This window comes from Primulina tabacum, chromosome 4 (genome assembly GCF_025594145.1).
Source record: "Primulina tabacum isolate GXHZ01 chromosome 4, ASM2559414v2, whole genome shotgun sequence".
NCBI lineage: Eukaryota > Viridiplantae > Streptophyta > Magnoliopsida > Lamiales > Gesneriaceae > Primulina > Primulina tabacum.
In genome coordinates, this window is record NC_134553.1 from 48790142 (window position 1) to 48906088 (window position 115947).

At 35.0% G+C, this 115947-nt stretch overlaps 17 protein-coding genes across 29 annotated transcripts; 10 read left to right on the forward strand and 7 right to left on the reverse strand.

Moving 5' to 3' along the window:
* The first annotated feature begins 3102 nt into the window (after nt 1-3102).
* LOC142543665 (uncharacterized) lies at nt 3103-9462 on the forward strand. The gene is made up of 14 exons (XM_075651049.1): nt 3103-3261; nt 3949-4078; nt 4176-4230; nt 5135-5223; nt 6228-6252; nt 6368-6406; nt 6486-6603; nt 6737-6921; nt 7009-7285; nt 7563-7729; nt 7901-8069; nt 8216-8554; nt 8797-8862; nt 9002-9462. The coding sequence occupies exons 2-14, from the start codon at nt 4001-4003 to the stop codon at nt 9354-9356; spliced, it is 1962 nt and encodes a 653-aa protein (XP_075507164.1). The 5' UTR covers nt 3103-3261; nt 3949-4000; the 3' UTR covers nt 9357-9462.
* A 612-nt stretch (nt 9463-10074) lies between these two features.
* LOC142543666 (2-methyl-6-phytyl-1,4-hydroquinone methyltransferase, chloroplastic-like) lies at nt 10075-12592 on the forward strand. The gene is made up of 3 exons (XM_075651050.1): nt 10075-10776; nt 11877-12183; nt 12364-12592. The coding sequence occupies exons 1-3, from the start codon at nt 10292-10294 to the stop codon at nt 12517-12519; spliced, it is 948 nt and encodes a 315-aa protein (XP_075507165.1). The 5' UTR covers nt 10075-10291; the 3' UTR covers nt 12520-12592.
* Nucleotides 12593-14343: 1751 nt separating this feature from the next.
* LOC142543667 (uncharacterized) lies at nt 14344-17848 on the forward strand. The gene is made up of 4 exons (XM_075651052.1): nt 14344-14592; nt 14691-15938; nt 16023-16206; nt 17181-17848. The coding sequence occupies exons 1-4, from the start codon at nt 14443-14445 to the stop codon at nt 17765-17767; spliced, it is 2169 nt and encodes a 722-aa protein (XP_075507167.1). The 5' UTR covers nt 14344-14442; the 3' UTR covers nt 17768-17848.
* Nucleotides 17849-22299: 4451 nt separating this feature from the next.
* LOC142541748 (protein ELC-like) lies at nt 22300-23421 on the forward strand. Its single transcript, XM_075648216.1, has one exon. The coding sequence runs from the start codon at nt 22375-22377 to the stop codon at nt 23386-23388; it is 1014 nt and encodes a 337-aa protein (XP_075504331.1). The 5' UTR covers nt 22300-22374; the 3' UTR covers nt 23389-23421.
* A 966-nt stretch (nt 23422-24387) lies between these two features.
* Nucleotides 24388-27162, forward strand: LOC142543668 (uncharacterized). 6 transcript variants are annotated; one of them, XM_075651055.1, is made up of 7 exons: nt 24388-24506; nt 24876-25006; nt 25385-25506; nt 25942-26071; nt 26163-26239; nt 26328-26520; nt 26638-27162. In XM_075651055.1, exons 2-7 carry the CDS (start codon nt 24946-24948, stop codon nt 26757-26759), a joined length of 705 nt encoding a protein of 234 aa, XP_075507170.1. In that variant the 5' UTR covers nt 24388-24506; nt 24876-24945; the 3' UTR covers nt 26760-27162. The 6 variants fall into 6 exon arrangements, with proteins under 6 accessions (XP_075507170.1, XP_075507172.1, XP_075507171.1 ...); XM_075651057.1 differs by having other exon boundaries at nt 24406-24530; XM_075651056.1 differs by having other exon boundaries at nt 24416-24583.
* Nucleotides 27163-29544: 2382 nt separating this feature from the next.
* On the reverse strand, nt 29545-30664 carry LOC142543669 (auxin-induced protein 22D-like). Its single transcript, XM_075651059.1, has 3 exons — nt 30416-30664; nt 30136-30335; nt 29545-30058 (listed from the first exon to the last, which is right to left on the reverse strand). The coding sequence occupies exons 1-3, from the start codon at nt 30598-30600 to the stop codon at nt 29886-29888; spliced, it is 558 nt and encodes a 185-aa protein (XP_075507174.1). The 5' UTR covers nt 30601-30664; the 3' UTR covers nt 29545-29885.
* A 6940-nt stretch (nt 30665-37604) lies between these two features.
* LOC142543670 (F-box/LRR-repeat protein 17-like) lies at nt 37605-41858 on the reverse strand. Of its 2 annotated transcripts, XM_075651060.1 has the most exons (11): nt 41145-41856; nt 40733-40834; nt 39888-40032; nt 39604-39788; nt 39407-39511; nt 39150-39247; nt 38835-39055; nt 38668-38734; nt 38495-38580; nt 38108-38206; nt 37605-37941 (listed from the first exon to the last, which is right to left on the reverse strand). In XM_075651060.1, exons 1-11 carry the CDS (start codon nt 41744-41746, stop codon nt 37876-37878), a joined length of 1776 nt encoding a protein of 591 aa, XP_075507175.1. In that variant the 5' UTR covers nt 41747-41856; the 3' UTR covers nt 37605-37875. The 2 variants fall into 2 exon arrangements, with proteins under 2 accessions (XP_075507175.1, XP_075507176.1); XM_075651061.1 differs by lacking the exon at nt 38495-38580 and having other exon boundaries at nt 41145-41858.
* A 2378-nt stretch (nt 41859-44236) lies between these two features.
* On the reverse strand, nt 44237-47371 carry LOC142543672 (uncharacterized). Its single transcript, XM_075651062.1, has 7 exons — nt 47078-47371; nt 46901-46996; nt 46307-46394; nt 45661-45745; nt 45464-45527; nt 45229-45366; nt 44237-44538 (listed from the first exon to the last, which is right to left on the reverse strand). Exons 1-7 carry the CDS (start codon nt 47186-47188, stop codon nt 44491-44493), a joined length of 630 nt encoding a protein of 209 aa, XP_075507177.1. The 5' UTR covers nt 47189-47371; the 3' UTR covers nt 44237-44490.
* A 3300-nt stretch (nt 47372-50671) lies between these two features.
* LOC142543673 (E3 ubiquitin protein ligase DRIP2-like) lies at nt 50672-54986 on the forward strand. 4 transcript variants are annotated; one of them, XM_075651066.1, is made up of 8 exons: nt 50672-50834; nt 50928-51176; nt 51679-51778; nt 52102-52414; nt 52510-52931; nt 53028-53078; nt 54241-54313; nt 54530-54985. In XM_075651066.1, exons 2-8 carry the CDS (start codon nt 51062-51064, stop codon nt 54701-54703), a joined length of 1248 nt encoding a protein of 415 aa, XP_075507181.1. In that variant the 5' UTR covers nt 50672-50834; nt 50928-51061; the 3' UTR covers nt 54704-54985. The 4 variants fall into 4 exon arrangements, with proteins under 4 accessions (XP_075507181.1, XP_075507180.1, XP_075507178.1 ...); XM_075651065.1 differs by having other exon boundaries at nt 50672-50806; XM_075651063.1 differs by having other exon boundaries at nt 50672-51176.
* Nucleotides 54987-57099: 2113 nt separating this feature from the next.
* On the forward strand, nt 57100-58382 carry LOC142543675 (uncharacterized). 2 transcript variants are annotated; one of them, XM_075651070.1, is made up of 3 exons: nt 57100-57427; nt 57516-57839; nt 57876-58382. In XM_075651070.1, the coding sequence occupies exons 1-3, from the start codon at nt 57239-57241 to the stop codon at nt 58176-58178; spliced, it is 816 nt and encodes a 271-aa protein (XP_075507185.1). In that variant the 5' UTR covers nt 57100-57238; the 3' UTR covers nt 58179-58382. The 2 variants fall into 2 exon arrangements, with proteins under 2 accessions (XP_075507185.1, XP_075507184.1); XM_075651069.1 differs by having other exon boundaries at nt 57101-57427; nt 57516-58382.
* A 603-nt stretch (nt 58383-58985) lies between these two features.
* LOC142543674 (calmodulin calcium-dependent NAD kinase-like) lies at nt 58986-62405 on the reverse strand. Its single transcript, XM_075651068.1, has 8 exons — nt 61749-62405; nt 61411-61634; nt 61238-61299; nt 60883-61104; nt 60587-60713; nt 60029-60345; nt 59623-59767; nt 58986-59429 (listed from the first exon to the last, which is right to left on the reverse strand). Exons 1-8 carry the CDS (start codon nt 61957-61959, stop codon nt 59184-59186), a joined length of 1554 nt encoding a protein of 517 aa, XP_075507183.1. The 5' UTR covers nt 61960-62405; the 3' UTR covers nt 58986-59183.
* A 3078-nt stretch (nt 62406-65483) lies between these two features.
* LOC142543676 (ABC transporter C family member 14-like) lies at nt 65484-71758 on the reverse strand. Its single transcript, XM_075651071.1, is given in 15 exon segments — nt 65484-65865; nt 65967-66206; nt 66334-66397; nt 66560-66865; nt 67010-67224; nt 67335-67629; nt 67747-67911; nt 68011-68634; nt 68750-68836; nt 68956-69276; nt 69424-69715; nt 69717-69864; nt 69867-70281; nt 70283-70778; nt 71062-71758. Coding segments are annotated over 14 exon segments (3705 nt in total). The 5' UTR covers nt 70715-70778; nt 71062-71758; the 3' UTR covers nt 65484-65764.
* Nucleotides 71759-79813: 8055 nt separating this feature from the next.
* LOC142543677 (uncharacterized protein OsI_027940-like) lies at nt 79814-82419 on the forward strand. Its single transcript, XM_075651072.1, has 6 exons — nt 79814-79946; nt 80591-80777; nt 81135-81288; nt 81373-81413; nt 81501-81624; nt 82141-82419. Exons 1-6 carry the CDS (start codon nt 79942-79944, stop codon nt 82209-82211), a joined length of 582 nt encoding a protein of 193 aa, XP_075507187.1. The 5' UTR covers nt 79814-79941; the 3' UTR covers nt 82212-82419.
* A 904-nt stretch (nt 82420-83323) lies between these two features.
* LOC142543679 (uncharacterized) lies at nt 83324-91601 on the reverse strand. 3 transcript variants are annotated; one of them, XM_075651074.1, is made up of 27 exons: nt 91422-91601; nt 91133-91316; nt 90753-90874; nt 90539-90661; nt 90159-90302; nt 89746-90023; nt 89013-89134; nt 88847-88938; nt 88529-88736; nt 88380-88437; nt 87395-87543; nt 87236-87303; nt 86955-87128; nt 86803-86874; nt 86453-86554; nt 86280-86369; nt 85801-85876; nt 85615-85711; nt 85425-85494; nt 85145-85324; nt 84957-85079; nt 84783-84866; nt 84514-84698; nt 84258-84396; nt 84077-84136; nt 83846-83950; nt 83324-83617 (listed from the first exon to the last, which is right to left on the reverse strand). In XM_075651074.1, the coding sequence occupies exons 1-27, from the start codon at nt 91497-91499 to the stop codon at nt 83504-83506; spliced, it is 3297 nt and encodes a 1098-aa protein (XP_075507189.1). In that variant the 5' UTR covers nt 91500-91601; the 3' UTR covers nt 83324-83503. The 3 variants fall into 3 exon arrangements, with proteins under 3 accessions (XP_075507189.1, XP_075507188.1, XP_075507190.1); XM_075651073.1 differs by having other exon boundaries at nt 85145-85330; XM_075651075.1 differs by lacking the exons at nt 90539-90661; nt 90753-90874; nt 91133-91316; nt 91422-91601 and having other exon boundaries at nt 85145-85330; nt 89746-90051; nt 90159-90454.
* A 3126-nt stretch (nt 91602-94727) lies between these two features.
* Nucleotides 94728-99290, forward strand: LOC142543680 (translocase of chloroplast 159, chloroplastic-like). The gene has a single exon (XM_075651076.1). It carries the CDS (start codon nt 94946-94948, stop codon nt 99170-99172), a length of 4227 nt encoding a protein of 1408 aa, XP_075507191.1. The 5' UTR covers nt 94728-94945; the 3' UTR covers nt 99173-99290.
* A 6749-nt stretch (nt 99291-106039) lies between these two features.
* LOC142542089 (uncharacterized) lies at nt 106040-107594 on the reverse strand. The gene is made up of 2 exons (XM_075648529.1): nt 107369-107594; nt 106040-107274 (listed from the first exon to the last, which is right to left on the reverse strand). Exons 1-2 carry the CDS (start codon nt 107412-107414, stop codon nt 106040-106042), a joined length of 1281 nt encoding a protein of 426 aa, XP_075504644.1. The 5' UTR covers nt 107415-107594.
* A 6977-nt stretch (nt 107595-114571) lies between these two features.
* On the forward strand, nt 114572-115663 carry LOC142542090 (uncharacterized). The gene has a single exon (XM_075648530.1). It carries the CDS (start codon nt 114572-114574, stop codon nt 115661-115663), a length of 1092 nt encoding a protein of 363 aa, XP_075504645.1.
* The last annotated feature ends 284 nt before the right edge of the window (nt 115664-115947 follow it).

Consider the following 115947-nt stretch of genomic DNA (forward strand, 5'->3'; position numbering starts at 1 on the left):
AAACAACTCAATCGGTATATGATCGAAATAAAAAGTCAATTCTTCCTTAAACGAAAATTGCTTTTAAGTCCAATCATTATTAGTAAATTCAATCAGGTACACAGTTTTATTTTCAAAGATTAAATATTTGTCAACAGAGCCTTGAGGTGTTGGATGGTCAAAGAAGCCTACTCATCATTTTAGTTTTTCAAAATTTGGTATTAATTTGTTGGAAATTCGAAAAAATATTCAACATGAATTATGTGGAAAAAACTGCGTGTGTATGGAGGACAGAGCACCGATACGACATCATGTGAAAAACTCACTAGTTGTCCTGATTCGCATGATTCTGATGGCTTAAATTTTCAATTTATTTAATAATTATTTCATTCATCTAAATATATTGTTCTACGTTTTAAATCACTCCCAAAATCTCTCCTCTCTGCTATCCTCAACATCTCAATTTCATTTTTAATATTTATTTCTATAATCCAATTTTTTTTATCCCAAATTAATGAAAATAACCGATGATTTTTTACAAATTTATGAATATTCCGAACACACTGGATGAAAATGATTCTTTGCAAAATTCACAAATTCCACCAAATTTTCAAAATTTTCAATTTGATTCTTCTACACTATATGCACCTCAAATTACAAATTTTTTGTATGTTCCATCATATAGTGAAAATTTACAAGGTTTTGGGAATACTTTGAATCCAATATCTAATGCCCCAAACTCTTTATTAAACGCGTACACCGAAAATTGGCAAAATATGACCAATGTATATTCATGTCGCCTTATTTTTATGGATTTTCTAATCCATAAGCAATCGGTATGCACTTTAATCTCCGAAGGGCAAAGAATTGGCAACTCCAACTCATGTACCAGAGACTCAACTATCCGAATGTGAATTCCCAATTACGATAGTAAATTGGAGAAGGTCATGACTTCGGAGTCGGGGCTAAGCAATACCTCGTCCAACAAAGATGTGAGTCTACATGTAGACATAAACAAAGAAAATAATCATTCAAGTGGTAAGAAGACAACCAAAAAAAAGGAAAGGGCAAAGCGAATTCGGCTATGGAGCGCTTGACAATATGTTTGCAAAGTTTATTGGATATATAAGCATTAAAATGGCCGAAGTTGAAGTGAAACATAAACAACTCAAAGTAGATGAGATGAAAGCAAAAGCTGTATAAGCCAAAATTCAACTGAAGGAACATGCAATCCTTTTGAAAAACAATTTGCAAATGATAGAGGAGCGACTTATCTTTCATGAATGTCAATGTCAACATATTAGCCATTGCAAAATAACCGTGGAAAAATAGTCGTTGAAATATAGCCACTACAAAAATGTACGACTGAAAAATAGTATCGAGAAGAAAAGGCTCGTAGCTAATACAAAAATTCACGACTACAGTTCGTCAATTGGCTTACGGAGTCTCGGTCAACCATCTTGATATATACCTTACGTATGGGTTCAACTGCCATCAAATGTCTTTTAAAGTTCTCCGGAAATATTGTCGAACTATTTGGTGATTGATACTTGAGAAGACCAAATGCTGATGGTATTCAACATTTTCTTCAAATGTTTGAAGAGGCATGACTAATCTCGCATGTCAGGTAGCTTTGATTACATGCAGTGATAATGGAAAATTTATCCAATTGCTTAGAATGTCATGTTATGAGAGATCATGGTCACCAACTATCGTACTTTAAGCATTCGCGTCTCAAAACTTGTGGATATGTCCTACATTTTTATGTGTTGCAAGTTCACATAATAATATTAATGTGTTGTACGAATCTTCGATATTCAATAACATCTTGCAAAGAAATACTCATGAGATTAATTTCACGGTCGACTACACTCAATATACGGAGGGGTATTATCTAACATATAAATATATCCGAAATGTTCTACTTTCATGAAGGTTTTTCTTTGCCTGGGAGATCCCAATAAGAGGTTTTTTAAAGAGAGACAAGAGGCTACAACAAAAGATGCCGAACGGACATTTGTGGTACTCCAAGCTCGATGAGCGATTGTTAGAGATCCAGCTCATTATTGGTACATGAAGAGTTAAAACATATTATGATTGCATGCATTATTTTGCACAACATAATTGTCGAATATAAGTGGGTCACGTTATTAATTTGTACAACGATGAAGATGACAACCCACACAACTCGTCCAAACCAAGGATTTCATGATCAACTTTGGACAAAGTCCGAACTACATGATTGTGAAGTGCATCACCAATTTCATGCTAACTTAGTTGAGTATATTTGGGCACAATGCGTGAATTAATATTTTATATATTCAGAATGTTTAATTTATATGTTTTTAATTTATGCAAACGTGATTTTGTCCTTGTACATTTATTTCAAATTTAATACACAATTTTAATTGTAAATAAATTACATTAGGAAAACAAGATGAAATAATTTTAAGTCATAAAAAATTAAAAATAATATTGTTATTTATTTTAACTAATAATCATTTGAATTGTGTAAATAAAATTGAAAATGTATTTATTTAATGTAAAATAAGAATAAAGATATATAAGTGGACAGCGAGACCCACAAATAATGAGTGTTGATGTTAAAATCGACGTAAGAGAACATATGTGTTAATATAATGTGTATGTGACATGCAGACCCCGAACTTCCTTCGGGAGTCGCTGGATGTTATAAAATCCACTAATGTGAATATCCTTATAACATTTATACTCTAACTTAAATTGTAATTTTATTAATATATGCATGTCTTGAAAAACGAAATTTTATTAATAGTAATATAGATAAAAAAATGTCAATTTATATATATTTGTATTAATTAACAAATTGTTATTTTTATACAATAGTATGATACTTATTTATTATCATATAATTAATAAAATATTCTCGAAAGAAAATACATGTTTAATTGAATTTAATAATAATGATTGGAATTAAAAATAATTTAATTTAAGAATAAAACAGATTTTTTATTTAATACGTATATTAATAAAGTGGTTTATTTATTTCTTTCATAAAGTTGTTTATAATAATTTATGTATCAATTTACTAATTTATGAATAATCTCGTATTTGAATCGTCTACCAATTCAGTGTTTTATACAATTATATTAGTTATGCATCAATCTGTTGACCTCACTTTTTCAGTACTGTCTAGCTCCGCCGACGCCCAATCTTCTCTGCACGAAGGGGCTCCCTCGGTTTTTCTCTGAATCTTTCGTAGCTACTCGTGATTCCGCACGAGAAAGACTGGTGCTCTACTTGGTAAATTCATTGTTTATTGCTCAGGAATGTTTCGAGTAGTAGGGTTTAGGGTTTTTGTGAATCGTAGATTATAATTTCTCTGCAATGTTCTTGATATGATTTTGATGTTTCTAGCGGGTTTTTTTTGCCATTTTTGCGGACAACTGCTCAATTTCTCTAGTCCTCCAGTTCGGCAGTTGTCTGATTTATGATTCTGGGCTTAAGGTTTTATGCTTAGGGTTTTTGTGAATCGAAGATTGTAATTTCTCTGCAATGTTCTTGCTATGGTTTTGATGTTTCTAGCGGTTTTTTTTTTGCCATTTTTGCGGACAACTGCTCAATTTCTCTCGTCCTCCAGTTCGGCAGTTGTATTTTCTGATTTATGATTCTGGGCTTAAGGTTTTATGCTTTTGTTATGTCACCTACTGCGATGTGCTTCCAGCTACGGCTATAATCCTTTTTTTTAAAAAAAATACCTTTTTACTTGTTTTTGACATCCAGATTTTCATTACATCATTCCTTCACTCATTTTTGGTTGGTGCCAATAGTTTACATTTTCATTTCAATATTGTTGTTCATGTCAATTATTTTATTCTTATTTACTGAGTACCAAATGTTGCTTTAATTCTACTTTTTTGGTAACTAACAACTCAGAATTATGCATGAGGAACTCTTAGAACACGGGTTACTATTTAAATCCTTTTCAAGTATTGCAGCCAATCCCTCTGCCTAAGTGATAACATCATAGTGTTGAGAAACTATGAAGAAAATAGATAATCCACTAGTTTACTTGGATGTATCCATCGATGGAGGACCCGGGGAAAAAATTGTTATTGAGGTGATTCCTTTACCATAAGACCTTCAATAACCTTGTATCTTTGTATATCATCTTGCCTTTTTCTTAATTATTCGTTCTACTTTTTGATGGAATGCAGTTGTTTGCCAATGTTGTGCCCAAGACAGCAGAAAATTTTCGGGCACTTTGCACTGGTATAGTATATTGCTGATGTGCACTGTCAACATTAATGCTCTCTCTACTTTTTGCTTGGATGATAGCATTAGCAATACCTTTAGAGAAATGATCTTACAAATTTATGTATCGCAGTACCGGTGTCTTGATGCATACTGATACTTGAATGTCAGTAGTATTCTTCACCAAGCATATATTTCTGCATACCCAAGTTGGAAGTTGAAAGAAAATCAATAACTAATTCCTCTACTATCTCTGGTCTCTGATTCAAAAGAGTGGGACATATCTGAAATACACTAAGTGGATATTTGGGGTTTAAATTTTGAATTTTATTATATCTATTTTGAAGTAACATACTGTAAGTGAAAAGAAATTGTTATGCTGTTTTAGTAAGCAATGCCCACAAGTAGCTATGTTACATATTTAATACAGTCAAAACTAAATTGCACATGAATTTTTGTTTCATTTGCAATAAAATGACAACTATATGAAATATAATTTCATAATCATAAGTTATTTTATTTGTTTGTAACATGTTTGCGGTTGAAAATTAATATATGATTAGAATCATTGCACAACATTTCAATTCTCCATCAGTCAGTACTTCACAGAGATTTGTCTTCCTGGAAATCTCTAGGAAAATGGTGAGTAAGAATAAAAATGAACTGTTGCTTTAAAAGTAGTAAGGCACAATAGAACTTTTGATCATCTAAGATTGTTAGATTCACTAACATTCACATACTTGAATGATATAGTTAGTAGTTAATGATTAACCTTTGGGGCGTAGTTTTCATGGGAGTCAAAATGTGGTTTCTCTTTATTCTCTCTCATATCTTAACTTTCTATGTTGAGATTTGATTGGAGTAGACATTATAGGGTTCACTGAAAGTTTTTTCATTGGTCAATCATACTTATGTCATGCAGGTGAGAAAGGCATTGGAGTCTCAACGGGGAAACCTCTGCACTATAAGGGTTCCATATTTCATAGGATAATTAGAGGATTCATGACACAAGTATGGTCTCGATGTTCTATACAGCACAGTTATTTGCGGAAGAGCATATTCATGTTTCCTTTTTATCTGCTGTCTTTTCGTTAGTTTTCATGGATGCATATTATTTTTGTTATGCTTTCACAGTAGTTAGCTCGGATTCATATTTGCTCACTTATCTGAGTGTCTGAGAGGATTTGTAATGTTCTTCCCTATCTAGTTTCTTGTCATGTCTGATTCTTTTATTTAGACCTAAAAGGACCCTGGACCCTTAAGATTGACTCATGCATTTATTGTCCTGTCAATTTGTTACTCTGTTTGATTTGCAAATAGTTTTCATTTCTCGAATTTCTGTTTTTCATAGTAGCTGCAACATATTGCAACTTGGGCAGCAAGAACAAGTATTTCATGATTCATTTGTTCCCGAGGGCAGTGCGTGTGTGGCAGGGACAGAGATCTATAGTAACTGAATTGATCTTATCAAAAATATATACATGATTATATTTTGATCCGAGATGTGTAAAGTTACCCACAATACATATTTTCTATAATAATTTTTGTATCAATTGGACAAATAAAATAACGGTGTGGAATTTTAGCTATGTCATAGTAGATAATTCGACTTAAGCGCCGCTGGGCTAGTCTGATGAGATGATAGCGAGATGAGATGACGATGAATGAGATAATAAATTGAAAGATAATGATAACATATTTATTTTTTATAAGGTTCTTTTTCTCAGCATTTCTCAAGTCTTCATGTAATGTGCAATTCTTGTCAATGCAACAAATTTATAGAAAGTATGCTGGTGATTTGTTTTAAAATTCCTCTTTCTCCATCTTGTCGAAAGGACATAATCGGCTAGAAAGAAAATTATTTCTATTTTTTTGCTGTTATCTTGAATATTTTTCAGAATGGTGACTAGGGGAAAACTCGTGCATACTTACCTTTTCTGTGATTGAATGCTTTTAGCTTTACAAGGTATGTTGATAGTATTTGGAATTGTTAATCTGTTTTTCACTCTTTTTAGGGTGGGGATTTTTCCCAAGGAAATGGTACGTTTTTCTTCTCAGTTCAGTTTCTTGTACTTTGAGACAGATGCTTGGTAGTTAGTATAACTTCCTTCTTCATTCCTTGACTTGTAAGGCCCAACCTTTTAGTGGTTTGCAGGCACTGGTGGAGAAAGCATTTATGGAGGGAAATTCGCTGGTGATTTTTTTGTATGCTTGGGCTTATGTAGTTGTCTCATTCTTTAATGATGATTTACATATTTATTCTTTGCTTGCAGATGAAAACTTTAAGTTGGATCATAGCGAGCCTGGCTTTCTGTCCATGGCTAATAGTGGACCAAACACAAATGGATCTCAATTCTTTATAATATTTAAACGCCAACCTCATCTGGATGGGTATGTGATTATATGCTTAGTTAGTCAAATATGTTAAAGTGATGATTTCCTTCATCCTTATTTTGGTCTCGGGGTATGCAAAATCGGATGTGATCGCAAAACTGATTTGTGATTGTTTCCTTATATGTTGCAGGAAACATGTTGTTTTTGGAAAGGTTGTGAGAGGAATGGAAATTGTTAAGAAAGTTGAGCAGATAGGAACGGCTGATGGAAAACCATCTGGGTTTGTAAAAATTGTGGATTGTGGTGAGAGTCGCGAGACATCTGGGACTGAGAAGCGAAATTCAGTTGGGTCAAAAAAGGTTGAAGTAAAGAAAGGTATCTGTTCGATTTTGAGTTAGGTGGTTGACTTTTAGATTCTTTATCATTTTTGTTTTTTAAATGTTAGCTTGTGACACAATGTAGGAAAAGGTAATAAAAAAGCATCGCCTAAAGATCTTAGAAGAAAGAGAAGACGGCAATACTCCTCATCCGATTCTTCGGATACAGACTCATATTCCTCTTCATCAGAGACAGATTCCTCTTCTGACACTGATTCTGAGTCTGACACTTACTCTTCTAGTTCATCCAGTGATAGGAGACGGAGGAAGAAGAGGAAGTTGACAACAAGGGAAAGACACCAACGTGGGAAAAAAAGGAGAATAGCTCAACGCAATGGAAGATCAAAACGGAAGTCTAAAAGGTTTTTTTAGCTTAGTTTTATCTAATTTTATCGGGGCAAGCATGAGAATAATGTTTGCCCCTGATCTTTTATAATATGACGAACTAATTTTAATTCCTGGATATAATGCCAAGGATGTGACTAATTCAAAAGGTGGTTAAAAAAAGGATAGTGGAACTGTTCTACTGTTTCATCTCCTTCAAAATCTTGAATTCAAATCTTTGAGGCACAATTTATCTACCATTAATATTGCCGATCTAGTTCTCATTGATACGTGTCCTATCAAATTCATTCTCAGGAATGTGGAAAGCTCTAGTGATACTGATAGTAACAGCAGTGGTAGCAGTAGCACCAGCAGTAGCAAAAGCGCCAGCTCTGATGCAAAAAATAGGACTAGGGGCAAATCTTCAGATAAAACCAAGATGTTGAGCAAAGAAGGGGAGAAGCCAGCAGGTCAAAGTCTTGGTATCTTGTTGCTGCTGTGAATAAATGATTTCAATGTTTCAAATATCTCAATTAGGGAACGAAACAAATTTAGTTTTGTATTACTATATGTAGTATCTGTTTTTTTTACGATGCGACTAGATATTTGAAGTTAAAGAGTAAAATTCAGCTGTCCTTTCTTTGGATTTACAGTGCAGCTAAATGATGTGAAACAGACGCACACAAGGGATACATCAACTGATGAAGAGGGACAGTTTTCTCTGAAAAATAATAATCTTTTGAATAACGGACATGGGGCAGATCTCAACAAGAGTGAAATTTCCCGAGAAATTCACAAAACTAATGGGTCAGTAAGATTCAGGTAGCTTATCAACGCATGCTTTCGCAGCTATTCATGATACACTGAGTTTTACAACGTAAAACACCAAATTTCGAAAATGATTATATTATTGTTGACCTTCTGGGATGTTGATCGCAATTATTTTTTATTTTTTAAATTATTCTTAGTCCTCATGGAAGGCAAAGAATTAGTACTCATGGCACTCCGAGCAGAAGTCCTAGACTCCAAAATAATGATGAATTTCCTAGAGCTTCTGACCAGCAAGTTGAGAAAAATCCTTCAAGGAGTCCTGTAGAACGTCCTTCAAACAAAGGACCTCAACCTTCTGCATCTAGTCAAGGTCGAAATTTTTCTAGAAGCCGCTCTCCGGGTGGAACTCAGAAGCGCATTAAAAAAGGGCGGGGGTTTACTGAACGGTACTCCTTTGTGAGAAAATATCGTACACCATCTCCAGAATATAGATCTTATAGTTATGGTGGAAGAAACACTCGAAGGTACCATGACAGGTAATTTTCTGACGCCTAACGAAATTTGGATTTGCGATGTTACATTTCCACCCTCTGCTTAGCATGTTGTGCAATATTTGTAGATTTAAATGTTATCTAGATGAACTCTAATGTTGGCCACTAATTATGGATTAAAGCGATTGTAAACCTGCCTGTTCATCTCCGTGCTTATTTACACGCTTAAATGTTATTCGGTCTCACGATTTCTAGTTTCGTTTTTTGGAATTGTGACGATTTTTCAGATATTCAGAACGCTCACCACCAAGAAATTACAGGAGCCCACCCAGAAGGCGCAGGAGCCCACCCAGGTTTGACTATCCCACCCTCCGCACACCCACCCACCTTTTTCACTCACAACACCCTTTCCCCATTTTGGCAAATTTTGGTCTTTCTGAAATGTTATTATATACCAAGGTAGGCATTCATTTTTAATGTCATTCATATTAGATATGAAAGGAGGAGCCGGAGCAGGTCTATTTCTCGAAGCCCTGTGTCCTACCGTGGTCGTGACAGGAACCATAATAGAAACCCTGTTCGCAGTCCCAGTCCTGCAGATAGGCGCCCTGTAGTCAGTGACAAATTAAAGTCCCGTCTTGGCCCAAAAAGGAATAATGAACCCACACGTGTCAGGGGAAGGTCTCCTTCAGGCTCCAGGAGCCGTAGTTCATCTCGATCTAGATCTTCTGGTGCAGCTGCTCCTAGAAACCGTCCAGTGAAGCCGTCATCCCCTTCACTCAGCCCCGGTGGACGAAGGGGTTTAGTATCATATGACGATTTGAGTCCACAGGAGGCCTTAAATTAGCGATTGGGGATGGTTGGACAAATTATCTTAGACTCTGATACTTGGTTTGTGTTGTGATATTGATACACTTCGGTTATCTTTTCGTCTCTAAGAATCCTATTTGAGATTTTGTTTGCATTGTTTTAGATATTATTAGTTTGCTGGCCTGTTTATTTTGTGGCTGATGTAGGAGATTTCTAATAATATAATTATACACTAATCAATACTACAATTTGATAGTTTTATAAACATAATAGAATTATATTAACATAAAAAAAGGATTATTGAATTAATAGTATTATAAATTGAATTAAAAATAATAATACTATTTAATACAAATTAGTAATACTGCAGACTCCAAAAAAATTAATTTGTAAAAATCATCTCTTCCAAAATGTTTACGAATTTAATTATTATAATAATATTTTATTTTTATGAACGCTGTGAGAAAACTCATTACAAGCTAAAATATGTTCGATATTTTAATAAGATTAATATGTTTTAACGAATAATAGATGAATCTAATGTTTTGTTAATAATTTATTGTATTTTTTTTATACAAAATGTTGATGTTTTTAATTTATAATAATTTGTGCAAAAAACCAATGGAAAGAGAGAATTTCTTAAGGCTATGCTATTTTTTAAAATATGATTTTGAGGTTGTTACGTTAAAATAATGAAAACTATTTAATAGGCAAGGCTATATAAAAATAAAACCAATCAAAAGCAAGCCCAATGGTATGGCCAAGAACTATTACCGTCTCTACGAGCTACAGACGCCCACACAAATTTAAAGCGCCGTGGATTCCTGACTAGTCGTGGCATTCAATGCCTTTTTTTCCACAAGAAACGAAGAGTTTTTCGCTTATAAATTAGTTGGGAATGCTTCACATTATTGGAAGTAATCTCAAAGATCGAAACTTTTTACTTCTGGGTGCTTTCTATTTGGTGATTTAATGGCATCTTCAGTGCTCCATGGAGCTCAAAATCCGGTTCTCAGAACAAGGATCGCTCCTCCCAAGAAGGAAGCCCTGATCTCTCCCAAGTCCAGTGTTTCAGTCTCCAGGCCAGTTTCACAGCCCAGATTCATACAACACAAGAAAGAGGCCTTTTGGTTTTATAGGTTTCTGTCAATTGTGTATGACCATATTATAAACCCTTGTCATTGGACTGACGACATGAGGGATGAGGCCTTAGATCCAGCTGATTTGAGTGATAGAAACTTGGTTGTGGTTGATGTTGGTGGAGGCACGGGTTTCACTACTTTGGGAATAGTTAAGTTTGTGGATGCCAAGAATGTTACAATTCTTGATCAGTCACCCCACCAGCTTAACAAGGCTAAAGAGAAGGAGCCTTTGAAGGAATGTAGGATAATGGAGGGTGATGCCGAGGATCTACCTTTCGAAACGGATTACGCCGATAGATATGTGTCTGCGGGGAGGTAATTCTTGAATGCTGTTATGCATCAAGTTTTTGTTTGATTGCCTAAAGCTTGATTTCAATAATATCTCTCTTTTAGTTCTTGAACTGAGATGTTACGTTTTGGAGATTGTGCAAATTGTTAGTTTAATTATGTTTCATATTTCAACTGTTTTGGTTAGTGATTTTTTAATGTAGAAGCATTTGGGAACATTGAAATGTTAGCATTACTTGATTATTATGAACTTCAACTGCTTTCTTTGTTCCTCGGAGAGTGAATTCGTACACGAAAAGTTCTCTTCTCCTCAGGTCAAAACAAGAGTTCAGAGGATTGAATTTTGAGCCACTTGATAGTATGAGACTTAATTATAACAAGACTGTAGAATCATTTACAAGAGTTGGAATTGTTTGAACTTTGAAGCCAATACTTTCAAAACGGCAAATTTTGTACATTGATAGGAACAATCATTAAATTTTGAATAATAGTGGTATGAATGTTGCTGCTGTTGGTGGAGGCTCGGGAATGGTCAATGTTGTGGAAGCTAAGAATGTTACAATTCTTTGGACCTGTCACCTCAACAGCTTGCCAAGGCTACAGACAAGGAGCCTATGAGGGAATGTAGTGGAATGATGTTTTGTGGTTATTGATTGGTTTTATTACGCAAGTTTTGTTTGATTGTCTAAAATTTTGTTCGAACCATGTGTTGCTTTTTATTTTTGTACAGAGATGTTGCATATGGACGTTCTTGTGCTAGTTTAATTATGTTACTAACATTTCAACTGATCTGGTCAGTGTCTTTTGATGCAGAAGGATTTTTGTGAACTATTAAATGTTATCTTGTGTGATTATTGATTTTAACCGCTTTCCTGGTTCCTCCTTTTATGAATTTGTAAATGAAAAGTTATCTTCAAGTCAAAGCAAAAGTCGAGGGGAATGGACTTGTTGAATTCGAGCAACTTATGGATATTCTGACACTTTATTATGAGAAAATGTGGAAACATTAGCATACAGTTACCACTATTTTAAGCAAATACTTTTTCAACTAGAAATTTTTCATCATCGTGAAGAGGCATTTCTTGGAAAATCTTACTGAAGTTCAATGATTTTGTGCATCTTTTCAGTATTGAGTACTGGCCAGACCCGCAACGTGGGATCAAGGAAGCCTACAGAGTTCTGAAACTTGGGGGAAAGGCATGCCTAGTTGGGCCTGTGCATCCAACATTTTGGTTATCTCGCTTCTTTGCAGATGTGTGGATGCTCTTCCCAAAGGAGGAAGAGTACATTGAATGGTTTGAAAAGGCAGGATTCAAGGATGTTAAACTGAAGAGAATTGGTCCAAAATGGTATCGTGGGGTTCGCAGACATGGGCTGATCATGGGATGTTCCGTTACGGGTGTAAAACCTGCATCTGGAGACTCTCCTTTGCAGGTAATTTTCTTGTATCATTCTATATATAGCACTCTTAATGCTACTCTTCTTGACAATCAACTTCAGAGTTTAGACCATTTTTTCTTTAGTTCTTTTCCGTCGATGGTCATCTGACATTTTCACTTTAGTCCAATGTCTTAGTTACTCGTTGAATAACGTTTATACACATTACAATTGCAGCTTGGTCCCAAGGCAGAAGACATCTCAAAACCAGTAAATCCATTCATGTTTCTCGTACGGTTCCTTGTTGGTGCTATCGCGGCTACATATTATGTACTGGTGCCGATTTACATGTGGCTCAAAGATCAAATTATTCCAAAAGGCCAGCCTATATAGATGTGTACCCAAGCCGGTTCGTTTCTTCTTCGTGTCGGGGCTTCTTATCTTATAGTCTTCTGCTATCCCCTTCCTTCAAAAAAAACCAGTTTCAGTTCTGCTAATGGGGGGTTTTAGTGTAAGTTATGCTGTCTTGTTTGAAGACCAGTAGACTAGGTTGTTTCATGTTTTTAACGGGAAGATGGAAGTTGTCGTGTAATAAAATGTTAAGAAATATAATTTCATTTTCCCAACTTTCCTACCAGGTTCTTAGTGTGCATTTCTTGTGGTTTTTATCTGGAAGAAATCTTTTTATATATTTTTTATTAATCATATGTGTAATACCAATAAAAATTTATATGATTATGAAAAATTTATGTAAAATTAAAAGAAGTTACTTTTCATTAATTAAAAATATTAACATAATTTTTTTTTTCCGATTTTTATCTGACATCCACTATATGCTAATGATATTAATTTTAACGTTTATATATTATTTATTAGACCTCCAGAATTTACTCAATAATAATAGTGACTAATCATCCACGCATTCCGTTACTTGCGTGTATATATTTTTGAATTAAATTATTTATTTTACTATTTATTATTAAGATTAAAGCAATATTATATAATTAAAAAAGAATAGGTAAGAATAATTTTTTTTAGCGATTCTAAAAATTTAGAGAAGTAGTTGAGATATGACATTTCTTATAAGATTTTTTATAAATTCATAAGTAGAATTATAAATAAAGAAAAGAAACATCTTAAATAATTTTTAAAATCTTAGGAAAGGATGGGATGTGGAAATTTTATATAAGTTGTGAATTTATTGACATAAATTTGTAAGATATTTTTTTATTAAGTTGAAAAAAAATTAAAATTTTGATTTGATAAAAGATTTTTTGTGGTTTTTATAAAATTGAATACCTAAAAGCCCATAAAAATATGTTAATATTACAAAATCTAATTTGTCGATATTCCACAAGTTTTCTCGAAATGCCACTAACCAGAAACGTGCGATGAAGAAACATTTTCAAGTTCATAAAGTAGCTAGATATATTAACTTTTTCCCATAAAAAAAAATGATATACGTCAGAAGATAAGTAGAGCGATCAACATGTGATACTTGAATTATTGCACGATTTAAAATATATGAGTTGAACGTCACTAACCATCACATATATATTTTGGTCATGCGACAAGTGTAGTCCTACATTCTTAATCCATAAATAGTATTTGCATAAATATGTGTACAAACAAATATACCTAACATACAAGTAATATCCATCATTTATGAAAAGTAAGAAAAAATGTAGATTAAGAGCGAAGCGTGAATTTTTTTTTATTCGGACAAAAGCGTAAAAAGACAGCCAATCTCGCAAAAAAATAGCTAAAAAACAAAATACATATAATTAAAAATTACACATGATTAATCAACGAATTTCATTATGTATCTCTATATAAATTTAAAATATATTCGATGAAGTCTTTGTGATAATTAAAAATAAACATAATTATAATTACATTTTTTATTTTTTCTTATTTTTATTAATTTTTTAAAAATTTAAAATTTATTTTTAATTATTTATTAAAAACTAATTAATCTGACGTTATAAAAATATGATCGTCAATATTTTTTTACGAAAAATAGAAAATGACTTCACCGTTCGGACAATTAAAGTCGATCTCTCTCGAATTAATCGGGACTGAAAAATGTGAGCCGGGATCTATTCGGGAGGGGAGTGAGCCGGGATTGGGGTTGGCAGATTTTCGGGTTTTTTTGTCAGTCCGACTTTTTTTTATCTAGTGCCACGTGGCGGTTCATTTGGAACCGAGGCGCAGCTACAAATTAAGTACAAGCCCCGAATGTCAGTTTTAGCTTGAACAAAACCCCGCCATCTGCTCTCCTCTTGCATGTGTACGTGAGCTGGTTGTGGCCGGAGAATGGCGACTGGGTTCGTTCCTGAGCTGAACATGGAGAACCAGATGGACAAACAGATGGGTTGCATGACGGGTCTTCTTCAGATTTTTGATCGCCACCAGATTTTGTCCGGGAAACGCCTCCATTCCACCAAGCGCCTCCTTCCCCCGCCGGTTTTTGACTCGACACTCTTTACCTTTTTGTTATCTATTCATTCTAAAGCGTTGTTTGAGGTTTCTTTTTTTTTTTTTTATTCGTGATGTTTTTCTAGGTTGTTGATACAGTTTTGGAGTCGGTGGTATCAGTTGAAGCATTGCCGGTTCATTCGAGGAAGTCGGGAAAACCGAAACAGCAGGTCCTGCCGACCCCGGAGCGGATGAAACAGTGGTTTCCGCCGGCGGAGTTGCCACTTAAGCTATCCAAAGAAACTCCGAGGCTTTCACTTGACAGCAGGGCAACCGCCGATGAAAAGGGAGGACTCCATTTGAAGGAGATTCGCTCAAGCGCTGCTATTCGACCGCCGTCGAATGGCGTCGCCATTGATACCCAAGTGTACGGATCGCATAATCTTATTGCCAAGCTGATGGGCTTGGAGCCAATGCGGAATTCGCTGAATACTTCAGAATCTGAAAAGAAGCCGGAGCTCCGGCGGTCCTCTTCAGAATCAGGAGTTTCCCGAGGTTTCCTACACTCTCGATTCATCATGGAGAGTAACAATTTCCCCGTCAAACAGAAAAATCAATCGCATACTCCCATTGTCGGTCACGAAGTGCTAAACAGTGCGGCGACGAAGAATTCCTCGATAAATGACTATAATGGCGTTAACTTATCGCCATGGAAGGCAGCTCAGCATGCCAAGAGCTTCTTCGATTCAGTTGACAATTTACCGGAGCCAAAGCAGAATGTTTCAGCTCAGGGAGAGATCAAGAAGAGATTGAAAATGAGAGGTATCGAAGAACCCACTAAAGATTTAGAAACCTTGAAAAATATCCTCGAATCTCTGAAACTCAAGGGACTCTTGCACTCAACGAAGCCGGCGGAGCGAAATCCTCATACCCGCCACCAGAAATTCGTGTACGACGAGTCGCCTATAGTTGTGATGAAACCTTCTAGATCATCAATAACTCCGCCGATTCACCGGAGAATGGAAAATGAGTATCCGCCGGAAAATGGTAGAAGCCCAGAACGGCAATTTCGTCGGAATTACTCCTTTCCAGTCGAAAACTCCCCTCCGCAGATTCCGCAGCGTGCCAGGCGGCCAAACTTGCTGGTTAAACCTAAACCTCTGAGCTCCGAAACTCAGAGGAGAGCAAACGAGTTAACAGACAACCGCCGTGTCCTTCCGGCTCTCCCCCCGAAGCTCCACGCAAGGATAACCGGGTCAGATCCAATGACCAATTCCCGACCTCCCCGGAGCAAGAAAGCAACTGGTAAAGATGATCAGAAAGCAAACAATTCAGGAGAGGATGAATCTGCCTCCATTTCTGGAAGTAGCTTGAGTACATCCACTGATACAGAGGTGATTCACATTCTTGATTTATGATCATAAATCCTGTGATTAATGTCAGTTTTCACTCAATTAATGTTTGTTAATGAATTCCAGAGGTCAAGAACAGAGGGGAGGACTTTGTTGGAGAGATGTGATAAGCTGCTTCACAGCATAGCAGAGATGACTGCCGCAGCAGATATGCAACCAAGCCCAGTTTCTGTTCTTGACTCCTCCTTATACAGGGATGGTTCTTTCACCCCTTCCCCCATCACATCGAAGCGTAAAATTCATTTTAAAGGTAATTATTGAATCTCCTACACTAATTCTTGATGATTTAGTTAAACGGAAAAGCTAAATTAAAAGCCCAAGAACCATTCTTTTTAATATTTTTTAGTACATGAGCTTCTCCATCCAATTCAATCAAGACTGCACTCTTTGATTTGGTCGAGGCATAAAGCGGGAAATGTCGGGTTCTAGTTATCTTCTCCTACTATTCCCAAATAAAAATCCCGAATTCGTGAAATTTAATGGAGGGTATGCGACAAGTTTGTGCATTATAAGTAACATGGTGTGGACCATGGCCTCGAATGGGTATCCGTCTTCACTATCAGTGTTTACCATCACAACGACCTTTACTCCAACGGTCAAGGTCTCACATGGATTAGCTGCCACTGCTGTAAGATAAAAACGACTCTTTGTTTTGGGGACGAAAGGAAATCCCTTTACAAGTCGATCCGTTCTGGCTTATCCCCTCACCTAAAGAATGGCTGGCATAATAATTTTATCCCAAGTTTGAATATTTGTCTGGATGGAGATATTTTAAATGAATGATGTTGATAGTGTTTTTGGAATATGGAACCAAAACTGACTAATAAATAGTCCAATTGTGCATGAATGAGACACACTAGTGACCACAACTGTTCCATGTGGTCCTTGCTGATTGGAATTCTGGTTTGGACTTTGTGAAGGCAACTTTTCCCGCCTTGTAAAACAAACAATGTCTCTCATTCATATATGTACCGATATCTTCTTTTTCGTATGTGGATTAATGATTCGATTTCTCGACTAGGATTCCAATGGATGCATGCCCTTCGTTACATATGTAAAATAGACATTTGAAGATGATAATAGAGACGAGAATCTTGAATACTTCCAGATTCGCAGTTTTCTGTTGAGAAAATGCTTCTATGCTAGTGGCTTTAAGCTTCTAAATTTGGTTTTTATTTTTTCCTAAGGATTTTACAAGTGTAAATATGTTTGAGGATTTTTCAGATCGTTATGGTAGTGCGGAAGAAGAAACGTGGAGTACTGGGGTCTCTCCAATTAGCGAAGAAACCCCCGAGGAGTTGGATTTTCTTTACATCTCGGATATTATAAGTGCATTCAATGTTTTCCCAGGTGAATCGGACCTTTTCCTTTTCCTAGAAAAGCAACAGTTTCAGAAAGGACAGGACTCATCCAAGGCCTCCAGGCTTCAAAGAAAGGCGGTCTTTGACACAATTACCGAACTTCTTAAATCAATAAGACGACTGCCTCCTTGGAAGAGCGTTCATTGGACAACCGATGACGACGTCACAAGACCTTCCCTTGATAAGGTTTGGTTAGAATTCCAAAGAATTCGTGATCCAGGTGATGCTGAAGATATGCACGACATAATATGTGGCTTGTTGAAGAAAGACTTTACCGGGGACGAGATCACAGGCTGGAAAGATTTCCCGACGGAGATGTCGGAGACGATTTTGGATCTGGAAAGGTTGATTTTCAAGGATTTGATAGGCGAGACGTTACGGGATCTTGCAGCATTGGCGTCTGAAAACAGATTGTCAAGGATGAGCCCGAAGAAGGTTTTGTGGAAATGAAAAACCCCAACTCTTCATGGTTTATTTACTCAAAGGATACTTGTTTTTTACCATGTTTTGTGTGTATATATATATATATATTTTAAAAAAAATTCAGAAAAAATAAAAATGGGCCCATGATGTTACCATTAATTAGTATTCAATATCTGAAATTATTTCAAGAAATAGGGTTACCACGTGATGAAGAAACAAATATACTTTTCAAAGTCGGGAAAAGAAGAGCAATTTCATGAGCTGTTGCCGTGGCTACTCCAGCAACAGCTCATGAAAGCTGCTGATATAAAATAAATAATTTATTTTTGTGAAACGGTCTGATGAATCTATTTTCGTGAGACGGGTCAACACGATTGACATTTAAAGTGAAAAATTATACTTTTAACATAAAAAAAACGAGTAGGGTTCGAGATTCGACACACGAGAATTTTTGTGTATATGATTTATGTACGGAACAACATGACTAAATTTAAAGTTGCAAGGACTTAAGATTCGTATGATAGTGAGATTTTAACTTTAATTACTTTTCATGATGTAACCCTAGCTAAGCTAGTCCCATGTAGAAAGTTATATATATGTTTCTGTGGTTAACATTAGGGTAGTACAAGTTTTATGGACTTTGTTCATTAAAACAATCGATGATGCACTGCCAATGGCACATGCCTAATGCCTTTGATGGGTACGGATTATCTTCGATGTTTTGCTCGAGCGATTTTTGGATTGAAATTTATGTTCGTTTTTATACAGCAGTCATCCCAAAAAATTTATCCATGTTGGATCGGTTCGAGTCACTTTATCTCAAGATGATTATAATATTTTGGTCAGATAAGTGTAATTTGAAGACTCTAAAGTATTTATATATATGTGTGTTGTCACGCCCCGGGACGGAGGTTGGTTGACATCGGCGTTGCTCTCAAATTTACATTCGAAAACAACAAGCCTCAGAAGTACAAAATTTAGAAATCAGTCTTTTATTCATAATAATCATTGTCTGATACAAACTCAATGATAAATGTTTTACAGCGGAAATGTAAAACCAGAATATACAATGTCTGAACAGATGCAGCGGAAAATAAATCAGAACTAAGAACAACGATTTTCATCACCAGCCCCAAAACTGAAGTTGCTCCTCTTCTTCTAACAACTCTTCATCGTTCTTATCTGAGATGAGTTTGGTGGGTGAGTGATATGATTGTCACTCAGTAAGCGGGGGCGGGAATAACTCCCAGTTTTCGAAATCATTTTCAACAGAAACAGTAATACAATAATATACAGAAACTCATCTTTTCATAACAGAAACTAGAATTCAGAAATCACAGGTTCTAGAACAGAAATCAGAATTAGTAAGCACTGAGCACGTTAGTGAATTTCATGGCTAAACTGATATCAGTCCCCTATATGTTCTCTCCTCTAAGGGGTGAGGCCAGAATCAGAATCAGAATTCAGAAATGTTCAGAATATATATTCCTACCATTAGTTCACTAGGGAGTTTCAGTGCTTCAAAATCATATATCAGAAATACACATACAGAAATTGTACTTTAAAACAGAATTATCAAACTGATTTCAAGATATTTATATATAAGCCAACTTACTGTAATTTGCTAAAAGTGTTCCGGTTGAAGTCTGAAATCTGCTTCTTCTTGCTACTGGATTCTGCTGCTCGAAAACCAGCACTCTCTTAGCTCGAAAATTCAAGTGATAATCTCAAGATTTGTGTAACCCATTTCAGAAGTTTGAGAGTGTTATATATAGGCAAAATTCTGACTGTTAGCCTCCCAATTAATGGTCATAATCTGTCATTAACAATCTTTATTCCGTTTTAAATGCTTCAATTATAAGTCATGGCTGAATTAGTAACTGTCTGCTGAAATTTCGTGCTGCTGCTGCTGAATTCTAATCTGCTGGAAAAATAACAGCTTCTGAAATATTAGCTTCTGCTGGAATTTTTAGCTTCTGCTGAAATTTGCTAGTTGCTGCTGCTGCTGCTGGAATTTCAGGTTCTCACATGTGTGAAAATATAAGTTCTATGCTGAGATATTGGAGATGCTGAATGTATAGAACTCGTAAGGTGGTTATTCTCTGTTGATAAAAATATATGGAAAAACAGGACGGATATGCAGTAAACCAAACAAGCGTGCTGTTCACAGTAGAGTATGACTAATGCATAAAACCAGCAAATCAGTATCTTGAGAAAAACAATAGAATAATGCTTAATTAAATCAAACCGAGGCCTGTAGCTTGTACAGTTTCCTTAAAACAGATTCGCCTCCTCCGGTATGTGCTCCGAGGATTCAGCGGACGTCTGTTTCCCAGGATACAACGGGCAAACCAGCAGAGTTGCAGCACAAAGCACTATGCTAGCGAACAAAATCAGTACCTGAACTTTATCAGTGAACAGAGCAGAAGCAGAACACGCAGTAGCAGCAGGACTGTAGCAGAACAGAAGTACTGTAGCAGAACAGAAGCACTGTAGCAGAAGTTCTACTGTAGCAGAGCAGAAGTACTGTAGCAGAATTTCTACTGTAGCAGCAGGAGAAAGTGGATTTTTCGGTCTCTCTTTCTAGGCTAGGCACATCCTTTATTCATACATGTCAATACCATCCATATGAAAGGTCACAGGTTGCCTTAAATATGCCTCAAAGATGGTAGATGAAGCACCAACAGTTGGGGAGATGAATCACCAACAGTTATGCCATGCGAAAGGTCTCAACTGAAAAAAAATAACAAAAGATGGCATAGACTGCTAGGCAAATTTTGCCTTGATCGGTCCGACATTCGACGCTCCCAGGTCGCGCTCGTACGCTTGCACACATGTCAAGTCTTTTTTCCACTGCAAATCGGGCCCAGGATTTGCACTCCCCTGCGCCTGTGTGCGCGAGAGAGAGCCTCTTGACCAATCATAGTTACACCTCCATAAAGTGTAACACAATATAACTTATCTATACCACTTCATTTTTCCAATGTGGGACAAACCCACATTTCCAAATTTCCACTCACTCACATGGAAAGCCCATAAGCCTAAAAGCCCACCTTTAATCCAACATTCTCCAGATTCAACCAATTCAGATTATGCAGATTCCCTATGCCTTCTGGTATGATTCCTTGAATTGAATTTTGAGACAGAATCTAAGTCTCTAAACTTGACAAGGTCACTAGTGAAGAAGGGATGGAACCAGAAAGATTGTTACCTTCTATGCTCAAAGCCTTGAGTTCATTTTGAAAAGAATTTGTTAAGATTGGGACTAAAAGTTAGCTCAAAGAGGATTATCAAAGTCAATATGTCATATCGGTTGGATAAAATCTTTGGGAGTTGCGTATTTGAATTTGGACAATTCTCTACCTTGAGTTGAGTTAGGTATAAGTCGCAAGAGAATTAAATCACACGTCCAACATCTCGAGCTTCGTTTCATTAGAAAATGAGAGAAGGAATAAGCTCAAACCAGTAAAGCTGTTGTTTCCAAGAGACAGATACTAAAGTTGAGGCAAGAAACCGAACAAAAATGGGATTCCCCGGTGAAATTGTTGTAACTCAATCGTATGAATCTCAATCTTCGAAGACTAGCCAAATCACTAAGCAGAATCCGGCAGAAATAGTTGCTTCTCATGTCTAAGGAAACAAGAAATGAGAGGTTTCCGAATTCGAGAGGGATGGTTCCGGTAAGACCCATACTTGAAACATTAAGTGCAGTTATTCTTTGATGGCGAACGTCACAAGTGACTCCAATCCAGTTAACTGAAGATCAGTGGCCGAGTTAACCAGTAAGTACTGCAGAAATAAGACTGCAGCAAGATGAATAAAGTGGAAACTTGTCGCCATAAACTTCCTGTAATTTAGAGATATCAGTGTGATGAATACTTGCATGAATTCAGAAAGTAGAAGGAATAAGAAATGAATCATTGGGAGAAAAATATGCGATGCAGTGGTACAAGGGTGTCCTTTAGCCAATGGTCATTAAATAATTTAATCCACTCGAGGGTTTACGGATAAACAACAAAATATTTATGCATATCAAAACATTCGACTCTTATTACAAACAATTTTTGAAAAAAATTAATCAATGTTGCGTGATGTAAAATCCAACTACTAAATCAAGTTGACTGATTTAATTATGGTTAGAAGAAGTTGGCAGCTTCAACTCCTTATTTAATTAATACGACTCGTCGTTACAGTTTGGCAAAAACTTGTGTGAGACGGTCTCACGGGTCGTATTTGTGAGACGGATCTCTTATTTGAGTCATCCATGAAAAAATATTATTTTTTATGCTAAGAGTATTATTTTTTATTGTGAATATGGGTATGATTGACCCGTCTCACATATTATGATCCGTGAGACCTACTCTTACAATTTATAGCCCAATATCCCTCTCCCTCTCTCTTGTAAATTATCAGGTAATTTCTTCTAAAAAAATTAAGTAAACAATTTTTATAAAAATCAACATGAACGAAATCCCAAAAAATGAAATATAAATTATACATATTATCCAATGAAGTTGACTACGACTTATTCAAAGTCTTTAAATAATGACCCCAAGTATACAAATACACCAATACATATTCTACAACCATTGCACCAAATCCCCACAAATTTCACCTCTTCAATCTCCTAAAAAATGTCCGTTTCTTTTGATAACTCAATCAGATACATAGAAGATGCCCTCTTTTGCACTGGCCCTATGGCCTTATCTTACACTGATCCTGATCAAAAATGGATTATTAGAGAACATTTTATTTCTATATTTCAAGATTTCCCTTCTTTTAAGCCCTCTATTGGCACATTTACTCACAACGATGGCACCGAGGTTACTCTTCTCAATGCCAATGGTGAGTTGTGTGTCTCCAAAGATGCCCCTTCTGTCCCTTTAACCATTTGGATACATGAACATTACCCTCAAAGAGCCCCCATGGTCTATCTAGAGTCAAGAAATAGTATGTATCCCATCTACCATGATCATCCATTCGTAGATTATTCGGGCGCCATCACCTCTTCTTACCTCGAAAACTGGTTATCCTACAAGTGTGATCTCTCGGACTTGGTACGTAATTTGATCAAACTCTTCTCATACAATCATCCCTTCTATGACTCCAACGTCCACGGATGCGCTCATCCCTCCATAGTCTCGAAAATGGAGGCCATGGACCGGTTGAAGTGCGCGATTTTCTATGACATGAAGGCGATCATGGCCAAGAATGAGGAGGAAACCATGAACCTATCTGCCCTTCACGCCGAATTGGAGAGAAGGGGTAAGGTTATGGAGACAGGAATATCCGAACTCGAGCTCGAAAAGAAGTGTTTAAGTGGTAGAACAATGGAACTGGATGGTGGACGTGATAGGCTTTTGAATTGGTTAAAATTCAATCACAAGAACAATGTTGTCGACGGTGAAATTGATGATATTTTCGAAGGTTTGGACAAAAAGTCAAATCTTTTGATTGATTTAGGTGCGAATGACTTGGCCTTTGAGGATTTGATGTATGCGTTGGATAGAGCGGTTGAAGAAGGGGTGGCAAGTTTTGAAGTTTATATTAAGCAAGTGAGGATCTTGGCTAGGGAGCAATTTTTTTGTAGGGCAAAGATAAATAAAATTGAGAGTGAAACAAAGAAAAATAGACATTTACTTTTGTAAATAAATACCTTTTTTTTCATGATTTATAGTTCATTTAATTGTCTTAAGAAATCAAGAATTGGGTATTGCCATAATTTTTGTTCATATTCAAAAACACCAAAGTTTTAGGACCACACAAAACATCCTAAGCTATAGAAATAACAAAAAAACATCATAGTAGATAATTGTTTTAATTAATTATAAAAAATGGGATATTGCATACAGTAATCATGCGAAATCCCGAGATTGCTGATAACTTCATTAAAAAAAATATATTAACTCCATATATTTTCAAATTTTGAGCATATATACCCCTGAAAACACGTACGAACAAGCGTGTGTGTACTCAAGATTTGAAAACATGAAAATTTAATCTTATAAAATAATTTTGAAATATTTTGGTTGTGTATCCAATCTATGTAATTCAATGACTTTTAATTAATTTAGTGACGTTTAAAAGTTTAGAGATATTCAATCTACAGTTTTATATAATAATTAAAAGTCTAATAGTATTCAAAATGAATTTTCATATATTTTTAAAAAGTCATGTAATATTCTACCTTGATTTTTTGAGATTTCATAAACATCTTTAAATTATTTTCTAGTTTGAGCATCGGAGTATCTACGTTAGATAACTCTCGGCGCATCTAATATTTGTTCGTAACGTAAGTGATAACCCACAAGATTTTCTCTCTATCGACTACTTGAGTTCGTTTACGAGCTAGCTAAAATACCTATCTACGACTACTTGGATGCATCTACGAGCATGTAGAGTCGGTGAAATTAAATAAATAATTTGTACATTTTTTAAATGTAATTTGGTTTGAAAATTAAATAATATTTAGGGAAAATTAAATGATAAGTTGGAGCGTGATTAATATATTTACGGGGGTGCATTATATATGAAAAGATTTTATGACTTTTGATTTTTTTTTTTAAGTCTAAAGGATTTTTAAAGTCTTGGAAGTATATTGGTATTAAATTAATTGATTTGGCCAAATGGGTCGGATTATTCAAAACCATAATCGGGTTTGCTCGAGTTGAAGGATTAATACCCGATTCATATATGGGCTCCCCAAAATCCATCCAAACATTGGATCAAGACAAGAGGGCATTGAAATTTGAAAAAAAAAAAATTGGTATATCTTCGGTCTTCCGTTTCTGTACGAGCAATTTCTCCATTTTTGTTTGAAAGATTTTCTTTTTAATGTTTTTGGTAGGGTGAATTCTGGACTCTAATATTGTAGGTGTTGTATCTTTAAGATGTTTGCATAAATACCTACTTGAGAAGTTGCCTGTCTTGGCGTAAAAGTTCAAAATTTCAAAAGAATGGATTTGGTTTTCTGTGTGATATATTTTAAGTATCAATTTTTATCGTCAAAATGCAAGAAATATGTGCTTTGATTTCTATATGTGGTTAGCTTGATTGTGGGTTCTTCTGAAATTAACTTCCGTTAATCAAGTTTCTTACTATATTATTGTGAGTTGGAGCTCAATCACTGTTACAGATCGAAAACTTAAGGAGAAAGTTTGTCATTTTCGTTTCGGAAGAGAAATTGGACAGCCACTCTCTGGAAAATGTTTGGGATTTCTTACGGTGAGCTTTTTCTCATTGTGGGAGCTGCGGCTGCACTTATTGGTACTCTCTTTCTTCTTAATATGAACGTGTTGTTACTAACAGGATGTTGTGTTCGATTATTGAGATCAATTTTAGCCTTGTTGGTTTTAGTGTGACAAAATCGTGGCCTTATAAGCTAATTTGGTGATTTTACAATTGGATCACTTGTGAGACTGTCTAACACGCATTATCTGTGTGATAGGTCGATCGTGTTCATATTTACGATAAAATGTAATATTTTTCGCATAAAAATTTATATTTTTTTTGTGGATGACTCAAATAAGATATACGTATCATAAAATTGACCCGTGAGACTGTCTTAGATGAGTTTTTGTGTTTACAATTTGGTGTACATTTCTTTTACTATGTTAAAGCTTGAACATTTTTAATGGAAATTAGGGCCAAAGGATCTACCAATAATATCAAGAACAATGGGGAGATTAGCTGGGCGTGCGATTGGGTATGTTCAAATCGCACGCGGCCAGTTTGAAAGTGTTATGCAGCAAGCTCAAGCTCGCCAGGTCTGTGTTTCTCGCTCTTACATGCCGTAGGCACAAAAGGCAATTGTTTAAACGGGATGTACTTGTCCACCAAGATATTTCTTTATCTATTACTTCCTAGTTCCAAATGCTATGTTGCACGAGGGGTGTATGAAACAAGGGGAACTGAACGCATGAGAATAAAAGGACTTGTTGAAGGGCATGAATTGTAATTTTTTTCCGGGCCATCAAGATGACATTGTTAATATATTGATCTTAGTGGATTTTATGCATATAGATGTTTGATATGCGTACATTGATAATTTTATGTTTTGTTTTGATGGGTGTTACAGCATACTAGCAGGTTTATGTGAGATTTTTTCTCTGTGATGCTTTTTTCCTGTAGCGCTCTTAAATAGCAATGTAATTTTAGTCTATCTTGATTCTTGAGTATGATTATCTTGGAAAATCTGACAGGTGCATAAAGAACTGCAAGATACGATGGCTCAATTAGAAGCTATACGCCATGAGATTCGCTCCATTTCTTTCATGAATCCTGGTCCATTGACAACGAGACTAGTCGACAACATTGCAAAGCCTAAATCCGGTAAGGAAATCACCATATTTTTCTTAATTTTGTGGTTGTGTAGACCTCCTCTTTTTGCATGACCTTGTATAGTTATATTGCTTGAGCACAGTTGACACAGAAACTTCGAAACCTCCTGATGAGGTAGCAGCTATAGCTGAGACCACAACAACCATTGCCATGCCCAAGGTATTGTGGTAGTTGTGACTTGTGACACTCGACGATGGTCGACTTTTCAATATTATTTTTTAGTGAATGACTTGCATGTTGCTTTAAGGATCATAGTTCAACTACCTCATCTCCATGTGACATTCATAGCCAAGCAATGACTTATGCAAAATTGGCCGACGCTTCGTCCTTGGGTGTTAAATCTATGGATGAAGTTCTGAATGAGTTAACAGATGAGTCTGGGCAGTTCACTGTGCTTCCCATATCAGCTGAAAGTGCTGGATTGTTGCCAAAGCCGAAAGGTGACTATCTCTACATTCTTCTGAAAGTCTTTACTTTTTTCATCACTTTCCCTCTTTGATTTTGTTGCAATTATTCCGTTCTCGCATTTTTCTGATGTTCATTCATGTACATACGAGGCATAGAGCGAGACAACTTCAGGGGATCTGACCTATTGTTGGAGGCTGTACTTGAGGAGGATGTAGCACACAATGCCAAGGAGTTTCTTGCACAGGCTCAAAAGCAGATGAAAAATGAATGAGATGTTAGCAATTGTCTTTTCTTTTCGAACCTTCCACAAGAAGAGTGCTGACAAAATGGCAAATTTTCACGGGGCTTCAATGCTCAGAATTGGCATTTTATAGCTAGCTGGATATCTTTCAAATTCCATGTGTTTTCTAAAGAAATCGCAAGTATTGCTCTGAACCCTACTCAGATCCACCATATCCACATCTAAGAGTTCTGCACTCTGTCAAACCAGAATGTCCCGAATCTGGTCTCTTGTTCGAACATGAGCAGGAACACGTCTTTTGGTACAACGTATTTTCTCACAGCCTAAATTCTGTGTTATTTTCTTTGCATAATTGCTCATTATGTGTTGAATTATAAGGCCCACATTTTCCTGGTTGTCTTGATATTTTGTCGGTATATCGAATACATGTATAGTTCTTGTGTACCTGGGAGACAACTGATATAAATTTAGTGAATTATTGTGTTACTAACCGGGAAATGAAGTAAGGTTTCTTGTTACATGTCCGTCGAACGTTTTTTGTCTCACTGGGAACAATTTGCATCAGAACCACCAAGTTTTGAAAATTTTCTCCTCTTTGAGTTTCGAGTATACTTGGCTGACCATAGATGATATATAGTCGTAGATATTTATGATTTGAGAGTTTGACTAAAAAAACACTTAAATTAAATCCAGTTTTTTAAAATGTTTTTATCAAAAAAAATAGAAACGATTTTGACATTTTGATAAATATTGAAAAATACTTTTATTTTTATTGTTGGACTTGTTATATAATTAGTTGAGTCATTGTGTTATCTCCAGGCGGTGTGGGGTCACTCATCAACCCAATTTGTACAAAGACGATACCTCTAGACGTGATCATAAAAATCAATCGCAAGGCGGCTCAAAATCTGCTTAGACGAATTAACATACACATATATTTTTTAAAATCGGATTTGAAATTAATAATGAAAGAATTAAACAACGTTAGTGAAACAAATATGATACAGGGATAAATTGTGGATGGTAAAGATGGAGATATTGAGACTAAATATTGAAATTGTAATAGACTTTCACGCAAAGTCGGGCCTGAGATTTTTTATGTCTGAGACGATCATAAAAATATGATGTCCTTAAAGCTTAATATTTATTTACATTGATAAATATGGTAATATAAATAACATGAATTCTAGAAATAAAAGATAGACAAAATATATAACCCAAAAACAATATGTCATCAACAAATATTAATAAAACCAAGATCATCCAAACAAAATATGAAATTCATGTTTCGAACAAAGATGTAGTTACTTGAATATTTTACGTTTCGCAGTTTTGGAAATGAAAGTATTGATTAACTTTGCATAATCATTTTTCTCGAACATTTTTTTCTTGATAGATAACATAGTCAGGTCATTTAATCATTCTTGTAACATAGTTGATCAGAGATAAGTTTTGAGCAACTTCCACTAAAAAAAATTCCTTTCGACAGAGCAACTTTTCATGGATCACAAAAATTATGCATCCAGATGTTGTAAAATCGCCCGAAACATATTAATAAACATAGAAATCGAGCGATAACATGCTTGATCATCATAGAATTGTGAAGAATTTGTTTTTTGGCGGGAAATCACAAGAGAGGTATTTTCGGATTGATTATTGATTCTTGTTAAATGCTTATGAGTGAGATTAAAAAAGACAAATGGAGGACGAGATTTCAAATTTTCATCATAGATCACTGTTTAATAATTATTTTGTATGAGATGAGCTCATAGGTAAACTATATTGCTGTACTAGTAAAAATAAATTGAAATTTGGTGCCCAAAATTTTGGGGGCCCAGTCGCTTGCATCAGATTTTATATTACAGGTCCATGCCTGCCTTCAAGAATAAGAATTTGTATAAGATGAAGATATTTTAGATCAGAATTTGTATAAGATAAGAATTTATACTACAGTTCCGAACCTCGAATCCTTCGAGCACACTCACACTCACATATTACTTTCAACTCGCTTCTTGTCTCTGTCTCCGGCTGCTCTTCTCCAACTCATAATGAAGTTCATGTGTTTTTTCAGTTCGCTGCTTAGTATCTTTGTGCTAAGTTATTACCGATTGTTCCGTTATATCATGAGAAACAGTCGTCCAATTTGATCCTTGAAGCACATATCACATGTGATAAATATGTTTTAAGAACGTTGTATTTCATACAGACCTCGATTGTCTTTACTGACTTAGTTTTGTCTGCTGTATTTTCTCACAATATTCTTCCTTTGATTTCTGTTCCGATTTATGTTTTTTTTTTAAGTTTACAGTATTTTATTTCTTTTTCGAGAATTCCGATATTGGTTAACAGTTCCTACAAAATAACTTATGTTTACTGCAGTATGACTGAGAATTAGTTTCTGATCTCTCTGTATGCATACACGAAGTAAAAACACCCGCTGCAAGTTACTTAGAGTGATGATCAGCCGTTGAAATTTTCACGTATGAAATATTGATCATGTGACACGGCTCTCTATATGTCGGTCCAATCTATTTCTTGATATTTTATATCACCTAAATTATTCAGTAATTTAACTTATAATAATTCTACGAACACAAATCACACAATCTCTTTCAAATATATAAAAGCACCTTTGTACGTAGAGTTGTGGTGGTACTGGAATCCGGGACCCTTGATAGGGATGATGGGATGCGTGTGTTTTGTAAATTGCTGAGTTGTTTCCAATTAAAACGACATATTTAGGTCTCAAGTTTAATGATCTTGGTTGCTCCAAATTTGTGAAATGTGGGACGTGCCAGATGCAAATGCAAATGGATTATATGTTCATAAGAACTTTCATTCTTGATTCAGTAATTTTACAAGTCTATATATGAACCGTTGATCTACTTACATGCATCCAAACAAACAATGAAATGAAATGATTCATTGGGATCTCATATTCAATACATTATTGCAGTACCCTATCATATATACGCAGTTTCTAAAAAGAGAGAGGCTGGAAATAGCCCTTTGAAACTTCAAAAACATGGCCATTTCCCAGTTGCAGATTCTTACTGAATTTCATGGATGAAAAAGAATCCTTTTTGGGGTTTATTTTCATGCATGAAATTCATAAACTTGTGATCACTATCCCCTAATTGGCCTGGTCGTGTGAATCTAGTGGCCTCCCAATCCTTTAGCCTCAGATCCCTTCATAATCCTTAGCCTTTTGCAAGAAATGACGAACATTTCCCATGGAACATCTCCCACCAACATCCAGTCCCCATCCTTATCTTCATATGTTGGGGCAAATTCAGATCCATTGTACCCTTCTCTCTCCGAATACACCCCTGAAAAAGTTATCAAATAAAGATTTAAAAACCATCCATTTCTACATAGTTTCTTGAGTTTAGGATTTGTTTCTTACCTATGGTGCACTTGAACATGCTCTCCAATGCCTTGAGCAGATCAAGGTAGTTCTTGTAAGCATTGAGATCGATCTTCCTTAGATATGGAGCCCCATCCATGCTCACCTTCACGAAAATCCCAGATGCATCCGACTCCAGTTTCTTGGAGAGAACGTTCTTCCGGTAAGATCCCACGGGCGGCCACCCGACCACTTGGGCCCTGCGATTATTCGGGCACATATTTAGATCCCAGTATGCAATGATAAATAACAGTGTGATAAGGTTGTCTGGGAGGCTTACTTGGGAGATGGAGCTCTGCATTCTTGCTGCTGACACGAAATTTTCTCCATTTCCGATGAAGATCTCTTGTTGGTATTCTTGGCGGCGCAAGATGGTGGCGGCTTTTGCTCGGATTCTTGGGATCCCGGCAATCCGAGGCGGAGCTCGGTTGCTTGCAGATTTAGATCGTTGGCTGCCATTTTCATTTTTTTTTTAACTTGTGCGAATTTTGGTTTGTTTAATGGGAGAGTTCTTGGAAAAGTTTTATAGCGGAAGAGTTTTGGGAGGGGAGATATAGTACGAATGTACGTGGACACCCAACAGCAGGTTTATGGTCCCCACGCGCTATCATGTGCGCGTGTTAAAAGTGTTTCTAAAATCAAAGCATGAATTAAAACTGAGTTATGCTAATTATTATTATATACTTATAAAATAATATTAAAAATACCATCAATATATCGGACAACCATACAACGATATTTAGAATAATTATATCGTGATAATTTTGTTATTATATAGTGATATTTTGCTATTAAATAATAATATTTTGCTGAATGAAATTTTTGTATTGAATTTTGTGTTGTAATAATTGTTGTAGAAATTTGGTTTTACATGTAGATCATTGCTCATATTTATATTTGTGTGATATTATCTACTTTAAGTACAAATTATCATAAATTTGTTTATGATCTTTACCCAAAATGCCTCCTACTCATGAAGATATTCTTCATCTTATTAACATATGTTATTTTCTTTGTATTTTCAATGTAAGACTTTGGTTGCATTAGCAATTATCCCTTTATACAAAGAACCGACATTCTTTTCAGGTACGGGCCTCCCTTCAATCACATATGTTCATAGTCTGAGGCCACTTCTCTCCATTGTTTTGGGATCACACGCTTTACGTGAAATACTTGAAACAATGTTTGTCTCGATCTCATTATGGATTTACGGAGAATCTTCACCTCCTTCGTTTAAGTATTCAAAGATTCCACTCACATGGATCAATCTAAACCATGACTTTGTGTCCCACAGACGGTGCCATTTGTTGTGCGATGAACGTCACATATCTCCACAATGGTATGATATTGTCCACTTTGAGTTAAGCTATCGTGGATTTACTTTTGACTTTTATCAAAAAGACCACATATCAATGAGGATGTTCTTCTATCTTATTAATTTATAGTATTCTCCTTATATTTCGAATGCGAGACTTTGGTTGCGTTCTCAAAAATCATCCCCTCAAACAAAGGACTGCAATTCTTCTCATGGTCTGAGCCTCCTCTCAATCTCATATGTTTATCCTCGATGCTACTCCTTTCCAATACGTTGGGACCACACGCTTTACGCGAAATACTTAGAACATTGTCCGCCTCGATCTCAACATGGATTTACTGGGAGCCCTCATTTCTTTCGTTTAAGTATTCGATGATTCCACCCACTTGAATCGATCTAGACCAATGATTTTGTTCCCTCAGACTAGGGGTGTGAAAAAATACCGAAATACCGAAATACCGAAAAATCGTACCGAAAAAAATACCGAACTTACCGAAAAAATCGGTATACCGAAATGATACCGTACCGAAATGTTCGGTATCGGTATCGGTATGAAATATATTTTTTTCGGTATTTCGGTATATACCGAAATACCGAAAATAATTTTTTATTATTATTTTTTTTTAAATTTAAGTTCGGTATACCGAAAAAATTTTCGGTGTCAGTACGGTACCGATATGAATTTTTTCCATACCGAATGTGCGGTATACCGAAATTTCGGTATCGGTATCGGTATGAAAAAATTCCATACAGATATTTTCGGTACGGTATACGGTACCGTAGTTCGGTACGGTAACTACGGTACCGTATACCGTACCGTACCCACCCCTACCTCAGACAACACTATTTGTTGTCACATTGACAAAAAAACCTTATACGAATAAATATATTCTTTCATCTTATTAACTCATAATCTTCAATTGTATTTGCAACAAGTGACTTTGTTTGCATTTCCAACAATTATACATATGATTATACATTATTTTTGAGATTGTGAAACTACTTAAAATATATTTTAATTTCAAAATGCATTATGATAGTTTTGTAATCTTAAAAGCAATATAACAGTGTGTATAAAACTCATTGTTCATCCAAAAAGTCTCATTAAAATTTAATTATATTTAAAGTTTTGCCAAAAAATTTAGTTTAAAATTTTATTTGATGGAAATTTTGTTATAATCCGTGAACTCATCTTAAACATGAAACCTAAGTTCAGATATACTATAGATCATCGAACAAATGTAGAATGGGAAATTATATTTTAAAGACAAATCATTACTCATTATATAGATCTACAATATTATAATTTGGCAAAAACTTGTGTGAGACGGTCTTACGGATCGTATTTGTGAGACGGAACTTTTATTTGGGCTATCCATGAAAAAGTATTACTTTTATGTTAAGATTATTACTTTTATTGTAAATATCGGTATGGTTGATTCGTCTCACAGATAAATATTCGTGAGATCGTCTCGTAAGATAATTGCTTTTATAATTTATATTCTTCGATCGTGATATCTATACAAACTATTTAATAAGTCCTCAAACTTTATCATAAAATTGGGAGTATAAAAGAATAATAAATCAATGTATAAAAATATTTGGTAAAGGCGTTGTGGGGACATAACAGATATACATGTTGGTACAATCAGTGACAAATCCCATGACTCCTTTCATGCAACGAGGGAACCAAGGTGGGGACACCAACGGTGGGGATGAGTTCTCTGCGTTATGGTAAAATTAATTCTTAACCATTGGATCACCCATTTAAAATATAATAAATTTTTTTAAAATAAATATTTTTCAAGTCAACTTTTTGTGCATTTAACGGAAATTATGGCTATCAAAAGTAACATTTAAAAATTAGATTTAATTAATTCATGTGACTTTTTTTTATTTTAGGGCGTTTTTAACATTATATATTTTATAATTTTTTATTGAAATCTTGAAAGATGCCCTACTTATAATTACATAAATGTAATTGAATTTTAATATAATCATTATTAAATAATTTTCAATATTTGTGTGGATGGACGAGTTCTTGGAGTATTGGTAAAATTAATTTATAGACATTGGATCATGCATCAGAGATTATATTTCTTTTTTTTAAAAGAAAAATATTATAGACAAGAGATATATTGCGAACTTGAGAATTTGATATTAGATGAGCTATAATTTATCGATATTATTAAACAAATATTGATATTAATTCAGACGGATCGAACAAATACTCACGGCGCTTTGGGGAAGAAGGAAATTTTGGAAAAAAAAACAAAAAATGCAGGATCAATTTGGGACAATTGGATAATGGGGAACTAAATCGAGAAAATGACATAAAATGATTAAAATAAATAAAAATTATCCAGTTGAATAATTTAAATACTTTTTTAATTAGAAATATAATAACAATTGAATGACATTATCTTATTTTGAAAATTTTATTTTTCAATTTCCTATGAAAATGAGGGGCAAATATCCACAGGACCATCAGCCCATGTGTGGTGGGGCAGGGATCGTCGGTATATGGGCTTGGCAGAGCACATGTAGGTATTGATTGATGGACCCTTTTCTGTGTGTAAATTGGGTGAATTGTACATGTTACATGTTATATTAATTTTAAAAAAAATAAATAAATTGAATTTTGAAAAATTTTATAATATATTTATCCACAATTTGGGGATTTATTTAATTTTGTCAGTCAATATAATATATGATGAAAACTATTATTGTTTGTAAAGTAAGACATCGGATCCTAATGTTTCATGTTGGATGTTGATTAATATTTTTATGGTCTTCTTGTAATAATTTTTGGAATAAGAAATAAGCCTCTATCCATGACTATTAAGGCAATCGCCTCAAAAACATTATTAAATAATTATATGATCAAAGTCGTTTTATTAAAAGTTATAATTAATAATAACAATGAAATTTTAATTATTTAAACTGTATAGTAGCTCAAGCGTCACGTTTCTACTTCAAGCGAGGATTGTTTTTCGACAGTCTTCTTCCGAATAATTAAACTATTTGTGATCCATGAAAATAAAAAAAAAATGTGACATTCACTATAATAAAATTTTCATCATTTTACCAAAAATTATAATTAGTGGTAACAGTACAACTCAAATGCCATGTTAAAGATCTCTTACTCACCAAAAAAAGAGTTATTGTTTGTGTTTCAAATAGGGATGTAATCGAGTCGAGTCAAGCCGAACTCTTGAATGTTTGAGCTTAGTTTGTTTATAATCGAGCCGAGCTCGAGCTTTATTTAACGAATATATTCATGACTCACGAGCTTATTCAAACTTTTATTCGAATCTAAACGAGTTCAATAAATATGAATTGTACATTTAAATATTCATTAAATTCATTAAAAAATAAATTATACATTTAGAAAAACATATAATATTCTTATTAAAATTTGTCAATTTATTATAATAAATAAATTTAATAGATTTTTTTTTATATTTCATAATTAATGTGTTAAATCAATAAATTAAATATCAAAATTATTATTTTTCATCTAAGATATTACTTATGAATTTACTAACGAACATGTTCACGAGCTAACAAGCCGAATATCATAGAGCTTGAGCTTGGTTCGTTTATTTTAACGAGTCTCATTAAACGAGCTCAAACGAGCTTTTATCGAATCGAGCTTCGAATAGCTCACAAACGGTTTGGTTCATTTACATCTCTAGTTTCAAATACAATGACAACATGAGATCTGAGGTATCACGGTGGAAGAGGAATATAAGGACATCATTCACCATTTTTTGTTTGTTTTTTTTTTAAAATACACACAATTGATTTAAGAGTAGGTCTTTTGTGAGACAGTCTCACGAATCTTTATCTGTAAGACGGGTCAATCATATCAATATTCACAATAAAAAGTAATACTCTTAGCATAAAAAGTAAAACTTTTCATGGATGATCCAAATAAGAGATACGTCTCACAAAATACGATCCGTGAGACCGTTTTACACAAGTTTTTGCCTTCATTTAATATAAGATTTTGTAAGCAATTAACTCCTCAACTTTTAAAAATTAATTTCCTAAATAGAAAACATCCCGTGAGGCTCTATGTGCCAAAAACAAATTCCCCTCTCATCCACCAAAAGAACAACTAAAAAATGGCTGAAAGTACAAAGCAAGCGGGCGTTGGATAAAAATAAACAAAGTGTCACATTATAAGCATGCTGGCATTCTACCCCAAAAGGTCCACTTCTTGAAAACATTATATTATGATTTCTATTTTATTTCAAATTGCTTTGAATTTTATATTACATGGATGATACTTGTTTCATTATATTTGATATGTCATAATATACGTGGCTGTCGGATAAAATACTTATTTTATATTTTTCGATATAACTAGTAATGATAATTTAAATTTTTTAGATTTTACGGTAATTTATGAGCAGGTCTATTATGAGATGATCTTACGAGTCTTTATATGTGAGACGGGTCAACCCTACCGATATTCATAATAAAAAGTAATACTTTTTCATGGATGACCCAAATAAGATATTCGTCTCACAAAATATGACTCGTGAGACCGTCTAATACAAGACTTTCCCGTAACTTAAACATCACGTTTTACTTTATATTTTTCGATATAACTAATTGTAATGATAATTTAAATTTTTTAGACTTTACAGTAACTTAAACATCATGTTTTAACAGAAAATGTAGCTTTAAAAAATTTAGTTATTATTCTTTAATGTTTGGATTTTGTTTGATAATGTTATTGATACGGATATAAGGTTCAAAGAATCGAGCCATTGTGTTGGGTGCACACGTGCGAGGTTTTACTGGTGATATTGACGTTTGGGTCTTGCCACACGTGGACGTAGGTATGGGTTTTAACTTTTGGGCCCAATCGTAGCCCATTCCAGCCAATAGAGGCCCTACTTTCACTCCTTACTGTCAGTTTGGGCCATACCAGTAAGGAGTTTTCGTCCACATTTTTCGTACAATAATTCGATGGTACGTATCACATAATATAACATTATGGATAAATTCAATAAATGTAATATGTCAATTATGTTTTTGAATATAATATTTCTATTTGTATTTTTGTTTGAATCAATTATAGTTTTGTTCTCGTCTAAATCATATAGTTAAATTATTAATAACGTTGTTAAATTTTTATAATTACACGGTATTATTCATTTAGTTATACGATTTAGACGAAGATGACTAAAATTGACGTTCAGGGATGTCAATGGGTCCGGGTTTTACCCAGACCTGCAATAAACCCGCGTGTATGGGGTGGGTTTGGGCATACTAAATGGGTCATGGGGTGGGTCTCGGGTCCAATTTTTCAGACCCGTCCGGATATGGGGCGGGTCATGGGTCCTATAATACCCGCCCCATATATATGTGGATATAAATAATATAGGGTTTTAGTTTTATTAATTTTCATTTTTTTAGTAGCTCACCTCAATCATAACGATCTTAGCTATTCCTATGTCAACTGTTACATTTGAATCTGCTTTTAGCAATAGTGGAAGAATAGTTGGTTCTCATCTTAGTAGATTAAATATTGTCTACTCGCTTATTTTATATTGATCTGTTTAAATTATATTATGACTTATTTTTGGGGATGTCAAGATTTTTTTGGAGAGCTAGAAACTCTTTTTTTATGTAATTCTTTATTTCGTGAAAATACTTTGTTTGTTATTATTAAGTGTGGTCGAAGACATGAATTAATTTTCCACAATGTTGTATTTAGAGGCTTGTCTGTTTCATAATTCAGTCATGTGAGAAAAAATATTACTTTTTTATTTTAAAAAAATTTGGGTCACACGGGTCTACCCGACCTTGTTTCGTATTCGATGTGGGGTGGATCCGAAAAATATTTAACCGAGGTGGGACGGGTAATGGGTCAAAGTTTTTTTCATGAGGAGGGTCTTGGATTTAGCCAAACCCGTCTCATACCCGCCCCATTGACATCTCTATTGACGTTTGATACATAATCATATAAATATAATTGATTCAACGAAAGATATATAACAAAAATAAGACTAAAATTAATATTTTGCATTCTAAAAAATACCAACACTAAAATATATGAAGAGGGTAGATACTACACTGTAAGAAAATGTTGCTATTTGAAGGCAATAATTTCTCTTTTTAAAGAAGAAATAGTATATAAAATTTAGAACTTTTTTATTACAAAGCAGCGTCTATCCTATCCCTCAAAGGGAGATTAATACAACGTTGTTGATGCAAGAGTAAATAAATAACACAATTCATCTTATTAGAGCCTAGTCTATTGATCCTTTAATGAATCAGTCAGAAACATTGTATTCAAGTTTTTATGCTAATATAAAGGCATAACAAGCCTCAACACCTTGCATGAACTAATCCAGGCAACATCTTCCCGAGTTGAACACACAAGCAAATGTTGCCACCGTGTTCGACTAACTTGCAGCCACTACGCATGGGCGTTTTACGCCCCTTCTCCGTTTCTTGTCATCATCAGAATGCTGCAAAGGTGGACCAGAAGTGAGGCACATTGGAAATTGCGAATTGAGAGATCGTAATATGTGCATAACATTCAAGAAAATGCGAAAAATCACTTGAACTTTTACTGAGGTTGTTACTAGTCAAATATCATATCATGATTATAAGATGGAAAGATTGGAGTTATACCTGAGGGCTGTAAAAATATGGGACCTGGACTCGCTTCGAGCCATCAGGCATACGTTTGGATGGCAAATGATTTTCTATGGCAAGAGAGCTCTCGTTGACCTACATGGAAGCCATTGAGTTCAACAAGCAAACCACCACCGATTCGTACAATTTAAAATATTGTCCAAAATCTCATGTAATAAAGCTATGAATATTCTACTTTTTTCACATTTTGTTGATTTATCAATTCATCTAACGCCAATTAATTTTCTCATCGAACTTTTAGATGCTTCGGAAGATCAGTCAGAGGCAAATACATTTTACCCTCGAGTCATATCACACTGAAAAATTATATGGGACTGAAAAATACGATCCACGATGGAGAAACTTGGGTAGTTAGGCTGCTACCTGATTTTCTATAGTTTTGACCAGCATATCTTGGCAATCAGATGCATGAACACTTTCTAAATCAGGGCATTGAAGTAGCAATCTCTCTGGTGTCAAGTGCAAATTGCTACAACATAAGAAAAGAAAAACCCCAGCACCTAAAAAGTAGCTTGTTCAAATGAATGATGAACTACCTGGATGTAGATTTCTACAAGAATTGAGGTTCAAATCTTTAAGGTGAGGACAGTTCAAATATAAGGCCTGCATTTTTCAAAAGCATCGTGCTTACTCTAGATTGAAATCCTTGCAAAACTTCAGCAAAAGGCAACATAAAGTGCACTTGCAAGCAAAAGAATCTTACGTCCAAGCCAGAACAACCCCATAAGCTTAGCTTCTTCAACCGATCATGTTTGATAATTAGCTTCTGGTATACAAGATGCAATTTGCTGTTGGGTGTTCCATGTAACCTAGAGTCGTAATCCTCTTCGTCGGTACAGCTTTGCGAACTGGGATCACATATTGTCATTCCACAGTCCAAGAGTTCCAGACGGGGCAATTGAGCAGCAGCAAATTGAATCCCACCTACAGATGATGCATCCACAAACGTTTAACATAGAAGACAAAAAAAGTGTATATCTTCAACTACAATGGTTTTGTCACAGGAATCGAGGATTACTTGAAGTAATGTTGGGACATAGAGCAAGTAGAAGTTTTGACAGTGTTTCAGGAAAGACATTACAGATCATTCCAATGCCACTGTCGGTGATGCTAGACCTAATGCAAAACAAACAGAGACAAGAAAACATATGACTTATCCATTTAGGCCAAACTAGTTAGCATCGACGTAGATATTTGTCCAGTTAGTAGGAAGTTCATGCACATTTCAACATTTCAAGCCCATAGAGAAAAATACAGCTAGGGTTGGAAACATACCCACTCAGATCAAGCAATTCGAGCTTTGGGTAGCTTGAACAAATTGATGCTACCGATCCATCAGTTATTGCTGAACCGAGTAAGAGCGACAGCATCCTCAATCCCCTAGAATTTAAAGCAATGACACAGTTTTCATCGAACTCAATCAGAAGCATTCATTGAAACAAATTACCCCATCATATCTAAACAAAACCAACCTCAAATTTGCAGCTGTCAGAGCTAGCACAGTAGCGTGTGACAGCCGCATTGAAGCCATGTGAATGTTTTGCAGCTTCGGGCAGCTTCTCCCTAGAGCATCCATAACAGCTGTAAGATTTGTGTTATCATTTTCTTGTTGAGAAAATCCTAGAGATATCTCCTTCAAATTCGGTAAATTGACGATCTATGCAAGATTGCAAACAAAAATCACAAAGGTCGGAACTAAACGGAAGATGGAAGTAGACATGATCACAAACACACACCGAGTCTGCAGAGTAAGTACCGTTTTTGAGAGCGAGTGAAGTTCAGAGAGCCAAAGAGTAGATAGAGTGTTCGAAAAAATTACAAAACTCCCAAGGTTACTGCACCCTTCCATCTTGAGACTCGTGAGGCATCTTTTATCGGAGATAAAACGACTTAATTCCTCCCTGAATGGAGTCATGAGATGTTTTAGCAATCCAAAGATAAAAACTCTATAACTTCTTGAGAAGGATATGCTATCTTTATCATCATGTATCGAAATATGGAAAGGAATACAACTAAAACATGGATATGAATATAACTAAATTCACTTGATATATATACCAGGCAAACATCCAAGCAAGAGTTTGATAGCAAGCTAATTAGATTAAACTTTTGTCAACTCAAGAATCTGAAGTTAGAATCTACCGAAAACTAAAAAAAAAAAACATATCAGAGATACCTAGAACATCATTTCTTTGATAAATCAACAGAAACCAACGCATAACAATCTAGACTCGAGCAAACTATATAATTCTATATTTATTTGATAGATCCACCCTTTTGTGCACCGACATGTCCATATATGCCATGTAATCTTGGTAAATCATAAAGCAGGCTGACAACTTTGAGCCGACGAATAATTGCATATGGTGAAGTCAAATAGAGATAAAAACATATTGGAGAAAAGGTCGGATCCAGATCTCAAGCAGCCATATTTTGATTTGTGAAGAAAATACAAGTATGTTCAATGTGTAAGCAGCGAGTTTATTGCCTAAAAACACTTCCCACTGCAAGAGATAATAGATGAAGAAAACACTTGAACCATTTCAATCAAGAAAAGATCGTGAGACTCGTCTATCAACTATGAAGGATGGAAATCAATACCCAGAGATCCGATTGACAGAGGTATCAGCTGTGAAAATCTGCATCGACTGCAAATTCGGACATGAGAAGGCAATGCACGCGAGCATTGTTGCATCAAAATCACTGGAAACCACAAAAAACACATAATGAGATCAAGATTCAATCGTTTGGTCAAATATTGTATGGATTACAACTCGTTCGTCATCATAATTGTTCCAATGAAAGACTATAAAAACTTTTAAATGAATTAAGAAGCTTAAAATAAATTTTTTAGATCCAATGGTTACTCATTGAGTGTTGTATTTGGCTTAAAGATCTTACTGAATTTTGCGTTTTTTACTTAGCATTTCTGTTATCAAATTATTTTTAAGTATTCTGGTATCAAATCTGTAATAAAATCTTAGATCTGATCATCAGCCACCATGATTTCGACCTTTCGATTCTAAGCGTAAGTTTCAGGAGTCCAGTGCATTTCGGCAGCATGGATCCAAGAATTCCTATCTGGGCTTTCGCCGGAACCCCAAGTCGAAGCTCTTCCGTCCCCCGCCAAATCCTCCGAGTAACATCCCTCCACCCCTTACACACACCCGCCGCAGACATCAACCCCAACGGCGGTAACCTCCGCAGCACCTCCCACATACAACTCATTGGCAACACCCCACAAGGGTTTGGATCCGGATAATCAACCCACTCCGTTTCCGACTCCTCCGCCGAGACAGCTACACTAACATCCTCAAACGATAGAGCCCGCCGACGCATCGGTGGAGGCAGCGAACGAACCATTGACAGAGGAGAAGTGTCGTCCAGTTTCGCCGACGCCACCACAGAGGCGGAGGTGGCAGACGTATCAGCGCCTGGAGTGCACACAGAGGAGACTTCATCCTCGTTTGTCGGCAGATGACACGAATGGCCCTTCTTGGGCAACCCGCATCGACCGCAGCTATAGTTTCCACGTTTCTTGCCACGTTTAACGGCAAAAACAGCGTCGGGGATGGGGGTGACGGGGTGGGGTAGGTGGCCGCGCATTTTCTGCATGACAAAGGGGAGAGAGGAGCTAGAGGGTGAGTAAGAGTGGAATGTGGGGAGAAATAAAGGGCGGGGAAGCGGCAGAGAAAGGCGCGGGAGGGAAAGGCAAAGTTGGCGCCTGAGTTTTGAAAATTATGGGGCAACAACCCTACTGTGAACAGCTAATGCTATCGCACTGTGCTTCTTCTAAAAAACTACATTTTCTTTATTGGATTTAAAAAAAATGTTTTTATTAATTTAAATATACACTTTGGATAAAAAAATCATCAAGCTGATATATAATAGTATATTAGTAATGAGGATCCATAATTATGAATATTTAACCAAAACTAAAGATAAATTATCAGTTAAGACATTGTTTATACTACGAGTGTGAATGAATCAATCAAAATTAAAAATATTGATTCAGTGTTCAGAATTATTGAATTTGAGCTGAACTCGAATATTTTCGGATTTAAATACAATTTATATATATTAAATAAATATATTTCAGTTTTTTGAGCCTTAATTTTTAACAGTGGTTCGAATAGCTTGCAAATAGTTTGAATATTTTAATCCTGAACTCAAAATTAAGCTCTAATTCGAGACGAATTGGGGCAACAAAATATTTAATTATTCGAACTTGAATATGTTTATTCAAACTCCAACTCAAAGCCTAAATTTTTATTTATATTCAGCTCGATTCGGTCCGTCCTTGGTTTACAATCATATGATTTCGATAATACACTGGGTAATATTATTTCATCAAAGTAACAAAGTTAGAGTATATAATCAACAGATATTTCAAGATTGTCAAAGCAAATTTGGTATAAGAACCAAATAGGCAAATACTATTGAATTATTTTGAACATCTTTTCTCAAAATATATTGCCATCTGCCAACTTTTGCACGTCCTCGTTTAACTAAAACATGTAATACTTGTTTTTTAATAATTTTATGATACAAATATTTAATCCAACACAATTCATAAAAAATATTATTTTTATATAAAAAATATTAATTATTCAGTGTAAATATAGACTATATTGATTTATCTCACACATAATAAACGTACTTGTGTTCTAATATATTGTATGCTCGAACTGTCCAAGTGTCAATGCTAATATTTATCTACATCAAAAAAAAAAAAAATTGAAATACACTTTATTGCAAGACAAAAACTTGTGTGAGACTGTCTCACAGGTCGTATTTTGTGAGACGAGTTTCTTATTTGGGTCATCCATGAAAAATTATTACTTTTTATGCTAAGAGTATTACTTTTATTGTGAATATCGGTAGGGTTAATCGTCTCACAGATTCGTGAGACTGTCTCACAAGAAACCTACTCTTATTACTAAATAAGTTGGTACATCAATTGGTGTACGCATTAAAAATTGTCTTACCGCCAAAGTGATTTAAAAATATCGCCGATTCTCACAATTAATTATAAAAATTCTTTCCTCAATATATTTATACAAATTACCACCCAAATTGGATATGTTTATTAATATAAATGGAAAAAAGGAAAAAAAGTGCATGGGTGATGGGTTTCTTAAGCAAGGTAAACTAGGGATGTAAACGATCCAGATAAACCAAACAGTATCAGGCTTGAGCTTGGTTTGTTTAAAATTGTTTGAGGCTCGAGCTCGAGCTCGATTCGAGCTATTATTATCAGGCTCGAGCTTGGTTTGTATTGAAATTTCTGAGCTCGAGAAAAGCTCGAGCTCGGCTCGTTAAAAGCTCGTTTAGCATGTTAATCAAGCCAGGCTCGAGCTTGATTCATTAATAGCTCGTTTAGCATGTTTAACAAGCCTGGCTTGATCTCGTCTCGTTTTCGAGCTCAATAAGCATAGAATTGAGCTCGAGTTTGAGTTTGAATCGAGCTTGTTAAAAATTAGATATATCTATAAACTAATTTTAAATCAGACATAAAAATGTAAATTCATTCATAAATAACCAAAACGACACAAATAAGAACTAAAAAAAAACATAAATCAGTATATTATTGAACATTCCAAAATCATGTTTGCGAGCCACCTAAACGAGCCGAGCTCGAACTCGTGAGCCTATTATCGAACATGTTTGCAAGCTCACAAGCCGAATATCCTTAGGCTTGAGCTTGGTTTGATTAAATTTTCGAGCTCAAAATCGAGCTTGGGCTTGGTTTGATATGATTAACAAACAAACTCAAACGAGTTTTTTATCGAGTCGAGCTTCGAATAGCTCGCAAACGGTTTGATTCATTTACATCCCCAAGGTAAACGACCAAAATTGCACATGCGATTTCTCAATCTTAGTAACATATCTAAATTATAGAAAATTAATAGCTGTTTTTCAATTTATGCAAATAAAACGACATAAAATGTTAATCGGATTTTGTATACATACATCTTTATCCTAGTAAATGAGGTTGATTTTTTCATAATATTTTATATATCTTTTATGATATATCCGTCATTAAAATTTATTATACACTATATGATTTGAATAAGAAATATTTGTCTGACGACCTCGAAACGATTTCAAGCGTTAGAACGTAAAAGATTATCATCAACCCAAAATTCTATTTTATTAGTGGTTTAACATCAGAACTAAAACCCATAGTCATTTTCTGACTGGGAAAACAATCAAGAAAACTCGAATCACGTAAGCAGCAACATATAAACACGCCTCACGGGCTACCATAGCCTATTCCTCATCAACCTAAGGCATATGAGAATACCAATACCAACCGCCTCAGTTGCTTTGAGGTAGATAACCATCTTACACAACCATCACACCCACCATGAAATGGGACCTAAACCATCACCATCAAGTGATCCCTGCCAGAAAACATAAAGTCGATTTATCATCTTTAGTAATTCTGAAACCAGAAGTCCATCATCACTCTTGAAAGATCACAGTAGAGTATGTAATTGCAACGTGACATAGGAAAGTGAAAGTTCTTAAACACGCAATGCGCACTGAGGCTTGCATGTGCCCCAGAGCCTAGGCTCAAGGTGCAAGTTGAGATGTGTGCTTTATTGAAGTGAGGCACACTGAGCCATAATAAATTAAAAATTAGATGTCCTAAAAAAATTATGTTATACAGATTTTTAATATATATTTTACAAGGAATTGGACAAAAATAAAATGAAAATATTTTTAGAGCACAAGCAAATATGAACCATAAGTACATTGGATTTCATAAAATGTACACAATCCACACAATCCTTTTATTTAAGGCACATTAATCTACACCTCAGGCCTCTAAGGCGCACTAAACACGTGTGCTTCATGTCCAAGGCACATGACAAGAGCTGTGATTTGGCATGTCCTTAGGTGAAACGGTTAGGTCCCACTGCGCCTTGAGCCTGGGCGCAGACATTATGGGCTCGTAATAACTATGTGCCAAATGATTGCTGGAATGTCTATGAACAAAGACTTGATGAATTTTATTTAATGTCTGATTGTAAGTTAAGGAAGCCAGAATGAGGAATATATCACTGAAAGATTACAGAAGACTGGCTTACAGTGACCACCATAGGGGCGAATAGCTTCAAATTTTTTTGCTCCGAATCTTTTTTATCAGACTCTTTTTTATCAGATTCTTTGTTTGCTAGATCTAAAGGCACGGGTGGATAACTTATTTTGTGAACTCTGAACCTTATCTGCAGTCAAATACAACAGTTGTTCGATCAAATTACACAACAAGTGTCAGATTATCGAAATAATTGAATGGACAAAAACAAAGTGGACGATGGAAACCTCATCTGTCCCATCTATGGGGTAATTTTCCCCTTCATACTCCCAGATCCACCTGATACCATCCCTGCGAAAGGAAATGAAGACATATTCAAAGCATGATTGTGGATGTGACACGAAGAATCATTTTAGACATAGCAAAAGCTGACAGTTTTAACTATATAATCTCCAAAAAATCTCGTAACAACAGAGTAGCTCACTTCTGCTCTGGATCAGGTTCAGAGTGATTGGGGCTGGGCAACAATGGGACAGGTACATAAATGTCTTCGAAAAATCCAAGAGACACTGCCAAAGGAATTATTTAGTAGTTAATAATCCAGAGACATAACGAATAATAACTGGCTCACAGAAAGAATTTACTGGCAAGGTATTCGACTTCCGAACTCGTTTCTCAAATCTCTCCTTTTATGTTTACTTGGTATTCGAGTGAGATACAAGCATTGCACATGGCAGTGGACTGTGGTTTAAACAAAAGTGGATTATCTATCAAATCAAAAAAGAAACTTCTCCCTTTAGCCACCTCTTTAACATGGATCAGTGTCATTTTGCCTCCTTCAACTAATGCCAGTGCCGACTTAACCCAGCAAATTATAAATGGATCTGTGCTCACTAAAACTCCTTGCATCAACACTTGCATCAGTTCCTTAACCTATTGTAATCATAGCATGTATTCAACATTTTACAAAATTAACCATATTAACGCATGTATTTTCAACATCTGTACTTTGGCTTGTTGCACCACGGTCCTACAACACTATGTTGTTTGAGCACAAAGATGGCCCTTGATATAAACAATAAACTAAAAATTAAAACAAAATATAGAAATTGAACACTTGTGAGCCTTACAACGTAGACCATCTTTGTTAGACTCTTTCAGCCTGGCAGATATTACTTCTCCCACAAATGGTTGAAACATTACCAATCTGAACCTAACCTGCAGAAGCTCACAAAATTGAACTACAAAAAGTATTCTTTCTAAGGAGGAAAGCTACATATCAGAAGATTCAAAATACGTTTCAAAGCAGACTTCAAAAATATCAAGAAAAGGACACAAGGCACTAGCCAAATTCGAAGTTGTCAATAGAATTTTGAAAGAAACTAAAAATGTTCCTTCAAATTTCATTTACTAAATATCAGAGCATAAAATGGAAGCAGCCTGTCGCAAATTCAGTAAATTTGAGTATACAAAATTTCAAATTTAGCATTAATTTTTATAAAAAAGCAAATGTAACACCAGAATACATCAACTCAGGCCCCATTCGAGGAACAAGTAGAACAAGGTATGGCCTTTTCAAGAATGTAGTTGACTTTTCATAAGAATTACCGTAATTACAGCAATTTTTTACGCAACAAAATAACACAAACAAACAGTAACACACACAATGCAGCGATCAAAACGAAACAAAAGAAAGGCCCGATTCAAAAGACACGATTACATACCGTATAAGTAGAAGCACCATCTCCCGGAGAGATAAATCCTCCATCAATGGAACGAATATCGTACACGCTTACACATAAGCCAAGGTTTTGAATAACCTAGCATCATAAAACAACGTGGGATCGATCAGTAAATAATACGAAAAAGAAGGTCAAAACGAAATTTCAATGCAGATTTACCTTGTCCGAGAACAAAGAATCGAGCTCTCCTTTAATGGCTTCATTGAGAGGTCGACTGAGGAGATGAGGTGGTAATCTTAGAGTGTGCTCTACTTCACTCAACAGAAACATTTCTTCCTCGTGATTGTTCGGATTAAATCAATAGTGAATAAATTTGAGGAATTAGTTCAATTGAGAGAACGGAGACCCGCCGCCGGAGGTTGCAGAAAAAGAGTGGCTGCGGCGGCGGAGATTTTGAGACTCGGACCTTTTTAGCCCGAGCTAGACTGCTAGTCCTAAAATAATCTCTCTTTTTTCCAAAAGGAAATGTGATTTTATCGTATTATTTATTATTAAAAGTTCCAAAATTAAATTATATTTAATTTTTTTAAAATTGTAAATTGTAAGAAATTAGAAATATTTAATTTTTTTAATTGTAAAAACAAGAGTTAGTTCAATGGCTGGTTTATATTCTCTCATTAACTAACATAGTGCTCATTTACATGCAGAAAATTTATTTATATGATTTTTTTGTTATTTTTAAATTAATTATTTGTTTATCAAATCTAAAAATTTAAAATTATAAATATAAAGATATTATTGAACATTTAAAAAGAATATGTTATTTTAAGAATATAATAAAAAATCATCAATAAAATAATTAATATGAGTGTAATTATAATTTTAAATATGTTTTAATTAAATCAATTAAAAATTAATTAATACAAATTTACTAATTTTCACAAAAATTTGTGTGAAACGATTTTACATGTCAATTTTATGATACGAGTCTCCTATTTAGGATCGTCCGTGAAAAAATAATATTTTATCTGTCAAAAATGTTATTTTATATTAAAAATATGAGTATAGATAACTCGTCCCATGAATAAAACACGGATAAAAATCTGTGATATTTTCTCACAAAAGACTTAACCATTAACTTTTATGTAAGACGATCTCAATGATCTTTATTCGTGAGATATATCGATCATATCTATATTTATAATAAAAATTAATATTTTTTTCACAATCTAATATGAAATATTTATCTCATAAAATTGATCCTGAAACTATCTCACACGAATTTTTGTGTAACTTTAGTTAGATAGTAAGATAGATACCATTTGTTACATTAGTCATTAATCATTTGTAGTGTTTTATAGCAGGCTTTTTCCTATTCTACGTTTACTCAGCTAGCTAGTTGGGTTGGCACTGGCTGCATGTAAACCGAAACACTTTTGTATATTCATAAATTATATTATTTGTCAGACGATCTCACGAATTTTTATATGTGAGACGGATCAATCCTATCGATATTCACGATAAAAAGCAATATTTTTTTATGAATGACCCAAATAAGATATTTGTCTTACAAAATATGACCCGTAAGACCGTCTCACAAATTTTTTTTTCATTCTATTATATACAAAAGTTAGATTTTCTGCTCACTTTTAATACTAGTGTCACTTTAACACTAGCGTTAAATTATTATCATATGATTACATTCGATTTTATTTTTCATTTTTTTATTTATTGTTTTATACGAGGTAAAAAAAAATCATCACATATAAAAATAAATATGAATACATGATTGAGATAATATTTCAAGAGTAGGTTGAATTCTATCACATCTAATCACTCATAGGTGCACTCAGTGGATTAAATTGGTGTCAGCGACACCGATGAAGATATGGTGCCGTGCAACAATAATTAAGACGAGTCAATCATACAGATATTCACAATAAAAATTAATACATTTTCACGATCCGTGAGACCGTCTCACACAATTTTTTGTCTAATTATTTATGTCGAAAGACTTATCGAAAGGTGTAACGTGAGAGTAATTGAAGTTTTCGAACATCCAGAACAAACTCGTGTTATTTACATTTCAGTTAGTCTTTTTTAGTTCGATATTTGATAGCCTGATTATTCTTACCTTAAGCCATTTTTGAGCTCAAAACTTATTCGTGATCCTAATTCCATGCAGTATCAAACTGATGGCTCATTGTTACTCAACTAACAAAAATTTAATTTCAACTTTATTAACTCAACCGAAATATTTTTAATTTTTTTTATACTATTAATTCATCTATCTCTAAATCAATTTCCGATCATCACACTATAATTTATCGCAATTGATTCCATGTTTGCAGGTAATTTATAATCTTGAATTTCATAATTCGTTATTTAATCGAAACAATGCTATTTTCGACATAAGATTTAGATCGATGATTTTTATTTATTTATTTTTGTGTCAGTTTTAATAACATTTTTATTGTATATATCATTGTTGATTTTTTTTTTATTTAAAAAAAAAACGCAATCGCCATATTGAAGATGTCTACTCTTCAACTGTAAACCATTTGCGGTTCTTTTGAAAAGAGTGGAAAAATTTTGATCGTAGATTTTGCTATTTTTCGAGTGTCGGCCACGATTATGTTATATTTCACACTACCGTATACTAATCTTTCAATTCTTTACTCATTTCATTTGTGCATCTGATTAAATTATCATTCTTTGTGATATGTTATATCCATTATTTATCTCGACATAATATAATTTTTTTATCAATAACATTTCCATGTCAGAAAAAAGGTACAATGTATATAAGAAAAAAACTTGTGTGAGACGGTATCACGGGTCATATTTTGTGAGACAGATCTCTTATTTGGGTTATCCATGAAAAATATTACTTTTTATGCTAAGAGTATTACTTTTTATTGTGCATATCAGTAGAGTTGACATGTCTCACAGATAAAGATTCGTTAGACCGTCTCACAAGAGACATACTCTTTATATATAGTTTAGTTCAATGGAGGGAAGATAAATGTCGGTTTTATGTAAGACGTCATATATTCCGTTTTCATCTTCATTTATGATATTCAATTTCATTATCATCTTCGTCGAGTAGTCAATTTCACTTCCATATTCATCTGATGATTAGATATTTATATCATATCGAAATATCATATTATCACATATAATTACATTTTATCAAATTTGAATGATTTCGAATAATTATAGATATTTACTAAATTGTTGAAAATAATAATAAAAAATAACAAATTAAATATTATATATAAATAACAAAATATTATAAATAATTTATCTTAACATCATTGTGCAACAAAAATAATATAATATATATATAATCGGGTATTCGAGTCGAATTGAGCCAATGTCCATACTCAATTACTCATTTATTTAACCGAAATATATTTTTTTTTCTATGCTCTCTTTCATTCAGGTCGTCGGATATCGGATTCTCCATGCAAAACGTGTCGACTCTAATACCAAATCTAAAATTGACCAAAATTTTAACCCATAAGTAATGGGGAGGACAAATTGACTAGAAATACGAGGGCAAAATCGTAAACAGGTTATGATAGTATGCGGCTTAACTCCGAAGCTCCCCACAACGGGTGTTATTTCCGGCCCCACAATTTAGGTTAATAACATTTTGTGCCACCGTATCCATTGGCAAAATCAGAATTTTTTATTTTAAAATATTTTATAAGAAATAAAATGAAAAACAAATCAGATAATCGAATGTATATATATACGTGTGTGTGTGTGTCTATATATATATATATATTACTACATGTTTTATGTTCATACTCTCTCTTTCTCGATTTCGAGTCACACCCCAGCTACGCAGCGACCCAGTTCTCAGATCATCCGCGAGAGTCAATCCCCAGAACCCACGTCCAGCTTTCCCCCAAATCAGCTGTTTATACTCAGATTTTTCAGGTCAATTGATGCAGCGATAATCGCTGGCGTAATCCCCCTTGTATTCGCACGCGTATTGTTACGGTGCTTGTCGTTTGCTTTTGTTGTAATAATCTTGCTTTGGTTTATGGGGTTGATACAGATGTTATAGAGCCAGTGGAGATGGACGTAAATCCCATGCCTCATGCGGTGGCGATAGCATGCACTGCGTAGGATACGTGGTGGCTCTCGTTCGTGGTTTTTCTTGTTTTGATTTCCGGGGAATTTGGTTGTGCGATGCCGAATCAGGTCGTGAAAGCGAAGCGAGGGTCGGTGGCGTCATGCATGACGTGTCCTCTCTGCCACAAGCTGTTTCGTGATGCTACTACGATTATCGAATGCCTTCATACGTGTGAGTGACTTCTCTTTTGCAATAATTGTTTGGATTCGTGGATTTCTCTTGTGATTTGGCGCGGGTTATTCGAATTATGACTTGTTTTGGAGTGTGATGGTGGTTGTGTCATCTGGGATTTTTTCGTTGAGTTTGTGATATTCAATTTCCATTTTTTGTTTTGTGGGATCATGTGCTAGCGATCTGGGAGCTGCACGTGTTCATGGGTTGTTTGTGTGAATTTTTTTTGTATTCATATTTATCTCGGTGGACATATGTTATTTTCTGCTCGGTGGGAAGTTTATTTATCTCTGGATAAATGATTAGATTTATACATGTGAGCTGAATAAGGTGAGTTTCCCGTTTCATTGATCTACTGATCCGTATGGTGTTGAAGTTTACTTGATTTCAATTAACTCGTTACGCCTATATTTGACAGATCTGCTGATTGATATTCTTCTTGGCTTCTTGTTTAATGGCGACGAAACTGATTTTCTTTTATATATCTTTAAATATTATCCAGTTTGCAGGAAATGCATATTCAAGAAGCTATCGGATGAGGAAATGGACTGCTGCCCAGTTTGCGATATTGATCTGGGATGTGCTCCTTTAGAGAAATTGAGGTAGCTAATTGTCAGCATTGCTGGCTTTCTTTCATACACACTAGCTCGCACTTATACTGGCTTCTCTGCATGTTCTTCTTTCTTTTCATTAGCGTACAGTACATGATTTTTTTGCATGCTTGTGTGAATTTTCCTATGTAAATCGTGAATAGCTCATTGTTTCTTGTACATAATGTACCTTTTTTTTTCTATCAGACTTGTTGCAGTAAAAATTATAAGGATAACCTTGTTTATTTGTGCACTTTATGTGCACCTCACATTTCGTCATTTGAACGAGGGCTACATCATTCTTCTTTATCATTTCACTCATGATTGTGTATCAGGCCTGATCATAATTTGCAAGATATAAGAGCAAAAATATTCCCTTATAAAAAGGCTCTGGAGGTCGTGACTCCTGTCACTTTTCCAGCCAAAAGAAAGGAAAGATCTCTCTCATCATTGGTGGTCAGCACTCCAAGAGTTTCGATGCAGAGTGGGATGACTGGTAGAAGATCAAAATCCATTGCTAGAAAAGCTTCGAGAGGTTCAAGTTTCATTGCAGAGAAACATTTTAGAAAAGAGGAAGAATCGAGTGACCACCCTGAGAGCTCTAGCTCACGGGAGATTTTAACAAAATTTACTCAGATTGCGCGAAAGGTGAAGTATAGAGTTACAATTAGTTTGAATATGACCTCATCCGTGGACTATGTAGACTTTTGTATTTGCTACAACTATGATTCCTCATGCTGCAGAAATCTACTGCTGCTGAGCCATCTGATAAAGGAGGGGAGAATCGTTCTGAACTTTGGGAGGGGAGACTTGATCTTTGGAAACCATTAACGTGTTTGGTGGATGCAGCGAATAGGAGCAAATCCTCAAAGTTTACAACTCAAGTATCTGCTACTAAATCAGAATCCCATGAGATTGAGAGAGAACTCGCTAAGACAAAAAATAAGGAAAACAGGCTGAAATCGAAGGTTCAAACTGAGAACTCTACTCTTCACTCCCCACAAGAATCGGTAAAACCTAAAAAATTGAGAAGAGGTCGCCAGAAAAAGGGTGAAAACTCTGGAGAATTCAGGGTCCCACCTCAGGTTCTGCTCGAAGCTGCCTGTGCTAGATTTGACCAAAAGAATCATCCGGTTTGGTTCTCATTAGTGGCATCTGATGAGCAGTAAGTAGTCACATATATCCTTAGAAGAATGTGAAATGACATTTCTTTTTGAAGCCAAGTATCTGCCATTTGTAATTTTCTGTATTATATCTTCAGGGATGGAGACGCACCCTTGCCTCAGATTACTTCTAGTTACCTGAGAATAAAGTAAGTGCTCGATAACTTTTATTGCTTTAACTTCTGAATGAGAAACACTTTTGAATGAAAATGTGTTCCTGTTGGGATGTTTTAGTCCTTATATTCTCCACCAGAATTGCACAACATTATTAGTGGCTTATAACTTCAATTATCTGGATGCATGTCAACAAAATTGTCAGCCAATGGTACATGAGAAGAGTGTTACTTAACACATTTACAAGCTGTTGTGCAAGCAATTAATTAAATCTCATGGTATTGGGAATTCCTTTGGAATGATCTGCAATGTTTCCGTGCTACTATGGTTGAGAGTTTCATTTTTATTTTGTAAATTCAAATTTGGCATGGCTATCTACCATTTTACCAAGATATAGTTGATTGTCAGTTGCAGATCTTAATCAGCAGTGAACTTTTTTTTTGTAAATTCAAACTTGGCATGGCGTTCTACCATTTTACGAAGATATAGTTGACTGTAAGTTGCAGATCTTAATCGGCAGTGAAATTTTTCACGATGAGAGAGCTTCTCTTCTTGGGAAGCTGGACTTGTGTTGGTCCACGCCATGTCCTTTTGGCTAAGTTGCCATTTGTCCATCACCCCTGGATCCTCGAATGATCTAACACACCCATAGGCAAATAAATCCAAGGCTGATGAGGAACTAGCACCAATTGATCTCATACCCCGTAAACAGATCCTTGGTTATGTGTGGGGCCGGTACCAATATAATAAATCCCTCAGGTCCGTCACAGTTGTCACGTGGGTCCACATGATATTAGATATCCATTGTGATTCTTTGAAGGTTGTCACGGTTGAAAATTTATCAAGTAACTGTGTTGTAGACTTGTAGAATTCTTGCAGATAGTTCTTTATATTCCCTTTTGGAGGCTCTGCTATGCGAACTTTGCCTTCTTGTTGGAGTCTGCATTTGCTATTATGAAGAATAAGTCCGAAACTCAAGCTTATAAATTAAACTCGTACTCACTTATCCCATCTGCATCTTATAATATATATATTATGCTTCCAATTCTTTTAGTTTAGCTGAATTATTAAGCACACAGGAAAAAAGACAGGAATGAAGGGATGGTTTATGGGTTCTCGCACTAAAACCATAAAAAGTTTTGTACTTGGCAACATTCAGTTTAAAATATAACTGATTATATCCGTCAATTTTCACAGGGATGGGAGCGTACCGGTTTCTCTGATTAAAAAATACCTGAAATTGAAGTTGGATCTTGCAAGCGAAAATGAGGTAACTCAATTCATTCCATTCTGATCAAATAGATGTGGCTTCTGGCACCATCTATCTAGCAAATATAATCACAATTTCCTGTCTGTCATTTTTGAACATCAGTAACTTCTTTTATTTTCACTTTCTTTCACTAGCGGCCTTAGTTCTGAGATGGTGATTCTTATGCCTAAAAGTCATATTTACAGCAACAACGTGTCTGCTTATCGAACTTTGTAGGTCGAAATAAAATGCATGGGACAGACAGTGATCCCCACACTAACGCTGAATAATCTTGTCGAACTCTGGCTTCAAACAACTGGCACAGAAAGAGCATCAGCCAACATTGGCTCATCTGCAAAGGACTTCGTGATGGTATTATGCTATGCCCGCAAATTTCCAGCAGCCAGTTGACTGTGCCTTTTCTCATGTCCTAAGAAGCTCGTGTTACATCATAGCACTCCTGAGCGATTCGCGCGTGCTCTAAAAATTTATGTTATCTAAGATGGAGAGAATGATTCTTGCGATTTTATTGTGTTTGATGACGATCTACAAGCTGCGTGGAACCATTTGTGTTATTGTGTGCATTTGTCATTTCATATAGTTATGCAACCTCTTCCAAGTAGCATGATTATTGAGGTATGGATGTGTTGAAACATAATATACTATTGATACCTGATATTATTTTGTCGATATTAAATTTCTTGCTAACGTTACTTGATATCAAATTTGAAAATAAATTTTTTAAATTACATTTAAATACTTTCCCGAAGTTTCTAGTTATAGTTTTGTTTCTTAAATCATTTGAAATATAAATATTACACGTTCGTTTTTTTTTAAAAAAACAATGCTTGTGTTTGCTTCATATTTTTATTCGATTATGGCACAAAATTAACTTATTGTATATGTAAGTTTTCAATTTTATATGCGAACCTCACTTTTCTTTTTCTTTTTTTTGGACAGAACTATTTTTATTTATATATATTTTTTTGAAGATACAGCTATTATTTATTCGAGTTCCTATATCACTCCTCTATCACATATATTATTTTTAGGTATACCGAATATGTATCTCGTGAGACGATTTTATAAATTGATATACGTGAGAGAATCTACATGATCCATATCTAAAGTAAATATGTGTGTGAGACTAATTTGAACAAATTTAAAAATTGGCATGATATGTGTTGGTATTAATATATATAGTAATAGTAACAACTTATGTGAAACAGTCTCACGTGTCATATTTTGTGAGACATATATTTTATTTGTGTCATCAATGAAAAAATATTACTTTTTATGCTAAGAGTATTGCTTTTTATTGTAAATATCGGTAGAGTTGACCGTCTCACAGATAAAGATTCGTGAGACCGTCTCACTATTTAACGAAATTTGATTAGATGGAATATACACTATAGATTAAATAAAAAAACGTATATTGGAAACTTCTGAAATTACATTGTCAAGTTTGAGTTTACATGTTATATATATACATTTGAAATTATATTATAAATATTTAAGGATATGATAATTCAATACTAAGTAGTGGAAATCATTTTAAACGTGGTGTTTTCAAAGCATACGATAATTAAAACCAAGTTCGAAAAAGCGTGAAGTGATTCGAAGTGCAGATGTCGAGCTCCAAGCTTTTCAAGTTTAAGTGAGATTACCACAAGTTTAAGCGTGAAAAATAATTTTTTATTTTTAGTGTAATTGTAATTATCTCAAACCAATAAATAGATAAAATAATACATAAATATGATAAATTTAAGTCTGATTCATTGATTCTCGTATTTATAAAAGCATAAAAATCTCAAAATTGCAATCTTTATTTGTTTTGTCAACTAGACCATATTAAAAAATGCTAAATATTTGTCAAATCATTATCAGACATACTTAATCATAATTAAAATTTAAAAATAAACATCTAAATTATAAACTTAATTTATTATTTTAAAATAAAAAGACATACAATCAAAATAAATTTTTTTAAAATCAATATATGCGATTAATTGTGCTTAACCACTCTTAATTAAACTCCTCAATTATGTTTAATTCGTTCAAACTACATTTTAATCGCTTTTTTCCGCTTTTCTTCGAAGCGGGGCATTTTTGTCGAGCTTCAAGCTTATAGAACACTGATTAAAACATCACCTTAAGTTTTGTTGATATAATCAATGGTTTTGTCGATAGTGATCATATGATAACACATGCTATGATATTGACCCGTATAAACACTGTCTACACGGGCAAGATCGAACAATTTGAATCAATATTTTTGCATCAAACCAAAGTCATATTATCATTCCGTGAACTCCCATGTTGATCTAGTATAGAATGTGACATAAAAATGGTCATGTTGTTTCGACTACTTCTATTCAAGGATTGAAAGTTCTGCCATGAGCCACAAAAATACTTTCTTGATCACTTCAAATTGTGTCACGTAATATTTCTCGGACCACATACCCAAATTTCATAAACAAATATTCATTAGAAAGCTTTTGGAATTTCCTACGTTTTGAAATAAATCTTATTAAAATATAGTTATTAGAAATCGATACATTCCAAGATTAATCGGGCACAAAAGCACACCTCTGGTTCCTACAACCAGCCAACCAAGGGCTATACCTTTGTGTCCTGATCTACATTATATCTATCAAGTGCCCGCAGCCGTAGATTAAATCACATCGTGCGGTCATATTCAAAGTTTATGAAAAAGCCACCGATCCGCGTCAAGAGGCTCTCCACCAATAAGATCCCATTTTCCAGATTTTGAGTCCACTCATTCTCCTACTTAAGCAGTCCAATTCTTGGGTAGTGATTGTCATTCTTCATCAACAAATTGTCAACAGATTCTTAAATCCACCAAGAAATTGATAGCTTTAAGTCTGAATTGCTCCAGTTTTCCCGAAGATTAGATCTTGTTTTTGATATAATTAAGAATTCTTCATGGCTACAGCCGAAGAACCAGCACTCCAGGCCGAGACGGTGAATGAGGCGGTTGCTACTGAGCCGTGGAAGGACGAGAAACCGTCGGGAAAGCCCACTAAGAAAACAGCCGCTTCTAAGAGAACCAAGCCTAAGAAGGTTGCCGCGCCGAGAAAGCGGGGCTCATCCTCTCACCCTCCTTACTTCGTGGTAGTGAAATTATTCTTCATATTCCGTTCTTTTTGTGGGTTTTTGTTTTTTGTGAAAGTGGGTTAGTGATAATTCTGCGTGAATACAGATGATTCAAGACGCGATCGTGACCCTAAAGGATAGGACGGGATCGAGCCAATATGCGATCACGAAGTTTAACGAAGAGAAACAGAAGAATCTTCCACCCAACTTCAAGAAGATTTTGCTGGTTCAGTTGAGGAAGCTCGTTGCTTCTGGAAAGCTCGTGAAAGTCAAGGCCTCGTATAAGTTGCCGTCTGGTCCTTCTGCTCCGGCTAAGAAGAAACCGGCTCTCGCTGCCAAGTCAAAAGATACTGCCAGCAAAACCTCTAAGCCGAAGAAGGTAACTGCTCCCAAAGCTAAGCAAGCAACGAAGACAAAGCCCGTTTCTAAGGTTAAGCTAGCAGCGAAGACAAAGCCCGCTTCTAAGACTAAGCCAGCAGCGAAGACAAAGCCCGATTCTAAGGCAAAGCCTGTTGCGAAGCCGGAAGCTGCTGCTGATCCCGTGAAGCCAAAAACCGCGCCGAAGCGAAAGGAACCGGAGGAGGACAAAAATAAGAAGAAACCGGCTGCTAAGACGGCAAAAGTATCAGCAAGTGGCTCGCCGGGGAAGAAGAAGGCAGCGGTTGCAGGAGCAAAGAAAACGGTGGCCAAGGCTCCGGTGAAGAGTGTAAAGCCCAAGTCTGTCAAGTCTCCGGCGAAGAAAGCCGCTGCAAGAAGGGGAAAGAAATAAGAGATTTATATGTTTGGATAAATAGCGCTTTTTGGTTGTATTAGTTTTGTAAATGTGAGCTGTGGTGTTGCTATTAAAAAAACTTCTCTCATAGATTCACATTTTTCTTTTCTTTTTGCGACGTTTGGTGTGTTGCAGTTTTATGTTACTTACTCAGGATCGAAACAGTTTGCAGATGTTTAACATGGTTGATCTTCAAATCTATTTTCCGGAATGAATCATTAAAACCTCTTTCTTTATGAACATTTATTTCAGAAAATTGAATGGAAAGTTCACAATATTATCCATAAGTAATGCACGTGGTTGTTTTGTTTGACATCTCACCACTGGCCAGAAATGTTTGATCAACAGTTAAAATGCATGCGATGGATAATGTTCGCTCTTTCTGAATGTGGGTTCCGGTTAACATATCTTGGTTTTGTGTGGCAATTTGAAGGTCAGGTTGATACATGTTTTCCCTCGATTTGTTGCTCACTGGTCTTTCAGTTATAAGATGTTGCTTGTTCGCTATTTGTTCAACCATTACAAGTTGTTAATCGTATGTACAACATGCTTATTTAACTTTTTGTTTGGCACATGGAGATAATGCAAGTATATGTCAATAAATCTTTGTATACTCAGGTATCAAAGTTGCACCTAAATGGGTCTGTTTGGAATAGCAAATTTGTGAGTATCCTGATATCTAAAGTGCACTTTTTTATTTGAAACTACATGTGATTTGAGTTTTCACCTGCAAAAATTCCCCCCCCCCCCAAAGATGATATGCGTCCAACTTGACAAATATATCATTCGTATAAAAGATGGGGACTGAAAATTGTAGGATTTTGCATTTTGCAGTATAACATTACTGGAAATTCTATTGCCCCATCCGATGTGTAACTGTATGCAGGAGAGTTTCATATGTTCTATACACTTGATGTTCGTTCCTTGAACTGATATGCCATTATTCCACATCTAATTTGGTTGTATTGGGAAAGTACTTGATTTTTGGTTTCAATATGTTGTCTAATCGCTCTCTCTTTGTCTTTCAACCTTCTGAATTGAGTATTTGAGTTCTTTCTGGATATTAAGCCTTGAAGGGGACAAAACGATGTCTTTCCAAACTGACCCTGCCTCATAAGCTGGATTTGTACGTTTGTAGAGCTCGAATATTGAATCTGCTTTGTCATTCAACTTGCTTACAACTTTTAAACAATTTATTTCGTCTGGATCAACCAACAAAGTCTTGTCTTTGTCTTTCCATCCTATTAACTTCAAAATTACAGCTGTGTTAGTATATGAGACGTTTAAATCAGAAAAAATACACGAAAACTGCTTTGTGTAAGTTTTTGGCAAGAATAAAATTTTGGGTTTGGGTTCGTAAAATCTATTGTTTCTTGTTGGTCTAGTTGCTAAGATAATGAAACCCAATGAAAACTTTAGAAATAAAGAGTGGTGGTTGTACCTTTGGAGGACCTTCCAACGCGTTGGTACAATAGAGTCGAGCATTGTCTACCAGTTGGCAGTAGGTACTGAAAGCATCTGCAAACCTCTTGTGTGATTTCAGCTGGGAATTTATTCTCACCGCTCGTCGACACATTATAGCCCTCCTGTGGAAGAGGAGAAATTTTAGGGTACTCAGAATATTTGTTAGTTAGTCATGAAATACGTGCTGCGGGTTTCACAGTTGATTCTGGGAAATAATTATAACTTTGAAGTTGAACCTGCACAATTAAGTTCCTTTTCATCTTATTTGGTTGGAGCTTGACACATTAAAAAGGAAATGCTGTATCACAATATCCTACTTGCATCAACTTTAGAATAATATCAGATATCTAGAATAATCCAAACAAATCACACGTCTTGCTGACCTTACTCCTCGAATAACCGCTAAATAAGCATCGCAAACAACCCCCACCAGCTCTATTCTATATGGCCTTCTCTTCTTGGTTTCCCCCTGTTCTTGTTCTTCATCTATCTGTTCCCAATAGCTTTCAGTTACAACTCCGTTTTTATCCTTGTAACCAGCTCCCATGCGGTATCGACGTCTGTGAACATTTCTAGCCATGGTTATGGTCTGCACAACAAATGGAACCCATGACAGGGTGCCATCCATGATCACATCTCGCCCTTCATTCAGTGCGGTTACAAGGAGGGATGATGCTGCATCAGTAGATGATTGGTGCACCTGAAAAATTCAATTATGTTGAAATGTTTTCTATTGTTTTTTATATACTGTGGAAAGCAACTGTTAGCCTCATCTTTGTGGTGATAAGCTGCATGTTTCAATTATCATTTTAGTTTTTTGCATGTATAAAATTTTAAACTAACATCCTCATTCCTTTCTTCTGCCAGTTATTTTGGCATAGGGGATGGCGGATTTGTTGGTCGGAAATCGTGTGTTCGTGTGGAGCGGCAGAAATTTATACCAGTTCTGCAGTTTGAAGCATGTCATGGTGCCCTGTGGAGCTTAGGGCTTTGTAAATGACATCCGACTCTTTGAAGGCATCTGCTTCTATAACAACAGCATTCCCAGATGCTCCAATCCAGAATGGTCTGTTCCAGGAAGGTGGCAATCTTGATTCAGACGTATAGAAGTGTGATTTTTATAAAAACTATGATTTTTAAGAACTTTTAGACTATGATTTACTCTTCTATGAAATGAAATTAAACCCATCTAATAGTTGGTAGTTTTCTTTCTTAGCTGATAATATGATGCGCTTACTCTTTGAGAATTTCCTTTAGTACAGTACTCTTGCCAGCCCCCATTCCACCACCCATGAAGAGGAGAACAGGACTTCTGTCTTTATGAGCCATCGGAACCATCACATCGGTACACTGTGAATCATCGAGAGATACGAGACCAATGGCTTTCATTTCTTCCACTAACGTGGTAAATACTCTAGCCACCTTCAGATTCTTTGTCACCCTTTCAAATCTCTGTTCTCTTTATCCCCATGAAACACAAGAACACATTTTTTTACTGGAAATCTGCCCATCTTCAACTTGAGAATGGATATGTCTAGTGTTCTTAATTATAAAGTGAATGGAGACGAAAGGTAATATTTATGTACACATACCTGGTGGCTGCCATGACTATGTGTCTAAGCTTCTTTTTTGGTTCTGATTCAGCACCAAGAACCTGAAATTTGTCACAGTGTGGCAAAATTTATCTGATTCCTTATATGATTTAAATGTCATTTATCTGCAAACTTGTGCGTGCACACACACACACGCACACACAGACACATACCTGACTGATCATGTAGGAAGCATGTTTCCAGTGAAAAGCGAAATAACTAAGAATACACCTCTCAAACTCTTCTACCATCTTTATAAACAGCGAGTCTGCATCTGGTTCATTAGCAAAAAATGCGTATAATTCTTCCTCACACCCGTCCACTTTTCTTATGTAATCAGAAGCTAATTTACAGAGATTCGGGCATTCTTTTCTATCTACGAATCCCAGTTGCCTTGCTGCATAAGCACAAACGCACATCATGGTGAGAACATCCGATATAGATCTATATGACACGAGGAATGTATGCTTCGAACGTGTGATCGCAAACACTAAAGGATCTTACAATTTACCTACGTAATGGGAGAATCTTTCAAGCTTCACAACCTGGCCAGTATTTGAAACCTTTATATGTGGGATGATCCGGTGATCTCTTATTTTCTTGAATCGATAATGCATCGCTGCTGCTATGATCAATCCCATGGACGAGGCTAAAATTATTTGTGTATATGTGGGATTCGAACTGAAGATATGATCTGCTGAAAGGGGAAAAGATATTGCCATTATTTTCTGTATTTGATTCAATACAACCTTTTATTTTGTCGTCTCCACAACATATTATTCAAAACATTAAGAATGTACTCGTAAAGATTTCACCTTTTTCGCATTTTTTGGCCGAGGAAGGAGAAGAAAGATGATTATCCCATGGATTCGGGGATTTTCATGATTGCTGGTTAGTCGTTAAGGTTGTTTTGCCTTTGGGAAAACACACGTGTTATGAAAACGAATAAGGGTGCGTTTGGTTGGAATTTATTGATTTTTTAAAAAAAGTTAACAAGCTAAATTATTCTTACATTATCAATATCTACGAACACCAGCCAAAATATTTCGAATTTAAACATTATACACCTCAATCAGTATCAACTAGCCAGAAAGTGAATTTCTGTACGATTTGAGCTTCGATAGCAATTCCGGAAGCACCTTCTGCAAGGATGAGGCATGTTTAGGCCAACCATGTTTAGGCCAACCATTTCTGTGGCAAGATGAGTGGAATCGCAAAAGATTAAAATTCACTTCTTCAGAAGTTAATAGAAGAACATCACTCAGTCACAAGTACTTGTCAAAAGCCCTTTGTTCTTCAAGTGTTCCTGAAAGCAGGGACTTCCCTCGTGGTCCAGGATCGAAAAAGATTGAGGTTCCCACATCAATTGCATGATTTGCATGATCCAACACAGACACAAGCAAACCGGGGGAAAGTTCATCAAAGCCATAACCATTGCAGAAAACAAGTTTGAGTTCGATATATGTTTTTATCTCATGTGATATTCCATACTATATATTCAAAAATTCTTGATTAATTTGCTGTTTTTCATAATTTTATAGGTTGAGCCAAACCAATATTCTTGAGGGTAATGTTTTCGGGATCCATTGATCATTATATATAATTAAATATTCATTTCAACAAATAAAATAATAAAAAAAGTATTATTTCATTTCTCATTTTGTATAATTTAATATTATGTACAACATTGAACGCACAAAAATAAATAAAAAATAACAATATGCATCACGTTGAAAGAATGGAAAATGGGGAATTAATATTGTGTATTAGAATAAATAAAAAAAAAAGTTTATATTTTAAATAAGTTAAACTAGAAAAAATTGTCACTTGTCAAAATATTCCACATAATTAAATAAGTTAAGAGTGCCGTTTCATTTTGAAAAAAAAAAAAATGGCGAATTAATTTATTGTATCACGTAAAATTAATAAATACTCAAGAAATAAAATGACATATGTCATTTTATTTTTTACAAGGTATTTATTATTTTTACATAATTATAAATTAATCCCATCATTATATTTTTCACAGAGTACGTAAAAATGTATATTTTCAATATTTTATAAAACAATTTAAATCAGGCCATGCAGCCTCATTTGTTATCAGCCGCAACACCCGACTTCACCATTTGCCTTGGAAATGTTGTATCGTTTTCGGGTAACCGCGGCGGTGGCGGAGGAGGAGAAAGTATCATGCGACCGCGGGCAAAGTGCCGCTCGTTGATCGCGGCTGGCTTGCATGGGGGGCCGCCGGTACCCGGAATCCACGTGCATCCATTCGGAGACGGAGGGTTTACAACAAGAAGATGGCGGCGGTGCTGCAACGACGTGTCCGACCGCCATAGTTCTTCTTCTTCGTCGAGAACTCGAGCACCGTCGGTAGGGTTCACGGTGAGTAGGAGGAAAATCAATGCTAATAAGGCGGTTAATATCATCAAATTCTGAGCAGATTTCTTCATGATGGATGATGATTTCACAATTTTTTTTTTAAATCTGATTTGAGCAATAAAAAAAATCAGAAAACGAAAAAGATTGAAAATTGGATGTGATTTGAATGCAAAAGATTAAGGGTGGGGTGTGTTTATATATACAGCAGCTGCATGAAATTGTTGCACAGCGCTCTCTCTTTGAATCTTGACATATAATATAAATTTTGACTTGACTGTAAATGTTAGAAATTGAATTGGTCGTGAGGTGAGAATACAAGGTTTATTTTAATTTAATAATAAATTTTAATAGAAACAGTTGACAATAATTACAAAAACTACGTACAAAATTAAAACCGAAATCGATAATAATTAGAAAAAAGAATATGTCTCAAGAATAAATTTGTCCAAATTCATATATACAACTTCCAAATAACTTAATTCAGTCGACATGAAACATCTCACGCAAAAGAAATGAATTATATATATCTCTTATTCATATTTACATAATAAATTGTTTTTAAAGAAAAAAATATTAAGATTGAGTTTTAACATTAAAAAAATTGATATTACGATCTAATTTTAATATCAGTATTATTATTCAAGATGTTGCGTAACTTGTTAAACATGTAAGAATTTGTGAAACACAAAATATTCAAAGGCGTATGCAAGAGAGTTGAAATTTGACTTCATTACTTTGTCAATCCATTGTTTAATTTACTTTTAACTATTAAGTTTCAAAATTTTGACCCCATTTTTTGAGATAATTGAGTTGAGTCGAACTCTTGAATGTTTGAATTCGACTCGTTTATAATCTATCCGTACTCGAATTATCAAAAATCTATAAAATCAAAAATCAAAACTATTATTTTTTCTCTGAGAACCGACTCATTAGCCTACAAAAGAATATGTTCACAAGTTAATGAATGAAATATTGTAAAATTTGATCTTGATTTGTTTAACTTAATGAATCTCATTAAACGATTACAAACGAGTTTTTATCAAATCAAAGTTCGAATAACTCACGAGAAACTTGGTTCATTCACATCTCTATATTAAACAGAACTACGTAGTAAATTTGATTATGCCTGATGCATGTTCTTGCCAAAAAAAAATATGCGAGTTTTAACAAGTGTACGTATTGGGATAGCTAGTTTGCCTTCCTCATCGCTCAAACCAGAAATTAATTATTAATTTTTTTAGTTTTTATTATGCTTGAATTCGTGTTGTTTTTTCTACGACACGTTGGGTTGACCAGCTGCAACAAATTAAATACTCGTACATTTATTTGACTGGACCATGTTTTAGGAAATTCTCGCCCAAGAAATGACGTCACGTCACATATATTTATTAGTTTGCTTATTTTTACAATAATAATAGTTAATATAATAACATTTCGTGTTCGTTTTTTCGCATACGAATGTGTAGAGGCAGACTGCATGGACCGGAAGGTGGGGTGGTTCGACCCATAGCTCGTGCTATGGCGAAAACTCGAGCTCGAGCCATGTATATCTTACTATGTGTTTGATTATTATGTCACTGATAAGTTACCTTATATTGACAAATCATATGTGATCTACCTATTGAGGCGGGATTATCGTTCCGGCTTTCCTGAGAAATATTGATCTTTGGAGAAATCCGACGAGCGTAGACTGAATTATGAGTAATAACAGTTTCCCAAATCTTCTTTCTGGTGGTGATATGTAAGAATGTGGCACATTTTTAATGTTGTGCATGTCTGAAATGAGCTTTTCCGTGATGGAAGAACTCGAGTAACCAGCGAAATTGTGCAAAATGCAAATACAGAATAAGCAAATAAAACATTGAAATTGAACAATACATAAGCTCAAGGACAAGGGCTGTTCCACTGTCAAAAATACAGATTGTCGTGATTAAATAAATTTCAAATACTGGGCCAATCTTTATCGTTATCCAGGATACTACTTGGGGTTTTGGCCGATGCCCTTTCTGCTCTGAACCATTCCCCTACAATTTAAAAGGCAGCTCATTCAGTCCTAGCATGCAGTTGGATGGAAATATTCTTCACATTACCGATCATCCATCTTTGCATCAACCGTTTAAAAAACGTAGTCTAGGAGACAATTCAAAGCTCTGATGACCGGTTGGCGTACTCCTGAACCAATGCTCCAAAGAGTGAAGGCCTTTCAAGCAAGTTAGACGGCCTGTCGAATTCTTTTGCTCTTCCTGTTTGGATAGCGAAGAAAGAATCATACTTCAGATGTACATGGAATAGTTGCATTCATTTTAATGTTTAATGAAGGAAGGAATATGAACAAGGAAGTCACCTGCATCTATTACCAGAACTCTGTCACAGTCCATCACTGTTGGAATTCTGTGTGCAATGCTGATGATGGTGCAGGATTTGAAGTCCTCCCGGATTACTTTTTGAATCACTCCGTCTGTATATGAATCGACCGATGCAGTTGCTTCGTCCATGAACAGAAGCCGGCTTCTTTTTAGCATCACCCTTCCTAAGCATAGGAGCTGCCTTTGCCCCACGCTCCAGTTTTCTCCGTTGTCGACAACTATAAAGCACGGTGTAATAGTTGAACATTTTGAGTTACTGCTCTACTATAATTTCAAATAGCCAAAGAGTTGCATTATCCTACTGTGAAAAATAAACAGTGAAGCATGTAGAATAGTATAAAATACCAGCTGAATCAAGTTTCTCTGGCTTTTCAGAAACCACTTCCTTGAGTTGACACCGCTCTAAGCTCTTCAAAAAGAGTCCACGGATCAGATAATAAGCGTCCAATATGCGAAAGAAAACAGAGGTAAGAAGAAGAGCACATCCCTTTGTTTTCTAGTTAAAGAACAGTTAAATTGCAGTTCATAACGTTTCAGAATGAAGAATTTGGAGTTTTAATCGCCAGATTACCTTCCATATTTCATCATCCGAATAAGACTCAGTGGGGTCAATGTTTCTTCTCACCGTTCCTTCAAAAAGAACAGGCTCTTGAGGTATGATGCCGAAACGAGACCTAAGATCATGAAGCCCCAATGCGGAAATGTCAATGTCATCAATGATTATTCTTCCATCTGATGGCTCCACCAATCTGAATAAAACATGGATCAACGTCGATTTCCCACCGCCTGTACGTCCAACAACACCTATCTTCTCACCCCCTCCAATGCTTAGTGTAATTCCTTTAAGGACTAATGGAGTATCCGGACGGTACCTGACCTGTTTATCAATAATTGTATCCAAAAAAATGCCAGATAAAGCTAGCTTGATGAGTTCATGGTTGTCCCAATTTCTTGTGGCATGCTGAAAAAATTGACGAGGATCATTGATATTATAAAAATTAATCCTCATTAGTATCTTTACCTGCAAGTTTTTCAGCTCGATATTGCCACGAATCGGCCAATTCTGTGGAGGAAAAATGTCATTTCTCCTCCATTCTGCTTCTGATGGTATGACTGTGAACTGTTTTATCCTCTCAACTGAAACCATCTTGTTTTCCAGAAAGCAACTCAAGTACACAGCCCAGTAGAGCACAGAATTAAGCGATAACCCATACGAAAGGGATAAACCGATGTTCCCTGCAAAAGCATGTCATTGAATAATGCGTTAAAAGATCTTACTTTTTGTACTTTGCAAGGATGAATATTTATCTGATATCAAGTTGCATTGTCATGAAACTTGAACATACCTGGATCAATTAAATTGCTAGGTAAAAATATCATAAACATTACAGACACGCAGAGAACGAAACATCCCATAAGTTCTAAACGAAATCCCAGCCACTCATTGGATCCATTATTGTTGAAATCCATGCGCAGATTTGAATTTACGCGATTAATATTATCCTCAATAAATCTTTCCTGCTTACTGAAACAACGGATTGTCATCACTCCAGATATACTCTCTGAGAAATGATGAATGACAGGAGCCTTTGTAATAGAGTCCAGTCGAGTCAATTCCCGGGATGTAGAAAGGTAATACCCCTGGAAACGAAAGCCCAACAGAGAAAAGTTCACTCATATGCAAATGATTTGTGATTGGATCAGCTTGAACAAATAAAAAGACGAAGAAGAAATTCGAGCATAGGGATAAAGACTTACCCTGTACCATATATTTAGCCAACCAAGTGGAATCAAAAGGATTGTAGTTGGCCAAGCATATTGACAAGTTATGATGATGATAGTAAGAAGTGAAGTATACCCTGAAACTGCGAGACTAAGAAAGAAAGGGATTATAATATCGACGTTGGTCTGATCAGTTGAAGCCTGCACATATAGAAAGCCAGTTGAGGGATTATATTTTGACTATAAAAATCTTCAGATGTCTAAATTTTCATAATGAAAAGCTGTTATAGGAAGATCTACCCGAGTTAGAATTCGTCCAGAAGGTGTAGTATCAAAGAATGACATAGGAGCATGCAAGATGCTAGGAAGAATCTGTTCGAAGAATTTTTTAGCAGTCTTTAATCCAATGACTGCAAACAAAGTTCCTCTTACCGCAACCAGTACAAAGGCAATGGCAGCAATGGCAGCATATATTTCAATGAACAGAATAGGGTCGAATGACGCTGAACGTTTTTCTGAAGTTTCATATGCCAACCAGTAGTCGTTTGACATCAAAGACCCTTGCCAAGCAAGATTAAAGACTAATGCAACAACCACTCCTATCCATCCAAAAGACTCGGTGCAATATAACTTATAAACATGAGAACTTATTTTCCCGGTTGCTCGCTCTTCATCCTTGACAAGCCTTGAACTTCCCCCATTCAACTCAGACCTTTCTTGGGAATCAACTTCACCATTTTCTTCTCCTAACTTAGATGATCTTTGACTAGATAATTTCGAGGAAGCTTTGTTCTCTGGGGTTGTCTCCGCCTCTACAAATTCCATCGATGCCTCATGGGCTGTTACTAAAGCTTTGAAATCCATGCCCATTTTCAGGAGTTCATTGTATTTTCCAGATTGAACAATCATCCCGTCTCTCATGACCTGGATTGAAGAAGCCATCATCAATTACACTCTATGTCAAAAATAAAACGCATAGATCCACGGCTCGAAAATTGATGTTATTAAGATGTTGGAAGTTGAAGGCATTCGTACATACCAAAATTTGATCTACATTGTTCAAGAAGTCCACTTGGTGGGTAACAAGTATAATGATCTTATTTTTGAGGGTTCCTCTCACACATTCCTGCAATAAGAAATATTTCCACACATATAGAGGTGACAATAATATGCAAATCGAATGAAATTTAAAAATATATGTGAAAGAGATAGTCGATTCTTCTTGATAAGACAAGACATCAGCACCTTGAATATGTCTGATCCAGTGTGTGCATCTACAGCACTAAACACATCATCAAGTAAATAAATGTCACAATCCTGATAAACAGCTCTTGCAAGTTGAATTCGTTGTTTCTGGCCGCCACTTAAATTGATACCACGTTCTCCGATTTCGGTTTGGTTACCAAACTCCATTATTTCCAAGTCTTTCTCCAAGCAGCACACCCTGATAGTTTCCTTGTATCTCTTTTCATTCTTAGGCAAACCAAAAAGTATATTTTCTTGTACTGTACCGCTTTGGATCCATGACGTTTGGGCGACATAGGCTGTGGAACCACATACTCTGATCTGTGATGCAGAAAAAACAGTTCGAGTTAGTTCACAAGAGTCGGATGGTATAAGTTGAAAAAGTAATTCAAATGAGATCCTCAAAAGAGTTAAAAGTGGTTCATCAAGAAAATAATATCCATTAAACATAAGAATTGAAAATTGCACCTTTCCTGAGAGTTTGTTCATCTCGCCAAGAATCGCCGCCAGAAGGGAAGACTTCCCAGATCCCACAGTACCAACAATTGCAACAAGCTCCCCTTTTCTGATCTCAAACTTTAAGTTCTTCACTATACCTTTCCCACTATTATCGTCCCAGTTAAACGACCCGTTTTTTACCTCCACACCAATGTCCCCTCCACAATCTTGAACCCTCTCAACTGATTTATCTTCCAACTCCTTGCTGATCAGGAACTTATCAAGTCGTTCAAAAGAGATTATTGCCTGTGAAGCGGCAAAAGGCAATCGTGGCAAGAAAAGGCAGCGCACTCCATAGCACAATGACATTCGCAGTTATGCAAAACATAAATTTTGACAGCCATTCATATTCTTTTTCACGAAATGACATGATTTTCTTGTTAAAGTATTCTTCCCATGCCTGGAATTTATCACCCTCATGTAGTTAAGTATCTCATTTGTTGCCTTCATTCTCGAATCGCGGTTCATCATAATGTTAAATTGGAATCTGTTGTTTTTTCGGGTACCATACAACACAAACATGGTTTATACGGCAGTTCCACCTAGTACAGAAAATGTTGAGGCGCCCAAGTACTGATAAAGGATAACTAAGGCCACAGTGATTTGCAACGGCATAAGCCACAAGTTGTTTAAGTGCAACATCATATCCGAGAGCTGCTGTGCATCCACCGCCATGTAGTTGACCATTTGTCCAACTCCATGAGCTTGTCTAGCCGAGCCCGAAAGCCTCAACCCCTTCTTGTACAAGGCAGTAATGAGTGTGGATCGAATAAGCATCCCCAGTTTTTGAGTATTGAAGTTGAACTGGTGTGAGCTCAAAACTTCAACTGAATTTCGCAATCAATAGAATCATTACTAGGTAGTATCCTTCATAGGGAGAACTTCTATCTCCAGATGTAAAATCAACAAACCGCTGTATAAGTGTCGGCCCAACATACATCACACAGAGCCTTAAGACTGCAAGAAACGAAGTGAAGGCGATTTGCTTCCAAAAGCATCTAACCAGCGTTTTCACCACAGGATGCTTCGAGTTCTCTACAGGCTTAGGCCAATTCTGTGTGAAAAGCTCGGCTAATACTTCGGCTCGGTGTTCCGGTGAAAGTGCTGGAACATCATCTATCTCGAGGGTAGATTTGTAACCTTTGTTTAGAAGAGGATTCAACCAAATCCAAAAGTCTTTGGACATAATAGAGGCCGAAGCATACCCAGTCACTTGAGATTTGTTCAAAAGGGGTTCGTATGTTTTGTTATCTGAATCCATAATCGGTTCATAGTCCCTTAGCACCGCAATCCAGAGGACCCTTTAATTCCAGCAACAAGAAGAACTGACAAAGAAAAAACAATAACCTTTTCGTGAAAATAGATAAAATGTAAGAGGCTTGAAGTAAAGAACAAAGCTACAACGACATTCAACAATCCAGTATATTTGGAATCCAGACTTTCTACCAGAAGCTATAATGCATAAAACAGTGATTTCAAACAGTAATAATGCATAAAACAGTTGAAGAAACTGCTTCTGGACTTCAAACACAAACATGACAACCAAGAACAAGATGTCCAAAGAAGATACAAAGTGTTCTTTGTGGACAGGGAGCAAGAAAACTGAACCTTAGACATTGAACAACAGAAGAGACAGTGATGTAATATTCCGACAACCGAACTGCAGAACTGGAGCAAGAAAGTGTGGTAATCCAATAAAAAGATGACATTTTTGCTCAGAACTTAAAAGATCAAGCCAAGAAATGAATCGGGATTTCCTCTTTGATCCTCCCTGTTCTGGAACACCAGTCTATATATCCCCTGCTTTAGGAGAAAGAAGCACCATCTCGTGTACCGCCGCAAATAGTTGCGGCCCCAGAAAAAAAGTTGGCCTGATTAATTCCCGCAACAGATTGCAGATCCCTGTAAACCAAATATATTAGTTAAAAATTTGCTGCATTAAAGGTAATAAACAGAAGAATCCGAAAAAAACCAGTAATAAAGATGGAACCATCTCAATCAAACAGCAATCTAATAGAAAACGAATTGAAGATCAGTAAAGACATGCAATGCCTCCTCGATAAACTTAAAGGTGGAATGAATGCATGACGTCAATTTGCAACCGACTAAAGCAAAAGAGATCATTGAATACAAAAACAGAGAGTAATCAAGAATATGAACATAGAGGAGGACCACTTCCGCATGAAAAAAATAAATAAAGAAAGATTCAGGCAAAAGATGAACGAGTAGGCGCAAGAAGGAAGAAGCAGAATGTAGCATGGCGATTGGAGTCTATGTAGCAGCAGTTCACGATGATTTATAGACAATGTTTACTATTCTACAATATTGTATTATTTGTTATTTTATCAAATTATTCTTCCTAGTGGTTCACCTTTGATTTATTGATAATACTATTTTAGGACATAGAAATAGGATTTGGATTTTCTGTTGGTGTCGAAAACAGATCATTTGGTGCTGTGAATTTTTTTACACGAGATGATCACGTGATCATCTTGTCTACATCACATCATATGGAATATATTTTAAAAGTTGCCATATTAAACCCAGATTAAACGAGATGATCATGTGATCATCTCGTGTAAAAAATGCACAGCACTTGGTGCTGTGTTTTCAACACAGTAGAAGATCCATACAGTAAAATTGAGGAATAGAAATACGCCCATACCTGACAATCAATTTTAGGACATCAAATCATTATTTTAAGAAAATATAGAAAACAATATTCTATATCACACTTTTGTTTTGTTGATTAATTTTGAGATATACATAAATGTTATACATACACATATAAAAATTAAAAGCCAAAAATGAAATAATCTATTTTACAACCACTTTATTATTGATTATTTTATTTTTAGATGTAAAAATATATTATGTAATTTTTATGTTTTTAAATAATATTCATAAAAGCTTTTAGAGTGATATCTCTTTTAATTAAAAACCCAAAATAATCAATGGATTGATATGTTTAAGATAACTAGGAATGATCACGTGCGATGCACGTGGGTGATTAATAATGAAAAATATAATAACGAGATTTAGATAATTTTTAAAATCATTTGAACATCTTGTTTATGAGTATTTATTAATCTAAATATATCATAACACAATAAATAAAAATACATCATGAAGATAAATCATATAAATTCACTTATTTATATAACATTTTTCAATTTGCATGATTATAACATAATGAAAGTTATATCAAATTAACAAAGATATTCTTCATCCAAATATCATTCACAATGGAAAAAATAGAAATAAAATTAAGAGAATAATAAATTTACTAAAACCAAAATCACAATGTATTTAAATAGAGTGCATATAGTGATTGTCAAATAAAATTCTCTTAATTAACTAAATTATCATATTGATGGTAAAATAAAACCCCTAAACTTGTTATTAAGTTAAATATCAATTGTGTTTTTGCTAATTTTTAACTCCTTGCAAATTTTGTTTAACTTTTCCTTTTTTAGAATAGATATTATACATCAACTCAAATATTTTAAACGGTATAGTGGCTCAATCGTCATGATTCGATCGATATATCCAACAATGACAATTATTGCACTCCACAATATCAATAATTACACTAATTGCAATATATATAATCGATCTCATGACTTTGACTCTTGTATATACCAATTGTAAGATCGTGCATTTGCCGTTTTACCAAAAGTTATAACCGAATAACGATGCAACATTAACTAAAATATTTTAAAATCGTAAAACAACTCAAACGTCATATTTCGATTGTTATACCTTACATAAACAATTATTGCACCTAACAAATATGATATAGTTGTTACTTTACATTCTAGAAATCATTTTTCTAAATCAAATTTATCCTCACTAATCAAATAATTTCATCGAACACAAAGTAGTTTTAATTACTAATAATAATTTAAACACAAATATTAATTGTTAGGGTGACCACTCTATGTCCTCACCTATGTTTCATTAAGTTGCAATCATAGAAATAATGCACAATGAATTAGTAAACATAACTTAGTTAATTTAATAAGTGAGTAATATTAATTTTGTTATTTTAAAATGTGAAAAATAGTTTTTATATATATAAATTCATCATATATAATGATAAATTAATTAATATGTGGAAAAGAGAAAAAAATTGTTTTTTATTTATGTAATCTCATCATATACAATTAGAAATTAATTAATAGGTTGAAAAGAACAAACAAGATGACAAATCAATATATTTTATATGATGATTTCGTAATAGAATAATGCTAATATAATCATACTTTATATTATGTTTAGAACGCAATTGAAAATTGATAACAAAATATATAATAATAGAAACTTTAATTTTAAAAATATTATTATTTAAAATATTATCAGAATACATGATGAATCATAAGTGAAATCACTAAATTATTGAGTAACTATTTATTTAATTATTACTGAAATCAATTTATAAAATAAAAGAAAAGAAAAGATATAATATTAAATATTCATTAGTAACCATGAAGAAATACACTAATTTTAGTAACAAATTTTAGTTAGCAAAAAAGAAAAATTATGAGTAAATTGATAAATTCAATATGCATTAATATCTAAATGCATTTAAGATAGACATTAAATTATAAAATAACCCATCAAAAAAATTATTGATTTAATTTACTACATTAAAGAAATAAGGGTATATTGGAAAATTCACAATTAAAAGTCATATATAAGTGTTGACCTCTTAACCTCCGGATCACAACTCTGACTCTTGATCTAAGATTATCGGATAATCACAAAAATATAATAAACTTTGCTTTTATGATTTCATATTTACGAACATCAGTAAATAAATAAAAATTAATCGCAATAATGGCTTAATTTTCAGTAGCTATATCATCTATGCAATATACTATATTATTATTATTATTATTATTATTATTATTATTATATAATAAAATAGTGTATTTTTTTAAAATAGAAATAATATTAATAATTGTTGGAACATTTCATGTTCGCAATCTTTATTTTGATGTTAACAAAACTTGTTATTGTGTTTCTTACATATTTAATCAAGTAACACAAGAAACAAACTGAAACTGAATTCTGCACAAATTGAATTTCTGGCAAGTTTCGGTATTTTGATGATATCTCTCAACTGAATGATTCAAATGATAATTCGCCAACTTGAATGATCAGAAAACTCAATTTGTAACAAGTCGTACCTCTTGTCAGTTGGGCAAATTCGGATGTTATCAAAGTCCAATTGGTCGCTGAATTACTGAACTGATTGAACGAAAACAGCAATCAGTTGGTTATGAACAGTTGGGCTATTTTGATCATATCTCTCAGCTTTATTATTGGAATGAAGCGATTTAGTATGCGTTGGAGAGATAAGACGACGATCTATAAATAATCTTCAGAAGTCAAAGTCAGAATCGAAGCTTAAGATGCTGATAAATGACTATGAATCTACTGATTAAGTACAAACTGAAATCAGCTAGACTGATTTCAGCACACCAACTGAATTGAACCGAACCAGCAGCTGACCAACTGAACTGGATCAGCTGTTGACCAACTGAAACTGAACAAGACCAGTTGAACTGAACCAGCTGAAACTGAACCAGACCAGCTGAACTGAACCAGACCAGTTGAACTGAACCAGAGTTGACCACTCGAGAAAATGTTCAGCAAGACGAATTTGATCGATGTAATTTCAGAAACAGTACAAAAACTTTTCAAACGGTCATATTCTTGCGTCTAACGTATATATCATTGTTGAGGCTTATAAATCAACATCTTGAAGATCAAACAAGAGCTTTTGATGAGGATTCCAAGCATGAGCAGTTAGCATGAAAAAATCAGCTAGTTGAGAGAACAAGCCCTTGTGTGAAGATACATTTGAGATGTACACTGTAAATGATAAATTTCTCACACACAATCACTCACACATATACAAAAGAGTTGAACTTCAAATATTAGTTGAGTGAGTCTTCACACAAAGACGTAAAACAATGTGTTTGTAGTCTTTGTACGAAGGATTATTTCGAGTGTTTTTCGCTTGGTTTGAACATCAAACTCGATTTAATTCATCGGTGTTCAATATTTCAAGAATCGAGCTATTGTAACTCAATTATTTACCCCCTAACCGATCCCAACAATAATTTCAAATAATAAAAATACTCCAATTTTATTTAATATAAAAATATTATGAAACTAGATTTTAGTAAATTCGAGACTCTACATGTAATTACCTTTTTTCATCAACATTCCAAATATTTTAAAATAACAAAAATATTTAATTTTTTTTAAAATAATTGTATCACTCGTATTATAAAAAATTTATCATCTATCCATAATAGAGACACAATAAAATCTTTATGAAATTTTTAGAATCTTAAAAATATCTCTCTTTCTTTATTTAGCTCCTCCTTTTTTTGTTTGTTTGAATATTAAATTTATGTAAAATAATCAAAAAAAAAATACTGAAATCAGAACATTTTAAATTTCAATTGTTTATTATCAATAATAATTATTAAAAAAAATCGATGGATATCCACGTTAATTATTTCCTATTGCCAATATTAAATACTAGCATGTGAAACAGCTGCGACGACAGATATTTTGAAATCAAATATTTATTTAATATAATTGACCAGGTATTTTGTGCTTTTTCTAATTCAATAAAAAATTGTGATTATTTTATTAATCTGGCTTAAATAATAGAAGGAAGTTATTTTATATTTTTATCAAATTCTTTAATTATGACTAAATATAAATATTTCCTCTCTATATAATATAATAATAATAATGTGTTTGTAGTATTTTATATAATAAATTCCTTTTTTTTATTCTATAGCATAAATCATTATAATGTAGGACAAATTTATTTATTTATCTATTCTATTCTATTAAGATTGAGCACATGATAGTAACTACCCAGTAGAACATCAATTTTTTTTTCAATTCTACCCTTATGTGATACTAATATTACACTTTTGTTTTTTGCTATTTTGGTTTTTTTTTTTAAATTTCAACACACACTTTTATTTTTTATTTTTGTTATTTCAACAATTCAAATATCAATTTAGTCACTCCATAAATTGTCAAATTACACTTTAGTCCATCGACAATGATAAAAAAAATTGTACACACGCATCACGTGTGCATAATAACTAGTTTTTATTATATTTGAGTAATTACTTGCCATTTGTTTCATTTTATGGAAAAATAACTTTTAATAAATCAGAAAAATGAAATAAAAAGTAACATTTTTAATTATACGAGCGTACGTAAGAAAATGTTTTCTCAATTTCATGTTATGCTTTTATTTTTTATTCAAAATAATTTTGTTAAATCGTCTCCCTCATATTCGAATCCCGACTCGTAGATATTTCTCCTCCTATATTATATATTGATCTTAGCCCTATAAAAAAATATAATATAAATACATTATACATACATGCATGTATCTATATTTCTAAATTTATTTGAACGTGACATGATTCTCGTCGTGAATAGATATCTTGTGAGACGGTCTCACAAAACACATTTAATCTCTATCTTATAAAATTTATCTGTGAAATGATCTCATAAGAGTTTTGTGTGATTCCATTACACCACAATTCACAATGGATTAAATCCGTTCCGACCCGAACTGTATATATTCTAGAGATTAACAAATACTTAAATTTATTAATCAAGGGTTACTTTTTTTCTCTTCTCCCACCTTATATCTGACATATACAAAAATAACTACGTGTAAAATAATAATAACAATAATAACTGAGCTTGTGTTATGTCGGGGATCTGCTAACTACCTCGTCCTACCAAACTATCCACTGAATAAATGTCATCCAACAACGTTCGTACATAGATGTTGTATAAAATTTTCGGATCGAGTGTTTGTCGTTTTATCAAAAGTTATAGCTGATGGTAATGGTGTAACTCAAATATTTTAAACTGCACAACAGCTCAAGCACCACGGTTCGATCGCTCTACCAATCAAGGACAATTATTACACCCAACGAAAACTAATTTTTGAGATATATTATAATATTTTTTTAATGAAATATGTACTTTTTTTATTATTATTATTATTGTTATTGTTATTTTACAAAATTTACATGCCCGAATTATTTTATCTGATATTTCAATATCATATCGTGACCTTTAATATTTTATTACAATTATTGATTATATATAAATGAATATATGATAAGCCTTTCGAATATTTGTTTTCGGCCAACATTCGGATATCTCACAAAATATTCGAATATTTCAAGCTTATCTCGAACTCGAGAAAATGTTTTAAACTATTATGAGCTTGAATATATCATATAGAATCAAACGTTTGTGTTTTTGTACAATTCAAATATTTTAAATTATATATAAACACGATTTTTGAACCTTAAAATTTTTCTTATGCTCGACTTGATTCGATTTGCAAACTCGAGGGAAAATGAATGAAAACGGAAATGTGTAATATTTAGTTCTAATTTGCGAAAGACAAAAGGATGGACACTGGACAGCCGATGAAAACGATTAGGTCTTGTACTTCGCTTTTGGTGAAATGTTTATTATTTCTAAAATAATATTATACTATGTTGTTTGAAGTAGATAGTGTACATCATTTGATAAAATAATACTAAACATATTTTTTAATCTCTCCTAGTTATTATGATTGAAAAGTATGTTAAAATATGTAATAAATAAATAAATATGTTAAAATGGATTTTATGCTAGAAAGATTCGTTAAATTTTCAACAAATTAGTAACTTACGAAGAAATTATTAATTATTTTTTTCTATCACGTTGGAACCAGCGAGGGATTTCCTCCGATGTCCATTGTATAAACTATCACAATAGCTTGTAAATCATGCTAACGAGATAAACCACATTGAGTAAATCTTGTGTGACTGGCTTACTCAATAACATGTGGTAAGAGAAATCGAACTCAGAGATTTCCTCAGATGTCCATTGTATAAACTATCACAATAGCTTGCAAAAATCATGCTAACCAGGTAAACCACATTGATCAAGTCTTGTGTGAATGGCTTACCCAAGAACATGTGGTAAGACAAATCGAACTCATAACCATTAGTCACACACTCATTTAATCTACCAACTCGAATATCTCGTGTAACAACTTCGAAAGAAATTCTTAAATCTTGATCCAATTGATAATTTGGCATAAAAAAAATAGTAAAATGAGTAATCGGATATATCAAATGATACTTTTAAAATTTATTCAATATATTTAAAGTTCAATCAAGGTAGGAATAACTAACATTTATTTTCTAGTACATACAAAATACAATATGTTTTTCCCAACTGATCGTCATAAAAAGATCGTTTAAAAAAATTCCTCACATTTTCTTTGTTTTTTTTTTTTGGTAATAGGCCTCACATGGTTACTTGCACATGGGTGAGAATTTGTTGTGCATCATCTAAAAATTTATTCTCATTCACACATATGGAGTAAACATTGATGTACAAGAATTATCAAATTATCACTTAAACAAACGGAGACGTTAGCGATTTAACCGTCGCTCAAACGTTGCTAATGGTTTTTGAAACAATTTTCAAATCAGCTTTGGATTCCATCATCGATAATTTAGGAACAGTATACGGAAACAAAATTGTTGTTATTAACGATGGTTTTTGCCAAATCGTTTCTAATTTGATAATGATTTGTAAAAAACCATCGTTAATCCGACCCAGTATAATATGTACTGGTCCAGTTTGCAACGGTTTTAATCAATATTTTTTTAATCAATCCATTGTTGATTTAGCATATGAACATGTGCAACTATAAATTTTTTAGGTGTCTTAGAAAATATATATAAAATATGTATTGATTGTTGATAGTAATACTATAAAGTAAAGAGTTAGAGATTCTTAGTGGTCCGAATAATTGATTTTTTAATAATAAAAAAACCTATCAACTTAGAAATTTATTCTTTTAAAAAATACTTCCATCAACTTAGAAAAGTAATCCTTTTTTTCCCATTTAAAAAAAAACAACATAAAAATCTATTTTAATAAATTTATAACTTACATAAGTATCATACCTCATTAAATTTCAAATTAAATTCAGATACACATTACCTATACAAATTACAAATATGTTTAATATAGTTCCATTATAGTTTTTCATTAAAAAAATAAATAATTATCCACACAATGACACTAGTTTTAAATAAATATGAAATTTTTATAAGGATATTTTGGAAAACAAAATTTGATATTATATGCATGAAAACTAAATAATATGTCCTTCTATAATCATATAATATAATAAATTATAAAACGATATAATTTTACAAGGGGCTTGAAAATCATAAGGCCCATGTATGATATAACCTTAAGGCCCAAAAATCATAAGGCCCATGTATAAGATCACCTTAAGGCCCATGTATGATATTTCCTTCTCGCTCGCTTTTCAAGTAAACCTCTGTTCTTTAAGGGTTTAAAGGCTAGGGTTTCGTGTCTCTGCTCTTCTGCGGATCGATTTCGAAGATGAGGTATTATTTTATCTCACTGTGGTTTAGGGTTTCGATATCCTTGTTCTTTTTTCTAGTTTCGCATTATCGTTCAGTAAAATCTCAGAAGGTTAGCATAGATTATCGAGGAATTATGAAAAAGTGGATATGCAATGAAGCTGATTTGGGGAAAAGATTGTGTTTTGTTTTGGAGTAGCAGCATTTTTTTTAGAAATCGTGATTCATGGATTGAAACTAATCCAACATCAGAGGTGTATGAGCCTAAGTTAACGAGTAATTGTTATCTTTTGTATTTAGTGTTTGTTACTGTCTCTGTAGGAATTTTCTGCTTTCTGGTGGTTCGTTTTGCGTACGGGCCTTGCAATGTGTAGAATCTGCATATATTTTACTATAGAAGATTGAATTTATGTTAACGATGGGAACTGATTGCAGGATCTGTCTTTTGGTCTTAGTTTAAAGAAACTCGAGAAGAGATAAAAATGCAATTGGTTTATTGCAATGAACGTCGAACACAAACATTTATTTATGTATTTTTTTTACCTGTCTATCGACAATCTTCTTGCTCTACAATAAAGTTAAATATTGAAGCGTTTTGAAGTTTTTTTTTCTGCAGTCATAGAAAATTGGCTAATAGTTTATGAGACACTAATACATGTATCTTGTAGCCGACATCCCGAAGTTAAGTGGGCTGAAAGGGAGGACAAGGTATATCTGACAGTGCAGTTGTCGGATGCTAAAAATCCAAAGGTCAACCTTGATCCAGAAGGGGTTTTTACTTTTTCCGCTTCTGCTGGGACAGACAACAATCTCTATGAACTCAAACTTGATCTTCTTGACAGAGTTAATGTAGAGGTGAAGTTTAACTGTTATTTTGCACTGACCGTTGGTGTACAATTTTTATGCATTGGGAGTTTTTCTCTTGTATTGATCTTGGCCTCTTAAGACTAAGACAAGTATAGAACTCTATTCCTTTGTCTGCAGTATTTGAATTCACTCTTTAATCGTTTTGGGCCAAGCACTCAACCTATGGTTTTCTTAAAAATATCTCAGTATGTCTTTTCCATAGAAATGCCAGCAAATTGGCGTGATATAACATTTTTTTTAATTAGTGTTGTTAAGGATGTAGCTTCAATAGTTTCTGCTACTCGATAAATAAATCTCGCCAAAGCCTTAAGTTTTTGAATATTCTTCACTTGTTCCATTTTTCAGGAGAGTAAAATTAACACGGGGGTGAGAAGTATTTTCTGTGTTATAGAAAAAGCAGAGGCAAAATGGTGGAAGAAATTATTGCGTGGAGGTGAAAAGGTGCCTCACTATGTGAAAGTAGATTGGGATAAATGGGTTGATGAAGATGATGACAGTGGTATGTTTTATATTTTTTTTACATATGTTATTTTCTTTTTTTGACGACTTTCGCTAGAGATTATTTAGACTCATGATTGATTAGGTGGGCCTGCGGATTTGGACATGGGTGGTATGGATTTCTCGGTAAGCTTTTTCATTTTTTTTGTCCTGATTCTGGATGTTTGCGGTTACAGACATTTAACGGTTATTTTGCCTCAACATATTATGCAGAAATTTGGAGACATGGGTGGCTTAGGAGGCATGGGTGGCCTGGGGGACATGGGTGGCCTGGGAGACATGAGTGGCCTAGGAGATGATCCCATTGGAGATGACTCTGAGGATAGTGATGATGAAGGTACTTTTGCATTTTCAATTTGGTCCATGTCCGAAAGAGGCGTTGAGGAATTCTTTCGCACCCTGTTAAATTTGTTGGCCTTCTTTGTAAATAAAAACAGATTCATCTCGGTGATAAATATTCCTGGTTTTTGTTATGTCCGCACACACACAAGGCACATTAACCGCATGTAGCATGGAAATGTTGCTGAAGAAGAGAATTAAATTACTGTATTGTTTTTCTGAATCACAAAAAATTTGGCTGTGAGTGTGCTTGAACAGTTAACAATGTTACAGAGAGGGCTGCTTTGCAACAGTGATGTTTAAATTTGGGAGCACCGTACCACAGGGCCAAATAGTTTTTGGAAACAGTGATTTTAACTTCAAAATTTCATCATCTTTTGTCTTGTTTTCTGTTTTTCCGCCTTTAGACACGCATGAACCCAGGATTTGTTTAACAACCATAGGGTTCTAGGATAGTTTGATCTATATGTTTAGCTAGTAATAAATCTATTGTTATCATCCAATTTCTTGGCAGAGCAAATCAAGATTCCAGAAGGAAAGGCTCATGACAAGAAGGCAGAGGGAGAATCAACCAAAGACAGCTGAATGTTTTCCAGTCTAATGTCTGTAACTTAGAGAGCCTATGCTATCTTCTGGAGTTGTTTCTTAGCGACAAAAGCGTGCTTTATATGGCATAATGTTTCTCTTTTTTTCTTGATTTATTTAGCTGCCGAATCACTATACGTTTGTGGTTTGTACCATCTTGGCTGAACAAACTATATGTATCCAATCATGGTGTTGTGCTTTTAGCTAATTCAAGTCCATCCTCGAGGAATCATATGGATATGAAAATACCAAAGCATTGTTAATTCTAGAAACTGATTCTGAATGAAATGCATGGAATAATTTACATGATTTGTGTTTTGGATCTATTGGTATTTCCTTTTCTTCAGGCATTAGTGCTGCAGATACCAAATTCACACCATGTTTTGAGACGCGTGGCAAATGAAATGGTATCGTCTAATCTATAATAATGTTTTGAGTTCTACTAACCATAGAAACCAGTATTATTCATAATTGTCAAAAAAAAAACTGTAATCGATCAATTAATTATAATTTCGTTCATAATTTTAATCAAACGAAACATGGTATTTATCTGTTGCTGATCCAAAGTAAGCGCAAATCTTAAGCAACCTTTATGCCTAGGAATTGGTCGGGGTGAAGACAACATCCTAACAAAACACGGCCTTAGATTTTTGGGTTACTGGTGTGTTTATATGCACAAAAATATGTCACAAAGGCTGAGAATCAATAATTACAAAAACCAAAGAGTCTCTCACTCAAATTTAGGCGATGACTACAGCTGATAATTTAACAAAACACCACAATGCAAGGTACCTATGGAGAAAGAGACTATTTACAGTTCTTAGTGTCGAATCGTTGCGGACAATAACAAGGAGACTTGAGGTCTGCCAAATGTCTTAATATCTGTGCATTGTTTATCATCACTTTCATCTCACGACAAGATTCTCCTCGTCAAGTTTCTCTACTGTTTTAACCGTACACATAGCTTGATTTGACGAAATACAGAATTGTTGATCCTAACCTCGACATTTTATGATGTCTTTTGCTCCGGAATGGGCGAAAACCCAGGCAGCGGCACGGTGGGTCTTGATTTGTTTAGCCTTCGCCAAAACCGATCCTCAGATATAGATTCGTTTTCGGGTACAAACTTTAAACATTTTTTGAATGCAAGACGACCACAAAACATAAAAAGTACCGCATAAATTCTTAAAACTACGTTTAGAACTCAATCATATCAAAATTTAGACATTTACAAAAGCCACTAATTTCCCCGAAGGGAAAGAAATGGTTGGCAAGTAAATATACACGTCTCTCTACATGAAGTAGCTAAGTGATAGCTTCTTTCTTGATCCGCCTTCTCCATACTGCTCGTTCCACTGTAGGAGCTCGTTCATGTTTTGTGACTCCGACGAAACACTTGCACGTACCTACATTTTGATGACAAAATACCAACATACTTTTTAGTTCCTCAAAGCTGAAACGATAGGGGTTTATGACTATGAGATACTAAATTATTGTGCAGATGACTTGAATTTGTAAGTGATGGATGGCATTAGTGAAAGTGAACAACACCAACTGCATTTGGTAAGCAATGTGATCCATGAACGAGTAAAGTTGGACTATGCCCCAACATTCCCTGCTTTTGATGAATATACCTGATCATGTGCAACTTTAAAATCATTCATACTCAGGGGACGGATATCCGAGCTGCTATGCAAGGCAGGCAACGGCATGTTCTCTGCTTGCGCTAACACTTTCTCCTACATTATTTCATATCAGTTTTGACACATTAGATTGAACATGAAACCCGAATATTGGTATAGACTTGTAACTTGAACAAAAGTGAAAATATCCCGGAAAGCTTCACGAGGACAGAGGGCGCAAACCTTCTTCTCCTGCTCCAAAATTTCTCTAATGGGCCGATATGCAGCCATTACACACAGATTCTGCGAAAAGATTATGAAAATTAAGAAAGCTTTTTAGTAATATATAGAACAGCAATCATTAATAAAATTGCAGGTTTAAAAAAAACTCCAGAAGTTCCACGATATACAGTGGTGCACGGACCTTTAAATCACTTCCCGAACACCCTTCTGTCATTTTAGCAACTGCTTCGATATCAACTGTTGGATCCAACTCTTCCCTGGCTAACATCACCCGCAATATTTTTTCTCGGCTCTGAGAATCTGGCAAGTTGACCATCAGCCTGCACAACAAATTGAGAGTTAAAGTCGCTGTTTGTGTAAATACATCAAGAACAGCTTTCATTATGGCTTGGTAAAACACTAAAAAGATTTCTGCAGAGGTTAAGAAACAAAAGGACCTCCGTGGGAGCCTCCTAATTACAGCCTCGTCAAGATCAAAAGGTCTATTTGTGGCGGCAAGCACTAACACTCGCTCTTTCTCCTTTGTGCGTAAACCATCCCAGTTCACCATAAATTCGTTCTTCATCACGCGCATTGCTTCATGCTCTCCAGGTTTTTCACGTCTGCTTAGCATGCTGTCAGCCTACAACAACACATAGAAGCGAGAAGCTAAAAAGTTGAGTGACATGGAGAAAAATAAAAAGAAATGCCGGTGAATTATACCAACCTCATCCACAAAAACGACACTAGGGGAAATTTTGCTAGCCAACGTGAAGACTGCTTTCGCATATTTCTCTGCTTCACCGAACCACTAGTCCCAAAAATAGAACATGTTGATCATCAAAACAAAAAAGAAACACGGGCAAGCAAGATTAAACCTCAAGCGCAAACAATAATGTACTTTTGACGTGATGCTTGACATTGATATGTTGATGAAGTTTGCACCAGCTTCAGTCGCAACAGCTTTTGCTAGCATTGTTTTACCAGTGCCAGGCGGTCCAAATAGCAATATTCCCTTACATGGCTGCCAAAGTAACAGTTGAGGATTGACTGAACTTCTAAAGATGTACTATAGTACAATTCAATTACCTTTGTCAACTGTCCTTTGCTGAACAATTCTGGCCTTCGAAGGGGTAACATCACCAATCCTTTCAAAGTCTCTTTCACATTTTCCAATGCCCCGATGTCATCAAAAGTAACACCAATATCACCAGGTGGGATAACCTCACTGAGGATTCTCTTCTCAAATTCATTTTCAGTAACCACGTCCTGAAACTAAAGCAGACATTCTCCTTCCCAGGTTGTATGAAACAATCGGAAACCATCAAGTAAATTATTTTATTAGTTATAGAGGGGCAGCAATGTTCACCTTAGAAGACTTTTTCACACTCTTGTTTTCATTTTGAAGACCCAGCAGAATGTTGAGCCCATAACTGATACTGCAATATAAAGCAAAAAATTAAGAGCCCAAACCAAAAGTAGCTAGCCAATCTTACATCTCCAGTTATTCTGATTTTCGGTCGTATAACAAGTGTTAAACTCTAGGCAAAACAAATTACCTTTCACTTGAAATTACAAGTTTTGACTCTTTGCAAGAAACCTCTGAACAATGCATTAAGTAATGACATAGAGCCCAGCCAGTCATTTTCTGAATACCTGTCAACATAAGTCAATAATTTTAACATATGAATTTAAGTACATGGCGTCTCTCATTTGAAGCTTTAAGTAGTGTGATATCAACTGACTTTCAATAGTCAACACTTCGTCTTTAATGCTCAAAGTTTCCAAATCAGGGCATACAAAACCAACTCGACTTAGAACCTGAATTCACACAAGAAACAGAATAAGAGACTCAATGTGTGATGCCAACATAGATAACAAGTTTATCCATAGATTAAAATCAGATGGAAAATAATTCAGTCATATACAACAAAAGATTGGGAGAGAATTTTTAAAGTTGTGTAATAATTATCAATCTACATTTTACTAAAGAGTGTCGTTATTATCACCACCGAAGAATTGCACTATAAATGACGATATAGAATAACATAACCTGCTCCCAGCCAATTGTGAATCAAAAAAATTCTAAACTAATGCCATGTTGCTTTATACAAAAAATAAAGATATGGATGACTCCATGGGTTCTTGGAGCATTTTAGACTCTCATATAAATTAAGTAAAGGGAGTAGCCAAGAAAAGGGCACAGTAAACAGAGGTGACTCACAGAGCGAATGCTACGAATATTTGACTGTGATTTCATTATTTCAATGTCTCGATCCAACTGGTTTTTCCAGTCTGATAGTACTGTTTCATCCTGTCAAAGTTCAACAACCTTCACAGCCTGCCTAGAATTTTAACAATAGACTCTCATGTTAATGGAAACCAACATTTGATTACCTGAGGAATCTGTATGGGCACTTTGTTAGGGAAAAGCCAGTTGAGCAGCTTCACTGTTTTTGGAGTTTTTTTACTTCTATCATTCAGTCTACCAAAATTATCCTTGAAAAATAAAACTAAAACTACATCAAGGACCACAATTCATTCTGTTTCATGTGCAATCTTGAATAAGTGAATCAGATGAAGAAAAAATGCATGGCTAAATATCGCCTTCTTGACATAGTATATATATGATTGTCATCACAAAAACTTTTTGAATCATTTCAAATTAGCGAGGAATGTGAGCTAATGCGGGGAGAGGAAATACAAATTTAAACAGAATGAAAGTAAACACTTGCTAATTGACTTACCGGAAAGGTAAAGTCGAGCAACACAGTTTGCTCGCTTCCAAAATTTCTGAATAGCAATCCATCAGGATGAGACTGGAGTACATGGTAGGTTGTTTAATGTTATTTCTACGAGATGAATGGATAATAAAAACATTAAATAATACTTATCTTACCCTCTCTTTGGTGCTGTCTGCCTGAGTATGAGAAGCTATTACAACAAGATTTTCTGGTAAATTTTCGAGTTTAGTTTTGAGCCATGCATATGCTATAGGACTTCCCACCAAAGATTTCTCAATGTCTTTTACAAACAAAATTAACGGAGAGCTTTTACTTTCCAGAGAAGCAACCTACAAACTCTCAACAATTATTCATATTTTTTTCACAGGAACGGAGATAGAGCCAAGAATAAGTATGTTACAGAATTGCGAAATATAACTATATGCAAAATTTTTACCTCGAAGAGTTCATTTAGCGCAAACTTGTCAAAATCCTCGATGGGGCTATCAAGGCATAATTCGTCAGCTGCATTGAATAAAACCCCACAAAAACAGGATCGACGATACTTGTTCAGGGGTATAAAATGAAAGAACAGAAAAAAAAAGCAAATAATTACCGGCACAAAAAAAACCGTGATCCTTTTCACAAAGGCCCCCAAGATCAGTGCCACATAGGATTGTTTCATCAAATCTGACCCCAATATTCGAATAACTATTTTCATAAAAGGCAAGTACAACCTTGCCTCTGTAACCGTAAACTGGACCCCTGCACAGAACATGCGTTATACCAGATGCACATAAGAACACATGCATAGTAATTAGTGCAATACCATAATCAGTCCAGGGCATTAAAAAAGTTGTAAACTGCATGTTCTAAAAATCATGAGGCATGACAAGTGAAACACTGAGTAGAAACATCAAAGAACCTCCAGATTTTCACCAGCACGCATCACAGGCACCAACCCTGATAATGAGACGCCAGGAGGGTTTTAATGAAGAAAATTCTGGCATGCACACTGATACGAGACATGAAGACACGGGTCATATTGACCCGAGAAGCCCGCTATCACACAAGTATATTCAAGGAGAAAGACCAAGACCAATGGGCCATAATGTCAAGCGAACAAGTGGGAAGAGGGGAGGAAAAGGAGGAGAGTGGAGAGTTTTTGAGATTCAGCTATGTCAGTCATTTTTTTTACTGTCACTAGCCTAGCTAGGGGAAGGATTATTCCTTTGTACAGAGAATCATTTCTGGGAAATATACTATCATTTCAATCCAGTTTATATTATCAATATATTAGAATTTCATTTTTTTTGTCGCTGCTTTTCTATTTTCTTCCATCCCTGTTACACCGTGGCCATTTGAAACAGTTACCTAACACACACACATTCTCTCCTTCTCTCTCTTCTCCAGGGACACCAACAGAAATGTGTACTTTGCAGAAAACGAGAATTTGAAGGAATTTCTGGAACAGAAAGCCAATGTTCCTTTACATTTTTGACAGATTTTGTTTGTGAACAAAACACGAACATAAAAAAAAGAAATGATTTCACTTCAAATTTGTCACATTATGACTTAGTATTAGAAAGTAGCTTATTAACCTCACTGAAGCTTGAGCAGGAGAACTTGACAATAAACCCACATATTTCACTCGGTCACCTGAAAATAAAACAAAGCAATTGATCAAACAGAAAATGTTCTCAATCCACACTCAAACAAACCAACAATATACAAGGTTTTAATAAGATACCTGTCTTGAAAACATAGTTTTTCGATGAAGCCATAGATGCATCCTGCTTAGGTTGAGCCTGGGAGCTTATATTAGAACAACTAGCCGTATCTGCCTCTACAGTTGATGCTGGTTTCTTTAGCCGTTGCGATCTCCGTCTAGCATATACATTTTCTCCCTCATGCTTTGAAATTTCTTTTACAGAATCAGCTCTCTCTTTAGTTGGTCCCTGCGTATATTTAATTGATGTATGTTGATATAAAAAGAGAGATTTTACAGCAGACAATGATGAACTACTTGGTCAAGAACACAGAGAAATACACATTGGCGGAAGCTTACACCAGGCAGTATAACGGTATCAACTACTAGGAGCTTCGCACCAAAATATCGAGCAAGGGCCTTAATCAAGGTTTCCTGATATATTTCAGAACCTGTAAGAAAATCAGACACGATCAAGAAGGAAAAAGAAAATATTAATAGTATAACAGAAAATGCTGGGCTATACCTGCGGGGCCAGATAGTAAAATGCTTGAACACAGGGTCGGAAGATCTGTAGCATATCCTACCAATTTGCTACACTTCAAATGTATGTATGTTGGTCCAATAAGGGCATTCTTCGTGTATTCACTGTCAGATGTCATACGAATAGCTAAAGATCACACAACAAAGAAGGAAAAACCAAACATGGCATAAAAAGAAATGAGGATAGCCTATGCCAAAGCAAAAGAAAATGTTAAAAAACAGGGACGCACTAACCATGGACCCACATTGCAGATTTACAGTAACAATAAGTTGGAAATTTCCATGTTTCAAACCTTTGAGTCCATAGACAATTTAAACAAGGAGGAGGAGAGATCGAAGGCGAGTAAATTACTCACCCCATGCATGTATATAGAAGTAAACAATTAATGTTTCATTTAGCCATAAATATTGAATATAATCACTAATGGTTGATATCAACCAAACAACTGGTCTCGCTCACACTTTACAAGCCATTTTTTAAGAAGAAAGCGAGGTTTATGTTCACACAGATGCATTTGTTCACATACTTCAACAACCAGCACATTAACAGAAGCCTCAGTCATTCGACGAGTATTTAGGTTAATATTACATTTTTAATATGCCTCCATGACTATTAGTTATAGTTTTATCGATGCCATTGGTCAGGGAAAGTGCAAACGGCGATGAAGGAAGGTATAAAGATAACAGGACATTGACAAATAATTTGATTACTTTACCTTAGGTAATATGGAAAGTTTTCAAATGAAATGCCACTATTTTTGCAATCAAGCAGTCCTTGTCGTAAGCCATCTTTAAATGCTTGGCGCCTTGATGATATCGAAATAGGAGAGTCAGTATCATTGTGTTGATATGTAGATTTCCTATGCTCATTGAAGATTCTAAATATTGCCTCAGTACGTAATTCTTTTCTTGGCTTGCCATGGGATTCTAGCATGCTTACTGAAGGCAGCCGATTCATTGCAGAACTAATGTCATTGGAAAGTTGATGAAAAATCTGGTAGTAAGTCAAGGAAAACTGTTGGCTGATACAAGTTGAGGAAGCAGTGAGATGTAAGGTTGAATAATACACGAAACGTTCTAACTACTGAGAAATACTGCAACTTAGAAATATATCTTGGCAAAAGGATACATATGAATGCTCCCCAGTCAAGCTAAAAACCACCTCATCACCTCCATTGAGGCAAATGGTGGAATCTTTAGAATAAATTTTTCCATTGACTTTGACAGAACCATTCTTTCCAGTAATTTCAAGTAATGTAACTGATGCTCCACCCTAGGGATAAACAATAATTGATGCCACACTAGGCATCAAATCAATAAAATATCTAAACAGGGACAAATATTTTTCAAATACAACAACCAAGGTAACCAGGGAGGCGGCTATTCAATGAATTGGGCAGACAACTTGCATTTTTATTTTTGGGATTGTTTTATCAGCTGATGGATGACTGCCGAATCTCCCTATTGTCACACCTAACGGCAACTACAAGAAAAAAACATAACATTTACCTCTGTCTCAATTTGTTTCAGACAACACAAGGATTCACTAACTTCTGGATCACGCACCAACAAGTCACATTGATTACCTTGGCCGACAGTGAAAGTAGGCCTCTCCATAACAACATGCGGAATCTGGATCGTGTTTTGTAGGAAAAGTTCATTAAGAAACTTAATCGAAATAAAGAAATATCATGAAATCTTAATTGAAAAATCATATGTCTACATGTGAGCACTGTGAAATAAGTTTCCCCCATGCAACACCGACGTTAGATTTCATTTGACTTTTCTTCCTCCCATTCTCTATCGGCACAATGGAATTTACTTTTTCCATATCAATCACAGTACCTGCATTCAGAGCACACAATTCGTAAACGAAAAATTCAATAAATCACCAAAAAAACATCGAGTAAACTCGAGAATTATCAAAAACATCATGAAAAAACTCGATGATTTGCAGAAAAAACAAAACAAAACAAAAAGAAACCATAAAGAAAACCCAAGAACTTGCATAAAAAAACTCATCAAGAAACAAAAATAGAAAAAATAAATTCACATGCAGCGCAAAGATCACACCGACGGTCAGCCAAGAAACTAAAGTCTCACTTTCAACTGCCACTTCCGGAGGTTTCTCCTGCTCCACAGCTTCTACTTTCTTTAGGCAGCCACCTCCGGCAAGTTCATCCAGTCCACCATCATCTCTAACAGATTCATTTTCCGCCGCGGCCGCACCCACCACTTCCTCCGCAGACACCGAATCATTCTTAGATAAAGAAGACGCCTCGGGCAACTGTGCATACAAAAACCCGCCAGAAATAAAAACCACAGAAACCCGAAATGGAAAAATAAAAATAAAACCAAATTAAACAAAATCCTACACAAGAAAAAATTCAACCTTGGGTCGTTTCCCGACAGGCAACGAAGAAAGTGAAAGACGGCGCTTAGAAGAAGAGCTCCGCCTCGTTTCCACCATTTTTCTGATCTAATCCTTCAGACAAACGCCTAAAAATTTATTTTCTTCAGAGAGAAAAAATCATAAACGAACTGTATCGAAATGATCGCTGGATAACGGTAAAAGGTATCCTATTTATACATGTTCATGCCTAAATATATTTTATACAAAGCTTTGACCTCTTGGTTTCATCTTAGAGTAACGATTTTACGAATTTTTATTTACTGAGACGGGTCAATTTTATCGATATTCACAATAAAAAATAATATTTTTAGTATAAAAAGTAATATTTTTTAATAGATGACCCAAACAAGAGACACGTATCACAAAATACGATCTGTGAGACTGTCTCACACAGGTTTTTATCTTTATTTGAAGAACAAATTTTCTTATGGCATTAAATATAATATATAATAAAATTTGTTTGGAGATTAATGAAATTTAAATACTAAAAAAATAAAAAATAATTTTTATATATAGAAATAAATTTTGTTTAAAATTCAACTAGACTTAGATAATAACATTTTGAAGTTTTTTAGAAAAATAAAATCAGGAATATATAAAGTCCTTTAAATTTTTGTAGAAAATATTTTTTAAAATAAGGTCAAAACAGAATATGGTTTTAATATAAATATTCGTTAATAAGAGAGCGGTTAGAGTTCAAAATAATATTAGCGAAAAAACTTATCTCATATAATTTTATTTTATTTTTTAAAAAAGGTTGTTTTAGTAATGATTACTAGTTTATAATGAAACATATATTGCGATATAGATTTTATAATAAATAAAATATTGGACATTTTATAATGAAAATGTCATATATAATCTTTTTAAATTTTATAACATAATTTTATTTATTCAAGGGTGGAGTTGTTTTTCAAGTTGGAAGTTTTGAATGCTCAAATCCAAAATCAGCACAACTTAATTTTTGACGAGTTGATGTATTTTAAAGATATCTCATAGCTCAATGATTCAAATTATCAGCCGCTAAATGGTCAAATAGCCAACTCAAATGCCTAAATCATATTCAGAAGTCAAAGTCCGAATCAGAATCCAAGAGGACGAAAATTCAAATTGAATTTAGTGGGTTGCACTCAAATTCAATAGAGCATGATCTCTGGATCAGTTGAGTGTTTCGATTGGGTCATGAAATGCATTTGGGCTAACTTGCAAACTTTTTAAGCCCATTTGAGAATAAATCATTGTGTTTAAAATTCAGGTTGGGATCAAATTATCGTGTGTCATAGCTCAGGAGATTGAGTAATAATTTGAGTTAAACTTGACCCATCTATAAATTTTTTTTCCCACAAAAATTCTTATAAATACATCACACGAGTCAATTTTATCGAACATATATAATATCTTACCCAACTAATGAAAAATATTATTTTTATGCTATAAAATTACTTTTCCCTTTAAATATGGATCGAATTGACACGTATAATGAATATAGATTAACGAGAGCGTCTGACAAGAAACCAATTTTTTTTTGTATGTTTCAACTTGACATAGAACTCCAATTATAAAAATAGAGAGAATATGGCTAATGTTATACTCCACCGTGTTTTAAAAAATTTGTCACATAAAGCAAATATTATTTATTTTACTCTTAACGTCTTCATAGTTGGTAACTTCCAAAAGGGTGCTTTCCACGTTGCAAGGATATTAGAAATTGCAGTAAATTAGGAAAAGCTTTGGCCATCCATCTGGAGATAACGCACGAAAAGTGAATGACCAGCGAACCTTGTTAGCAATCCAAAGATGAAAATCAAGTAAACAAACAAAAAAGTAGATATTTTGTGATACGATTTTACGAATATTTATCTGTGAAACGAGTCATCTCTATCAATATTCACAATAAAAAGTAATACTCTTAGCATAAAAAGTAGTACTCATACCGAAATTCATAATAAAAATAATATTCTTAGCATAAAAAGTAATACTTTTTCATGGATGACCCAAATAAGAGATCCGTCTCACAAAATACGATTCGTGAGACCGTTTCACACAAATTTTTGCCATTCATAAAATGCATGCTTTTTTTCTCCATAAAATGCTGGTATTTTAATAATCCTAGCAATTTTTATTTTACCATAGGAAGTCGTTTTACTAATTTTTGAACCAAAAAACCAGTCATAAAATGCATATTTTTTACCTGCTTACACTCTATCAACAAATTTTACGTTAGTTATTTAACAATACAACTTATGAATTTAGAAAAAAAAAATATAATTTCATATTCTATACGTGTTTTATGGGTTTAATTAGAAGAAGTAAGGTGATTAATGATTATAGCGGTTTAAATAATTTTAACCTCGGTCAACTCTTTTTTTAAAAAAATGATCTCGTCAAGTGTATTTGAAATACACTTGAGGAGGTTATTTTCTTAAAAAAAGTGTTAACCGAAGTTATTTAATCAATTTCTCCCTTTTTTTGTAATAAACAAACATAGAGCAATAATCGTTCATGTTAGAAAAACAATCGAAATACACTATTAGTAAACAATTAACATAAGCTAAAAGGAATCAGACGTTCAATTAATGTAAGAAAAGCTACAAACATGTAGCCATAATAACCATTTAATTAACCATATAACAAAAGGAGCAAATAGACGTTGTTGTCCCTCGCAATTTTTGTATTTAAATTTTTTTCAGCTAAATTAAAAGTAATTGACAAAATTTAAGATATGAAATCTTTTACAAAAATAAAAAAATTATTTCTTAGCATAATACTGCATTTGAAATATTTTTTAAAGAATAATATTTCGTCGGTTATTTTTAAATTAACATAAAATGTTTATTTTTGCCTGACATATCCAAAATAAATGAATAAAAAAATTAGAAAAAAATATTATTTAAAATCTTAACCAAGAAATTATCCAAAAAACATATCATTATATATATATATATGTATTAGATAAATACGTAAACAGAAGAATATTACAAAACGAATTTCAATAAAAAATTAATCTATTAATTGATCAAAATAGTATCAATATTCATTATTTTTTTAATTAATTTATAATCAGTTTTTCAAAATACCATGTTATTATTATTCTATAAAATTAAATTATTTTATAGTTACCATCTAAAAATAACTATTACAATATCATTCAAAACAAAAATAAAATATATTTTATTTGCCAAAATATTATTATAGAATTTTTCAATATCTAAAAACAATACAAATATTGCTTTTTTTATTACATGAAAAAATTATATATTTAAATAAAAAAATCGTTGAGAGAAAATCTCAAACAATAAGCAGCGCCTGCCTGCGGGCCGGCTGCCATACTCAGTTTTCCCCTCTCAAAAACCCGAAAAACAAAAACCTTATCACAACCCGATCACATTCTTCGCTTCTCAGCTCCTCTCCTTCTTTTTTTATCCATAAACCCTTCAAATTTCTCATCTTTTAATTCACCCACCTTTCAAATTCTTAGTTTTTTTGTTACTTTTTGGCACTCCATGGACTCGAAAGAAGGAAATTTGAATCCCAGCTCGGAGGCTGCTTCAGGTTCTTCTGTTTCTTATGTGGTTTCATCTTCTTACAGTACTGAAAATGAGAATTTACAGAAAAAGAACGATGCTAACAATGATAATGATGAAAATAGTAAGAATATTGGTGGGAGTAGCGTCGATGATGATGAGGAAGAGGGGGGTTATGTGAGTGGGAAAGAGGAGTTTGAAGCGGGTTTGGAGAACCCGGTTTCAGATGGCCCTGATGGGGCTGTGAATGAGGGAGAGTTTATTAGGGAGGGGAATTCTGATGGCCCCTTTGTGGATGCTTCGGGGTTATCTGATGAAAAGGTTGGAAATTTACCCGTTTCGGATGATGTCAAACATGTTAAGGCTGCGGAGGGGAAGGATGCAGCGTTGATTCAAGATTCTGGATCTGTTTCTGCTGCAACCGATGATGTTAATGGTGCTGAGCTTAATGGGGTCGTGAGTTCTGCAGGGAAGGGTGAACTAAAGAGCGGGGGTGAGGTTCAGGATGACAATTCAGGGAAGGAGTCTGAAGAGAAAGGCGAGATTGACAATTTGAGTATTAAACATGCGGTTATTTTACCAGAGAATGAGGAGGTTACTGTTGGTCCAACGGAAGAATCGAAGGTGGTGGGTCCTGGTGATGTGAAACTCACATCTGAAGGGGATTCTGTTGTTGATACGATTCAGGTTGATGCTGCAGGTCCTGGAGTTGCTGTAGTTGGAGAGACGGGAGGAAATGGAGATGTAAAAACCACGGAAATGGATGCCCCTGCTGTTGGTCCAATGAAACAATCGAAGGTGGTTCGTCCTGGTGATGTGAAACTCACATCTGAAGGGGATTCTGTTGTTGATATAATTCAGGTTGATGCTGCAGGTCCTGGAGTAGCTGTAGTTGGAGAGACAGAAGAAAATGGAGATGTAAAAACCAAGGAAATGGATGTAGCTGTTGTTAGACCAATGGAAGAATCGAAGGTGGTCGGTCGTGATGTGAAACTCACATCTGAAGGGGATTCTGTTGTTGATACTATTAAGGTTGATGCTGCAGGTCCTGGAGTCGCTGTAGTTGGAGAGACAGAAGAAAATGGAAATGTAAAAACCAAAGATATGGATGCCTCTGTTGTTGGTCAAATGGAAGTTGGGTCGAACAAGTTTGAACCTGCAACTGAGAATAATGCTGACGCTGAGGAGCGAAAGCCACTGAAACCGGCACTTGGGTCGAACAAGTTTGAAAAGTTAGGTCAATCAGTTGCTACAGATTTGATTAATGGAGTTCCCGGGGACACAAAAAGCGGGGATTCTGTTGACAGAAGCGGGTCTCTGGATGTGGAAAATAATGCGGAAAAAGAAGAGGAAGGATTTAAGCCTGTTATTGTTTCTGAGGCATTTGGGAAAGGCATCACATCCAACGTCAACTCTGATAGAGAGGTCATGCATACAAATGAAACTGTGCAGATCAATGGTGAACAAGATTTTGGTGTTAATAAACCAGCTGATGGAGTATTTGAGGAATCCAAACTGACCGATAATGTTGAATCTAAAGCTGTACATTCCCAGGAAATTACAGAATTGGAAGGTGAAGAAGTTGAGCCTGTTGATTCAATGTCAGAAGGTGATACTGATGGTATGATCTTTGGGAGCTCTGAAGCTGCCAGAAAGTACATCGAGGAATTGGAACAAGAATCAGGTGCGGGTTCTCAGGCAGGTGCTGACAGTTCATTTGATCATTCTCAAAGGGTTGATGGTCAAATTGTTACAGATTCTGAAGAAGATGCTGATACTGATGATGAAGGAGATGGTAAAGGGTTATTTGATTCTGCTGCCTTGGCTGCGCTATTAAAGGCTGCAACTGGTGCTGACACAGATGGTGGTAGTATTACAATCACATCTCAAGATGGGTCTAGGCTTTTCTCTGTTGAGCGTCCTGTTGGTTTGGGATCTTCACTTCGGTCTTTGAGACCTGTCCCTGCTCCCGCCACAAGACCAAACCAACCCAATCTTTTCAGTCCTTCAACTTTTACAGGTGGAGGAGAGTCTGAGGCCAACTTGAGTGAAGAAGAGAAAAAGAAACTGGAAAACTTACAGAAAATCCGAGTAAAGTTTTTGAGGCTTGTTCATAGATTAGGTGTCTCTCCTGAGGAATCTGTGGCTGCCCAGGTTTTATATCGACTTGCTCTTCTTGGGGGAAGGCAAAACAACCAAACCTTTAGCCTTGATGCTGCCAAGAGGATGGCATTACAGCTAGAAGAAGATGAAAGAGAGAGCTTGGATTTCTCCATCAACATTCTGGTTCTTGGAAAATCTGGATTGGGGAAAAGTGCTACCATAAATTCAATATTTGGACAGGATATGTCTCCAATCGATGCATTCGAAGTGGGAACAGCATCCGTGAAAGAGATCTCTGGATTTGTTGATGGAGTTCAGGTTCGTGTTGTTGACACACCTGGTCTCAAGTCTTCGGCAATGGAACAGGCTTTCAACCGAAACACGTTGTCTTCTGCAAAGAAGTTCACAAAGAAATGTCCCCCGGATGTCATGCTTTATGTGGATCGGTTAGATGCACAAACTAGAGATCTTAATGACCTCCCACTCCTGAGAACCATCACTAGTGCTCTTGGCCCTTCTATCTGGCGAAGTGCCATTGTCACCCTCACTCATGCTGCTTCAGCTCCACCAGATGGACCTTCTGGCGCGCCTATAAGCTATGAGGTTTTTGTCACTCAAAGATCTCATATTGTTCAGCAGTCGATCGGGCATGCAGTAGGTGATCTACGGATGATGAGTCCGAGTCTGATGAATCCGGTTTCTCTTGTGGAAAACCATCCGTCTTGTCGAAAAAACAGGGATGGCCAGAAAATACTTCCTAACGGTCAGAGTTGGAGACCTCAGTTACTGTTGTTATGCTACGCGATGAAAATTTTATCAGAAGCAAGCACGCTTTCAAAACCTCAAGACACATTTGACCATCGCAAGATTTTTGGTTTTCGTTCTCGCTCACCACCTCTTCCATACATGCTGTCATCAATGTTGCAGTCTCGTGTACACCCAAAACTTCCATCCGATCACGGTGGAGATAGCATTGATTCTGATGTGGACTTGGATGAGTTATCTGATTCTGACCATGGAGAAGAAGATGAGTATGATCAGCTTCCACAATTTAGGCCTCTCAAGAAAGCTCAGTTGGCCAAGCTCAGCAAGAAACAGCGGAAGGCATACTTTGAAGAGTATGATTACAGAGTTAAACTTCTCCAAAAAAAGCAGTGGAAAGAGGAATTGAGAAGATTGAGAGAGCTTAAAAAGAAAGGTACGGATACTTCAACTGTCTTTGGTGCAGAGGATGATAATAATCCAGAAGCTGCAGCTCCTGTGGCAGTTCCCCTACCGGACATGGCTCTGCCACCTTCATTTGATGGTGATAATCCATCTCACCGATACCGCTTCTTGGAACCAACTTCACAGTTTCTTGCACGGCCTGTTCTTGATACTCACGGTTGGGACCATGACTGTGGCTATGACGGTGTCAACCTTGAACACAGCTTAGCTATTGCTAATCGTTTTCCGGCAGTATACACCATTCAAATCACCAAAGACAAGAAAGATTTCAGTGTCGGCTTAGATTCCTCTATTGCAGCCAAGCATGGAGATGATAACAGCATGTCAACCATGGCTGGCTTTGATATTCAGAGTATGGGAAAGCAACTCGCTTATATCATACGGGGCGAAACGAAATTTAATAAGTTTAAGAAGAATAAAGCTGCTGCGGGGATATCTGTGACATTTCTTGGTGAGAATGTTGTCCCTGGTGTCAAGGTTGAAGATCAGATTACACTAGGAAGACAATATGTTTTAGTAGGCGGAGCTGGTGCTGTCAGGTCTCAGAATGACACGGCATATGGTGCCAATTTCGAGCTGCAACGCAGGGAGAATGATTATCCGATAGGCCAGGTTCAGTCCACATTTAGCATGTCTATCATCAAATGGAAAGGCGATTTAGCACTCGGGTTCAACACTCTGGCTCAGTTTTCTGTGGGTCGTAACTCGAAGGTGGCAGTTCGAGCTGGAATCAATAACAAGCTCAGTGGTCAGGTCACTGTGAGGACAAGCAGTTCGGAACATATTTCTCTTGCATTAGCAGCCATAATTCCTACTGCCATTTCCATCTACAAAAAACTCTGGGCTGGTACCAATGAGAAGTATTCAATCTATTAGTTTATCATTATATTTTGTAGTTGCATTATTTGTTTTGATTACAAGCACCAAGCAAGACTATGACTGCTACTGTGTCTTCTTTTTGAATAATCATGGCATAATTTCATGTTTGATTCTACTTGGTTTCGTGTTCTCGCTTAGATCAATATTTTTTCTATATAGTTATCTTTGAGATAGTAAGTGTGTGTTTTACTCTCCGTTTCGAATTTATGCTAAGCTTGCCGTGGGATTCGAGCCTAATTTTGCAGGGTTTCGTTCAATGAATGCCGCTGATGAGTTGTGATGCACAGAATCGAGGAAAGAAAACTTTTCCGCAAGCTTTTACTGTATTATCATTATCATTTGATAGTTAATTGTGGTTAATTTCGAACTAGTGTGCCGTAAATTTATTTTACTAGATTGAGATGCTTATCCACTGTGTTAGCCGAACGAATGAAGGTTGATAGAGGAAGCAGTGAGCACGGGCAACACATTTCCTGTAAGTACGGAGCCATTACTTTAGTTGAGTATTAATGTATTGATTTGGTTTGGTAGAAAGTACCTTGTGCAATAGCGGGAGAAAGGGCCTCAAATATTGGATAAACTAATAGACTTATCCAAATTGATTCTATTTTACCTAAGAAGGGAGGTATGAAAATGGTAAAGAATGAGAATACAACTCGAACGCTCGCTAGGTGACAAGTTTGTTTCGAGTATAGGAAGGTCAACAATGCTACAAGGAAATATTACTTTTCTCTTCATTTCATTGATCCGATGCTTGATAGATGGGTTGGATATCAACTCTATTGTTTTTTGGATGGATGAATGTTCAAGATATAACCAGATTGTCATAGGAGGATGACATTTGGTCTTTGCAGTGCATTGGTTAAGAATAGAACTTATCATCTAATTTTGATTCCAATATTTCTATAAAAAATCTAACATTAAACAGTGAAAACACACAATGGTTCTGTTGCTTCCATGGAGTTATAGGTTTTACGAACTCTATAAACATCCATGATATATTTTCCTTAAGATCATATTCAAAATTCCCTCTTCCGAATGATAAATTCTAAATATTTTATCATTCAATCTGTTGCGTATTTTTCGCTCGCAAGCGCACGCTTGTCAAATTTTAATATATGAGAGTAGAGTATCATTCCCACGAGGAGTGTATTAATAAACGTATATCAGTGCTTGTAATTAAAATAGTAACGACTTTATATAGAAAAATCAATTAGCGATTTGGTTTACTGGAAATGAATTAATTGCAAATAAATATTAATCTAATCACTGAATGGAGAAATATCAATGAGAGAAAATATATAGAGGAGTTATTTCACTAAGTTTCCACAATAATAATTCCCTGTTGCATTTATATCCATGAATTTCAATCATTTAATGGTCAAGAACACTTAATTGTTTTATTCCCTCTTTCCCAAGTGACGAATAAACTATATTATTCAAACTTCGATTTAAACATTTTTAATAAAAATCTAAGTTGAAATGGTATATGCAAACGATGATTTTACCTAAGTCTCGCTAAAGTTTTATGCCTTCCGAACGATATAAATATTCAACGATGTGTCTCTAATGATCTATAATCCTAGTCTCTCTCCCGAGTTGTAGAATTAATCAGACAACAGACAATTTATGGCCAGTAAATTGCAAGCGATTAAAAACTAAGAAACACAATTAAACCAAAAGGAATTCAATCACATAAACAACCGAGTCAAATTATTGTATCAACAAAGCTATATAATCCTCTAGAATGGAAAATTTTTTTCATAACAAAATCTAAACAAATAACAAAACATGTTTGAAGGTTTAGACAGTTCAACACAAGAAATAAAAAATGGCGAAAGATTAGATGACAAATCAGAAGTGGCGTCTCTGTTCCCAGATTCATTGTTCTTCGTCATTGCGATCCAGTCTTGTGCTCCAATTCTTCGTCTCGTGCGTGTGCTCTTGTTTTCTCGCGGTTTTCTCCCAAAAACGGCTCTCTCTTTTTGTGACCTAGGTCTTCTTCTTATATTTTGTCCGGGCCGTAAGTTGAAAGCCCGTTTATTTTCTTGCAGGTGCTAGCGCCGAGCAGCGCCTAGGCGCCCCGTGTGTCGAGGGTGTGGCGCCGCGGTGCTGCTCAAAACTTCGACGTACATCTCGATTTTGACTCGAAACTTATCCAAACTTAAACTAAAGCATAACACATAAATAAACCATATTCAACCCAAACCAAGCTAAACAAGACCAATGAACCAGCCTAGAACTTCTATTGAACTTCAGCCCTATTTTCGAAAAGAACCTAATTCCTACTGCCATGCAAGCTTCGGCTCTTGCCCTTATCCGACTAGACCAGCCCCTAGCTAAGCCTCCTTGGACCATGTCCGAACCCCAGAGACCTGCTGGAACGAGCCTACAAGACCTATAAGCCTCAGCCCCTCAACCCGTCAACTAACGCATGTGCGCGGCCCTTCCTCTCACGTGATCCCCCTATCCCTCGAACCGACCCTTGTGCAGCCACCCTAGGACCATCATGCAGCCCTCTTAAGTCTCCTGGTCAAGCCCTAAACAGTAGCTAACCACCGTGGCCCTCAAAGTGTCCTGGCCGAAGAGTCCTTGTCCCACAAGAGTTCTATTTTCGAGCAACTCCTTCCTCCTTCATATCCAGTCCTTGTATCAGCTTGTCTAGGCCCTTAAGCCCTCTGAAACTCGCCCCTTCCCACAGTCCTATGATGGAAGCCCCTTCATGCATCATTAACACAAGTTTTGGATCACGAAATCACGAAAGTAAATGCAAGGCAACATGTTTTTCATGCAGACATACATTAAATCAATAATATGGTGTGATCGATGTGAAAAAAGAGATTAAGGCGTGCCTTTGTGTTTATTACGCACGAAAACAGCTTGGTGATTTGAGGGACGTCGACGGAGAACCTTGCTGAATTTTCTTTCAAGAAAACGCGCCTTTTTCCTTCCAAGCTTTTCGTGTGTGCGTGTGTTTTGCTAGGAAGAGTCCTAGTTTTTACTTAGGGGGAGGGGGAGGGCGAGAGTTATGGGGTTGGGTTTAGGGCCTTTTATTTGATTTAAAACTCATAGTGTAGGCTTAGACTCATTTACCTAGTATATTAGGCCCATTAAGATCATAAATAAAATTTTAAAATATTTTGTTTAGAAAAGGTTGTGAAAATATTAGTTGAGTTATCAAAAAGTTCATATTTTTGTCGAAAATCGAATACCGTTTAAAAAATACGTCTCACGTATAAAATCACCCCATTTTCGAAAATACCACACAACATATACCATATATTAAACAATTAAAAATAATTATTTAATAAAAATATTTCCCTCACATGGCCTCCGGTCTCCGTTCTTCGATCACGCCTCGAATAAGTTTTAATACATGTTTATGCATTCATGTAGAAAAATGCATTTTAAACATGTAAGCATGCACCCTATATTTAATTCATGCAATTAAAACCATTTAATTAGTCATTTTCCCTATATTCGCATTCAGTTAGGTTACGTTATCGAATTTTGGACCTTTAAATAAACTGAATGAATATCAAATATGCAAACCAAACGATCAAAAACACAAGTTCAAGTCAAGCTAATTCGTTCCAAATTAGTTCATAAAACTAGTTCTTCAACACAATCATCAATCAATCAATCTAAGAGAGAAGAAATAAGAACACGAGTAGGAAGATGCTTCTCCGTCTCTGTACCAAAATCTCTCTTGCTCTTGAATGTTTTCTTCAGTCTCTCCGCGAATCCCCCTCAAAACACAAAAAAAAAAAAAAAAAAAAAAATCCGTTAAAATATGTGAAAAGCTGTACATCACCTTTCCCTGCAGAACTCTCAACCCCATTAAGCTCAGCACCATTAACATCACCAGCAAAAGCAAAAACAGATCCAGAATTTTGGTGGTTTCAATATTAACTCCATTAAATATATCAAAACAAAATCTATTGACATGACATACAGAAATTTTTTACTTCAAGTACGTATCTCAAATATCACAATCTCTCAAGGCCAATCTTCCCTTTGTAAACATCATAGAGTTTAAGCACTTCCTTTTCATACTTGGTCACAAGTCACAAATCTCTCCAAGAATAAACGTAATAAAGATTTGAGAGACATACCAACACATCCTAACTACCCACCCACTGCCTCACGCTTAATCTGGTTACGGTCCTGGATATGGCCCATACTACAAAATAATATTGAATTTTAGATAATATAAGGGACGAAAAATACCATAATTTTAAATATTACAAAAATAGAAACTAAACATACATAAAGATCTCCTTGAATATAATCCATGGTTGGCGATATTATGGGAACCAGAAAATGTTCTTCAAACAAAAGCACACACTCAAACGGAAGTGCTACAAAGCCATTGCATCCAAAATCCGGTCCGTGACTATTCTGAACTATCACAAATTGGGTTTCTATATTGTTTTTCTTCACTTTGACAGTGCCCACCAGTAAAACCGTATGACGGCGCGACGGATCATTTGGTAGGCTTTGCTCCGATTTATTCACCCCGGTATACACGGCCTATACGTTAATTTTTGTTATTCAAATATCTAAAAATGTAATTTTATCAATGTATAAATAACTACAAATAATTTTGTAAATAAGGGATTATTATACCTTGTTAAAGTTCATGAGGCTGTCATAGAACACAATTACCCCGATAACGGGATAATGATTCAAACACTGAAGTGCCTGATCTTTAGTTAAAATCTTATATGCGCTTATTTTATATCTATCTGCCTGCAACCAAAATAAACAATTAAACACATTTTTAAACATATGTAATTAAGTTACAATTATATCTTACCGTAAGATGAGCTTCTGCCACCAAGTTTTTTAATTGTGAGGTTGCGCAACCAGTACTCGCTCGTAGACCATATTTTACAATGTATGCTAAAACATGATCTACCCTTGTACCTCCATGACCTATCATGTCATTTGGTGGTGTCGGAATTGATAATAGCTTGTGTAAGTTGTCGAAGCATTCGTTGACATCGGAAAAGAACACTCCTCGCCAATTCTTGATAGGTAATCTTAGCATTCGATAAACAGTTTCCACACATCCTATCGTTGCTACAAACGAACAGGTGGATAAAGGTGTTTGGAATATCGGATCTATTTGATGTCTTACTGGAGACAAGAAATCGTGTACGAAGGGGGTTTCAATGATTTGCATCCCATCTTGAAGGAATTCTTGTACTATTTTATTACATAAATCATCATAAATTGGCCTGTGAACATAATACAAATATAATATTATTTTAAAATGAATTTAAAAATATTTTTTTTCATAATATGCATTGTACAAGTTATATTGATACGCAATGATACATAAAATGTAATAGATTGAAAATCAATAATAATAAGTTATGCAAGTTCCTAAATTATGTCGACTGCTAGCTTAAACTAAGAAATCAAGAATTATATTTATTTATACTTGGTAGATTTATTCATTTGGTATTATCTCTTCAAGTTTTTATTATAATAAATTTTTCTATGACCCACGTTCCATGATATTTCAAATCATATTTTAATTTTCAATATAATTAGTTTCTATATAAAGGAGTGTTAATTCATTTTCAATATTGCCGAGCATGACCACTTGTGGTTGACAGAGGCCGATGAGCTTTAATGTCAAATCTTTCAGTTTATTTTTGGTTGATGCTTTTATGCACGATATTCATAAGACATTCTTCGGGAGAAGAATGTGAGTTCTCGGGAGATAACGATATTACTTGCATGTAATATATTTTATCGTTTTGAGCTTGTCAGATTAGTTGGGTGCGAAATTAACGAGCTAAAACGAATTTGTTTATTCCATGTGTGTCACGATAACTTCTTTGAAAAGATTCAAATAGTGCCACTTTATCATTATGTTTTGAGAGCTTTTTTATTGCCGGTGGTCCACAAGTGTTCAATGATTGTTGATTCATTTCTCGGTGTTCTTGGGAGAGAACAATAAACAATTTCGAAAAGAGTTTGATTATAGCGCATATTGAAAACGAGTGATGCTCATCAAATGAAGTTTACTTAATGTGTTTGTCATAGAGACGTTATTGAAAGAGAGATTATTTTAATCTGAATAAGTCCTTGTATTATATGCATCTCTCCAAAAACTAAATCAAAGTTCATAAATCAAACCGATAGTTTTCAATTAATTTGAGTAAGTTCTGTACTAGAATTATCCCATATATGCATACAAACATAACTTCAAAATAACCAAAAATATCGTCATAACTTACAAATGTTATTGTAAAATAACTTTCTATTACCTGGGAATCAACGCCATTTGCTTCACTGAAAAGGGTACGCGACAACTTAGGTGATTGGTAGAATGGCCTTTATCCCACTGCTTTCAAATGCAAAATGCCCCTAAAACAACATATTAGATGCATAAATGAGAAAATGATGAATCAGAGTTAAATGCATAAGCCTATTAATGGGCTAAATTCTCGGTTCAGTCCCATATGTTTGGAGTAGTTCCCGATGTAGTCCTAAACGAATACAATGAGCCGATTTAGTCCCAAACGTTACCAAAGTTGTCTCAATCCTATTTTTCTGTTAGTTTGCTGTCAAACTTAACAGAGTAGATTGACTTTATAAATCAATTAGAACAAAATTAAAATCCCCAAAAAATCGATACTTTCTCTACGCTAAAAATTCCCAAACTCCTCCATTTCTCCCCCCTCAAAATCCCCAGAAAAACTGATGCTATCTCTACGCTAAAAATCCCCAGAAATCCCCAACCTCCTCCATCTCGCCATCTCTCGCTGTCATCAAGGTATGTACGCAATGCTTTTGACTGGAATTAATGTAATTCTTGAAATCTTTAAATCGAAGCATCGTGAAATCTTAGAAATATAGCCGCATCTGTAATATCTTGAAATTGGGCATAATTTTTTTTCCTTGGAACCTTGGCCCTTTTTCGTCTTCTGTCAACTTCAAAACTATTGTGGCTCGAGAATCTGATCTTTTGAGTTCAGCACAATATTTCCTTATTTGATGATATTGCTCCTGTGCAGTCCCTTGCACCAGCATTAGTGCCTTTCGCTTTGCTACATAAGCTACCTTCCTCGAAATGTTTACATTCAATGTCCTGCAAATCTCTTGCTTAAACTCATCGGTTCCCATTTTAGGATTTGTCGCTATTATCGTGGAAAAATTCTTTGCCAACCACGTTGAGTTGATGCTCTTGTTGCTAAATTCCCGAAAACATTTATTATGCTTGTCATCAAAAGTTCTTATTTGCCAACAACTGTCATTAGTCATCTTTGCAACATGAATAATCCAGCGGCAATCATCATTGTTGCACTTCGCCCAAAGACGAATATTATCATTCTTCACAAAATTCACTGCCATTCCTCTTCTAATGCAGTGAGTTTGAATCGCAAATTTCGCTTCTTTCTTTGAGCAAAAAATCATACCAAGCTTCAAGTCCGGGTTTTCAGATTCTCTCTTTGGATCAAACTTTGGATAATTTTTTGCTTTTTCCTCATCAAAATCATGAATACTATCCAAATCTTCATTGTCTACGCAAACATCTTCTTCGTCGCCATCATCATCCTCCAGCTCATGCACCACTAATTGCAGATTATCTGCATTTTCTCTCTCAACAGAAATCGTATTCTTTCCTTTCGTAGATTGAATTTCATGGTCAATGAATGCATCAAACAACATATCATCCATGACAACATCTTCATCGATGTCAAAAAATTCACCGACAGCTTGAACTCCACTTTGTTCGTTTGGACCATCAATTGAATATGCATCTAAGTGTTCCATATAAATTTCTACCTCATAGTTTGTTGGAATATTCTTTCTAACTTCCAACACATCTGAATCATTTTGTAAACATCTCCTTTTATTTAGCGTATTCCCGATCTTGTACCAAAACATAATAGCATCTTTATTTTTGAATCCAAGATCATCTGCAAACCCCCACAACTCAACCATTGCTAGCTTATCAAGATCAAAAAAGTCGAAATATTCAAAACTTCCCCCAACGTATTCATCGTGTTCTCCTTTACATTTAAACCTTCCCCTGTAATGCATTTTAATAGTAATCAAATCTTGTTTTCCAAGTAAACCTACACATAAAAAAACGAAAAAACAATATAAGTCTTGACTGAAAAATGCATGATACAAAATTAAGTAAAAAAAAGTGAAAATATAATAAATTACCATAATTTGGAGTAATCTCGATTGTCGAGTTACTGCGTTTAGCCATTACTTATCAACCTTGCGGTGACGACACATAGAGAAAGTCATCGGCTGAGGAAGGAGAGAGTGAGGACGGGGATGAAGACTTCCTTCAACTGGAAATCCATTTCAAGCAATGTAACTTTCGGCTGCTAATAAATAACAAGCAATTAGCTTACGAAAAATGATACTTCGTTGAAATATTTAACAACGGATTTGACCATCTAAGATTTCACGATGCTTCGATTTAAAGATTTCAAGAATTACATTAATTCAAGTCAAAAGCATTGCGTACATACCTTGATGACAGCGAGAGATGGCGAGATGGAGGAGGTTGGGTATTTCTGGGGATTTTTAGCGTAGAGATAGCATCAGTTTTTCTGGGGATTTTGAGGGGGGAGAAATGGAGGAGTTTGGGAATTTTTAGCGTAGAGAAAGTATCGATTTTTTGGGGATTTTAATTTTGTTCTAATTGATTTATAAAGTCAATCTACTCTGTTAAGTTTGACAGCAAACTAACAGAAAAATAGGATTGAGACAACTTTGGTAACGTTTGGGACTAAATCGGCTCATTATATTCGTTTAGGACTACATCGGGAACTATCACTGAACCGAGAATTTAGCCCCTATTAATGTAAAACACAATCAATTGATTATATTCAATTTTTATATTTGAGTTATTTTTTAATTTAAAAAATTAATTTCAAATTTAAAACAATAAAATTTTAATTTTTTAAAAAATAAATAAATTGGATTTGAAAATTGTAGGGCTAAATTGTGGACTTGAAAAAACTTTGGGCTCAATTTTAAATTTGAGAACTACAATGACTTGACATAACTAAATGCCAAATTTTTTTTTACGTATACTCTAAAAATTAAGCTAAATATTTTTATGTCATCTCTTCTTTCCAGAAGATTTTGATCATAATTTAATTTACAAACGGAATTTTGGGAGTCTATGCTCCTCCTAGAGTTTTACTCCTTTGCTCGTAAAGTGGCTTGTGCCACTTATATTTTTATTTTTTTATTTTTATTATTTACTATTGTTTTTATTATTTATTATTTACTCTTCCTCCTAATACAGTTATTCATGTAAAATCGAATGTTCTCGTAATTTTAGATGATGAAATTAAAATCTAAAATTTTATATTATAAAATTTAAAAAGTACAAGGAATTTATATTTACTCCCAACTCTTTATAAATGTTAAACCATACAAAAAAAAACTCGTTTCTTTCAATTTTTTTGTAATTTAAAATAACTAATTTTAAAATTCTCATTTTTAACACAGAGTTACAGAAGGATATTTTAAAATTAAAAATTTGAAAGAAACGATAAAGTTTTTTTTATTTGTGTTGATGATTATAGCAGTAACGGGTATGTTGGTATGTCATAAATTTAATTACAAATTTAACTCTGACTCTATTGACCACGTTTGAACTAAAAATAACCCTCAGAAACAGTTTTTTGTTCTTGTTTTTCGAAAAACGGTTCCCTCTTTAATTTCCAAAACTGCGTATTGTGTTGCTCTTTATTAGGTTTATTTCCGCTGTTATTTACACCCCTAGTTCAAATTTCTTTTCCTATGAATACTTCTTAATAATATGACTTACTGTTCTGTTTAACAGATCTGATATATCTGGATTTCTGTTTTGAGAGAAACGATACCTTTTATTTGAGAGAAGCTGGCGTCTGCTAACCATGTTAAACCCATGATTGGAGGTGCAGCAAAATACTAAACTCAAGCCATGCATTGTGGTGTAAGCAAGAAGAATGAAGGGAAAACAAACTATTTACCAGCTCATGCAGTCTCTCAGATCTTCAAATCTCACCTCTACTTCACTCGCAGATTCTGATACAAATCCCCACCCGATGAAAACAAACTATTTACCTTATGGATTTGTTATTAATTTCTACTGTTTCGGGTGAGAGAATTGCATGGTTCCCACGCTTCCCTTCTTAGTATATGCATACTAGGTGGTCATTTTCAGCCGGATCTTTTGTTGGTTTATATATAGACATGTTGTACTATATATTTATAGGGTATTTAAGTTAAAATAAATATTTATACTATGTAAGTAATTGTATGTATTTGCTTAGACTAATAGCTGTGTTCATCCCCTTGCAGGCAGGTTAATAAATTGTGTTGATATGATTCGTGAACCATGCGGGTCTTTTTCGGGAGTTTCCAACAATCATTTTATTTGAATTCGATTTAGTTGTACATTAAAAGTCTCATTGGCTCTATTTGTATTCTTCATTTAATTTCATAATAACAATGTATTTTGTTTAATTACAATGCATTTCTTAATTTTTTTTAATATCCTTATGCATACCATAATTATCCAAAACAAACTATATGGTTCTTTTGAAATTTTTATGTTATAAATTGAGAATTTTAAAATCGGATATTTAAAGATTAAAAAACTATGATAAACGTACGTACATCCATAGTTTAAAATATAAATTTATTAAATGCTACACCTACGTATACAAAAAATATATATTTGATTTTAATTTCAAATTTGAGTATTTTTATGTTTAATTACTTGAAAAGTTCTCATGTTGAATGTAAGTCTATCATAGTGATAAATTAATAATTAAGAGTTCCAATTTTTATATTATACATAATATTTTATTATCAAGTTATTTGTAAGAATATAGATATATAATGTTAATTAGTTTGAATGTGTCTTAGTTTTGGTGATTATAATAAACAACATCGAGTTGTTTCAAAATTTTACAGTAACAAGATGAAAGCCAGGGACTCTATGTCGGACTTCGATCAATCTGCCTCGAAAGAGAAGTCAGTCGAGTAGTTGAGCAATGATGCATCATCATTTTTTGCGAAGAAATTTTGTAAGTTTCTAAGGAAGAACCAGACAATTTCCAAAGCTCAAGCATACACAGTCATTACAAGAAATAGTTCAGTGATGAGGACAATACGTGTTTCAACTATGGGAAAGTAGGACATTTCATAGATGAATGTTCTAAGCAAAAGAAAGATGACATAAGAATTTTATTTTTTCGGGAGTTTCCAAAGAATTTTATTTTTGTAAGTTTCTAAGGAAGACCCATGGACCATCCCTCCACCTTCGCCGTTCATTCCCCCGTTCCATTTTCAGTATGACTATTAGCAGCAAGGGAATGCATCGGGAGTGCCACCACCAGAAAATGAAGAGGATGAGTCGTGATCAACGATTCCTGATGCTAGCTGAATGAGGTATGTTATTCCATGCTTTTATTTGTTTTTTTAATGTACATTAAAGACATTGTATGTACTAAAGTTTGGGGTTATTTAATTTTAATTTACATTACGAAGATGAGCATGAAACGAAGAACGACACATTTGAGAACAGAGACGTCACTTTTTTTTTTCATCTTATGTTTCGTTTGTGTAATTTCTTGTGTTGAGATGTGTAAATGTTAAAACATTTTTTGGACGTGTTTGTTTAATTATGTATATTTGTTTTTATTCGGCACTTCTGATTTTTTTCATCTTATCTTTCGCTTATTACCACTATATTGTAGAAATAATACAATTTATACGATGCAACAATGCAAACGGTACAACAATAGAAATTATATAGTTACAATTAAATAGAAGAATCATCGTCATTATTATAATGATACAAATGGCTCTCTGTTCCGCAATCAGGTGGATTGCGTCTTCTTGTCCCTCTACGCAATCCTACATCTTCAGGATTTTCCTCGTTCGAGTAACCTGGAAAAGTGATAGGTCAAATAACATACTTCTGTGGTTGAATGTCATGCACAAGATGTTGAGGACCAACATTAAGCAAATTTGTAAAACTTTGTATGTTCGACCAAGACGGAGTTTGAAAATCCTGCTGACCAAACGAACGAAAGTCAGCAATCACTGAATCACTGAAAAACCAGGTTGAGTAGTAGAGGTTTCTGCAATATTCAACTCAGTAGACGAAATAGTAGTAGAGGTTCCTGCAAACCCACTTGGTTGGCTAACCATATCACTTCCCCACCCGAATGATGACTGATGCGAAAAAGGAGAAGGCATACTGAAATTTTGTTGGACATTAAATTGTCCGGCAAAAATACAGTTTGGATATTGTTGAAAACCAACGACATTAACTGTAGGTGATATGGTGCGTACAATTATTCGATTATACAATTGGAAGTAGTCTTCGTCAGTTTGCATCGATCGCCCGTGACGTACCCCTTTAGCAACATACCTCAACCTACTATTCCACAACTCAATTGAATTTTGATGATAATCTCTCCAATTGGTGTTTCGATGACATATTCTCGTGATATTATGCATATCATCATTGTCCACGACAGCCACTGGAATTGATTGTCGTCTTCGGAATTGTCGCACCACCCGATTAGGACGATGCATCTCCACGATATCAAAGCAAATAAGGGGACAAACACATCGTCATATTTTTTTGTTGTATGAATCAATAATCGTCTTCACATCTATGTCATTCTTCTGGTAAACGATCTAATTAAACTGTAAAAAATTGAAATGTTCAAATTAAACATCCATTTAATCAAAAAAAAATAATAATATTCACCTAATCACTATTAAATATTAAAATTCTATAATACCTCATTATAATTTATACGATCTAGAGAATCCCTTATAATTCTTACAACATGTGTTGGCGAATGTGTGTAACTAAATCTAATTTTCCACCTATAATTTAACAAAAACAATTACATATCAAAAATTTATACGAGATATATATGATATTACCACAATAATTTTTAAATATTACCATGCACCATATGAAAAAACTGGAATAATAGCATCCGGATCAATGAGATGTACAACTAATGTTAACCCATCTCGGTCGGGGTTAATGATAAGCACGAATCATATAGCGTTTTAGGGACTTTATTTTGTCGTATTCGTGCTTATCTGGCGTTTTTATTCCGAGTTTTGCGCTTAATTCGTGTTATTATTGCTATTTGCAGGTTTGACCAAAAGATGATAAAAGCCAAAGAAAAGAAAGAAAAGTCAAGCGTTGCAATGCCATGTCAGAAATACCCGGAAAAATAGCACAAGGAGAACACCCGGAGCCATACACGGACCCCGTGTAAGGGTCCGTGCTGCAAAAGCCAAGGGAATATGTTGACCGAGTCTACACGAACCCTGAGACGAACCTGTACACGGGGTCCGTGTCCATTAGCATCCGAGAGTGAATTTGACAGAGACTACACGGACCCCGCGACGGACCTGTACACGGGGTCCGTGTCCAGTGTTCCGGAAGAATGTTTGGGCAGAGTCTACACGGACCCCTATCCTGATGCATGCACGGGGTCCGTGCCCTTGAGATCAGAATCAGATTTTGGCGAAGATTTGTTCGTGATTTGGAAGAGAAATAAAAGGGAAAAACCTAGACTAAAATTGGTTGTTGAATTTTTACGTCCTAGCCGACTTTTGAGAGAAAAAAAGGCGAGAGCTTGGAGACTCTTGAATACGGCGACAGCTTGGGAGATTCGAGAGGAAAACCGCGCAATTCACACGGAAGATCCGCGCACCATTGCTGAGATTCTCTCTTCTCTTATTTTCTTATTTTCATTCATGAATTCGAATATTAATTTGATTCTAGTTTTGAATTTATGGAGTAGTTTTCTTGTGATCGGGACCACGATATGGACAAACTTTTGATGTTATTCATTCACTAGATTATTTGAATCTACGAATTAATTTATGTTATTGATTAATGTTTGCATAAATTTCGTGCTCTTAATTTGGCCAATTATGTGCATGTTTGTTGTTTGATCTTGACTCGAAAGATAATAGATTAAATTTAGCTTCAAAAATATTAATCAACACACGGTTAAATCGACTAGAAATAGTATTCGGTTTCAATGTGCGATTTTAGGCGACAGCTGTGATTCCATCGTTGAATAATGCGTTTTTGTTTGATTAAATTCAATTAGAAATAATTGGACTGTTAAATGAAAATAGGATTATAAATTCTAGAAATAGATTTATAGTTAATTCAGGGAATTTCATCGTGACATCGAATAATCTGTGGTTATTTAATTCCAGTGCATGATAATAAACAAAGTTTGGACCGTTGTGCGTTCCCGGTCATTTTATTTAAATTTGAAAATATCCCAAGTTTAAACCTGTTCTGAAAATTCGGTCTTAGTTCTTAATTTAACATATTCTAATTTAATTTTACTAGTTTAAATTATCATCAATCACTTTGTCTTTTTGCCTAGATTAAATCAAATAATTTAGATCTTAGTATTTAAATAATAGTCTCTGTGGGATCGATACTTGGACTTGTCGTCCATTTACTATAACTTGACCTAGTCCGCTTGCTAGAATTTTTCCCAACCGAAATCGTCGGTCAAGTTTTTGGCGCCGCTGCCGGGGACTATTTGTTTAATTTTAGGATAAATTATTTGTTTGAGACTAGACATTTGTTCTTAATTCTTATTTTTATAATTTTTTTAAGCATCTTTATTATAAATTGTTATTTCTGATTTTTGCTTTCTTTGGAGCTTGAATTGCACACTTGAATTTTGATTGCAGGAGTCTAGCTCGTGTTATATGAGCCGTACTCAAGGCGTCGAAAGTCTAGTGCCGCTTGATCTAGAGATTGAAAGCACTCTCCGTCGCATCCGTAGAGCTCGAAAGAACAACAACTTGGCTCTTGAATTCGAATTTGAAGAGGAATCTGAAGTAGAACTTAAACCAGAATTCAAAGACATGGCCGAAGAAGAAGATGAGCGTACTTTAATGGAGCTTCACAGAGCAGCGTTTGGAGGTTATGGCTCTAGTATTGTCCGTCCTACAATTCAGGCAAACACATTCGAACTGAAACCAACCATTATCCAAATGATTCAACTCCAAGTCAAATTTGGAGGATCACCTTCTGAAGATCCCAATGCACATCTAGAGAACTTTCTGTCAATCTGTGATACAATCAAGTGCAATGGGGTGAGTACTGATGCCATTCGACTCAGGTTATTTCCATTTTCCCTACAAAGAGAGGCTATGGAATGGCTTTGAGACCTTCCAGCTGGGTCTATCACGACATGGGATGGATTAGTCGAGGTCTTCATGCACAGGTATTTCCCCCCCAACTAAGATCACACAATTGCGAAATGAAATTACATCATTTAGACAGAGAGATGGGGAATCATTAATTCAGCATGGGCAAGGTTTAAAAGGATGTTAAGAATGTGCCCGAGACATGGTTTTTTGATAGGCCAGCAGGTTGAGACGTTCTACTATGGGGTGGATCCATCTGTTAGATCTATGCTTGATGCAGCAGCAAACGGTAGCTTATACAGGAAAACGCCAACCGCAGCGCTTGAAATCATATCAAATATGGCAGAGAGCAATGTGGGTTGGCAAGATAGCCGTAGGGAGAAGAAAGTCGAGTTCCTTGAAATGGATGCGTTAACAGCGATTACAGCAAAGCTTGATCAATTGACACATCAGATGACACAATTACAGGCAAATAAATCAATACCAGCCAAGCCAGTGCATCAAATTCAGGGAAACGGTGAGATAGTTGGTGGATCATCATCTAGTGACACGCCATTCATGCCAGATATGTCTTGTGAGGGAATACATTGTTTTGGAGGGGACTCAGTAAATTATGTGGGAAACCAGGGTCGTCAGCAATATAATCCATACAGTTTCTCATATAATCCGGGCTGGAGGAATCATCCGAATTTTGGGTGGAGACCGTCAAAAAATTCTGTTGAGCAACTACAGTTTAATCCTCCGCAGCATCCCGCACAACAAAAACCTCCTCAGCAACCACCTAAACCTCCGCAAGGTACAGGACCTTCTATGCTGCCCGGTTTCAAGCCACAGGATAGCAAGTCGAATCTTGAGGATATGCTAGCCAAGTACATAGCCGGGAATGAGATGAGATGGCAAAATCACGATGCTATGATGCAAAGGGTGGAGACTCAACTAGGGCAGTTGGCGACACAAATAGCTACACGAGCTCCGGGTTCACTACCTAGTGACACGGAAAAGAATCCAAAGGGTGTCAATGCAGTCACAGTGACATCTCCTCTGAAGCAGGAAGTAGTTGATGTTGAAGATGATGTGAAAGGAAAGGGGTCAACCAAGCAAGGGCCCGAGGATGCAAGGAAAACAGGTAAGTCTCTAAACTCAAATCACACTGTTGATATTAATTCACTACCATTTCCCCAAAGAGCAAAGCAACTGCAACTGGATACCCAATTTTCAAAATTCCTTGAAATTTTCAAAAAGCTGCACATAAATATCCTGTTTGCAGAAGCTTTAGCTTAAATGCCCTCCCATGCAAAATTTCTTAAAGAAATTTTATCAAACAAGAGGAAACTAGTGGATTTTGAGACAGTGAAGCTTTCGGAGGAATGTTCTGCAATTCTACAAAATAAGTTGCCTCCAAAAGCTAAGGACCCAGGTAGCTTCTCTATCCCTTGTACCATAGGAACTTCATTTTTTGGTAAGGCTTTGTGTGATTTAGGTGCGAGCATTAATTTAATGCCTTATTCATGTTTCGAGAAGCTAGGAATTGGTGAAGTTAGACCTACTACAATTTCCCTAAAATT

Coding starts and splice junctions, on each gene's coding strand:
- LOC142543665 (XM_075651049.1), top strand. CDS start 4,001: ATGAAGAAAATAGATAATCCACTAGTTTACTTGGATGTATCCATCGAT. Junction 4,231..5,134: donor TTTTCGGGCACTTTGCACTG/GTATAGTATATT, acceptor TATGTCATGCAG/GTGAGAAAGGCATTGGAGTC. Junction 8,555..8,796: donor ACTCGAAGGTACCATGACAG/GTAATTTTCTGA, acceptor ACGATTTTTCAG/ATATTCAGAACGCTCACCAC.
- LOC142543666 (XM_075651050.1), top strand. CDS start 10,292: ATGGCATCTTCAGTGCTCCATGGAGCTCAAAATCCGGTTCTCAGAACA. Junction 10,777..11,876: donor AGATATGTGTCTGCGGGGAG/GTAATTCTTGAA, acceptor GCATCTTTTCAG/TATTGAGTACTGGCCAGACC. Junction 12,184..12,363: donor CTGGAGACTCTCCTTTGCAG/GTAATTTTCTTG, acceptor TTACAATTGCAG/CTTGGTCCCAAGGCAGAAGA.
- LOC142543667 (XM_075651052.1), top strand. CDS start 14,443: ATGGCGACTGGGTTCGTTCCTGAGCTGAACATGGAGAACCAGATGGAC. Junction 14,593..14,690: donor AGCGCCTCCTTCCCCCGCCG/GTTTTTGACTCG, acceptor ATGTTTTTCTAG/GTTGTTGATACAGTTTTGGA. Junction 16,207..17,180: donor GCGTAAAATTCATTTTAAAG/GTAATTATTGAA, acceptor AGGATTTTTCAG/ATCGTTATGGTAGTGCGGAA.
- LOC142541748 (XM_075648216.1), top strand. CDS start 22,375: ATGTCCGTTTCTTTTGATAACTCAATCAGATACATAGAAGATGCCCTC.
- LOC142543668 (XM_075651055.1), top strand. CDS start 24,946: ATGTTTGGGATTTCTTACGGTGAGCTTTTTCTCATTGTGGGAGCTGCG. Junction 25,507..25,941: donor AGCAAGCTCAAGCTCGCCAG/GTCTGTGTTTCT, acceptor AAAATCTGACAG/GTGCATAAAGAACTGCAAGA. Junction 26,240..26,327: donor CAACCATTGCCATGCCCAAG/GTATTGTGGTAG, acceptor TGTTGCTTTAAG/GATCATAGTTCAACTACCTC.
- LOC142543669 (XM_075651059.1), bottom strand. CDS start 30,600: ATGAAAATGGCAGCCAACGATCTAAATCTGCAAGCAACCGAGCTCCGC. Junction 30,336..30,415: donor TGCAGAGCTCCATCTCCCAA/GTAAGCCTCCCA, acceptor GAATAATCGCAG/GGCCCAAGTGGTCGGGTGGC. Junction 30,059..30,135: donor CATGTTCAAGTGCACCATAG/GTAAGAAACAAA, acceptor TAACTTTTTCAG/GGGTGTATTCGGAGAGAGAA.
- LOC142543670 (XM_075651060.1), bottom strand. CDS start 41,746: ATGCAGAAAATGCGCGGCCACCTACCCCACCCCGTCACCCCCATCCCC. Junction 39,512..39,603: donor CTGACAGCTGCAAATTTGAG/GTTGGTTTTGTT, acceptor TTTAAATTCTAG/GGGATTGAGGATGCTGTCGC. Junction 38,207..38,494: donor TCAAAACTATAGAAAATCAG/GTAGCAGCCTAA, acceptor GCTTCCATGTAG/GTCAACGAGAGCTCTCTTGC.
- LOC142543672 (XM_075651062.1), bottom strand. CDS start 47,188: ATGTTTCTGTTGAGTGAAGTAGAGCACACTCTAAGATTACCACCTCAT. Junction 46,395..46,900: donor ATGGTGCTTCTACTTATACG/GTATGTAATCGT, acceptor GAGCTTCTGCAG/GTTAGGTTCAGATTGGTAAT. Junction 45,528..45,660: donor GAACCTGATCCAGAGCAGAA/GTGAGCTACTCT, acceptor TTCCTTTCGCAG/GGATGGTATCAGGTGGATCT.
- LOC142543673 (XM_075651063.1), top strand. CDS start 51,062: ATGCCGAATCAGGTCGTGAAAGCGAAGCGAGGGTCGGTGGCGTCATGC. Junction 52,932..53,027: donor TTAGTGGCATCTGATGAGCA/GTAAGTAGTCAC, acceptor TTATATCTTCAG/GGATGGAGACGCACCCTTGC. Junction 53,079..54,240: donor TCTAGTTACCTGAGAATAAA/GTAAGTGCTCGA, acceptor CAATTTTCACAG/GGATGGGAGCGTACCGGTTT.
- LOC142543675 (XM_075651069.1), top strand. CDS start 57,239: ATGGCTACAGCCGAAGAACCAGCACTCCAGGCCGAGACGGTGAATGAG. Junction 57,428..57,515: donor CTCACCCTCCTTACTTCGTG/GTAGTGAAATTA, acceptor GCGTGAATACAG/ATGATTCAAGACGCGATCGT.
- LOC142543674 (XM_075651068.1), bottom strand. CDS start 61,959: ATGGCAATATCTTTTCCCCTTTCAGCAGATCATATCTTCAGTTCGAAT. Junction 61,105..61,237: donor ATAGTCATGGCAGCCACCAG/GTATGTGTACAT, acceptor ATGGGGATAAAG/AGAACAGAGATTTGAAAGGG. Junction 60,714..60,882: donor CTAAAGGAAATTCTCAAAGA/GTAAGCGCATCA, acceptor TTCCTGGAACAG/ACCATTCTGGATTGGAGCAT.
- LOC142543677 (XM_075651072.1), top strand. Junction 81,289..81,372: donor TGATGAAGATGATGACAGTG/GTATGTTTTATA, acceptor ATGATTGATTAG/GTGGGCCTGCGGATTTGGAC. Junction 81,414..81,500: donor TGGGTGGTATGGATTTCTCG/GTAAGCTTTTTC, acceptor CATATTATGCAG/AAATTTGGAGACATGGGTGG.
- LOC142543679 (XM_075651073.1), bottom strand. CDS start 91,499: ATGGTGGAAACGAGGCGGAGCTCTTCTTCTAAGCGCCGTCTTTCACTT. Junction 86,875..86,954: donor CAGACAGCACCAAAGAGAGG/GTAAGATAAGTA, acceptor CATGTACTCCAG/TCTCATCCTGATGGATTGCT. Junction 84,699..84,782: donor GTGTCGTTTTTGTGGATGAG/GTTGGTATAATT, acceptor GTGTTGTTGTAG/GCTGACAGCATGCTAAGCAG.
- LOC142543680 (XM_075651076.1), top strand. CDS start 94,946: ATGGACTCGAAAGAAGGAAATTTGAATCCCAGCTCGGAGGCTGCTTCA.
- LOC142542089 (XM_075648529.1), bottom strand. CDS start 107,414: ATGGCTAAACGCAGTAACTCGACAATCGAGATTACTCCAAATTATG. Junction 107,275..107,368: donor CGAGATTACTCCAAATTATG/GTAATTTATTAT, acceptor TTTTATGTGTAG/GTTTACTTGGAAAACAAGAT.
- LOC142542090 (XM_075648530.1), top strand. CDS start 114,572: ATGTGCCCGAGACATGGTTTTTTGATAGGCCAGCAGGTTGAGACGTTC.